General features: G+C 43.5%; 1 protein-coding gene across 2 annotated transcripts; it reads right to left on the bottom strand.

Moving 5' to 3' along the window:
- Positions 1 to 40,875: 40,875 nt before the first annotated feature.
- On the bottom strand, positions 40,876 to 127,251 carry SLC16A1 (solute carrier family 16 member 1). 2 transcript variants are annotated; one of them, XM_060231215.1, is made up of 6 exons: positions 127,132 to 127,245; positions 99,605 to 99,751; positions 85,808 to 86,065; positions 47,168 to 47,311; positions 44,767 to 45,630; positions 40,876 to 44,345 (listed from the first exon to the last, which is right to left on the bottom strand). In XM_060231215.1, exons 3-6 carry the CDS (start codon positions 86,022 to 86,024, stop codon positions 44,071 to 44,073), a joined length of 1,500 nt encoding a protein of 499 aa, XP_060087198.1. In that variant the 5' UTR covers positions 86,025 to 86,065; positions 99,605 to 99,751; positions 127,132 to 127,245; the 3' UTR covers positions 40,876 to 44,070. The 2 variants fall into 2 exon arrangements, with proteins under 2 accessions (XP_060087198.1, XP_060087197.1); XM_060231214.1 differs by lacking the exon at positions 99,605 to 99,751 and having other exon boundaries at positions 127,114 to 127,251.
- Positions 127,252 to 144,179: the final 16,928 nt, after the last annotated feature.

Raw genomic sequence — 144,179 nt, 5'->3', positions numbered from 1 at the left:
GGAACCAGAGATGGCCATAATGGGGCCCAATTGTGTAACTGGGGATGGCTCAGACAGCACATGGGGATACTGTAGAGACACACTGAACTGGCCTTGATATAACCAGATTTGTGCCCTCAGGTGATGATGTCAGGTGGTCCATGACATGTAGGTCAGATGACCTGTGACACTGTATGACACCAGTACATGAGATTTCTGATGTTACAGAATGGGGGAAAGGGTTGGCTCCCAGAAGTTTGACAAGATTAGTAAGTCATGATGGGTTTACCTAATGTAAACTACCTTAAACAAAGAAAATAATTGGTCAGTTTAGAGCCACATTATAATCTACTGTAACACCATAGCTAACACAATGGGGCTGGTCTGCATGACAGGATTAAGTCCTTAGCAATGGTTGCTTCCTTGGGCTTCTCCTTTGAATCCAGCAATCTTCTAAATGGGTGACAGAAATAGTCTTTGTTGCATGGGAGGGCATAACAGCAAGCTCTATTGTTTAGCGGCTGGCTACTTCCATTTGCATCTGCATTGACACACCCAGAGTATGTGATGCTTCTGCTTTGTTCTCATGGCTCTGAGCAGGAACAAGATGGATCCAGGATCTCTTCCATCATGGCTTCTGGTGAAAGCTGCTTTTAGAGACTGTCTTCAGTGGACAGGAGTGCAGTAGTGTTCTGCATGGCTTGGCAGCTTCTTGGGGAAGCCTGATTTGGAATCCTTCTATGCAGGGGGATGCACACAGTCAAAACGATGTCAGGGACATGCAGGAAGTTTTCCTTAACTTGGCTGGAGTGCTTGCTGCTTGGCGCTACACAGAATGAAGTGTTCATATTGGGCTGATATTCATGTAATGGATTGATAAGGCTGATAGTCCAATGTAGCAGGATACATGTGAGTGTAAGGATACATGACTACAAGTCCTGGGAGTCTAGCACCAAGGCCTGAGTGAACGCAGTCCATTAAAGATGGAGGGGGGGGGGCTTTGGGCTTACAGTTTTCTTCAGGACTTTAGAACTTCAACAATATTCATCCCACTATCAACCTAAGCATGAACTACTCCATGCAACAGGTGCATATTCTGGACACCACTATGCAACCAGGTGATGGACACATAACTATGACTTTAGACTGAAAGAAAACATCACTGACAATCACAATTACTCTTGTCTACAGCAGGGTCCTCAATGTGGTGCCCACCAAGACCTTTCCTGGTGTCCACCAAGTGTTTTTAGAAACTGGATGGGACAGAAACTGGAAAGAGCCATTAGAAATCTGATTGGCTATGCAGATTTTTAAAAATTTGTTTCAGCAACAGCTCCCATCACAGGTCAAAGATCTTTACTGTGTTACTGTGTGTGCATGCAAGAAAATATTTTAAATATGTTCATTTTAAAATGTATCCTGTTCAACAGCTTTTGCCTGAAATGTTGAAGAGTTACTGTGAGAGTTATGTACATTCTCACTTTCTGACATTTTGTGGTTAGCTCTATCTCTCATGGCAGCCATTTTGTGGTTGCACCCACCACCCTTGGTCAAAATTACAGTGGTGTCCACAGGCTTGAAAAGGTTGGAAACCCCTGGTCTACAGCCAATAGCACATTCATTCATTCCCTACCTTTCTGCCCTGTGGGGACATGGTTCTACCTTTATATCTGTTCCAGTCCCTTAGACAAGAGCTTTTTCCTGAAGGATTTACAACAGGCATTTCAGAATTACAATAACCATCAGTAAAGTCAAGAAACAATACACAGAACTAGACTGCTACAAGATAGGGCCAAAATGAGACAACAGAATACTGCTGGTTGTCACCTACAGTTTATAGCTTAAATCAATGAACATAATGAAAAGCATCTGCTGGTCTCAAAGAAACACAATGAGAAAATATATAGCAACAGGCTCTTTAGGAGGGCTTAGAGTTTAAAGAGTTTTATCACTAACAGCTCTGAGCAGTCGGACTACATTTTTACAGTAGTGGTGAACCCTTTGCACTCCGCTGAGGAACTGAGAACCAGATAAAAAGAAGAGGCATTTTCTCTTGCTACTTCTTCCAGGCACAGTTACTTAAACTCCATATTGGAAAAAGGCTATGCTTTATAGTGTATAACTATATCTTTTGCAAAGCTGCCTCTGAATATAATAAGAACTGCCCTCATTCATTGAGTGGCTGGCTAGAATAACCAACATAGCTATGTCTGGTTTGTTGGATGTCAGTCTGGTACTCTGTCTACTAGGCCAGTGTTTCTCAAACTTGGGCCCAGGAATCTCAGGAGACCTGAGAATACTTAGCAAGGAAAGAAGGGGAACATTTCTCACTCTCATGCAGCTAACATGGAAAATGGGGTCCTTTCAGTCTTCTAGGAATGCAAATCAAGGGAAGGGAACTGGCATCCTCCTGTTTTGAAGGGTAGATGTTCAAACAGTTGCTGCTGCCCACAGTCACTAAACTCACTACTAGCTAGGAAGACTAGGAAGGGAGACTTATTGAAACAGTAAAAAACATAGAAATTCTAGAACATTCCATGAAACAGTTATACAACCAGAAGTGATGTTGTGGTGCTGCATGGGTTCTCATTTTACCCATGTTGCCATCCCATTCCTTCTATACAAAGAATGAGCTAGAGCCGTGTGAGGAAATGACGGTAATCTTGGGGTCCTCTTAAAAGCCAGTAGTATTGATAAAGGCAATAGAATGTTTGACACCAACTAACATGGACAGACTTTGTGTGAATGAACTTATTATTTATCCTTACACATCACTGAAATACTAGAGGACTGAGTTTGCATAACTGTTGATTTGTGAAATCCATTTGATTTAAGGATTATGTGCCATTTAATGTGGAACCCGTAAGAAGTGCCTGCATGCACTCTTGGTGAAAGAAGTTATTACAGACTGTTTCAAGTGTTTTTGTTAATGAATCATTTGCAGAATCTTAACCCTTAAGAAGTGCCTGTGTGCACTCTTGTGAATCCTATTGCAGACTGTTTAGAAGCAGATGCTTTGGAATGTTAATTGGGTCTTTGCTGTGGGCTCCTATGAATGTGTTGAAAAATTTACAAGTCCTGTAAACATATGGAGTTTTTCACATTACCCTATTATAATTTTCTTGTAATACATTCTTTGTTAGAATAGTAAGTGTTAATAGTTTCACCCTGATGTTTCTTCTATCATAGCTGAACTTTAAACTACTGCAAATTTAAGTAAAGCTAGTCTGTTTTATTTAAACATAATTTAGGATTTAGAATCGTTTAGGATAACTACCAACTACAGAGGGCTGTCATGGGCCTCCAGACAAAGATTCGATCTCCCCCGTGCCCCCCCCCCCATATGACTCTGATCCAAACCAAAAAGTATAACAAAACAAATTACTTGGCTGGCTGTTAACTTGCATGAAAAGATCCACATGTCCATCTGTCTGTCCATTTGTGGTAAGCAACCAATGAAATAAACAATGCACTGTGCAACCATGTATAAACCCAATAATAATTGTGTAATATTATTCAAGAATTCAATAAATATAATTAATAAATAGTGTGCTCCAATATATAGTTTTGGCTCTCCCTTGTATCACATTACAATAATCAACAGTTCATATTGCAGTACGATTCAATGGTGGTCATGTTCACCAGTCATTTCTAGCACTCTTCCTCAAGAATCGCATGCCAGTGGTTATATTTCAAAGTCATTGTCCTAAAATAATATGATGCAATCAGATGACTATAGACCTCCATCACTTCTGAGTGATGTCATCATGTCAGGAATGTTGTGCAACAATGTCCCTGTTTGGGGGTGGGGTTTCCCCCACCAGCCAGCTGTCTGATACTGATTGGAGCACCAAAGACTGGGGGATCTCCTGGCTGGACTGGGATCTGGCAACCCTAAGGTTTTTTTGGGGGGGGTACAGCCTGGGAATGACAGGGTTTGGGGAAGGGAGGGATCTCAAAAGGCCATAAGGCCATACAGCCTGTGCTCCAAAGCAGTTCCTTTATCCAGGGGAACTGACCTAGGTTGTCTGGAGATTCGTTGTAATTGTAGGAGATCCCCATACCCCTCTTGGATGCTGGCAATCCTGGTAGCCCTGTAAAATTGGCTACTTTTCAGACCTGACCTTATAAGCAATATATAAATACTGCAAACATTTTACTTAATTTTTTCTTTTAACCCATAGCTAATATGGACTCTTCCCTGCATTGCCCTGAGGACATGACAGGATGGAAGCCTCCATGGGGCATGTGAATAGCATTTCTTGTATCTCAGCAAAGGAAGGGGGGAAGACATCCCCACCCTCTTACCATCATGGTGTTTGTATAGTGTTGATGGTCACCAGCCTACATGCTGTTGTGTAGTTTGCCACCTGTGTCTGAAATATTGTCTGTTTTCATGACGTGTTGCCTTCAATTTTATAGTATTGTTTTATGATGTTATTTTAATATTGATATGTCTGTTTTATTGTTCATTGTTGTAAGCCACCCTGAGCCCGCTTGTGGGATAGGGCAGGATATAAATCCAAAAATTAAATTTTTAAAAATTAATTGAAATGGAGGACTTGAGGATGCTAAACTTTGAGAATCACTGTAGCAGAGGTCCTTATACTCATCTGTTTAGAATGGGAATGCTTTTTACAATAAAAAGGCATTATCCCAAACAGGGCTGGCTCACTGAATTGGGCTCCCCCCCCCCCCCCGGCACCCAAGACAAATGCCTAATTGCCCAAGGGCAGTTATGTGGCAGCAGGCCACCCCCCCTCACGTGGGCAGGCCACCCCACCCACCCCACCCCCAGCGTGCTCAGACGCCACCCTCATGCTTACCGGCTTCATCCGGCATCGGAATAGGAACCTTCTGTTAATATAAAGCAGGAAGAGGCTTCATTCTCCCCTCCCTTCCGTTGTGACGCTGCAGAAAAAACGGGAGGTGGTCAGCCTGGGGGAGTGCGGGCAGTAAGTCTGCCTGGGGCAGCATGCGCTTTCAGGCCAGCCCTGACTCCAAATCTTAGCAGTTTCAAAATCATTGGTATAGTGACTGATAGTGGTTACCTAATTGCAAGGAAACTTAAAATATTCTGTGCATGCTCATGAGCCTGGTTATTGATTCACATGTTGTTAAGCAAACAGTTCTAATACTGTAAACAAATGCTGGAGTTTTTAGACTTGTCAGTTTCTGGCCTGTATTTAGCCCAGACTGCTTAATGCCTTGCAGTGCAGAGAGATCTGTGTGTGCGCTCTAGTCTCAAATCCATATCAGTTCAGCAAAATGAATGTAGAAATAGTCATCATCCATAAACCTAGCTCCAAAAATCCTATGCCCTTTCTCTAATATCCATTCACCCTTTCCTCCAGTACGTTTGGGATGTTGATTATTCTGAAGCTTTAAGGTTCCTTATTTATCCTTTCCCTGCACAGAATGTAGTGCTAGTATATTAAATAAACAACATGCATCTGAGTCACTCATCCATATGCCGCCAATGCTAATCCTTACTCTCCAAAGGATCACCCTGAATTACACTTGTAGAAGGTCAAAGCCTGCACTGTTCCTGAACTCTCAGTCTGAAACTGCATCCAAACTGCAGATCAGATGTAATTCTAGGCTTCTATTTCAGCGAGCAAAACTCGTCAAATGTGAATCACTGTCCTTGTTTTTCAACCAAAGATAATCAATTAATTTTCAAACCCATTTCAACACAAATTAGAAAGCAAGAAAAGAAAAGGGAAATATAATATACGATTTAGTTGTCCAGACATTGCTCTCTGTAATCAAGAGCAGTGACAGCCAGTTTAGAAGACAGCCACCAGAATCCTCATTTGCATGTGCTAATCACAAAGTGGGAAGTAGCTTTTAAATGTTCCTCCCATGGGGTTTAGCAGTTAGCATCCTGGACCTGAAAGCAACCCCTTGAGGAGTGTCATCTGGCTCTGCTTCCTGCTACTGTTTACTCCCTCTTCCTCAATGGACAATGAGCCTGTGGAAGGGTAAGGCTAAGGGAAGGGCATACTAGGCTGGAATGCATTTGAAACATTTGACTGTCTCAGAAGAAGCAGGGGCACACCCTTTAATTTATGTAGGGCAGCTATCTGGGTTGGAAACAGCATGTGATTTAAGGCTGTTGTCAGTCTCCAGAATTTACAATTCATTTCCAGACTAGAGAGATCAATTCCTGTGAAGAAAATGGCTGTGCCTGCATTGGAGGGTAGAATCTATGTTGTTATTCCCCACAGAGGTCCCTCCCCTCTTCAAATCCCACCCTCTCAGGGCTCTACTGCCAAATTTCTAGAAATTTCCCAACCCAAAGTTGGTATCCCTAATTGTGATTTTTTTCCCTTGCATGGCTTTGGCCTGGCTAGTGCTGCTACACCTCAGGAATCCAGAATGTGCCCAGGAGACATCTGTACCATTTCTCTGGTTTCCATCAGAGAGAAAGAAATACAACAAATGTGCCTAGCTGTTTTCCAAGACGTATTGCTTGATTCACGTTAGCAACCATCTGGCTGTAATGCTGTACTACTGCCATATATATTCTGTTGTATTTGGGTTACAACACAACATAAATGTAACATCTGAAAATGCATTAAGCCTGCCTGAAGATTTTATGCACTCACACATCACAAGGGTATATCTGAGCACCTTCTGTGTGCTAACGGAGTCTTGAGGAGAGTAAAGACAAGGAATGAGTCATGGCTGCCAACCCCTACCTGCCCTAAACATCTTTCCACACTATCATTTGATAGAATGGTGTTTCCTTGCCCCTTGCAAATGGCAGCCAATTAATTGGACTGGGGCAGGGCAATGTTGCATGCCAGGCGATCCTGCCATATATTTACCATACTAGATGTTACTGAGAAGATGTGGGGGGAGGTCATTCCCTGAATTAAGTACTTGGGTCCTAAATAATTTGCATAAAGGACACTGCCGGAAGCTACCGTCTCTTGACTGCCACATCTTCCTACCACCATCACTTTCTGTCCCACTGACTCTCACCATCCCCACCACTGCACGGGAGCTAGCACAGGTAGCACATTCCAACTGATCTTCATGTTGGCAGAGTAACTAACACAGCAGTGATGCATAAATGGAACAGAGTGTAGATAAAGCTTCAGGAACTAATGTACTTGATAGTAAAGAGAAGAGACAGAGTTAGGGCCCTAGCTACATTACTGACTGAGAGAGAGACAGACTGTGGAACTTCAGAGAAAAAAAACAGGATATTGCCCTGTAAGTAGCAATCTGGAGACAGATAAGGAATGACACTTAACAGGAGAGACCTCACTATCCTATCTAACTGTCCTCTTGTTGCCCCCTGCTGGATATTCTCTTCTTTATACACCAGACATTACCTGTTCCAACACTCCAGACTATAGAGACAATGAGAGTGATGTGGGGTAGAGGCAAGGTGGGGGCAGAAGCTTCCACCCCCTACCAAAATCCCAGAGCCATAGTTTCTCTTCACTGTAGAGCCAACCATGCAAACAAGCACATACAACATCCCCAAAGAAGAGTGAGACCAAGACTTCTGTAGGTTGTTGTCATAACCAAGGCCACAGCCAACCTACTCTGCTACATGAGGGCTGCCAAAATTCCAGGAGGGGCTTCTAAGAAATTAATGGGGAGGGGGGAATCAGTGATTTCTTGATAGTCGACAGAAGTTTGCTAAAGCTGAACAACAAAAACTGGGGGGGGGGTTGCTTGCTTATTCAGTTTTAATGCAAATTTGAGTGTAAATTATATATTACATGCATTCAGTAACAAAGCAGCAGAATGATACATCTGATAAATATAAAATAGTTGTTATTTTGAAGTTCTGATGCTTTTACATAATTACAATCACTTACATAAATAAGATATTGAAATTACCCTCTCCCTCTTTAAGCATCCAGCCATGGTCACAGGCAGGCACTGTTGTTTCATGAACTCATAAGAACACAAGAACATAAGAGAAGCCATGTTGGATCAGGCCAAGGGCCCATCCAGCCCAACATTCTGTGTCACACAGTGGCCAAAAAAATTATATATATATTTACATATATACAGACACACAAACACACACTGTGGCTAATAGCCACTGATGGACCCCTGCTCCATATTTTTATCTAACCCCCTATTGAATCTGGCTATGCTTGCAGCCGCCACCACCTCCTGTGGCAGTGAATTCCACATGTTAATCACCGTTTGGGTGAAGAAGGACTTCCTTTTATCTGTTTTAACCCGACCACTCAGCAATTTCATCGAATGCTCAAGAGTTCTTGTATTGTGAGAAAGGGAGAAAAATACTTCTTTCTCTACTTTCTCCATCCCATGCATAATCTTGTAAACCTCTATCACGTCACCCCGCAGTCGACGTTTCTCCAAGCTAAAGAGCCCCAAGCGTTTTAACCTTTCTTCATAGGAAAAGTGTTCCAACCCTTTAATCATTCTAGTTGCCCTTTTCTGGACTTTTTCCAATGCTATAATATCCTTTTTGAGGTGCAGTGACCAGAATTGTACACAGTATTCCAAATGAGACCACACCATCGATTTATACAGAGGCATTATGATACTGGCTGATTTGTTTTCAGTTCCCTTCCTAATAATTCCCAGCATGGTATTGGCCTTTTTATTGCAATTGCACACTGTCTTGACATTTTCAGTGAGTTATCTACCACGACCCCAAGATCTCTCTCTTGGTCAGTCTCTGCCAGTTCACACCCCATCAACTTGTATTTGTAGCTGGGATTTTTGGCCCCAAGGTGCATTACTTTGCATTTGGCCACATTGAACCTCATCTGCAACGTTGACGCCCACTCACAACAGCCTCAACAGATCCCTTTGGAGTGCCTCACAATCCTCTCTGGTTCTCACCACCCTGAACAATTTAGGTGTGTTGAGCAATTAGGTGCTCAATACACAGAGCACTTAATTGCACATCTCACAGAATTCATCAGGATGGCAGCTTTAATAAGGGTGACTGTGGTCTTGAAGAATTTATACTGAATCCATACAAATCATGGATAGACATACCTGAGCAGGTCAGCTGGGTGGAGTTTGAAGCATTACCAGTTGGGGGCAGGGCAGTGGGAGTGTACCAACTACCTTTGACATTTAACCAGACATATTTTTAAATAGAAGTTATCTGTGTCCAGAGCTTTCTTTGTAGAAAAAGCCCAGCAGGAACTCATTTGTATATTAGGCCACACCCCTGACCACCATTGTTTCACATAGGACTTTTGTAGAAAAAGCTCAGCAGGACCTCATTTGCATATTAGGCCACATATCCCTGGCACCAAGCCAGCCGGAACTGCATTCCTGTGCATTCCTGCTCAAAAAAAGTCCTGTCTGTGTCACAATTTAAAATTTTGTTTTTCAACAGAAATTCTTGCTCCAGGTTGCCCCTGGCTACAGCCCTGGTGTACTCACTGGCTGCAGCCCTGCCCCTAGATATGAATTTTAATACCTGTAAGCTCTCCACATTCCAGCAGCAGCATCAAAACTATTCAGATTATTAACTGATGGAACACTTTCCTTTCTATTTCTTTCTTTGGGGTTTTGTTAGATTAGAAAGATGTCTTTCTGTCAAGCAGCTCAGCCAGCATAGTTACTCCAACTGTCTTGGGGGAATTTATTGCTTATGAATATTATTCAAAAATTAATTGATAGCTGACCTTGGAAAGACAGTGGCTCCAGAGCCAAAAAAACCCAATAAAACAATTTTGGAGACAACATTAATTTTCTTGCAGAAAATGAAACTCCAAAGAATATCACATCTACAGTGGGAGAGCATATACATTTCCCATTCTAAAGGACATGGGCTTTGGAGGGGAAGAGCCATGGCTCAGTGGAAGAGGCTCTGTTTTGTACGCATAAGGTCCCAGATTCAATCCCTGGCATCTCCAAATAAAAGGACCTTGTCAGTAGGTGATGTGAAAGATCTCTGCCTGAGACCCTGGAGAGTTTTTGCCAGTCTGAGTGCACTACTGATCTTGATGAACTAAGGGCCTGGAGGGGGGGGGGGGGAATAAGCCTAGCATGCTGCATAACACTAAAAAAACCCTAGAGCTTCAGGCTGCCAGACCATCCTAGGATCTCCTGGCTATACCACACAGAATACCATACAATAATTTAATTTAATTTAGATAGCTCCAAGTGGGCAGCCGTGTTGGTCTGAAGCAGTAGAACAAAGTAGCAGTCAAGTGCACCTTTAAGACCAACAAAGTTTTATTCAGAATGTAAGCTTTCCTGTGCTCTAAGCACACTTCATCAGACGAGGAATCAGGTACAGTGAGCAGAGCTACATATAGCTGGTATATAGCCTACCAGCTATATGTAGCTGTGCTCACTTCACCCGATTCCTCGTCTGATGAAGTGTGCTTAGAGCACATGAAAGCTTACATTCTGAATAAAACTTTGTTGGTCTTAAAGGTACAACTTGACTGCTACTTTAATTTAATTTAGTTTCATGTGTTCACTGTTAAAGAATGCCACAGATATAAACATAGATTAAAAACTGATCTGCTTCTGTCTACTTGGGAGTTACATATATATTTCATCTTGAAGGCATTTAATAGGGTTCAGTTATCCAGAAAACAAGTTAAAGAAAAGATTGTATTATTCTGTGTTAGTAGGCATGCTACAAACCTTGACACAAACATGACTGCTAGATAAGATATGTTCTTCAGATTCCACAATTACACTTGAAGTAAGCTCCTGGCTGCAGTGGAGAAGTTTGTCATATGCAGAATACCATGCTGAGAAGCTTCATACCTGCTCAGCAGCCGGTTAGTCATTTCACCTTGAGAATGCTTTTTGCCCAGTTAAATAACTAAATTATTTCATTAACCAGAAAAGAGGGAGTATCTTTCAACATCATGGTTGTACTAGTAATTAAACTGACCAAATTGTATGAAGAATTGAATTGTTTGCAATTTGTCCCTTCTTTGTACCTGTGCAGTCAGAAGCATCTTTTAAATTACTAACATTTGCTAGATTGCATTGTTTAGCTTTTCACCCACACAATCAAGTGGTATCCATTCAATAAGTGATTGCAATCACTAAGTGCAAAATTACCTAAATTCATGGGCAGACACAGAAGGCATATAGAGATACTAAGTATTAAGTATCCACTCAGAAATCTCAAAATTAATTTCTTTCCCTATTACCAAGTGCCCTCTTAAAAATCAGAGGTGGTAGGAAAGGCTAGCTGGTGGGTGGAAGGCAGTTTAACAGAAAAAGTCAGTATGTGGAAATCATCATATTCCATCTATATTCATTCAGATTTGCGCAAATAACTCGCGCAGTGATTGGCAACAAGGGCAAGACAAAAAGTTGTTCCAGGAATGCTAAGCATCAGTAAAGTTGTACATACTTGATCAGACTGACACCCCTGGACTCCCCTGCAGTGTTTGAGTGCTACACAAAGTAAACAGATTCTGTGTACAGACAAATCCACAGATATATGAAATATTAAAAAACCTTTCCTGTGACAGGCTATACTCTGGTAAGCCACAGAGACATTCTGTTAAAGAGCATCTTAAAATCCACTATCTAAGGTAGTGTTATTATATTCCAAGTGGCATAGCGGAGAAAGCATTGGTCCAGCATCTAATTTTGAGGATGTAAATAGTGCTAGATGAAGCTAAGAATGATAGCTTCTGCTTCTAGCAGGCCCATTTCTAAAATGATGTACTATGGTCCTTAATGCATTCATCCTCACAACCTGCAGTTTAGATATGTTGAGGCAAATAAAGAGCTTAGTCTTTAGGACTCCTGGGTGAGGGAATAATAAACAGTCTATTTGCTTTGGCCTCCACTGAAAGTCGCTCTGTTACTTCCATCTTCCATGCAGATGAAGACAATGAAGATATCAGAAAGGTGACAGTCAGTGGTGTGAGACTTGACTCTTCATTACTGACTCATCAAGCTGTGGGATCGATTCCATTTTCCCAGTTTATTGTAGTTCAAAGCTTGGTTAACTTTAGCATTTCATTTTCTAAGGGCTCCCTGCACTCCTAAGACAGACATCAAAGACAGAGTGGTATTAGAGAGGTCAATGAAGCACTCGGAAATAGCATAGCACCTGGAGAAGTAGAGTACTTTGTTCATTAAGATGCATGGCAATAAGTCTGTGTTCAGAGAACACAGTACAAGGAAACAGCACAGCAGGAAAATGGTGTGCTGCCCTGAATAGAGAGAGGATGATTTGTTAAACAACTTGAGATCACCTCCCCAAAAGGGAGGGGGGGTTAAAACATAAGTATGCAGGGCGGGGGGGGGGCAGAGAGGGGTGCTTGCCCCGGGCGCCACCACGGGGGGGGGGTGCCAAATTGGGTATGGAGTCCATTCTATCTATGGGCCCATAAGATAGAATAGGCCCATAAGGGTGCGTCATTTTTAAATTTTGTGCCCCCTCAAAAAACATGTAGATCCGGTCCTGAAAGTATGTATCTTTTAATGGCATGGTATGACATTGTTCTTTACCCGCAATGTTTCCATGGTATATAAGCTGTCCCCATGGCTTTTTTTCTGGGGCAACATGGTGGAACAGAGTTCCGGAATCTTTGTGAAAACAAAATTCTCAAAAAAAAATTTAAAAGTTTATGAGGGGTACCCCTTCATTTTCCTCTTAAGAGTTCTGACACTTTTTTTCTAGAAAAAAAGCCCTGACTGTCCCTAAATCCAGCCCATAATGCTGTGCACTTCAACACGACTAGTTTAATGGACTATGGACTCATCTAGCTTTCTACAGTTTTTGCTTGCCTATGCTATTATACTTATACTGAGGAATTATAAAATTATGTCTGCTCTTGTTGCTCAGAAGGTCTATGATTATAAGACCATGATTGGCTAGGGAGCACCATCTTCCCCCATAATATGAGGTGTCTTTATACTGAGTTGTGTTGTAACCCCCTTTCCTTTTTAAATTGTGCCTTTAGCAACGACATAACAAAATGAAATTATGCAAGTGAAATTCTTTATAACATGGAGAAGCATCAATGGAAAAACCTTTAGTTTGTGATTCCTGCCTATATGCAGATAGCAATCCAACAGGTCAATCTTGTTCAGAGTTAGGATTTCAGTGGATTTGGATTATGCTGGAGTAACTCAGAACAGACGTACACAGTTAACCACCATGGCATTGTCCCAGGGGTATGGTCTGAAGGCATAAGCAGTATGGCCCAGGAAATCTCCTTGGAGGATCTGGACAGGAAATCTCCTTCAAGTCCTAGATAAGCCACTTTGAGGTCCATAATGGGAAAAAGTGAAGTATAAATGAGATAATGTATGAACTCATGAAGCTGCCTTATGGTAGCCCCAGAGCATTTGTCAGTATTGTCACCTCAGACTGGCAGTGGCAGCTTCTCCAGGAACTCAAGCAGAGCACTTTCACATCACTGCTACATGGTCCTTTCAGTTGAAGATGCCAGAGAGAGATGACTTCAAGAGGGGATTGGATAAACATATGGAGCAGAGGTCCATCAGTGGCTATTAACCACAAGGGTAGTCTCTGACTGGGGCAAGTGATGCTTGGGGAGGCAACAGTGGGAGAGCTTCTAGTGTCCTGGCCCCACTGGTGGACCTTCTGATGGCACCTAGTTTGTTTGTTTGTTTTACCACTGTGTGACATGGAGTGTTGGACTGGATGGGCCATTGGCCTGATCCAACATGGCTTCTCTTATGTTCTTAGATTCATAAATCTTGCCAGAGGGAGCTTAGATATCCTGTACGGGATATCATAAATAGATCCCTGATGGAAGGGCATTTTCCAACGCCGCTCAAAGAGGCGGTGGTCCACCCCCTCTTGAAAAAAACAACCCTAGACCCGGCCCAATTGGCGCATTACCGGCCGGTCTCAAACTTGCCCTTTTTGGGCAAGCTTATCGAGAGGGCAGTGGTGATGCAGTTACAGACCTTCCTGGAGGACGCTTCCGTCCCCGACCCACTTCAGTCCAGCTTTCGCCCGGGCCATGGGACGGAGACAGTGTTGGTCGCCCTGGTAGATGACCTTCAATGGCATCTGGATCGGGGTGGCTCAGCGGTGCTGATGTTGTTGGACCTATCGGCTGCGTTCGATATGGTCGACCATCAGTTACTGACCTGCCGCCTTGCCGATGCGGGGATCCAGGGGTTAGCTTTACAGTGGCTTTCCTCTTTCCTCGAAGGTCGGGGACAAAGGGTCGCGATTGGGGGTGAGCTATCCCGGAGGCGCACGCTTGATTGCAGAGTGCCTCAGGGGGCGGTTCTCTCCCCCATGTTATTTAACATCTATATGCGTCCCCGTGCCCAGATTGCCCGAAGGTATGGGCTGGGTTGCCACCAGTATGCTGATGACACCCAGCTCTATCTGCTTATGGACGGCCGACCGGTCTACGCCGCAGAAAACCTAGACCGGGCGTTACAGGCTGTGGCTGGGTGGCTCAGACTGAGAAGGCTGAGGCTAAATCCAGCGAAGACAGAGGTCCTTTGCTTGGGTCGTCGGGGTCCGGGGAGGGAAATCCCCCTGCCAGTTTTTGATGGTGCGCCGTTGATAGCGGCGAACAGGGTCAAAAGACTGGGGGTGCTATTGGAGCCCTCCTTAACAATGGAGGCTCAGATAGCAGCCACTGCCAAGTCCGCATTTTTTCATCTTAGGCGGGCAAGGCAGTTGGCTCCCTTCCTGGAGTGCGACGATCTAGCAACAGTGATCCATGCCACGGTCACCTCGAGGTTGGACTACTGCAATGCTCTCTACATGGGGCTGCCTTTGTGTTGAACTCGGAAGTTGCAGCTAGTGCAGAATGCCGCGGCCCGGCTGCTGTTAGGGCTCCTAAGAAGGGAGCACATCCGGCCGGGGCTCCGGGATCTGCACTGGCTGCCAATAACTCACCGAGTCCGGTACAAGGTGCTGGTTATTACCTTTAAAGCCCTATATGGCCTAGGACCTGCCTACCTGAAGGACCGTCTCTCCCCACATGTTCCCCAGAGAGTACTGAGATCGGGAACTCAAAACCTCCTTGTTATCCCCAGGCCAAAAGAAGCCCGTCTAAAGTCTACCAGGGACCGGGCTTTTTCTGTTATGGCCCCTTCCTGGTGGAACCAGCTGCCGGAAGAGGTGATGGCCCTGTGGGACCTTGCTCAGTTCCACAGGGCCTGTAAGACAACCCTCTTCCGGCTGGCCTATAACTAACCGGCACAAGAAACTAAGTGTGGTTTTACTAGACTTCTGCTGCTTTTAATGTCTTATTGTTTTAAATGTTTTAAATGTTTAATTACCATATTTTTTGCACCATAAGACGCACTTCTTCCCCCCCAAAAAAGTGGGGGGGAAGTGTGTGCGTCTTATGGAGCGAAGATACCATACGTACCTTCCTGGGAGGGGGGGTGTGATCCGCTGCCTCCGTCCCGGCGCTTCCCGTGCCTGCCTGCCTGGCTCCAGCTCTGACGCTTACAGCAAGCACCAGGATCACCCTCCGATCCCAGCGCTTGCTTTAAGCATCAGTGCTGAAGCCATGCAAACAGGCAGGGAGAAAGCACGCCGCCCCCTCCACAGCCGGCGCTTGCGAAGCGCTGGGTTTGCGGAGGGGGCAGGTGCTTCCTCTGTGCCTGTCTGCCTGGCTTCAGTTGCTGCTTATAGCAAGGGCTGTGATCCCAGCCTTTGCTATAAGCAGAAGCTGAAGCCAGGAACAGAGGAATCACACACCCCCTCCGCAAACGCAGCGCTTTGGGTTAAGCGCTGCGTTTGCGGAGGGGGGGGTGCTTCCTCTATTCCTGTCTGCCTGGCTTCAGTTGCTGCTTATAGCAAGGGCTGGAATCCCAGCCCTTGCTATAAGCAGAAGCTGAAGCCAGGAACAGAGGAATCACCCCCCCTTCCGCAAACGCAGCGCTTCCCGAAGTGCTGCGTTTACGGAGGGAGGGGTGCTTCCTCTATTCCTGTCTGCCTGGCTTCAGTTGCTGCTTATAGCAAGGGCTGGGATCCCAGCCCTTGCTATAAGCAGAAGCTGAAGCCAGGAACAGAGGAATCACCCCTCCTCCGCAAACCCAGCGCTTCCCGAAGCGCTGCGTTTGCGGAAGGGGGGGTGCTTCCTCTATTCCTGTCTGCCTGGCTTCAGTTGCTGCTTATAGCAAGGGCTGGGATCCCAGCCCTTGCTATAAGCAGAAGCTGAAGCCAGGCACAGAGGAAGCACCCCCCCCTCCGCAAACGCAGCGCTTCCCGAAGCGCTGCGTTTGCGGAAAGGGGGGGTGCTTCCTCTATTCCTGTCTGCCTGGCTTCAGTTGCTGCTTATAGCAAGGGCTGGGATCCCAGCCCTTGCTATAAGCAGCAACTGAAGCCAGGCAGACAGGAATAGAGGAAGCACCCCCCCCCCTCTGCAAACGCAGCGCTTAACCCAAAGCGCTGCGTTTGCGGAGGGGGTGTGTGATTCCTCTGTTTCTGGCTTCAGCTCACAGAGTTGTTGTGCAGATCAAAATGGGGAAGAGGAGAATGATATAAGCTGCTTTGGTCCCCACTGCAGAGAAAGACTGTCCTTTTCCTAGGGGCTGCAGAGAGGGAGGAGGAGATGAAAAGCAATCTATCAGAAGAGTTTCCAGCTCAACATTTGGAAGAACTTCCAGACCATTAGAGCGATTCCTTAGTGGAACAGGCTTCCTCGGGAGGTGGTGGCCTCTCCTTCCTTGGGCGTTTTTAAACAAAGGCTAGATGGCCATCTGACAGCAATGAAGATCCTGTGAATTTAAGGGGAGGTATTTGTGAGTTTCCTGCATTGTGCAGGGGGTTGGACTAGATGACCCTAGAGATCCCTTCCAACTCCATGATTCTGTGGTTCCTCTCTTTAGCCCCCATCCTTTCTTTCTCATTCTACCCCCCTTCTCTGATAACCTACCTCACATTTCCCCACTTTCTCCATTTCCCTTCCCAACAGCTGCCTTCTCGACATACCTTGCCTCCCTCTGTCTTTCTCTTCCTTTTCCAGCCCCTGCCAAGACCATGACACTCACCCACAGGAAGTGTCTAGCACCTGTGCATTCTCCCCAGAATGGCCTTATAACTAATCCATTAATAATTAATAAATACAATTCTTGGAAGGTTCTTTGTTCAAACCTTAACACAGTCTGAAAGATTTCTCCCATCCTTTGTGAAGATATTTGGTTAACAATACTAATTCCCACTTTACTATCATGACTTTTCAGCAGACATTTTTTTTAAACTTTGCTATCAGGCACTGATGTTTGATTTCACATTGGAGTAGGCAATCTTCGCAGTGGAGGACGGTAAGCAGTGGGGTGCCGCAGGGCTCGGTACTGGGTCCCATCCTCTTTAACTTGTTCATAAATGATTTAGAGTTGGGAGTGAGCAGTGAAGTGGCCAAATTTGCGGATGACACTAAATTGTTCAGGGTGGTGAGAACCAGAGAGGATTGTGAGGAACTCCAAAGGGATCTGTTGAGGCTGGGTGAGTGGGCGTCAACGTGGCAGATGCGGTTCAATGTGGCCAAGTGCAAAGTAATGCACATTGGGGCCAAGAATCCCAGCTACAAATACAAGTTGATGGGGTGTGAACTGGCAGAGACAGACCAAGAGAGAGATCTTGGGGTCATGGTAGATAATTATTATTATTTATTTCATTTATATCCCGCCCTCCCCCACCACGGCAGGCTCAGGGCGAATTCAATAATTCATTGAAAATGTCAAGACAGTGTGCGTTTGCAATAAAAAAGGCCAACGCCATGCTGGGAATTATTAGGAAGGGAATTGAAAACAAATCAGCCAGTATCATAATGCCTCTGTATAAATCGATGGTGCGGTCTCATTTGGAGTACTGTGTGCAGTTCTGGTCGCCGCACCTCAAAAAGGATATTATAGCATTGGAGAAAGTTCAGAAAAGGGCAACTAGAATGATTAAAGGGCTGGAACACCTTCCCTATGAAGAAAGGTTGAAACGCTTGGGACTCTTTAGCTTGGAGAAACGTCGCCTGCGGAGTGACATGATAGAGGTTTACAAGATAATGCATGGGATGGAGAAAGTAGAGAAAGAAGTACTTTTCTCCCTTTCTCACAATACAAGAACTCGTGGGCATTCGATGAGATTGCTGAGCAGACAGGTTAAAACGGATAAAAGGAAGTACTTCTTCACCCAAAGGGTGATTAACATGTGGAATTCACTGCCACAGGAGGTGGTGGCGGCCACAAGCATGGCCACCTTCAAGAAGGGTTTAGATAAAAATATGGAGCAGAGGTCCATCAGTGGCTATTAGCCACAGTGTGTGTGTGTGTGTGTGTGTGTGTATTTTGGCCACTGTGTGATACAGAGTGTTGGACTGGATGGGCCATTGGCCTGATCTAACATGGCTTCTCTTATGTTCTTATGTTCTTAGGAGTCTTCTGAGCTCCTGACATCTGGCTGTATCCTCAGCTTCCATAGGAGGTAATCTGAACTCTTGGTCCTTATGTGTTTGCAGACTCAACCTGACTAAATGGGCACAGCTAAGGTAAATGGTGCATTAGCATACACCTCTTTTTACTTCACAGGTTCCTTGTGTCCTTGTTAAGAACCATTAAGAATGAAGCAATCCCTGCCACAGGGACCTGTCAAAGGGAAAAAGCTGTTGGTACAAAGGTTACGCTCTGCATAGATTATTTTGCAGTCACATGCTTTGGAAATGGGGATAGGTCTAAGAAATGAGGGTGTTTGCTTTGGATAACAAGGCCTAAAATAGTCTGTGTGGGATTAATTTAGATAACCTCCAAGACTCCTTAAAAAAACCCAAAACCAGGGCTTCTAAAATCTGATAAAGTGACAGGCTGTGCAGTAGGAGTAGAGTTGCCAACAACATGGAAAGAAAGTGTCCTGTCTCTTTAATAAAGGTTTAATGTGTGGAAATGGGCAGCTGAAGATTTTCATGGCATGGAGATAAGTAATACCATAGACAGCACATACACAACCTGTGCTGTGCCAATTACACTGGATCCCAGTGGAGTACTGAGTCAGGTTCAAGCTTTTGGTGTTGACCTTTAAGGCTGTAAGCGGTCTGGGACCTGCATATCTTTGGGACCACCTACTCTGGTATGTCTCTGGGAGAGCATTATGCTCCACTGAGAACAACCTACTGATGATCCCTTTTTCAGCCATCACTCTGACCTGGTAGAACTTTTGGCCAAATATTACCAGGGCCCTATGGGGCTTAATGTAATTCCACAGGGCCTGTAAGGCAGGGATGTTCCACCAGGCTTTGGACAGCAACAGTTTCCATCGTAACGGGCACCCTCCTCTTTTCTTCCATCTTTCTCACTTTGGCCTCCTCCTTGCCCTGCTCATGAGATGGTGACATGGTCCAGAGCGGAAACCAGACTAATTCATGGATGCCATCTTGAGACTATTTAATAATATAGGAAAACTGTTTTTTTAACTTTATTGATTTTAATAAATGAATATTGATATTGTATATTGCCCAGAGCCATGCACTCTGCGATTGGGTGATTGATAAATTTAAAATATAAACAAACAAACAAATAAATAAATAAATAAAAATCACCCACTGTGTAATGTTACATTAAGCCTCCAGCATCTCGAGGCTTAATGTAACATTAAGCATCAGACCGTTATGGATAGTGCCAGCTGAAGTAATAAAAATAACAGCTGAGATAGGTGAAGAAAAGTGGCTGCCATATCTCTCTCTCTCGGCTTGGCTTCGCGAACGAAGATTTAAGAAGGGTGCAATAGTCCATGTTTGCTGCAGGCTCGCTGGTGGCTGACAAGACCAATGTGGGACAGGCAGGTCCGGCCACAGCGGCTGCAGGGAAAAATGCAGCGGCTGCCATATAATCAATTATTAAAAATACAAAGTGGAAAAATAGAACTGAAAACTACTGAAGAGTTGAATCATAAATATGATTGGTTTCAAATGCAACAAATAAAGAGCTTGGTGGAGAATGATATTAAAACTGAAGGAATAAGGAAAGAGCAAACAGAAATGGGAAAAGTTCTGCTTGGAGACAATGATAAATTAATTTCAAAAGTATATAAATTACTTCTACAATGGTCTACAGAAGATGAAGTAGTGAAATCTCAAATGATCAAATGGGCAATTAATGTAAATAAAGAAATAAAGATGGAATCTTGGGAATATCTGTGGAAGAACTCTATGAAACTCTCAACATGTCGAAGTATTAAAGAAAATTGTTTTAAGATGATGTATAGATGGTATATGACTCCTAAAAAAATTAGCAAAGATGAATAACAAGATGCTGGAAATGCAAAAAGCATGAAGGTTCTTTCTACCATATGTGGTGAACTTGTGAAAGAGCAAAACAGTATTGGCAAATGATTCAACAAGAAATTTCTAAGATATTGGGATATGAAGTAATGAAAGTTGCAGAGACTTTCTTATTGGGATTACAAATGGAAAAATTTCCAAAAGAAGATAGAACTTTAATCTGGTACTTGCTTTCAGCTGCTAGGACATTGTATGCGCAGTTGTGAAAGCAAGAAAAAATACCAGAGAAATGGGACTGGATTATAAAAGTTATGACATGGAGTGAAATGGACAAATTAACAAGAATATTAAGAGACTATGATTTAGAAGCGTTTAAGACGGAGTGGAAAATGTTTAGAAGATATGTAGAAAAAGAGTGGAAAATAAAAGGACATTGGACAATGTTTGATAATAATTAAGTTTTAAAAAGAAGAATATAAAATTTTGTTTTAATAGTTAAGGGTACCTTTAATATTTATTTTTTTAAGTAAATAACACTGGTGGGGGTCAAGTAAAAAAAAAAAAAACATTAAGCCTCCAGCATCTCATGCAGAATCTTTCACATCACCAGTTATTCGAGGGAATAGGACAGTTTTCTCCAGACTTTTGGCAACCCCACATCTCGGGTTCTGTCCCTTTATTAGCTGTATGAATGGAAAGTTCAGTAAATAAAGCTTTTCCACCACAGCCTTGACATGCCAAAACAAATGTTACCTGCTGAATTTCTTCTGGTTGTACAGCAGTTAAGACACAAGTACCTTGGCCAAGGTTTTAGAAAACAGGCAAAACCTATTTTTACAACAGTGTTGAGATGCCAGTATGATAAAGGGAACTTGGAAACACTTAGAACTCATCACGACAGGTGATTTTACATAGAAATTAGAGTCTACTGAGGGCAGGACAAGATAAAGCTGAGACAAGATAAAATTAAACAGATACAGTTTTGCATGAAAGTACCCTAATGGAGACTCCACTGGTCCAGCTGCTGAAGAATCAGGAGTCCAGCCAGAATAAAGGTGAGACTAGAATGGCAAGAAGGTAGTAACATCTAAGTCCACATGCACCTTCAGAATGTCCCATGCTCCAACCCACAATGTAATACACAAAAAGTAGAATCCACTTGATACTTGCTTATGTCTTGCAGTTCAGTTTCTTTAAGTGAGCCTTTTTGTGTTGCAGTAATAAAATCCCAGGAACATTTGCTGGGGAGCATTAGCAGCTTACCTCTTCACCTGGTTCACTGGCATGAAACCCACCAAGCACCCCCATTATCCAGAGTGTAAATGGAAGCACTGAGCCAAGCACTGCTGGAGATGGGAGACGGCTAATTGCCTGACAGGGAGGAGATGAATATGAGATGCTGATCTCTAATTGCAAATAATTACATTTGCAAGAAACAAGCTCATCCTCATGCATGATGTGCAGCTTCTAATTAAATTTTAAACTCATCCTCCCCCCCCCCTTGTTTTCATCACTACCTCCGATTTTCTGTAGAAAGTAATTAACTGTCTTGTCTACAGGTACACCCATAATAAATATTTTGTTCATTATGATCAAGATCAGATTGTTTTGATTTATTTAGTGTTACTTTTTGCTTAATACAATTATGCCCTGATTCTCAGGAATGGACAGCAGTGGCTGATCTTTTATGCATGGAAGAAGTCAGCTTGGAAAAGGGAGTATACAATACTTCACAGATGCATAGCTGGAGTGATGGTCGGGGTTGCCAATGGGCCTGGAGAAAAATGTTCTATCCCTTTAATAGAGGGTTAATGTGTGGAAATGGTAATAACTTCATCTGCTAAATAAGATTTAATTAAGCCTCTATTAATGGACAGGAGTTCCCCCCACCCTCCAAGCTGTTGGTACCCTAAGGTATATCACACACAGCTAGATGTAAGAACAGCCTCTGTTGGGAGTGATGGGTATGAACTGGGAGAATGCAGTTCAGTTTGTGGCATGCCTGGTTCGTGAACCACAAATTGTCACAAACTTTTAGGAGCTAAATGAACGGTTCAGTTTGTAATGCAGTAGAATGCCACTGCCTTGCTCTGGCATACTAGAGACACCAGACTCACAGGGGATCTTCAGCTGACTCTCCTCTACCTGTCCCTCCAGTTTAGTGAGGACTGGGTTTATGGAGTCCAAGTTATGGCTCCTCAAAGAAGGGGCCCCCAGGAAAGTGCTTTCTGGGGAAATGACAGGTGCAGGTTCAGGAGTGTATAGAACAGATCCTATGTAAACTAGAGACATCAAAGTCACAGGGGACCTCCCCTGGATTATCTTCTACATACTCTCAAAGTTTCACACACACACACCCATTGTATTGAAGTTTGATAAACACTGAGATTGAACAGAGATTGTCTGGAAATCTGAGCCCATTCGCAGAGAGGGCAAGATAGAAATTTGAAGTAAATAAATAAATGTATCAATTCACAAACTGCCACAAACCACCATGAACACCTTGAAAGTTCATGGAAAATTCATGCCAGTTGATGATGATGATAATAATAATAATAATAAATAATAATAATAATAATAATAATAATAATAATAACAACAACAACTTTTATTTATATCCCGCCCTCCCTGCCAAGGCAGGCTCAGGGCGGCTCACAGACATGGCATGTGCCATGATTACGATAAATACATTATACAATAAAATACAATAAAATACATTCAAATTAATTAATTAAAACCACAACAGTTAAAGGTGCTATAGTACAACACAGTATATATCAGATGGCTAGGTGTCACTTCAGGATTCCATCTTGTAGGCCATTTGAAAAAGGACAGTTTTACAGGCCCTGCGGAACTGATTATAGTCCTGCAGGGCTCGAACCTCCGCTGGAAGTTGATTCCACCAATGGGGAGCCATTATTGAGAAGGCCTGGTCTCGTGATGTTTTCAGTTTGGCCTCCCTTGGTCCAGGGATTTTTAGGAGATTTTGGGAGCTAGATCTCAGTGCTCTCTGGGGGATATATGGAGAGAGGCGGTCCCTAAGGTAGGCAGGTCCTCGGCCATATAGGGCTTTAAAGGTAATTACCAGCACTTTGTAACGAACTCGGAACACAATTGGTAGCCAGTGCAGCTCCCACAACCTAGGCTGCATGTGTTCCCACTGGGGTAGTCCCACTAACAGCCTGGCCACCGCATTCTGCACTAGTTGCAATTTCCGAATTCGATACAGGGGCAGCCCCATGTACAGGGCATTACAATAGTCCAACCTCGAGGTGACCATTGCATGGATCACTGTTGCTAGGTCGCCGCATTCCAGGAAGGGGGCCAGCTGCTTCGCCCTCCTAAGATGGAAGAAGGCAGCTTTAGCAGTGGCTGCTATCTGTGCCTCCAATGTCAAGGAAGGCTCCAGTAGCACTCCCAAGCTCTTGACCCTGCGCACTGATATCAGCGACGCACTATCAAAGGGTGGTAGGGAGATCTCCCCTGGCCCGCCACGACCCACACAAAGGACCTCTGTCTTCGCTGGATTCAACTTCAGCCCACTTGACTTGATCCACCCTGCCATGGCTTGCAGTGCCCAGTCTAGATTTACAGGGACGTCGCCAGTCCGGCCGTCCATCAATAGATAGAGCTGGGTGTCATCAGCATACTGGTGACAACCCAGTCCATACCTTCGGGCAATCTGGGCAAGGGGGCGAATGAAGATGTTAAACAACATTGGAGAGAGAACTGCCCCCTGAGGCACCCCACAATTAAGTAAGTGCCTCTGGGACAGCTCTCCTCCAATCACCTTTGTCCCTGACCCTCGAGGAAGGAGGAAAGCCACTGTAAGGCTAGCCCCCGAATTCCTGCATCGGCAAGGTGGCGGGTCAGCAGCCGATGGTCGACCATATCGAACGCAGCCGATAGGTATAACAACAGCAATATTGCCGAGCCGCCTCGATCCAGATGTCGCCTTGATCCAGTTGACCTGTCATGAACTTCATTTCACAACCAGCCAAAATTCATCATGAACTTTAGTTCATGAACTGGTTCTAACCCATCCCTAGATGTGAAGGTTCAATCTGTGCTGCTTGGCAGATGGAAATCACACATACAAGTCATCACTCACAAGTTATAGTTACTGAGCAAATCTTTCAGCTTCCATTTCTTACTCATATATCCTTTTTTCTGACCCCCAACAAAGTTGAGCATGTGAACCGTTTTTGAGAACAAATAGTGGATACCTCCATTAAATGGCTGCCATTGGGGACTCAGGTCAGTCACAAACTTTTGGGAGGTTTCAAACCAATTTCCTCCATGTATGATGGTGGCAGCTATTCCCAAATGGGTACCTCTGCAGACATCAAAGTGATCCAATCTTTTCTAAAGCAACTCCTATTCCAGTGAACTGGGGAAAAGCCAGGAGTGGCTGTTTGCTTTAGGACAGAAGGAAGTGGGCATCACAGCACCCACTACAGCATGTAGATCCAAGGCCAGTTCACCCACTAGGCAAACTATTCAGTTGCTTAGGGCGCCAGAAGGGTGAGGGCACCGAATTGGGTTTCCCCCCTCCCAGTGCCCCAAGCAAATGCCTAGTTTGCCTGCCTCCACCGCCAGTGCACCCACACACACACCACTGCCACCGCCTGTCCCTCCTTTCCCTCCCCACCCCCCACATGATCACACCACCATGCCTGGGCCCGACAAACCGCAGCACGCCCACCTCCTCCTCCACCCATCTGCCTGCCCGCTGCCCACCTCTCTTTTCCCTTCCCTTCTCTTCGCCTCCCGCCCCCCTGTGCCTGGGCTCTGCTGACCGCAGCATGCCTGCCTCCTCCTCTGCCCCTGTGCACGCTGCCACCACTGACGGATAGTGAGAGATAACCAAGAACTGAGCCGAATAGGCTGATGATAGCAGACACACTGATAAGGAGAAACTCCACACCAGTTCTTCCAGAACTATAAGTGTATTTACAGATATTTACAGAAGTGCAATATATTTACAATACAGAGCTTCAAAGTGCTTTGCCAGACTATCAATAACACAAAGAGGAAAAAGTCTCACTCAGCTCCTTATATATTCCAGCCCACCAATCAGGTGAATATGCTGACTCACTGTGACTTAGGTACTTTCCAGGCATTGCATCAGCCTGCCTTGTGATCCTTGTCACATGACTTCACTGCTTTGACAGTAGATGATCTAACATGCTTCACTTGTAAGCTACCAGTCACTGACACACCTCCTTAGCTTATAAATTAATGCATGCCCAACAATAATTCGAGATTGACTGTGTCGGATCCAAGGGGTAGCTGTCTGAGATGAAATCTGTCGGTACCGAGAGTTCGGCTGGTACTGACGGCTTTGACGGGGTCAATTGTTTAGGGACTGTCGGATCCGTGGACTGCTCAGCACAGTGTTTGTACTTCTTGGTCTTTGGTTCCGAGCATGCTTCTTGGTCTTGTCAGACTTAGGCTTCGGTAGGGCAGAGGCCATGGGAGCAGCCGACATTGTCGCATCTCCCGGTGGAATTTGGGGAGCAGACAAAGACCATGCGGCGGAGGAGCTTTGCATCTCAGAACAGAGGGATAACTCGAGGAGATGGCTACGAAGTCTGGCAGCCCTGTTTTTTCTTGCCTGCTTGCTGAAGTTGAGGCAATGGGGGCACGTGCCTATCTAATGGCATTCCCCCAGACAAAGGAGGCAATATGAATGGCCGTCTATCGAAGGGATTTTCACCCCGCACCTCCGGCACTTTTTTAAAATGACCTTAGTGTCTTTCCCTTCCATGCAAAGGTCTGGTCAGTTCGGAGAGGGCCGGAAAGACAGAGGGAAGGGGGGGGACAGCCATGGAAGTTAGTCCCTTTTTTTTTTTTAGTAGGTAGAAGAAGAGGAGGAGCAGAGAGTAACAATACCGGTGAAAATGACGACGACACTGGAGATGGTGAAAGGAACAGAGCGCAGTGAGGTAGGTCAGGCAGGAGCGGAGGTAAAAAAGAAACTGAGTGGGAGATGCTCTCCCCTCCCTCTAGGCATGTGCAGTGCATGCCTACTCCCCAGGGGGAGGGGAAAGCATGCCAAAGAAGAGAGTAAACTAAAGCATTAGAATCTCCGAGGTGAATTCATGGCAGAGCGCAGAACCCTAGTGTGGGACTGCACAGAGACCACGAAGAATATCCATGATTTTCATTTGGAATATTATATTTTACACAATAGAACTGGGACTGTGAAAGGGGAAAGGAGAGAGATGGAGACTTCAAACCTCTTCAGGTCAAACCTGTCCCTCCTTCCTTCAAATCTGCCAGTCTTCTTAATGTAGATTAGCTCTGATGTGGATTTTTTGTGGGGGGTTTATCCCTTATCACCATCTCAGAACTGCTTTCTTTTGCTCATTTTCATCACCCTTACCCAAAATTTTAGAGCTCAGGAGCATCCAATGAAATTGATGGGCAGTAGATTCAGGACAAACTAAAGGAAATGCTTCTTTACTCAACAAGTGCTTAAAATGTGGAATTCATTGCCAGAGGATGTTGTGGTGGTTATAGGCACAGACAACTTTAAAAGGTGAGTAGAAAGAATCATGGAGGTTAGGTCTATCAGTGGTCACAGAAGGCATATCACAGAGGGCAGGGGGTATACATACATGAGATTGTGATGGTGCTCCCCACTTCTTCTTTGCCCTACCACTGAGTATTTCAGGTCCTCACCACCTAAACAGATCCACCCTTCCATCATTTACCAGCAACTTGGGACACTGGCTGGACTTTGTATGTGAGATCCCTAGCTCTCTCCCAGTTTTTGCCCTATTGTGCCAAGGCACCTGAGCTGTTTGAGAGACAGAAGGTAAAGATTTCTCTCTCCTTTTACCATCTTCTTTAGGCGATCTTGCCGCTTTGCTTTCTATCTGCAGCCTCGGATAGTGAAATTTTTGCAAACTTCACGCCAGGAAAACGTCACAAACAGGAAAATCTATCAACTAAATATCTGTGTTAAAGTGCAGGGCTATTGAGAGAGATGAAAGAGTTTGAATCATAGACTTGTACAAGCTGTCCAGAAGCAGGTACATTTAATCATCTGTGTCAAAAACGCAATCAGACCTTTGGGTTTCTAAGAGATGTAATCAGAGCAATTGCCACTAGAGGATGCCCTAAGCTGCAAAATCAAGCAAAGTCTTCTGAACTATGTGAATTATATCAGCTCTGGAACAAGCAGTACAAGAAATTGACACAACTAGGAGCCTTCCAACATCGTCTACACTTGCACTCTGTTCCAGATCCACATTCCTACCTGTACATTTTTTTAGGGGGAGCAATATTTTTTTCATGTTTCCAAGTGAGAGAATGTCTGATTAGCACGTCCGCCTTCTCAAAGTTGACATGGCCAGCTGGACCTGCTGGATTTAATGATGTGTAGAGATAGGACTGCTGCCTTTTTCCATTTTCCTCCCATACATTCCTAGGTGAAGAGTCTGGGTATGACAGCCAAAAACCTGACATCCTAATCTTAAACTTCATTGCTAACAAGTTTGTGGTTTTTTCCCCCTATAAACAGAAGGACAGCAGTTCCTTATGGTAAACAACTGATGATTGCACAGTTTCTTTCTTCTGTTTCCCAATAAATCTGAGCTGTATCCTGAGATACTCAAATGTGGCTAATTTCAAAACATGAAAAAGCCACACTTCTGCATTACTGTTATATCTTTTCTTCCCATTTCCTGAATGCACCAATATGCAAAACCACACTATATCGGAATTAATAACAAAAGATAGCATTAAATAAAGTATGCTCTGATAATAATGGGATGCCTTTTGGAGTACTAGTACTTGTTAATCTGCCTGGAGCTACAAGGAAAGATGAGATACAAATGTTTAAATTTATATTAAGGATAAGATGTAAAATGCAAGCTCTATCCTGATGTGTTTAATTTACTGATATTGCTTGAAACACTGGGGCCAGAAACACTTAGTTATGTGACTATAAGGGTGGAGGAGATTTTTGAGAAAATCAGGGAGTAATCAGTGCTCTCTCTCTAAGCTGTTGAGTCTTGTACACAAAATTTTACTTTGTGCGCTAATGGCATTAAAGTTGTGAACAAGCGATTTGGCTACTGCATAAATTAGTTTGCTCTGGGCCATCCTTCCTGAGCTAAGACAAAACTGTGTGAACTGGAGGATAAAAAAACTGTGAGCTAGCTCACACTAACTCAGCTTAGAGGGAACACTGGAGTATGTTTTCAGTTTTCCTTGTGGTATCCATTATGGCTATTTGTGATTTACTAAAGATAAATCCATACGTGGCCCCATGGCGCAGGGTGGTAAAGCAGCAGTACTGCAGTACTGTGGTCTGAACTCTCTGCTCACAACCTAAATTCGATTCCGGCGAAAGCTGGATTCAGGTAGCTGGCCCAAGGTTGACTCAGCCTTCCATCCATCCAAGGTCAGTAAAATGAGTATCCAGCTTGCTGGAGGGGGGAGTGTAGATGACTGGGGAAGGCAATGACAAACCACCCTATAAAAAGTCTGCTGTGAAAACGTTGTGAAAGCAACGTCACCCCAGAGTTGGAAACAACTGGTGCTTGCACAGAGGACCTTTCCTTTTCCAAAGATAAATCCATACCCCACAGGTATTCTTGTAGAGGGTGCAGTGGTTCCTTGCTTGTAGTATACAATATTCTGAATATCATATATTGCTTGGTTGAAGGACCCATCTTCAGTGTTGGTGGCTGGTGTTGTTTATCTGCAACTGAAATAAAGCTATAATTTTCTCTACTGACAGTTTCAAGCCCCTTGGGGTTTTGTTCACTTATCTTTGGACTTTCTTCTCAGATAGTGGACAACTCCCTGAACTGACTGTGACATAGCAAGATGCCTCTGCTGCAACACTATACAGACAAATTGCCACACTCAGCAGGAACAGGGAAACTAACCATCCACAAGGACTGTCTGTGGTTTTAAAGGATCAAGATGGAAGCAGTAGCATTTACTAAAATGAACAAGAAAAAGACCTCTGCCACCAAGGAATCCAGTGATCACACTGATGCAGCAAAGCCTAATGGTGCATTTGCCCCAGCAACACCAATGTAGTCTGTAGAATGGCACCATGGCTCTGTAAATTAGCTAATAATTTTAATCCACACTGTCTTCAATGAGTTCTGGAGGCAATCATGGCTTTTAACTCTGCAACAAGCCTATGAGATAGTTTAGGCCAAGAGTGAGGGACTGGTCCATGATTTGTCCAGTGAGCTTTCCAGCTGAGTAGACATTTTAACATTCCAAGTTCCAAGGCATTCCAAGTTTTAACCACTACAAACACTGAATATTCTCAATGGTAATGATGCCCTGCTGATTCCAGCTTTCCCTCCATCTCTTCTCCAGGCATCCTTTCCTCAGGAAAACTGGCACAGTGCTGATTGGCAGGTGAGGAATCTTCAAAGACTTGTTGGGGGCGGGGGTCCCCACTTTCCTTGTATCCCCCCCCCCCACAACACACACTATGACCTCCTTACTACCTTCTGGCAGACTTCATATCCTCTCTGATTTCCTTGTTCATTTTTCTCCACCCACCCACCAATCAAGCTACCTTTTATCTGCCCCCATCTTTAGCTACTTTTGTTTATTTCATTTGTACCCTCCCTTTCTCCACAATGGGGACATAGAGCAGCTTACATCATTATTGTATCTTCAATTTTATTTTTGCAATAACCATGCAAGGCAGATCAGACTTAGTGTGTGTGAATGGTCAAAGGTCTCCCAGCGATCCTCCTTGGCAGAGTAGAAATTTATAACTGGATGTTCTGGTTTGTGGTGCATCTCTAATCACTGCTAGGGATGGGCATGAACCAGAAAAATGCAGTTCATGTTGGTTCACTGTTTCATTTGCAGATAAACAACCATTAATCAAATCAAACCAAGAGATTAATTTGTGAACCAATGGGTTCTTGGCCCCCGCAAACCCCATTGAAAAGGACTGCAATCCCTTTAAACAGGGTTTGAAGAAAGTTTAAAGGGACTACACATGAAAGCCCAAAACAGTGCAGCAGTTGTTTATAGCTTGTGCTGGTAAAGGTGCTCAGAGTCTCTTTAAACCCCAGGTTTCTGCTTTAGCCATGAGCCAGGATCAGTGCAAAATTTGCGATGAATTTTGCTTTGTAGTTCAGTTTGTGCCCATTCCTAACCACTATACCATTCTGGCTTTCCTAGGGTGGCTGCTGTTGAACAATAGCAAGCAGATGAGCCTGAGACCCTATCTACCAACTGAAGAGACCCACACGATTCCTTAGGATTTGTGGCGGGGTGGGGGGGCAGATTTGTTTTGAACAGTAAACGTCCTCCTCAGTTACAAGATGTCCTTAGGGTAGAAAGTGTAAAGCCTTTTGGTTCATTGCCATGAGGTAAGTTTTGTGGTGACAAGAACACAGAAATCATTGAGGGAGTAGCTATATGTAAATACAAAGATTTATTTATTTACATGTTGCTTTTAGAGTGTGGTTTAAATTTTCTTTAATGCTTGCAGGTACAAATAGAGTTTCATTGACTAGCCATTAGGCTGGATCCTTTCATTCACACAAGAGTCTACTCACACCAGCCTGCCCTTTCCCAGGAGTCATACTAAATCATACAAGGTCTGTTCATCACCAGAGACAAGTCTCACAACCAGGTACACTGTCCTCTCCTGGAAGTAGAGTTAAACCACTTTGCCACAATACCAAACAGAGCTACCTTCCAACTCTTCTGTTGCTGAGACAGACCTAAAACTATCACAGCACCTTCCATGAGGCAGACTTGAACTACCTCCTACTGCCCTTCCCCCCGTGAAAGGTGACTGGATGCTAGAGCAGCACTTCCATAGGTTCAGGTGTGAAACAACTGAGAGGCTGTTACCTCTTAAGGGCAGGACAAGTCTTCTGTCCATCACAATGAGTCATACAAACCTGATGGTGGCAAGTTATCCAGTGGTGCCACCAAGTCTGGCCTCAATGAGTCCTCCTTCAAACGCAAAACATTTCTGGAAAGGGCCCTGCCCCCTCCCCCAGGTCTTTACTAACAGAAACTAAGGCTAAAAACCTGACAATACTGTTTTGGTTGCCTAGCAACATCACCGAGGGCATTCTTTTTTAACACAGCAGGCACTGCTTCAATCATTTTAAATCCCTAATGTAAAGGCCCATTTTATTATTTTTTTAAGATTTCAGATTTCTCTGCAAATCTGGGGCATTTTTCTGGTTTGTTGAAAGAGCTATCTTGTCTGTTCATGGCTCCATTCTCTGAATTTAAGTGTCCAGAGATCTGGCCATGTCAAGAATTAGATATATTGATGATATTTGAATCTAATCATTCTGATTATATTTGAATCTGATTATTGTGGTCTAATTTAGGTTCCCTGCAGAAAGGGCAGTGAGGGAAGATAGTTACTCAGTAGATATGTGCCTGGCTGGGATGTCATCAAGTCAGAAAAGTTAACAGATTTTGTATAGCTAATTAACAATGCAATCTTGTAGGTGTTAACTCTGAAATAATTCCTACCATGCTCAGTGAGGCCTATTCCCAGGTAAGCATCCATAGGATTGCATCCTAATTATCATTAAGACAGAAAAAACTCTGAAAACATCTCTGGGCATCACTACCAATTACAAACCTTTTAAATTGTATTCAATCAATTGCAGGTGTTGTATTTTCAATCTCGCTTAAACCAAATTAAAGGTTTTAATAAAATCTAGTTGTAAAAATGCTTGCCAAGTCAAAGCCTAGGATTATATAATAATAGGACAAAATGGCATACAATATTGAAAGGAATAAATGGCAAGGCACTATAAGCAGTTCGCTGCCTGAGGAAAGTATAGAATGCAGATGCCAGTCACACTTGCCGCACTGGATGGTTTGATGACTTTTAGCCCTTATGGCATGAGAAGCCATAATTCTCAAGCCCAAAGGCTGCAACATCTTTGCTCTACTTTAAAGAGCAGATGTGGCACAGCTTCCCACATCCCAAGTGGCCACATTTTCAAAGATTATCTAAAGATAGCTTACTAACTCTCCAGCTCACAGCCTGCAGCTTCCTCTAAGTGCCCAAGCTCCCACAGAGAACAAGTTCACAGACTGCTCTCCTCACGGACAATTTGATTGATTTTTCAAAGTTATCTGTTGTCTTTCTAGATCTTGCCCAAGGCAACCCATAATAAACATTGTACCAATTAAGAGGTAGATGCTTTAAGGCAGAGAAAGAGGTAAGCTGATTGACATGAGAGCTTAGTGGTTCATTGGTGTTCATTAGTCCTGTAGCTTTCCCACAACTCCTTCCAGACCTAGTTACCCCAAGACACTTAGCTTTAGATAAGCAGCTTTATCTCCTTTCTCTCTCGACTCAGGAGCTCTCATTCACACACACACCAGCGTCTTCACAAAACACACACACAGGAGGCAAAAGATGGCTGTGAGGCACCAGGCTTCACTTTTCAACAAGTGATCCTGAATCAGAAGAGTTGAAATTAAAAATAAATCTCCCCAAAAGGGGACAGGCAAGAATGCCAATCCCCTCCTCATGGCGATCACATGAACAAGCTCAATGAGCTGGTCTCTGAAAAGAACTGAAGTGCATTATGGTAATGATTAAGCTGCTTTATGATGGCTTGAATGCCTGCCTGTGTGTGTGACAAGGAGCCTGAAGAAAGATCACAAGGACAGCCTTCACCTATGCCAGCACAGGAAGCAAAGAAAAGGAGATGCCCTCATCAAACCTTTTGTCATATAAGGTACCACAGAGCCAAGAACAGCCATTGTTGCTGCATTGATACAGTGGAGGAGCAGGAAGTTAAAGCAAAAACCAGAGATAAGAGCCAGGTGTAGTCACAACAACTCCAATAATGCATGCATGTCACAGCGACATCCTTGTAAATGATAAGCTCTCATTACAAAGAGAGAGAGAATTTCAGTAGACACAAAGTCAGCAACCATGCAGAGGAGAGCCCAGTGCCATAGGAGCAAACCTGCCCCCCCCCCCATTTTTTTTAGCAGTAAGGTATTCCTGGCAACTTTAGGCAACATGGCTAAGATGCAGGGCTTTTTTGTAGAAAAAGTCGAGCAGGAACTCATTTGCATGTTAGGCCACACCCCTAGTGCCAAGCCATCTGGGACTGCATTTCTGCTCAATAAAAGCCTAGCTAGGATTATTGATATATAGATATTATTCAATAAAAGTTTGATACCTGCAGCTCTACACTCAAAAGCCTATCAAGAATCCAAAACACCCCTTTGTCACAAATTGCTAGTAGAAACATACTTGCTAGTAGAAACATCTGAAGTATACTTTACAAACTTGTGGTGATCACTTTCTGGTATAGTGGACTACTGTGAAAACCTACAGTATGCCAGAGCTTACCCTAGAAGGTATTTATTTACATATTTAAATTTAACTGATGTACTTTCCGAGAGAACATATATGAAATTTCCATGTGGAGATCAACACACAACCTTCACACTGAGTGATGTATGTACACATTTCTAGTATCTTTGATGCTAAACCTTGCACAACTGTTCATTTTGCAGAGGAAAAAAGTCCCAGTGGAATAAACAGTGATTAATGCCTCCTTGTTATGCAACTCCACAGAAAGTTAGGGTCTCCTTTAAACTAGAACCTGTGCATAGCAAGTACATGTACTTAGTTTGCACACTAGAGACCATCAGCTTTTGCAGACACTGTGCTAGCCTGCAACCTAAGCACATGTGGATATTCAGTTCAAGCTGTAGCAGTTTAAATGAGTCTGAGTTCAGGGTCATTTTGTAGAAAAATAGATGGTGGAGCTCATCCAGGGATTGTTATGCAGCTGCACATACTATTCAATGGATAAGGAGGTGGAACTCTCAGAAAGGTTCAGCAGCTGCACTCCTGTGAGCTCCCACTGAATCCAAGGCCTGGTTACAAGGAACCGCATTTGCCTTGCCAGCTTCATATTTGAATCAGATAAGTGTTACAAGCCTTGTTGTGAAATTAATTAAAGCTATGTACATCTGTTCGTAGCCAAAAATGTGAAGTGATTTACATTTAATTAGTTCAATGTATCTTTAAAATATAGTGAGTTCACATTTTCAGGAACTTCTGTCTTCAAAACGAGCACCATCAGTAGGGTTGTCGTTTTAGTGTCTGGAATAAGTCAGTCAGTTTTGCTTCATTGTTTATTGTATGTCTACTGCTTTATTGCATTTTTAAAATGTTGTAAACCATCTTGAGTCCTGACAAGAAAGGTGGACTAAAATGAATGAATACATAAGACAGATTCTTCAACAATAATAAACAATAATAAATGCCAAGGCCCATGGAAATTTTCTCAGGATCTTGTAACCCAGCCCTGAAGAAAAATGTTGAAGACGTAAAAGTATAGAAACCTGTGTTTTAAGGACTGTTCCTTATCATAAGGAACCAGCATGCATGCCCCTTCAAACCAGTCCTACAGAGGCTACTCTATGTGGCAAGCTGTGTGTGTGTGTAATCTCCCTGCTGCTGCTAAAAATGCCAGCACAAGCTGCTTACAGTGGTGTGAAACCAATCTATGGATTATCCACAAGGTGAGCTGACAACAGTTTCTTGCTGCAGAAAAGAGGGCTCTCCTGTCAGTGGCCAGGGGGGACCTGGCAGCCCTATCTGAACAGCTGCCACTCAGCATCCATGTGAAGGTGCCTGCAGGCAGAATCTACAGATATTTTTGAAAGTATAGCTAGGCCACTAAGTCATCACATAAACAACTGTGTTACACCTTTCACCAACAGCATCAGTAAGAACCTTAGATCTGAATTTTTAGCAGATGGTGCAATAAAAAAATGCAATTGCTTTTAAACTGGTCTGTAAAAATAGCAGCAAACACATTGAGAAGACAATACTGACTTTGATGGACCAAGGGTCTGATTCGGTATAAGGCAGCTTCATATTTTTGCCTCAACCTAACCAAACATGAAGAAAGTGGAGGAAGAGGGTGATCTCTACACTCACAGGGGTATCAAACTCATTTGTTATGAGGGCCAGATCTGACATAAATGAGACCTTGTCAGGCTGGGCCAGGCCATGTGTGTACCTATTTAAGATTAGGTAGCAGAAATATAAACTTTTTAAAGGATGCAGACAAACTTGACTAAAGATTTATTTTTAAAAAATTAAAATTAAACATGCTTAAAACATTAGCACTTGTTGGTCTTAAAAGTGTTTTCTTTGTATCTCCTATGGGATCCAGGAAACTGGGCAAAGGAAGCTCTGGCTCTTTCCCTCCCTCCCCAGGGGACCAGGAGAGGGAGGAACATCAACCAATAAAGAAAACTGGTTTTACTCTGTAGCTTCTATGCAATATTGAGCAAACCTTGCAAAGCAAGTTGAGATGCAGAAGGAAGCAAGAGAGACGGTGAAGGAAGCAGACAAGAGCCAGTTGCTCGGGGGCCTGATTTGGTCTGTGGCCACATGTTTTGACACTCCTGCTCTACAGTGTCACAAAAAGATCAGGGAAAGAGAAAAAGATTGCTGCAACTGTATTCCTTGCTAGTTTAAAAGCTCCAAATGGTCAACTGACTGTTCTCAATCTGCAAGCCAGCAATGAGTATGCAAGGGCAACCACACAGCACAGCTCTTACTGCACCTGGTATGGAGCTGTCTGAGTAGGGGGCTGCAGCACAATCCATTGCCTCCTCCCTTGTGCTTGGCACTGGACAGCCTACATGAGAGAATAGCTGGGCAGCATGGCCTGGATATGGCCAGCCACCCCACTGTCCCTCCCATCACTAGCATTTCTGCAACTTCAAGGACATCTACTTACAGACTGTGATTCTCCCAATTCCTTCTTCCCAAGATGCCCCCCGCCATCCTGTCCCTAAACACCAGGCTAAAAGAGAGGATGGACCTGAAAAGGGAGGGGGAGGGGACAAGGCAGGTTTCAGTCCCTCTGTAAGGATGTGCAAAACAAGAGGCCTCCTAGATAGCCTAAGGAGGAGGGAAGGCAGGGAATTGTCTAAGCTTTTAAGAATAGCTGAAAACAAAACATGGACCAGGCTCATAAAAGGAAGTGTTATATGGCCGGTGGCCAGGCTGCTCATTTCTGGAGTACAGCAACAGCCTTCTCCATTGCTATTAAAAGGCATCATCAACCTAGACAAGATTTACTCTGGAATTCCTTATTTGAATGAAACTTTGTCCTAAAGGCATTAACAGCTAATCCACTATGCTCTGTTCCGGCTTCTACCCTGTTACTACTGAGTCCATATTCAGTTCTTGCATTGAAGATCCCCCCCCCTCCTTTCTGGAGAGCCAGTTTAGTGTAGTGGTTAAGTGTGCGGACTCTTATCTGGGAGAACCGGGTTTGATTCCCCACTCCTCCACTTGCACCTGCTGGAATGGCCTTGGGTCAGTCATAGCTCTGGCAGAGGTTGTCCTTGCAAGGGAAGCTGCTGTGAGAGCCCTCTCCAGCCCCACCCACCTCACAGGGTGTCTGTTGTGGGGGAGGAAGGTAAAGGAGATTGTGAGCCACTCTGAGTGGAGGGCAGGATATAAATCCAGTATCTTTTTCTTCTTCTTTCCCAGTGGTTTATAGAATGGCCTCCTGCTATTTCCAAGAGTGGCAACATATTTGGGGTAACAGATAGTACATAATGATTGACTTTGGGGCCATGACCCAATAAGCCTATAATGCTAGGTGTATTTGACAAGAGCAATGGAAAGGACTTAAGAGAAGCACAAATTCTTTTCCATTGTTTTCCTTTTCTAGCAGATGTATTTGTACAGTTGAGCTAGCTATGGAAAGAATCTTAGCATTGTCGCTCACCTTCTCTGTTAACTTCTGCAAGAAGTAAAACCATTAGCAAAATTATGTAGACATTTTCAGCCTCTGAAGTTCCGCCCCTCTCCATTCTGCCTTAATCCTTAAGAAAGGAACTGCTTGGCAAAGCTAGTTTGCCCTATGTGCTCTGAAGCAGCTTGCAAGCAGAACAGCTGTCTTTGCTCCCCCCAGAAATGGCAGGTCAGCAGTTCTTTGCTTCATACAGTTAAAAAGTTACTCACTTGAGGGACTATAACCAGAGGAATGTGGTTTAAAAAGGAAAGACAGCCTTTTGTTCAAGAGGGAAGTCAGGTCTACTACTAGAAAGGTCTAGTATCCACAAACAGACAGGGAAGCAACAAATACTCATTCCAAAAGGGTACATTTTTTCAACTGACATTAACCATTTCAAATTTCGGTGTTTTTAAAATAGCTACTAATGCAAACAACAAGGAATAGCTCAGATGTCCAATGAGAACTAGCAGAAGATAGCTTCCTTTGGTTTTCAGAAGTAGAGGTCAATAAGAATCCGGTACACAACTGCATTGCATCCAAGCAGTATTTGGTAACAGAGATTGTTGACTCTTGAATGCCTTTCCCTGTTTCATGACAGAGCTGTAGAACTGGATTCTTGCCCAGCAGCATGGCCTCCAGCAGTAAAAGAGAACAGTAGTTCTGTTACTTCCAGGCTCAACAGATCACCAAGATCAAGATAAAGGCATGCTACTTCCACACCTTGAGCTGCTTCTTTCAATGTATTTGCTAGCAAAATCTTATCAGCTGGGCCACTCAGGTACTATTCCCAGCATGGCTTTAAGACATCTCTGTGCCTAGACAACCTTACCTTGTTTTTTATACATTCAGCTGCATACTGTCATTTCCAAGCAGGGTACTGGGAACAACTAGGGGTCTGCAAGACACTGCCATTTATTCTGGACTCAAGACTAGGATTTTATGCCAGATAGTGTCAACTCAGTCCAGGACAATGATTAATATGGGGGGGGGGGGGGACTTATTCAGGTACAAAAAAATGGTTCAAAGGCTTAAAAACTTTGATATGCAGGATACAACATTTGCTCATTCCTGAGGCATGAATGAAGGGTATTTTAAAGGATGCTATCTCTAGTATCTCTACATGAGTTACTGTTCCAGCTTTGCCTCTTTTCAGTCAAGATGAATAGCCAGATCATGAACTCATGCAGAAGCAGAATGATTCAAATGGGTAGGTGTGTTGGTCTGAAATAGCAGAACAAAGTTTGAGTCCAATTGTTGAGCTCTAGAGACTGGATAATTCTCATCTTTTCAGTTTAATGCAATGACACTTCCTGTTTTAGTTTCAAGCAAAGCATGGGCTATTAAAAATTGGAAAAGCAGTGATTTAATACGTATATTAAAAGGCCATTCAAAGTCCTCTCTGAAATAATAATATTAAAAAAGGTTTAACAAATAGTAAAATTTAATCTAAATTAGTGTCATTATTTTGCTTACATAGGAGAATCATGCTTTACGTAGGATAATTTATTTTGGCTAATCTGTGTATATTTTGTGCCATGTTTCATAATTGACCATATCTTCCATAGTGCAGAAAGATTAGTGAAAACTTCTATTTAGTTGGAATGCAAGTAATTGAAAAACATTTTTTTAAAAAAGAGAGGAAACCTGTACAAATAAACAGCATACCCAAGCCAATCATTTGGCTATCTATTGTCCTAGCTGCTCCAGTATTCAGTGTTCTTACCCAATGAAACAATTCAGGCACAAACGGAAAAAAATGTTGCAGTAATCGCAAACATTTTGCACTCACACATATGATCAGTAGCAGACATGGGCATGAACCAAACCACAAATTATGATTCATGCATGAATCAGGCTAATTCATGGTTTGTTCTGAACCAGTTTGGCCCCTGGTGATTCGTTTTAATTGGTTTTGTAATTCATATTCCCAGACAGCCTGGCACTGATTCAATCAATTCCTAGGCAACACTGGGGGCGGACTTCTGGGAGCCCTAGAAACACCCACAGCAGTTGTCCATGGCTTGATTGGCAGCTCCTGGAGCCAATCAGCGCTCCCATGCTGTAGCATGAAGAGAGAATAGTTAGCTGTCATGAGAGCTGAAGCTCAACTTTCCTGGGGGCACATGCTTTGGGGGGCTATAACTTGGACATGCCAAATCCAATCTTTGTCAAACTTGGAAGGCGGGTAGAGGAGAACCTGCTGAAGACTCCCAGTTTTATACCTCTTGAATCAACAAACCATGAATTGGTTCAGAAATCAAACAAATCACAAAATGAAACGAGTCACCATTTTCCCTGGTTCATGCCCATACCTATTCAGCAGTCTTGATCCACCATTGTTCAAACCAGTAGATTTTTAAGCCTTAGTTCAACACTGAATTCAGCAAGTACTTAAGATTTAAAAGATCTGATGGGACAATTAATGCAGTAGTCATTGACAAGAGACTTCCTATACCCTGAAAAAGTAGTCTTGTCCCCTTTCCTCCATCTCACTACATTTAGAGCATCTTTGAAGCTACTGCATTTGCTGAGTTGTTGAGGAAAATTAGGTCTCACAAACTGAAGGTTTAAAAACTGTGGTGCTTTAAGTGACTTTTTGAAGCACGCAAAAAACCAAAAAACCCTGATGTGAAATCTAGAGCTAGACTCAGTATAGCTTACACTAGCATAAACACAAAGCCAAAAACTGTGGTAATGAACATTCAACATTTTTTCAGGAGTTGCAACAAACCACATTTTACATCTTATGAATTAGATCAACATTCTGATCCTCATCATCAAGAGTAAATAGATTTGCTTCACAGAGTGGCTTTTGTTAGTGCTGTTAGTAGACTACCACTTGTCAGTTAATTCTTTTGCACAAGTATACAAGAATCCTAAAAGGAAGATAGCAATGACGGTTAATGTAGCCTCTCCACATTTCAAAGAAATAGCCTCTACAAATACAGGCAGAGGAGTGAAGATGAATGCAATCACATACTGAAACTAGAACACTGATTTGGACTTCTGGAAACCTGAAAAAAGATTCCCATACTATCTTGAGCAACCCATATTAAACACAAAACAACCACCAGGCAACAAATGCTAATAAGTTTACAACCTTACTGAATCCTTTATTTTATCTGTATGGAACCATCAATGGGATGTGTCACACTAGGTATGGTAGCATCCTCTCTGCAATTAACAGCAGAGTTAAACACTTCTCCCCTGCCTATACAAAAGTGAATATCTCACTACCTCCACCCAGCCCTTGTTACACCCTCCATGTCCACTCTCAAGGCCTCAGGAAGCAGCATCAGCCCAACTCTACAACCATTTTCTGTCCCATTCCTACTAAGAAGTATTCTTTGGACCAGACATCTTCCTCCCTAAGTTAAAATTGCAATGGCCGCAACTATTTCAACCTTGGTTTTAGAACAGAATCAGTATAAATGTTAACCCTCTTTGCCTAGCACAGGGAGTCCAAAGTTGAATCCTGAGTACTGTCCAGCATAGGATGAATCTTTAATCTAGAATTTTTTATATATACTATATTTTACATTAACAGTTCTGCCATTCCACAAATAATGACCAACATTATTATCACTAACAAAATGAGTTATTGGCTACACTGTAGTCTGAATCAGAATCACTTACTTCAAAATACACCACCACAACCCACTGGCTCTCAGATTTCATTTAATGCCTTCATATTGGACTCTTCATTCTGCACTGAGAAGTGGACATGTAGTTCTATCCTAATAGATTACTGAAATTAAATATACTTCTAGGAAGCTGGAGTTTTTCTGTATGCGGGGGGTGGGGGGGTGATAGTACCTAAATTGCCTTTTATATTTGTATTTCTGTATGCTCCTTGTATTTGTCAAAATGTGAAGTCATAATCAAACATATGTAGATACAGCTGTTATCGTAACTCCCCAAACTTTGAAACAACATAGACCACAATACAGTTTTAATGGTTAGTTTATTGCAATGTGAACCAATTGCTATGAACTCCTGACAAGTGGAACTTTTGAACATACAACAACTTGGTTTTACAATGTCACAGCTCAGTACAGTACAGTAAAATCTGTTTATACAAAATCCTCTATTGGCTTTAAAAACATATTCTAAAGTATGAAAATACCCTGACCTGTTCCTTTTATACAATTTTAGAGCAGAATGCAATTACAAAATAAAAAAGTAACTAACTTCAGCAGCCAAGACAACTGAATAGTGGACTTCATAGTGTACTGGGTAATACTGTCAAGGGATTTTCAAAAATGTTTTTACAAAGGGAAGATCACTTGTCAGAATCTATATATTTGGAGGATGGAAAAAATAAATCTCTTTTGTTTAGCTTAATTCAAATTCAACCATGTTTGGACCATTTACCAGCACTACTATTTGCATGGCATTTGATGCATACAGGGGCTCTTTAAAATTAAAAGCATTTTCTCTTCAGCATGAGATTTAACAAAGCAAATATTTAATGGGAAAGTTAGCTCTCTGTATGAAAAGCTTGCAGGATATACGCTGATGGCAGATCAGAAGGTAAAATTTATGATAAAATTTCTGTCTTTTAACAGATGAAAATTATGGTGGGGGGGAAGACTAGGCCCTCATATTATGGTCAGTATTTAACAATGTGTCTATATTAACCTTTTTGCAGACACTGAAGAGTTTAAGATAATCTGATTTATCAAATCTAACAGAGAAGCAAAGCACTGCAGTTAACTTCAACACTCACAGCCTGACACTATTTCTTTCAATCATTCTTTACTGGAGTAAGACGTTAGATGGATAATTTGCAGCTTCTCCTCACAAGATGGACTCCACATGCCATTCACAAAACAGTCCTGAGAAGCCTATGACAGTCCTCCAGCATGCCAATGCTGAAATTTAGGACCATCATGGATCAACCCTGGCTCTGCTAATTGCAGAAAGGATTTCAAATACTGGTGTTAGGGATTTTTGCATCACTGCAAACCTGCCTTTGGCAAGAAAAGCTCCCATGCAAGGAAACAGCCTATATTTCTGGTGTATACTACAATGCTACAGTTAAAACACACAGAAGTCACCCACCATTATATAGAGATGGTATGGACATTCAGTGTTACAGGTCATTTTAAAAAAGCAATCTTCCCGAACTGATCAGAGCAAGCAAAATGACAACAACATTAGAACCACATGTCAGTGTTTCAGCTGTTACTGTTTGGAAAGAACAGTAGTTCTCAGGAAAATAAGACACCAATGTATAACTTGGTTCATATCAGGCCAGACCTCCCCAAAGCTACTCAAAACATACAAAATTGAATTTTGGTTTTTACCATGTCATATGTTTGTGTTACAGGAAGTTACAAGTTGAAATTAGGAAGAGACAAGACAGGCCCAAGTTTGGGTAATAATAGCTAAGCATTTGAGATGTTTAGTTCCAGTTTAAGAGTGTTTTGAACTTTATATAGTTCAAAAACCAAAAAATATGTGATCAAAATAACACTGTTCACTTCAGCAGGCACATTATTAGGCAAGCATCTGCTGCTTTCTGACAGAAAAACTGAAATTGTGTTTCTGAAAATTGTTCTTACATCTAACTAGCTTTTCTAGGACTTAAGTGACTCAAGGCTAAACATCTTAATGGAATTAAACTTTACTTACAAAAGGGGTTAACTTGCATTTTAATCCTCCCAAGAGGACCCACAAGATAATAATGCACACACATTCAGGAATGTGGCCAAAAAAGGCTATACATCATAAAAAGAGTTGCAGTAGGTGGGGGAACTATACTAAAGAATTTATTTTAAAAAGTAGCTACTGTCACTAAGAAAATTTCAGCAGGACTGGCTGTGGCTGGGAAACTGCTCTCTGTTACTTTTTTTTTGTGGGGGGAGAGTCCATTTAGTATGCAAAGGGGGAAATATTAACTGATCCTCAACAAACTATTTTGCCCACCAACTAGAAAGAAACAAGATGCTTATTGACACAAAATCCTATCCAGGATGAAGTCAGGGATATTGATGTCTTTGCAGTATCTGCTCTGGGCAGTTAGCATTCCAGAACACAGAGCAGAAACTAGAATTTTACCTAGAATGTAGCAATAAACACCAGAACTTAAAACATGCACCTTTGAAAGCAGCAGAATTGAAGGGCTGTGAAACAGCAGTAAGAGTACAAGTGGCTGTGATGCAGATAGCATTTACTTGGTTTTAAGTCCCTACAATTTCAGTAGGACTTAGTTTTCAAAGGGCCTGTCTAGGGTGGCTGATTTAGGCACTGAATCATTCTAAGAGCTTCTTAAAAGGTATATATTTTGACTGTCCTGACAACAATTAAGGCATGCCCTTCAGAATCAGCTCGCTCTCTTGCAGTGATATGCATTTTGTTTTCTGTTATTCTATCAAAACAAATTTTCCAGGCCAATGACCACCAGAAGCATAATGATGTTGTAAAAATTGGTTTGACTCCATAATAACTTTAGTGACAACAGTATGAAACTCTTTACATATTTTACTCAGTTTCAAGACTTCAGATTTAAGCAGGAAGATTTTCAAAGACTGTACTAATTAGAAAAGTTGTCAAAGATGCTAACAACATAACAGCCAGCTTGACCCTGTCATCCAGAAATGAAAACCTGTTTCATCAAGAGCCACCTCTTTCTCCTCCATACCTCCTTCTACCAAGATTCTGGCAATAATGTGTTTTGGAAAACTCTGAAATGGGGTTCATTTAACACACAACCTTGAGACCCTACTGAATAAAAGAATAAAAGAAACCAGATATCCTTCATGGAGATAGCCTAAACAGACTACAAACCTTCAAGGAGAACACTTTGTAGACTGGAGTTAAGGCTTTGCCAAAGTAGCCTAAATGTGGAAACTCTAAGGCACATATTAGTATATTCACATTACTGTTAAAAAAGCCAGAGTATAAAAAATCTCTCCCTTCCCACCCAGCCCAAATAAAAAGATGGCACTGCCCACTGAGCTCTGTTACTCCTGTCAAATGCTGATACATAGAATTTGTAGCTTTGTTTTAAAAAAAAGATCACCTGATTTTTACCCTTCTCACCACTGCCCATAACCAGTAGTGCTCCCCCATCCAAACACAACATATCATGTTGGTAATATTTTATCCTGCCTTCCTGGACTTAAAATGCCAGTCCCTCACATATGGCTCTCCTCCTCTTTTATACCATCTTCTGTGGTTTTCTGAGGCAGGTTAGCAACATCATTGTTTGGCTCTTTTTGTTTTTCAGCCTCGATATTGGTTTCCTCTTCTTTCCCTTCAGCCTTTTGTTTGGCCTGGGTCTTCTCCTCCTTAGCCAACAGTCGATAATTGAGGCCCATCCCAATAAAGAGGAAGATCCCAGAGATTATCAAGATGATGCCACATGCCCAGTAAGTATATTTGTAGTCATCATAAATGTCGTTTAGTTTACCTAATAGAAAAAAAAAGACCATATAAGTCTGTCTGCAGAAATAATTCATGGCAAGGAATGGGTACTTCAGCCTTACTTCTAAACACCTCCAGCTGTTTCCTCCCTTTTTATGTTATTTCTAACTGATGCAAAAGCACCGTTTGGTTTATATAAACTATATGACAATGTACACCCAACCTACTGGATCAAAGTCAATGTTATCATAGATGCATAGAGACATAAGATGCGCACCACAAGGTGACACAGTCACTCCACTGGCATCTCAATGGTAGTGGAATTAGTGTAATTACAAGTATGTTCTACATATATCTGATTGCAGAGACAGAAAGTACTTTCTTGCCCTCCTCATGTCTTGACAGCTGCTCCCCCCAAAAGCACACGCAATCCCACACAGTCATTTCCCCAAAAAAGAATACTCTACCTAGGAGAGGTGGCCCCAAAAGCACAGGGCAACATTCCACAATAGTCACCAAACCAACGGCACTGGAGAACCGCTGAGCCCCAACTAGGTCCATCAGTGTCTCAAACAAGACAGAGCTCAGCCAGCCAAAGGCAAATCCAAAGAAGCCAGCATAGATGCAAAAGCCAGCATAGGTTGTGGATAAAGGAGCCAAAAGGTGGCACACGCCATTATTGATCACAGATGCAGCAAAAAAATACTGCACTCTAGGCCTTACCCATTTGGTATTTGCTAGCAAGCCCATGGATGGCCTGGCAACCATATCTACAAAGGCCAGAATGGACAGCAAGAAGGCAGAAGACTCTTTAGAGAAATGCATACTCTTCCCATAATTACTGAGGAAGACTAATGGTGTAAACAGTCCAAAAAACATGACCACATTGCCAAACAGATAGAGCAAGAAACCACGATGTGTGAAGAGAGACAAATCCAAAAACTTGTTAATAGTCTGGAAGACCGTAGCTTTCTGCTTTTTTGTCTTCCCAGCAATAAGGTCTGTGCTGACATCTCCTGATCCTTCTTCTTTTTTCACAGATTTACCAGCCTCCTGCAACACTTCTTTATCTATCTTCTGCTGGTCTGGTTTGGGTCCTATTGGTCTCATCAGTGATCCAGCTACACAGCAATTTAGCAAGAGGCCCCCAAGAATTAAGAAACTCCCTCTCCACCCAAAAATGCTGTAAAAATATTGGTTCAAGGGAGCCAGTGTAGATAAAAATACAGGGCTGCCTGCCATTGCCAGTCCATTAGCTAGTGGACGCCTCTTGTAGAAGTACTTGCCAATCATCGTCAAGGCTGGGTTTAAATTAAATGCAAGTCCAAGACCTAGGGAGCCAAAGTAAAGACAGAGTTAAAATGACAACAGCAGTTCTCCAGACTGACAGCTTTTAAGTACACATTCAAGAAAGAATCAGCTGAGCAAGAGGAAGTAGGCTGGCCTCCTACTGGGACTGCACCGTTAGGAAGGAAGGCTAGAAAAGTCTGACCCAACTGCTGCACACTTGACATCTCTATGAAATAGGTACAAAGGTGTCAAGGTACATGAATTCCAGGCTTCTGTACACTAAAATGGTAATTACTGCTTTTTATTGGAGGAGTTAAATAAGAATTTAATATTCTATAGGAAAAAAAGTCATTGTCCATCCCATGGAATCCATGATTTTTACCTGGCAGGAACTCCTCTCACTTTCTGGGATGAGCATCTGCAAAGTGCTATCGTTCTGAATCACAATCCAGTAACAGAAGAGGTGAGAGGATGTGGAGAAGACCATATGATAGTTCTTATACTTCCATTAAGAAGTAAAAACTTCATCAACTCTAAAATGACCTCCACTTACCAAAGAGAAGAGCATCACTTAGTGGAAATAATGAATGCCTTTCAGTTTCTGCTTACAGGAAAGCCAACGATAATTTGACTAAAAGAAAGGCATGCACTGTTTTCTACCTGGCAAACACCCATCTCTTCAGACAAACTCAGAGACACAAAGCCCTCTGGAGCAGCTTTTCTTCCTTCCAAGTGGGGAAAGCACTTGCAAGAAGGAAGCAACAAGTTTCTCCTGAGACATTTCATCTCTCATTTTGAAAGACACCTTAGAATTGAGGGGTGGGATGGGGGTTGAAGAGAAGGGAGAAAATGGTGGGATCTCTCCAGCTAAGATGCAATGACATGATAGCCATTATTGCCCGGGAACCTAGCTAAGAAAGTTTTAACCTCCCCAGGCTCAAGAAATTCACTCTTCCTCATATATTAATATTGGCCTTCTCCCTCTGAATAACCTAAAATTATTTTCTTCAGTACACACATGGATATGCTCAGATATTTTAACTTCAATATGTTATAATTAGTGTTCCTGCATTAAGATTGCTCTTAAGGGAACCAAGAAGAAATTTAATAATAATAATAATATCACCCAATCTTTGCTACTGCAGGGCTCTGGGCGATCTACAGAAGCATTAAAAAAGTTGCCAAATAAAACAAAGAACACAATAATAATACATTGTAAAAACAGATGACAGATACTAATACATTAATTATCCAGATTTGCAGACTGTTGACCACTCCATGGGCAGGGGAGAGGAGGGCAAATCAAGCATTAAGAAGAGAGGAGGGTGCCAGCCAAGATAGAAACTGTCACTGTCCTCTACTAAAGATCTGGCAGAACATCTCTGCTTTGTAGGCCCTGTGGAATTGCATAAGGTCTGGCAGGGCCCCGATGGAATTTGGCAGAGAGTTCCATTAGATTGGGGCCAGGACTGAAAAAGCCCTAGCCCTAGCTGAGAACAGCTGGCTGTCTTTAGGACTGGGGACCACCAGAAGATTACTGTCTGAAGAGCATAAAGTCCTCTCCAAGACATAACTTACCTCCCACAACCCCAACACAGAAGTAAAGCTCTTCCACAGTATTACAGAAAGATGCAGCAATCAAACCGCATCCTGACAGACAGCCCCCTGCAATCATGACTGGACGACTGCCATATTTGTTCACCAGGATGCTGCTGATGGGACCTAGAATAAATGGAAATGCAGACAATAGTTACTTAGATATGAAACACCTTTACCTTTTATTCATTTGGAGTCATATGCCAAGCAAACATCTGAAACATGCTGGCAGAAGATCTAAGGATTAAGGATTAACAATTTCACAGAGGACTAATTTTGTTGTTAGACATACTATACCAGAGTTTTAACTGTATGTTTGAAAATGTTTACTCTTTACACATGGAGACAATGGTAGTCCAACAAATGTCCAAATACCCAATTAAGGAGCAAGGACTTATGGTTTCCTGTCAAGCGTACTTTTAGCAGCAAATAGAGATTTGCTACCATGACATGGTCGGAATTTCCATACCTCCATGGTTTTTAAGCAAAGTTGGTTTCCTACTACTTTTTGGCACTAAATTGTTTAACCTGCAGTTGCATCTATGGCAGTCTCAACTGTCCTGAAGCAGTAGATATCCACAGAAAGAGGAACATCGGAACACAGAACAAACCAGCATCAATGCAACTTCTGTTGCAGAGTTTATTCCAACCATCTATAGACTGTAAATGTCAATAACACCCCCAGAATGCAAGAAATAAATTTTTTTAGTGATTGTCCTCCAGTATGCAACTGACCCCCATACCCACCAAGGATTTGTGCTAATGCTGCTATGGCATTAGAAAGCTATGAATGTTAAATCCTATGTAGGGCTGGAAGTTAAGAGCCATGAATAAAGTTCCTGTTTAAGAAAGATAAAGACAAGTCTACAGTTTAAGAACGATATAGACAAGCTAGAAAGTGTCCAGAGGGGGGCAATGAAGATGGTGAGGGGTCTGGAGACAAAGCCCTACGAGGAAAGGCTGAAGGAGCTAGGTATGTTTAGCCTGAAGAGGGGACAATTGAGAGTTGATATGATCACCATCTTCAAGTGCTTGAAGAGCTGCATATAGAGGATGGTGCAGAATTGTTTTCTATTGCCCTAGAAGGTCAGACCAGAACCAATGGGCTGAAATTAAATCAAAAGAGCTTCTGGATAAACATAAGGAAGAACTTTCTGACAGTTAGAACAGTTTCTCAGTGGAACAGGCTTCCTCGTGAGGTGGTGGGCTCTCCTTCCTTGGAGGTTTTTAAACAGAGGCTAGATTAGATGGCCATCTGACAGCAATGCTGATTCTGTGAATTAGGCAGAAGGAGAGCAGGAAGAGTTGCATCAGTGCTCAGTTCTTGTGGCCCCTTCTTATACACCCAGGGAAATGCTGATTGACACTTCGGGGTCAGACAGCAATTTTTCTCCAGGCCAGATTGTCAAGGGATCCTGGAGGTTTTTGCCATCTTCTTGGCATGGAGCAAGGATCACTGGAGGAGGTAACTATGAATTTCCTGAGGCTGGGGGGAGAGGGAAGAAGAATTGAATTTTCTGCATTGTGCAGGGGGTTGGACTAGATGACCCTGGAGATACCTTCCATCTCTATGATTCCTGTAAACACAAGGTATAGAAGAACAAAATGCTTATACATAACACATATTTGCTTAATGACTGTTCTTTTGCATTCAGTGCACTGCCATCTTTAACTTAAATTAAAATTTAGATTATTAAGAATATGAACATCAACCTGTTCTGCAACTATGATTCAACTGGCGACGAGGCAGGAGCTCAGGTGCTAGAGCTCCTGAAAACCGGGCTTCCACCTGTCTACTAGTCACCTCAAAAAGCAAAATAAAAAACTGGATGTAACCCCTCACCTTGGAAGAGGGAGGTGAGGCATCGGAGGGTCTTGGGGAGTGTCTTAAGGGGTGTCGACGCCGCCGAGCTGTGAGTGGGGCCTGCCGCGGATGCGGAAGTGGTCGAGGTGGCGGTTTGGATTGCAAGGTGGCCTGTTGGTTGGTAAGTGGAGCCAGCATCGCTGAGCTGAGTGGGGCCGGAGACACCTACATGACGCGGAGGTGGTCGAGGCGGCAGCTCGGATTGTGGGGCGGCCGATTGGGTGGTGAACGGAGCCGGCGTTGCTAAGTGGAGCAGGGCTGGAGACGCCTGCACGACAGGTGCGGCGAGTGGGGCGCCAAGCTGCTGACGTGGCCGGATGCCAGGAAGGGAGTGCTGTCAGGGGGAGCCTGGTGGTGACGGTTGGTGACGACTGGGGTGCCGATAGTAGAGAGGAGAGCCTATGACGACGACCTTGGAAGCGGCTGAGTACACGGGCGGAGCAAGGGTCCTAAATGAATTGGTTAATTCCACAAGTAGAAAGGTGCAGCTTTACCACGTAACGGGGAAGCACGAGGGGGGTCTCTGCCCTCCCCGGGCTTGCCGGGTTGCGTGGGAAGTACCGGACTTGGACCCTTGGCTGTTGGATTCTATACCCGGTGATACGACCGCTGCTCTCAGTGTTACATTTGGTACAGCACTGCCTCGACGCCGGCGCTTGACTTTGCACTTTACTATTCTTAACACTCTACCTCGTATTTTACTACCCTCAGTACCCTTTGCACTTACTCCAATTTGGAAGACCTTACATTAATAAGCACTCATGAACTGCTAGCTTAAAATTGAATTTTTATCAATTAACTCATTTTGATTAGTTTATTGTATATATTGGGTTGAATTGTATGAATTTTTGGCAAATTAATTTGAGGGTGATTAATAGGGTGGGACTTATAGTTAATTGTTCCCATTGGATCTAAATTATCTGTTTTACCAATTAATGTACAAGGGAGATTGTGGGTTGGGTTTTATTGGGTTGATTTGAATATTGGGATCTAGTGGGGCGAAGTGGATTGAGGAATATTAGTGTTAGCTGTGCATTGGTGGTGGCTAAGATAGCGGCTGCTACTAGAGGGGAATGACTGGCCTAGGGATTCCAGTGCTCCTGGGGAGGGGGAGGTATGGCGGTGGGAACTGATGATATAAGGGAAGGAGACCAAGACAAGTCAGTGTTCGACCACCTTCCAGTCTGCGTCCCATCCCGAGGGTGACAGGTAGTAGGGTCAAGTGGAATAACCCGCCTCCGTCATTGGTGTTATGCAACGCCAGGTCCATTAATAAGACCTCTGTCCTTCAAGAGTTCTTACTCGAACAGGACATGGACCTGGCTTGCGTGACTGAGACCTGGGTTCGAGAGGGAGATACAGTGGCCCTCTCACAAACAGCTCCCCCAGATTATTCAGTCTTTCACCAATCGCCGACTAGCGGGTGGGGGGGAGGAGTGGCGTTATTTATATGAGAGGCTTACTCCTTTAGGGCACTCCCGGCTCCAAGGATCGAGGGTATTGAATGTGCCAGTCTGACGTGGGAGGTTGGAGAGGGGTTTGAAGATCTAGCTGGTGTACCGTATGCCTAACGCACCAGCCAGCACCTTTCCATCCCTACTCGAGGCTGTGGCAGGCTGGGCGCTGAAGCACCGAAGGCTGGTAATCCTGGGTGACTTCAACGTCCATGCTGATGACCTGGCCTCTAGTTAGGCGACGGACCTAGTGTCTTCCATGGTGATGCTAGGACTCTCTCAATTTGTTACACCTCCCACCCACCAGGCCGGGCACATGTTAGACTTGATCTTTGCGGCCGGGGTTACGGTGGACAATGTAACTGCAGAAGCGGTGCCATGGTTGGACCACCTTGCCCTTAGGGCTCGTGTAGATATTCCACCCCAAACCTGTTTAGGCGACGAGCTTATTATGGCTCGCCCGTGGAGCCAGATGGACCTGGAACAGTTCCAAATGGCTCTACGGGACCCATGGCCCTTTGGCGATTCTCTCAATGACCTGGTTGAGACCTGGAATAGCCGGCTCTCTAGGGCCATTGATGAGATCGCACCTCGACGCCCTCTACGACCTTGGACTAGGCTGGCTCCGTGGTACACCCTGGAGCTACGCCAGCTGAAACAAGGTCTCAGATGGCTAGAGAGGCAATGGTGGCGTTCTCGTGACGAAGCAACCAGAACATCTTATAGGGAGTTTATGAGGTCCTATGAGATGGCAGTCAAGGCCACAAAGAAAACATACTTCGCGGCTAAGATTGCGTCTGCAAACTCGCGCCCGGCACAATTATTTCGGATAATCTGGAATTTTACTCCATTGCCACAAGGCAAGCCAAACATTAAGGCATTGGAGATTGGCTATGAGGCTTTTGCGAAATTTTTTGCAGATAAGGTCCAGTCGCTCCGCCACGACTGCCCTGCCATATTGGATAAAGTATGTGAACTCGAGGCCCCGTGTGTGTTTTCTGGTTTGATCCTGGACTGTTTCAATTCACTCAACTTGGAGGAAGTCGACAGAATCCTTGTCACTGCACGCCCAACTACTTGTGATTTGGACCCATGCCCCTCCTGGCTAATTAAGGCTTGCCAGGAGGAGCTAAGATGTCCTATACGGGACATCATAAATAGATCTCTTTCGGAGGGCTTTTTTCCAACTCCCCTGAAAGAGGCAGTGGTCCGCTCCCTCTTGAAAAAGGTTACATCAGATCCGGCTGAACTGGCGCATTATCAACCGGTCTCAAATTTACCCTTTTTGGGCAAAATTATCGAGAGGGCTGTGGCGCTGCAGTTACAGAGTTTCCTGGATGACGCTTCCACCCTAGATCCATACCAATCCGGCTTCCACCCGGGCCACGGGACGGAGACAGTGTTGGTTGCCCTCATGGATGACTTCCGGCGATATCTGGATTGAGGCGGCTTGCCGGTATTGCTGTTGTTAGACCTATCGGCTGCGTTCGATATGTTCGATCATCGGCTGCTGACCCGCCGCCTCGCCGACGCAGGAATTCGGGGGCTAGCCTTACAGTGGCTCTCCTCCTTCCTTGAGGGTCGGGGACAAGGGGTAGCGATTGGGGGAGAGCTGTCCCAGAAACACCGACTTAATTGTGGGGTGCCCCAGGGGGCAGTTCTCCCCCCGATGTTATTTAACATCTACATGCGCCCCCTTGCCCAGATTGCCCGGAGGTATGGGCTGGGTTGCCACCAGTATGCTGATGACACCCAGCTCTATCTATTGATGGATGGCCGGACTGACAATGTCCCTATAAATCTGGACTGGGCGTTGCAAGCAGTGGCAGGTTGGCTTAAGCTGAGTGGGCTGAAGCTGAATCCAGCAAAGACAGAGGTCCTTTGCTTAGGTCACAGCGGGCTAGGAGAGGGGATCCCCTTACCAGCCTTTGACGGTGCGTCACTGATACCAGTGCTAGGGTCTAGAGCTTCGGAGTGCTACTGGAGCCTTCCTTGACAACGGAAGCCCAGATAGCAGCCCCTGCTAAATCCGTCTTTTTCCATCTTAGGAGGGCAAGGCAGTTGGCCCCCTTCCTGGAGTGTGGCGACCTGGCAACAGTGATCCACGCAATGGTCACCTCGAGGTTAGACTACTGTAATGCCCTCTACATGGGGCTACCCCTGTACCGAACTCGGAAACTACAGCTAGTGCAGAATGCAGCAGCCAGAATGTTAGTGGGACTACCTCGGTGGGAACATGTACGGCCTAGGCTGCGGAAACTGCACTGGCTGCCAATTGTGTACCGAGTTCGTTACAAGGTGCTGGTTATCACCTTTAAAGCCCTATATGGCCGAGGACCTGCCTACCTTAAGGACTGTCTCTCTCCATATGTTCCCCAGAGAGCACTGAGATCTAGTTCGCAAAATCTTCTGAAAATCCCTGGGCCAAGGGAGGCCAAGCTAAAAACAACAAGGAAGCAGGTCTTTTCGATAATGGCTCTCCAATGGTGGAACCAGCTGCCAGAGGAGGTGCGGGCCCTGCGGGATCTTAACCAGTTCCGTAGGGCTTGTAAAACTGCCCTCTTCCAACTTGCCTTTTAAGATGGAATCTTGTAATGATACCCAGCCATCTTTATATATATACTAGAACTGTAGCACCATCAATTTATACAGGTTTTAAATTATTTATTTAACTTAAATTTACGAATTTGTATTCTTACTGTATTTTACTGTATTAATTGTATTTTACTGTTATCATGGTATATGTATAATGTCTTGTGAGCCGCCCTGAGCCTGCCTTGGCGGGGAGGGCGGGATATAAATAAAAATTTATTATTATTATTATTAACTGTACCTTTCAGACAGTACGAATAGTGTACCTATGGCTACATGCACTGTGATCCAGATTTAATTATGGCTACACTTGACTCCATTCAACAAACATAAAGACTATAAAAAACAGTATTTTAGATTCATAATCAGAGCTTTCAGTTTAGACACCAAAGAGCTGGATCTTACCAGTCTGTTTTACAGATGTCAGGGGAGTCCTGAGGCACAGGGAACCTTGCACTGATGGAAGAAGCTCTTCCATTGGTAGTGTGCTTCTTGTGTTAGAGGACTGCACTGGAACTAGCAGAACAAGCTGGGAGGATCCAATTCATTATATCAAGTATACAACAACTGGCATACAACTTGAAGGTGTTCTTCAGCATCAGTTCCAGCTCAAGAAATCTTGAAAACTTAAGTTCTATTTCTTTCCCAGTTTTCTCCCAATTCCCCTTCAAAAATGAGCAGAATGGTAAATGAAATAGTCTGGTAAATGAAACAGTCTGACAGTAGTGGATGTGTAAAATTTTCACTAATGTGGAAACCATGAAAAAGATTTTTTCAAAATAAAATGAAATTTTAGGAAAACTGAAATATATACAGTACTTGTTTTCTCATCAAACCTAAACCTATTCTGCTGCTTGAACATAAAATGCAATATTTATAACTTAGTATACCCTGACTGTTCCCTGGAAGGTCAGATGCTGAAGCTGAAGCTCAAATACTTTGGCCACCAAATTTGAAGGGAGCACTCACTAGAGAAGATCCTGATGCTGGGAAAGACAGAAGGCAAAAGAAGAAGGGGATGGCAAAAGATGAGATGGATGGACAGCGTTACTGATGTAACTAACACGAATTTGAGAAGACTTTTGAGGATGGTGGAAGACAGGAGGGCCTGGCGTGACTTTGTCCATGGGGTCGCAAAGAGTCGGACTCGACTGTGCGACTGAACAACAACAACAACAAATATAATGTATTAATGGGCATATTTATAGAATTTAGCGATATAAACGCTTTGGTTACCTAAAACCAAAATTACAAATACACCCAATACTAAAGTGAGAGAATTACAGATTGCTGCACCCTATATTGTCATAGCACATTTCATTCATTTCAAAGGGATGGAGATTCGCATGCTCTAATGAGAATGGGAACTAAGCAAGGTCAGCCATGGTCCGTATGTGAATGAGAGACCATCAAAGAAGACTGGGTTTGCTACGAAGAGGAAGGCAATGTCAAACAACCTCTGCTCTTCCCTTGTGCAGAACACTCAGTGGATGGGGCTAACATAACGCCATTGCAATTCAACCGCACATTCTTTATTATAGAAGAGTTTATTGTTGCTCTCCCAAAATTTCCAAATTTTTCCACTGAAAAAAATTTAAAGCCCTTGGGGGAAGGGGGAAATTCCTGCATTTTTCCAGGCTTTCTAATCTCTAAAACAGCCCTTATAGAAGATTAACAAGAATAAGACAAATTAATATAAAAACAGAATTGGCAAAGACACATTATTTTAGTATTACCTGCATATCCAGTTCAGAGCCGGCCAGTAGCTGTAATCACAGCTAAAATGTTCTCCAGCCAAACTGTTTCCATGTACAAATTGCTTTCTTTTAATTACCACCCAAAGGTTTGAGTCTGATTAATCCACATGGCGGCATTTAAAATACATTACAGAAAGACCTTAAATCCCAAGTAAACAATGATTAAAGGTAGACTCAATAGTCTATAGACACTAAAATTAGTTTAAATAAAACTGAATGGGCATGCCCTGAACAACAACATATCTAATGTCTTCATTAACAGATAGCAGGACCTTCAAAACATGCATGGCAACTCCGCCTCTGGGTGACACCTTTGAGTTGGATAATTAACAGATAAAAGGAGGACCAATGCTGCGTATAGCGCACCAGATGGAAATTCTAAATCCTAGGAAAATTGTCCCAATTAAGTCACATCACCTGTCACACCTGGGATCTTTGGGCTGCTTTCAAGGAGTTGTGTAAACTCAAGTGCAGACTCCACTGGATGCTTGACAACCTTGAAAAGTATTTATTCTCAAACCAAGCCTATTTTAAAAGTCACTGGAAAATAATTAGATTGTTTTACAGATATTTTTCCAATCTAGTGGTCCCTTCTTAAATTTAAAGCTAGGTCTCCAGAACTCCAGAGCCCCGTGGCGCAGAGTGTTAAAGCTGGAGTACTGCTGTCCTAAGCTCTGCTAACGACCTGAGTTCAATCCCCAGTGGAAGCTGAGTTTTCAGGGAGCCGACTCGAGGTTAACTCAGCCTTCCATCCTTCCGAGGTTGGTAAAATGAGTACCCAGCTTGCTGGAGGGAAAGTGTAGATGACTGGGGAAGGCAATGGCAAACCACCCCGTTAAAAGTCTGCCATGAAAATGTGAAAGCAACGTCACCCCAGAGTCAGAAACGACTGGTGCTTGCACAGGGGACCTTTCCTTTCCTTTTTCCTCCAGAATTCCAGTCTTAAATCTAACCCAGTCCATTTTGTTCCTGTACAGAACTTTTAATAGAGCCATAAATAATTGATAGACACAGCAACAAAAATACTTCTCTTTCTCGTCAAAGCAATCATCAGTTGTGATGCACGTACATACCTTCCATCACATGCAAAAGCTTGAAGTGTTGCATCAATATGAAATACCAGAACTACGTGTCCATTAAGAGGACAGCTCTAGCACTGCACCATCATAAGAAATGGAGAATTAGCATAACTGAAGGCCAGCAAAGCCCTGAATTTGAATTTTGCAAAGTCAAATCTAATTGCTGGAAGGAATAGCCTTTTTTTGCAGAACATGAACCATGACAAATTATAGAACAAGTAGGAGTCAAGTTGCACCTTTAAGACAAGCAAAGTTTTATTCAAAATGTAAGCTTTTGTGTACTCTAAGCATACTTCATCAGACAAGGAATCAAGTGTGCTTAGATGAAGTGTGCTAAGAGCACAGGAAAGCTTACATTCTGAATAAAACTTTGTTGGTCTTAAAGGTGAAGCTTGACTCCTACTTTGTTCTACTGCTTCAGACCAACACGGCTGCCCACTTGGATCATGACAAATTAAAATTACAGAAAGCTCTTCAGCAGCACCTTTATGTCAAACATTTAGTCACTGCAAAAGCATCCTGAAAAGAACCCTCTCCATTTCTGTGCAGATTTACAGGTTGTTTTAAGAACAGAATTTCTACTTAACTGGAGCACAAATGAAAAAGACAGTTACCTAATTAGGGAGTGCACTGAGATCTACTTAAGCCAAAAATATACCTGAAAAATACCTATTTCAGCATCTCAAATATTCGGATTTTCACTGGAAAACTCCCTCCCCACCCCCCAAAAACCGCAGGAAAATCCCGATTATATTCAGGAATTACCAGAACCAAAAACAGCAAGAGACAGGAGCAGATTGCTCCCACCTCTCAGCTGTTTGTTAGGCTTTAAACTTTAAAGAGGCTGCAGAGGACAGCCTCTGCCAGCTAAGCTTTGGGCGGGCTGGCTTCTCCTGCAGCCCAGCTTAAACTGGTCTGCAAGAGAAGTCAGTTCAGAATCAACCTTGGCTGGGGCTGGCTCCTCTTGCAGCTCAGGAGCCCAAAAGTGGCACACATTAAAAAATTTGACCAATTAAAAGCAACATTTAATTATCTTACTTATTTCAAGAAGAACAGGAAAAGAAAAAACCTCAAAATTCAACAACTAATCTAAAAAAGAAAAAAGCATATATAAAGTGGAAACAAAAACATAGCAACAGTGGTGGCAAATCTAAGCATAAGTTTCTATAAAGTATTTCCAAATATCTAAAAAAAAGTCCATATGCAATTGCTGTCTATACACCATGCATCTGAATACTAATAAAGTTGTAAGGTCCTCAGTCCATCAATATACAGGAGGTGGGAATTTATCTTTCTATTCTTGTAATACAAATCTTTTAGCTGTAGCAAGGCATGGATGCCCTTAAAATTCTAAAATAATTCAATAAAAATACAATCAAATAATACCAGAACCAGGAAGGAGAATCAATAATTCTTATTATGCTAGATGAAACAAAAAACTCTTCACTCACTGGCAAAATACACCAATAGAGGAAGATGGATGAATCTCCTTGGGGAGGGAGTTCCAAAGTTTTGGTGCCACACCCAAGAAAGACCTTTCTCATGTCACCACCCTTTTAGCCTCAGATGGAGTTGTCCAAAGATGCCTGCAGTGAAAAGGTGGGTTCAAATGGGAGATGGCAGTCCTTAAAGGTATGTTGGTCCCAGTCTTTAATGGTCAATCTCAGCACACTGAATTGAGCCCAGAAGCAAATTGGAAACCAGCATAGATGAACAAGACTGAACTGTCATGTCTGACCAACCCATTTCAGCCAACACTCTGGCTACAGCATTCTATATTAACTGCAGCTTCCAGAAAGTCTTCAAGGGCTGCTGTATGTAGAGTACACTGCAGTAAAGTTAATCTAATCTACATGGTAAAGTTAATCTAATCTAGATGTTACACAGAGAATGCACAGTGGAAAGATCTTTTCTGTCCAGGAAAGACTGCAGGTGTATCACCAGCTTAAGCAGATGAAAGGAATACATGCCTACCATTGCCACCTGTTTGTTTAACAGGAGGCCCAAGTCAAGGAGCATTCCCAAGCTATGAACATGCTCCTTTAGGGGAGTGCAACTCCATCCAAAACAGGGGAATAAACCATTTCCTGGGTCAGACCCACCCCCAGCAGTAGCACCTCCACTGTGTCAAGATCAAGTTTTAGTTTGATAGCCCTCATTTATTCCAAAATTGCTTCCAGCCACCTGTTCCATTTTCACAGCCTCCCTGGAACCTGCTGGTAGCATGAGACAGTGTTGAGTATTATCTACATCAGGGGGTGGCCAACGGTAGCTCTCCAGATGTTTTTTGCCTACAACTCCCATCAGCCCCAGCCATTGGCCATGCTGGCTGGGGATGATGGGAGTTGTAGGCAAACATCTGGAGAGCTATCATTGGCCACCCCTGATCTACATATTGGTGGCAACTCAGCTCAAATATCTAGCAACTGATTTACCTATTACAGTAGTGCATATTTGTAGGAAAATATCAAGTTTCTCTTCTCTAAATTGCTTAAGATCATAAGCATGTGATTTCTATCTAGATAAGTGATTGGTTCATAGCTCAATATGAATTAACAACACAAGTGCAAATAAAACAAGACAGAAGTGGTATGGACCTAGATTCACTCCAGTCATTATACTGGCCCAGTGGTGGCCAAACTGTGGCTCAGGAGCCACATGTGGCTCTTCCACAAAGATTGTGTGGCTCTCGAAGCCCCCACCACACTGTTGGCTGGCTTGGAGAAGGCATTTAAATCACATCTCCAAACCAAGACAGCAGCTTGGAGAATGCATTTAAAGTTAAAGTTGCTTTCTTTTCATCTCTCCCTCCTTCCCCACTCCCCCATCTATTTGCCTTCCTGCCTGCCTTCTGGCTCTCAAACATCTCATGTTCATCTCTTGTGGCTCTCAAACAACTGACATTTATTCTACATGGCTCTTAAGTTAAGCAAGTTCGGCCACCCCTGCTGGCCCCATCATTCTGTACCACTTGTAGCTTCCAGAAGGTCTTCAAGGACAATTCCACATAGAGCATATGAATTACATCTGATAAAGAAAGACAGGTTGCTTACCTGTAACTGTGGATCTTCGAGTGGTCATCTGTGCATTCACACTCATGGGATAGAGCGCCTGTGTTGATCCCCGAATCAGTACCTAAAAAGCCCGGGATTTTTTTGCGATTGGCACCAGCAGGCATGCACAGGCGTCCCAGTACGCATGCTTGCCGGCGCCAGCACGAGGATCCCGCCAGTTCCTTCCTGACTGCTGGAAGCCCCTACTGAAGGGAGACCATCAGCAGTGGGGAAGGAGGGCTGGTAGTGTGAATGCACAGATGACCACTCGAAGATCCACAGGTGAGGCACGTTGTGATGGAATACATGAACGTCCTGAGCTGACAGAAGGCCCGGTTCCGCCGGAAACTGGGAGAAGACCCCCTCGCCAGTTGGAGCAAGATCGGGAACCAGTTCTGCCAAGGCCACCACGGAGTCACCAGGATGCAGCATAGCCTCTCTCTTGCGATCTTGTTGACAACTCTTGTCAGCAGTGGCAGAGGTGGGAACAGATATAGGAACCGACCTTCCCATGGGAACAACAGACCGTCTCCCAACGACTCTGGATCCGTGCCCCCTCTGGAACAAAACAGAGGACACTTCCGGTTTCTGGCTGTGGCAAACACATCCACCTGAGGGTACCCCCAGAGCTGAAACACGGGTTGAAGGAAGCACCACTGTATCTCCCATTCATGCGGGGAAGCTACACCCCTGCTCAGCGAATCTGCTTGCAGACTGAGCACCCCTGGGAGGTGCACAGCCTTCACAAAGATGTTGTGCTCCAGGCACTCCAACCACAGTTTCAGTGCCAGCACACAGAGCCATCGAGAGACTGTCCCTCCCTGCCTGTTGATGTAACACAGGGCAGTAGAACTGTCTGTTAGCAGAGCAACAACCTTCCCCGCCACCATGGGGTGGAAGGACCGAAGAGCAAAATGAACTGCCAGCAGTTCCAGGTAATTTATATGACAGTCAATTGAGAAGGCCAAGGGCCCCCCACACACAGAGAGTCCATGTGAGCCCCCCAGCCCCACAAAGACGCATCTGTTGTGATCATCACTGTTGTTGCAGGTAGGTGGAAGGGAGCTCCCTGACAAATGTTGTCCTTTGATTTCCACCATTGCAGTGTTCAGAGTGTCACAGGTGGAATTACAAACTTCTTCCAAGATGAGTCTCTTAATGGTTAAAACTGTTGAAGAAACCATAGTTGTAGGCCTCTCATCCTCAACTTCCCAAAGAGCAGCACGCTTGAAGTCACCGCCTTCAGCCCCAGCATCCGCTGCAGCTGCTGCGCCGTGCCCCACTTTCGACTCCGTAAAAGCTTGACAAGATTGATGATGTCCATCGCTCTCTGCTGAGGCAGAAAGGCGCGGTGAAGGTTCGTATCCAGCAAAGCCCCTATGAACTGAACTGTCCGTGATGGAGTAAGATGTGACTTCTCCAAATTGACCTGCAGACCTAAGGTGTGTAGAAGACGAAGAATGGTGGCAATATGGTCTGACAAACTCTCTTTCGACTCCGCCACAAGGAGCCAATCGTCAATGTATGGAAAGACAACTATCCCTTGAAGCCGGAGGTGAGCAGCCACAATGCTCATCATCTTTGTGAACACCCGAGGTGCAGTGGACAGACCGAACAGAACGGCTTTGAACTGGAAGTGTTGAGAACCTACTGCAAACCGAAGGAAATGTCTGAACGCAGGATGGATGCTGACATGGAAGTAGGCATCCTTGAGGTCCAGCGTTGCCATCCAGTCCCCTTGGTTGATGAGGGGCAAAATTGTTTTCAAAGTGGACATTCTGAACTTCTGGTACAGAATAAACTTGTTCAGATTCCGAAGGTCCATGATTGTTCCACTTGCACCTGCTAGCATGGCCTTGGGTCAGCCTCAGCTCTGGCAGAGGTTGTCCTTGAAAGGGCAGCTGCTGTGAGAGCCCTCTCCAGCCCCACCTACCTCACAGGGTGTTTGTTGTGGGGGAGGGAGGTAAAGGAGATTGTGAGCCGCTCTGAGACTCTTCGGAGTGGAGGGCGGGATATAAATCCAATATCATCTTCTTCTTCTCAGACCCCCATCCCATTTGGGAACCAGGAAATAACGAGAGTAGAAGCCTCCTGTTCTGGCCTCCACTGGGACCCGTTCTATGGCTTGTTTCTGTAGGAGGTTGCTCACCTCTGCCAGCAGAGGTGGGGAAGGGGGTGTGGTGATTACCACAGATTGATTCGGAATCTGAGCGAAGTCTATTTTGTATCCTTCCGTGATGATGGAAAGCACCCACCTGTCCATAGAGATGGACTCCCAGGCCGACAGGAATGGGCGGAGGCGGATAGAAGAAGTGGGGACGGTGACGCGTACTACTAGAAAGTCAAAGGCCCTGCTTTTGGGGGAGAGCGCCCTTGGACTTGCCAGTGGTCTGTGCTGAAGCATATCAGTTTCTGTTGTTCCCCCATATGGGGACCTACTCTCAGGTTGGACAGAGCGAGGTCTCCACTGCTGTTCCGAGAGAAACTTTTGATATGGCTTCTTGGACCAGGGTTTATGCCACTGTCTTGGTTTAACAGCTCTGGAAGACGTCGGGACACCCAGGTTCCTGGAGGTCTTTATGCTCTTATCCATTTCCTGGAGAGCATTGTCTGTGGTCGAGCTGAAGAGGCCGTTGTCTGGTGTCTTGCTGGAGGGCCGTTGACCTAAGCCAGGAGTGGCAGCAGAGGCAGACGGCTGATGTGATCGTCTTCACTGACACATCTACCATGTGCTTTGCTGCAGCCAGTTGTTGCTTGGCTACAGCAAAGCCTTCCTTCTGCAGCTTCTTCACAGCAGACCTCTTCTCCTCGCTCAGGGAAGACAGGAGGGGGGTGAGTTGTTCCCATACCGAGTATTGGTATCTAGCCATGCAAGCAGCATAGTTAAGATACCTTTACCCCCAGCGCTCTAGCAGAATAAAACTTCCTCCCAATGTTGTCCAACTTCTTCCCCTCCTTGTCAGGTGGGGAAGAGTGAGTCTTGCAGGCCTTTGATGAGGAGGATACGACCACCGAGTTTGGCTTCGGGTGGGTGAAAAGGAATTCGGCACCAGCCTCTTGGACGCAGCACATGTGGTCCAATCTTCTTGATGACACAGGTGTAGAAGCTGGCTTTGCCCAGGGCTCCTTCACCGCCTGTAAGATGACCTTTGTAATGGGCAGGGCAACCGCTGTAGACATATCCCGCTGTGGATGGCGAATACAGTATCGTCTATGACAGGTTGCAGTTGTGTCACCGGGAGGGAGAGACAGAGTGCCATCCTCTTCACCAGGTCCCCATACGACTTCAGATCCTCCGATGGTGAAATGGGAAGATCCTCAGCAGTATGTGACACTGGCGAAGGTTCCAAAGCCCTGTCTGGATTGTCGGTACCAACCTCGGAGTCCGACGATGAAGACTCTCTCCTCAAGGAGTGTTCCGAGACCACCGATGTTGATGCTCTGACAGGTGCCTGAATTGACACCGTCGACCTAGCCTGAACTTCCTCCACCACCACGCCACGTCTTTCAGGCGGGATGGACATCAATGCCGAAGGACGCCGCCTAGAGTGCTGTAAAATCCTCGACATATGAGACGCCTCGGATCACTGGTCCCTGTCAAGTCTGCTATGAGTTACTCAATACCTGTATTAAGTTTGGTTCTGAAGTGAAGGAGTCTGGGTACTTTACAGTGTACACCGATTGCTGCTAGCTCACTTTCCTGCCCCCTCACTAGAGAGGCCTTTGTTGTGTAGTCTGCTTTGAAATGCTAACATGTGAATAAGATAATGGCGCCTTCCCAGCGCCATTATCTTATTCACATGTTCTCTGTGGGAGGATGGGGCGTCAAGGCTTTGGCCTGGGAATGAAGGGAGTAGCATCCTAGTGCGAAAATGTGTTGCATAGATTACCCCCACCGTAGGAATCCTTTTGATCCATACCTTAAATGCTGGTTTAGTGCCTATGTATTTCAGTTCTTCAATCTCTGCCATGGTCTCTAGTTCTGATTACAATAAACTTGTTACTCTGTTTCATCAAGAGACTCGTTATTGAATTCAGCCGACTTGACATTTTGAAGAACTGAAATACATAGGCACTAAACCAGCATTTAAGGTATGGATCAAAAGGATTCCTACAGTGGGGGTAATCTATGCAACACATTTTCGCACTAGGATGCTACTCCCTTCATTCCCAGGCCGAAGCACGGTGGCGGGGGGGGGGAAATTTTCACAAAGCTTGACCTGCGGGACGCGTACTTCCGAGTGCGCATCAAAGAGGGGGATGAGTGGAAGACGGCGTTCAACACACCGATGGGACAATTTGAATACTTGGTCATGCCGTTTGGATTGCAAGGGGCACCCGGGGTGTTCATGAATTTCATAAATGATGTATTGCGGAAATTTCTGTACAAGGGGGTGGTGGTGTACCTTGATGACATCATTATTTATTCTCAAGATGAACAGTCCCATGTGAAACTAGTGAGGGAAGTGTTGGCCACCCTGCTGAAGCACCAGCTCTACGCCAAGTTGTCCAAATGCGAGTTTCACCGCACGGAACTAGACTATTTGGGCTTCCGGGTGTCTGGGGACGGGCTGGCCATGGATCCAGCCAAAGTTCAGGCAGTTTTAGAGTGGGCCCCCCCCGAGGACACGTAGACAGCTCCAAAGTTTCCTCGGATTCTCCAATTTCTATAGGGGATTAATTGAGGGGTTCGCCCAAATCGCTCTGCCCCTAACAGACCTCCTGAAGACGAAGAGGAGGGGGGAAGAGGCAAAGCAACCAGGGGACAGGCTGAATTGAACACCGACTTGTCAGGCGGCTTTCGACTGGCTTAAACAACTGTTCACAAGCGAGCCGGTCTTAAGCCACCCAGATGAGCGGAAGGGGTTCGTGGTCCAATGCGACGCCTCCGATGTCGCCGTAGGAGCCATTCTCATGCAGAGGGATGAGGAGGGGAAGCTGAGACCCTGCGCTTACATTTCGCGAAAGTTCTCGGAGGAGCAGAGGAACTGGTCGGTGTGGGACAAAGAGGCTTTCGCTGTCATGTTTGCACTAAAAACTTGGAGGTCCTGGTTGGAGGGAGCCAGGGTGCCCTTTGAGATATGGACGGACCACAAAAATTTAGAGGCCCTAACAGGGAAAAGAAAATTGAGTGAAAAACAAATCAGGTGGGCGGGCTTCTTCTCCAAATTCGACTTCACCCTGAAGCACATCCCAGGGACCCGCAATTTTCTAGCGGATGCCCTGTCCAGGCTCCCACAGCATGAGAGCCAGAGGGAGGAGGTGGTAGACTCCCTGATCCCCCCCACACAAGTGGCGGCTATGGTCACTACCCGCTCGCAGAGGAAAAAGGAATTGAGTGGGCTAAGCAAAGAACGAATCGCCCTAGAGGCCGAACGGGAGGGAGGTGGGCGGCCAGAGGGGTTGCAGAAAAGAAAAGACGGTCTTTGGTACAAGGGAGAGAAACTGTACATCCCGGAAACATTAAGGAAAGAAATTCTCCAACTGTGTCACTGCTCCAAACTAGCTGGGCACTTCGGCTATGTCAAAACCTTGCACTTAGTGCACCGGCAGTTCTGGTGGCCGTCACTAAAGAAGGATGTGTCGGACTTTGTGGCTGGTTGCCCGGTGTGTGTGATGGCAAAAAAGAGGGGGGGAAACCCCGGGGCTCCTACAGCCGCTAGAAACAGCGAAACGGCCATGGGCCGTAGTGTCCATGGACTTCATAGTCGAGCTGCCATCCTCCCGGGGGAAAACAGTCATACTGGTGGTAGTGGACACGTTTTCAAAACAAGCCCACTTCATCCCCTGCAGCCAGTTACCCACAGCCAAGAAACTAGCAGCTTTATTTTTCGACCACGTGGCCAAACATCACTTCATCCCTGACAAGGTCATAAGTGACAGGGGACCTCAGTTCGTTGCCACCTTCTGGCGGGAGTTTTGTAAATTATTAGGGATGGAACAGGGGCTAAGCTCTGCCTATCACCCCCAGACGGACGGACAGACGGAGAGAGTGAACGGGGTGCTAGAGCAGTACCTACGGTGCTTTGTAAGCCTACGCCAATCAGACTGGGTGGACCTCCTCCCCTTCGCAGAATACGCTTACAACAACAGCGCTCACAGTTCCACCAAAGCATCTCCCTTTGCAACAGTGTTTGGGTATGAGGGAAAGCCGATCCCCATGTTGCCAGGGGGGGAGGGATTGACGGGCTCAAGTTTCGAGCAATGGTGGCAAGGTCCCAGCCAATGTTGGCCAGCCATACAAGAAAACCTGAAGCTGGCCAAAGAGGCGTATAAAAGACAGTACGATAAAAGCCATGTGCCAGTCTGGGACTTGAAGGTGGGGGATTCTGTATTTTTGTCAACAAAAAACCTGCCTCTGGCACAACCGTCTAGGAAATTGGCTTTTAAGTTCCTAGGGCCATTTAAGATCAAGCGGGTAACCAACCCGGTGACAGTAGAGCTAGACCTCCCCCCTGCTCTTGGTAAAGTCCACCCTGTTTTTCATTGCAGCCTACTGCGCCGATCTCCGGAGCCGTCCAAGTGGCACTCACAAGATTCACCAACCCTCCCCTCGAAGGGGGAGTGCCGGAGCCTCTCGGGGCCCGAGTTGCTGAGCCATAAGTGTGAACCGCCCTCCTCACAAGCCCGCCCAGCAGGGGGGGGCCTAGGGGGGGCAGTATGTCAAGTCTGCTATGAGTTACTCAATACCTGTATTAAGTTTGGTTCTGAAGTGAAGGAGTCTGGGTACTTTACAGTGTACACCGATTGCTGCTAGCTCACTTTCCTGCCCCCTCACTAGAGAGGCCTTTGTTGTGTAGTCTGCTTTGAAATGCTAACATGTGAATAAGATAATGGCGCCTTCCCAGCCTTGTTCTCTGTGGGAGGATGGGGCGTCAAGGCTTTGGCCTGGGAATGAAGGGAGTAGCATCCTAGTGCGAAAATGTGTTGCATAGATTACCCCCACCGTAGGAATCCTTTTGATCCATACCTTAAATGCTGGTTTAGTGCCTATGTATTTCAGTTCTTCAATCTCTGCCATGGTCTCTAGTTCTGATTACAATAAACTTGTTACTCTGTTTCATCAAGAGACTCGTTATTGAATTCAGCCGACTTGACAGTCCCAGTCTGCAAATTCACGAGGAGGGTACCATTGATATGGCGGGTATGGTTAGGCGTAGGAAGAAGGCCACTGGTGCTGATCCCACGGTGGAAGCGGTGGGAAGCGACGAGCTATGGTAGATGGTTCCAGCTGTCTCCGACCCCTCGCCTGATCCAGCGGTGCCGATGGCTCCATCGGTACCGACACCTCTACCTCCAAGACAGAGTCGCTCTCCAATGCCGCGACCTGGAAGAGTGGGAACGCTGTGTAAGGTCGATCTCTTGCTCCGATGCCAATAGACGCAACTGCTGCGAAGCACTGCCTCTCGACACCGAAAGGCTACGATGCAGGGATGCCAAGATCTTTCTGGGTGGAGCGGCCAGCATCTATGTCAAAGCGTCCTGAGAAGGGGAAGGAGTGCAGGACGATCTCTTCTTCTGCTTCTCCTTGGATTTCATCTTCTTCGGTGCGGATGATCGTGCCCCCGAGTCATCCCGATGCTTCTTAGCTGGGGTGTCCACTGACCCTTCAGATGGTTGTTTTGTGGAATGGCCGCGCTCGACGGGCATCTCGGTCCTGATTGGCGATGTATCCGCTGATGTGACCTTCAGGGCCGCGGCCTCTTCCATCGGTACCGACGGGCCCGATGCCACCTTCTGAGGATGAAGTGCCGATTCCACCAACACAGCCAAAAGTCTCGCCGCATGATTCTTCTGGTTAAAACAATTTTATTGGTAACATATGGTAACAAAAATATTTCTTAAATCTTAATAACTTCTTTTATCTACCCCATATATTACTTTTTACCCACCCCTCCCCCCGTTACTTGACCCCCGCCGGTGTTATTTACTTATAATGCTAATATTTAAAGGTACCCTTAACTATTAAAACAAAAACTTAATCATTATCAAAAATCCTCGAATGTCCTTTTACTTGCCACTCTTTTTCTACATATCTTCTAAACTTTTTCCATTCCGTCTTAAAAACTTCTAAATCATAGTCTCTTAATGTTCTTGTTAATTTGTCCATTTCAACTCCATGTCATAACTTTTATAATCCAATTCCATTTCTCTGGTATTTTTTCTCACCGTACGATTCTTGCGTGTCTGTTTCGAAAAACTCAGGCAGTGCAAGCAAGAATCCACGCAATGTCCCTCACCCAAACAAAGGAGACAGAGGGAGTGGCCGTCAGGAGAGGCAATTTTCTTTCCACAGGAACGGCACCTCTTAAAAAAACCCAATTCCTTTCCATAGACGCCAAGGAAAAATCCACAAAGGAATAACTCTGAGGGGAAAAACAGAGGGAAAACAGGGCCCCGAAGGGCAAAGTCCAACGATTTTTTTTAACAACACTATCTAACAACTAACTAACTACACTAATAAAACAACAAACGGGCTATATACAACAAGAAGAAATAATCCGAAGATTACTTTACCGACCGGGGACACGAAAGGAGATCCTCTCAGCACAGTGGTCAGAAAGGAACTGGCGGGATCCTGGTGCTGGCGCCGGTGAGCATGCATACTGGGACGCCTTCGCATGCCCGCTGGTGCTGAGCGCGAAAAAATCCCGGGCTTTTTAGGTACCGATTTGGGGTACCTATCCCATGAGTGTGAAGCACAGAGGCGCTCTATCCCATGAGTGTGAAGCACAGAGACCACGAAGAACATACATAAGGCCAATCTTAACTCTTAACCTCAATAAAAAAAACAATCTAACTTTTCTGTAACTGTTTCAATTAACTATCAAAGATTAAAGTAATGTCAAGCACAGAGTTCACTGACAGTTGAAGAATGTGTGAACTCTGTTAACAAGCAAAATTAGTACGAAAAAATTGGTGAAGTAATCAAATACTGCTGCAGTTATTGAATCGTAGAGTTGGAAGGGACTTCTAGGGTCATCTAGTCCAATCCTCTGCATAATGTCCACCACCTCCCAATGAGGCCTGTTCCACTGAAGAACTGTTCTGTCAGATATTTCTTCCTAATGTTTAGCTGGAAACTTCTGATTTAATTTCAACCCGCTAGTTCTGGTCCGACCTTCTGGGGCAATAGAAAAAAAATTCTGCACCATCCTCCATATGGCAGCCCTTCAAGTACTTCAATATGGTGATCATACCACCTCTCAGTCATCTCCTCTCCAGTGGTAAGGGCATCTGAAACAAGTCCCTTGCCACCGGACGCACAGACCCAGGAAGGCTGAGCAGGGGCAGCAGGGCAGCACATGCACTCGGAGGTGCTCACAGCCTGCCCTCCCTTGCCATGCCTAGGACATCAAAAATCCTGGCAAAAGCTCGGTGAGGGGGGGTGAGGTATGAAGGGTTCAGAGAATTTATTCACCACCAGCTGGTCCTTCTCCAGTGAACATAAGAGAAACCATGATGGATCAGGCCAAAGGCCCATCCAGTCCAACACTGTCACACAGTGGCCAAAAAATTATATATACACACACACACACATATACACACTATGGCTAATAGCCACTGATGGGCCTCTGCTCCATATTTTTATCTAACCCCCTCTCGAAGCTGCCTATGCTTGTAGCCGCCACCACCTCCTGTGGCAGTGAATTCCACATGTTAATCACCCTTTGGGTGAAGAAGTACTTCCTTTTATCTGTTTTAACCCAACTGCTCAGCAATTTCATCAAATGCCCACAAGTTCTTGTATTGTGAGAAAAAGAGAAAAGTATTTCTTTCTCTACTTTCTCCATCCCATGCATTATCTTGTAAACCTCTATCATGTCACCCCGCGGTCGACGTTTCTCCAAGCTAAAGAGCCCCAAGCGTTTTAACCTTTCTTCCTAGGGAAAGTGTTCCAACCCTTTAATTATTCTAGGTGCTCTTTTCTGGACTTTTTCCAATGCTATAATATCCTTTTTGAGGTGCGGCGACCAGAATTGCACACAGTTTTCCAAATGAGACCGCACCATCGATTTATACAGGGGCATTATGATACTAGCTGATTTGTTTTCAATTCCCATCCTAATAATTCCCAGCATGACGTTGGCCTTTTTTATTGCAATCGCACACTGTCTTGACATTTTCAGTGAGTTATCTACCACGACCCCAAGATCTCTATCTCGGTCATTCTCTGCCAGTTCACACCCCCATCAACTTATATTTGTAGCTGGGATTCTTGGCCCCAATGTGCATTACTTTGAACATGGCCACGTTAAACCTCATCTGCCACGTTGATGCCCACTCACCCAGCCTCAACAGATCCCTTTGGAATGCCTCACAATCTTCTCTGGCTCTCACCACCCTGAACAATTTAGTGTCATCTGCAAACTTGGCCACTTCACTGCTCACTCCCAACTCCAAATCATTTATGAACAAGTTAAAGAAAAAGGACCCAGTACTGAGCCCTGTGGCACCCCACTGCTTACCGTCCTCCACTGCGAAGACTGCCCATTTATACTCACTCTCTGATTCCTATTAATTAGCCAGTTTTTGATCCACAAGAGGACCTGTCCTTTTACTCCATGACTCTCAAGCTTTCTAAGGAGCCTTTGATGAGGAACTTTATCAAAAGCTTTCTGGAAGTCAAGGTAAACAACATCTATTGGGTCTCCTTTGTCCACATGTTTGTTCCCCCCCTCAAAGAAATGTAACAGGTTAGTGAGGCAAGATCTTCCCTTACAGAACCCATGCTGAGTCTTCCTCAATAACCTGTGTTCATCAATATGCCTACTCATTCTGTATTTGATAATGGTTTCTACCAACTTTCCCAGTATTGAAGTCAGACTGACTGGCCTGTAATTTCCCAGATCTCCTCTGGAACCCTTTTTAAAGATAGGGGTGACATTTCCTACCTTCTTTCATTGATATCTGCCTCAGGAACGGAGGCAGATATCAATGAAAGAATACATATTTTTGTCAGAAGATCCAGAAGTTCACCTTTGAGTTCTTTCAGAACTCTTGGATATATGCCATCCGGACCTGGTGAATTATTAGTTTTTAATTTGTCTATCAGTTGTAGGACCTCCTCTCTTGTCACCTCAATCTGACTCATGTCTTTCAACACCTTCCAAAATTAGTGGTTCTGGAGTGGGCAAACACTTCTCGTCTTCCACAGTGAAGATGGAGGCAAAAAATGCATTCAGCTTCTCAGCCGTTTCCCTATCCTCCTTCAGTAATCCTTTTACCCCTTGGTCATCCAAGGGCCCCACTACCTCCCTGGCTGGTTTCCTGCTTCTAATATATTTAAATAAATTTTTATTGTTGGTCTTTATGTTTTTTGCAATATGCTCCTCATAGTCCCTTTTTGCCCCCCGATCACAGTCTTGCATTTGATTTGCCATAGCCTGTGTTCCCTTTTATTAATCTCACTTGGACTAGCTTTTCACCGCTTAAAGGAGTCCTTCTTACCTTTTACAGCTTCCATTACTTTGTTTGTTAACCATGCAGGCCTTTTCTTATACCTGTTTGTGCCTTTCCTAACTTGTAGTATATATTTTATCTGAGCTTCTAGGATTGTAGTTTTAAATAGCCTCCAAGCTTCCCCAAGGGTTTTGATTGTATTTACCTTTCCTTTCAGTTTCCTCTTCACATGCCTCTTCATCTCAGAGAATTTACCCATTTTAACGTTAAATGTGGTCGTGCTGGTCTTTTGGGGCAACTCTCTATTTATACAAATGGTGAAATCAATAACGTTATGGTCACTGCTCCCAAGCGGTGCGATCACTTTTACATCTTTCACCAAGTCTTGGGCATTACTTAGGACCAAATCCAGGATCGCCCCACCCCTGGTAGGTTCTGAGACCATCTGCTCCATAGCACAGTCATTGAGAGGATCAAGAAACTCAATCTCTTTCTCTCGACCAGAACAAATATTGACCCAATCAATCTGCGGGTAGTTAAAATCACCTATTACGACACAGTTTTTACATTTAGCCGCTATCTTTAATCCTTCCATTATATTATAATCGTCCTCTATCTTTTGATTTGGTGGGCGATAACAAACTCCCATAGTTAAATTTCCTTTTGGGCCCTCTATTTCAACCCAAAGCATTTCTAGAAGGGAATCTAATTCTCTGACCTCAGTCTTACTGGACCATATACCCTCTCTGACATACAGAGCCACCCCACCTCCAACCCTTCCCTCCCTATCCTTCTGATATAACTTACCGTATTTTTGGTCCATTAGACGCTCCGGACCATTAGACGCAGGTGCCTGGCTGGGAGACAAGCGGCGAGATCGTTCCCTCCGCCCCACCGCAAATCCAGCACTTCGCAGGGAGCGATCTCGCCGCTTGTCTCCCAGCCAGGCACGCAGGTGCAGGGGAAGCACACCGGTGCCTTCGTGCCTGGCTGGGAGACAAGCAGCGAGATCGCTCCCTGCGAAGTGCTGGGTTTGCGATGGGGGCGGAGGGAGCGATCTTGCCGCTTGTCTCCCAGCCAGGCACGCAGGCGCGGGGAAGCATGCCGCCCCCTCCACAGCCGGCGCTCGCAAAGCACTGGGTTTGCGGAGGGGGCAGGTGCTTCCTCCGTGCCTGTCTGCCTGGCTTCAGCTGATGCTTACAGCAAGCGCCAGGATCGCTCCCTCCGCCCTCCGATCCCAGCGCTTGCTTTAAGCATCAGCTGAAGCCAGGCAGACAGGCATGGAGGAAGCACCCGCCCCCTCCCCAAACCCAGCACTTCGCGAGCGCCGGCTGTGGAGGGGGCGGCGTGCTTTCTCCATGCCTGCCTGCCTGGCTTCAGCTCTGATGCTTAAAGCAAGCGCTGGGATCGGAGGGCGGAAGGAGCGATCCTGGCGCTTGCTGTAAGCATCAGAGCTGGAGCCAGGCAGGGGCGGGAGAAGCGCTGGGATCAGAGGCAGAGGATAGCCCCCCCCCCCCCGGAGGAAGGTACATACCTTCGCTCCATAAGACGCCCACACTTTTCCCCCCACTTTTTTGGGGGGGAAAGTACGTCTCATGGTGTGAAAAATACTGTATATCCAGGAATCACCATGTCCCACTGATTCTCCTCCTTCCACCAAGTTTCTAAAATTCCCACAATGTCTATGTTTTCTCCCAACACTAAACATTCCAACTCACCAATTTTACTTCGAACACTTCTAGCATTTGCATACAAACATCTATAATTTCCCAGGCAAGCTAGGCCCGCCACCAAGTTTGGCAGACAGTCCATACTGTTTGTCACCATCTCAGTGGACAACTCTGATCTACTACCCGGTAGAAAAGTAACAGCTAACCCTTCATCTCTTTGAGATGAGTCCTCCCGAACCAGAGACATTTCATCTCCTGTCAGCTTTTCCCCAAGATTTAGTTTAAAAACTGCTCTGCCACCTTTTTGATTTTAAGTGCCAGCAGCCTGGTTCCATCTGGGGACAAGTGGAGACCGTCCCTTTTGTACAGTTCCTGCTTGTTCCAGAAAGCATCCCAGTGCCTAACAAACTTAAACCCTTCCTCCCTACACCATCGTCTCATCCACACATTGAGACTTCTAATTTGTGCCTGTCTCTCCTGCCCTGCACGTGGAATAGGTAGCACTTCTGAGAAGGCTACCTTGGAGGTCCTGGCCTTAAGTCTCCCACCTAGCAGCCTAAATTTTTCCTCCAGGACCTCACAACTGCATTTCCCCACATCGTTGGTGCCAACATGCACCACGACCACTGGCTCCACCCCAGCAATGTCTATCAGCCTATCTACTACACGCGTAATGTCCGCTACTTTCACATCAGGCAGGCAAGTCACCATATGGACAGTACGCGGTTTTGCCACCCAGCTGTCTACTTGCCTAAGGATTGAATCACCAACTACCAAGACCCTCCCCCCCCTCTCTGCCCAGGGATGGTTCCTTGGTGTGAAAGGATTCCCGCTCACCAAATGAAGAAGAGGTCCCTTCTGAGGGCGCATTATCCTCAGCACACTGCCCTGTTCCCTCTCGACCCTCATGCTCCCTGGCAGCAGCGGGGCTCATCTAATACGTCCCCGAGAGTCTTCTCCAAGTGCCTAACTGACTGTCTCTGCTTCTCCAGGTCAGTCACCTCAGCCTCAAGGGTACGAACTCGTTCCCTGAGGACCAGGAGCTCCATGCATCGAGCACACACCCAAGACTTCTGTCCTGTGGGCAGGTAGTCATACATGTGACACTGGAAAGCCCCCATTCCCCTGCTGGCATCCTACCTTCATGACAGCTTTTTTTTTTTTTAAATATGCAGTCCGCTTTAAAATCTTGACCTTTCTTGCCTGACCTACTATGCCTTGTGCTGAAGAGAGAGGATGCAGGCAGAAAGGTCCTTCCTCTTCATGCAGATAAGCAAAAGCCAGCTAAGGATCAAAAGTTTTAGGGAAAGACAACCCGACATACATAGAGGCAATATGGTAACTTTAAATGTTTACAGGTAAATATTAGTGTGTGTATGTTTGATGGGGTGACATACAGGGCATACAATAATCTCTGTTTATGGCAATGCAAATATGATTCTATGTGAGCTATGGCGTATCAATGAATTAAAATTTTCCCTCCAGGCTGAGCTGTAGACTTCACAGTATTTTATTTCTTTATTATTCTTTAGAAGCACCTGAAATGAAACTTGGCATTCATATCAACTACATGATATGTACTGAAAAGTTAAATGGATGGTAGGCTGGGGGGGGGTGAGATGTAATGCAAAGAGGGAGGGGAGAGGGGGAAGAGGGAGAGAGATTGATTGATTCCAGGAGGAAAGAGAATGGACAAGACCAATTATGGGGAAACTTGTGAAAGTGTAAACTTTTCTACAAGAAAATGTGAAACATGAAATAGTAGACTCTCACAAAAGGTTACCACTGAATGAAATATATGAAAAATCACATGAGGATATGCTGCTTTGTGAAACCTTATGCATGGATAAGATACTCTCATAACAATACCCAATAACTGACAGAATGGCATGAAGAAGAGAGCTCCTAGATGGATTTATTTTCAAAGTCCACTAGTGTGAAATGGAGGGAGGTGAAATAAACACAGGTTGCATTGTAACTACCCAAAAGAGACTTTATCAAATGTTTAGTATTCTAGCAGCTGACTGCAGATTCATGAATACAAATCTAGTCATAAATTGATGGGACTAGAAAGACAGGACATTCCCATCTGCAAACCCCAAAGTACTCCCCCCCTCCCTTAAAACAAAAATTAAAATAATTAAAATTTGGTTCTTTAATTATTTTAGTCCTTCCTACTACAACTGCCCCAGGGCTGTAGACTATTCAGGTCAAATCTGTGAACCACTGTTGTTAGTCTACTTTGTGTCACAGATTACTGTTTAATTCTTTCTCAACACAGCTCAAGTAACATGAACATTTCCACAGGTGATGGGCTCTCCTTCCTTGGAGGTTTTTAAATAAAAGCTAGATGGCCATCTGACAGCAATGAGGATCCTGTGAGTTTAGGGGCAGGTATTTGTGAGTTTCCTGCCTTGTGCAGAGGATTGGACTAGATGAACCTGGATGTCCCTTCCAATTCTATGATTTCTCTGTAAATAATAGTAATTGCACTTAGCCTTGGAAATACCGTACTCCTATAAGTTGGTAGAAAGCATTATCAAGGACAGAATGAGTAGGCACATTGATGGACATGGGGTATTGAGGAAGACTCAGCATGGGTTCTGTAAGGGAAGATCTTGCCTCACTAACCTGTTACATTTCTTTGAGGGGGTGAACAAACATGTGGACAAAGGAGACCCAATAGATGTTGTTTACCTTGACTTCCAGAAAGCTTTTGATAAAGTTCCTCATCAAAGGCTCCTTAGAAAGCTTGAGAGTCATGGAGTAAAAGGACAGGTCCTCTTGTGGATCAAAAACTGGCTCAGTAATAGGAAGCAGAGAGTGAGTATAAGTGGGCAATCTTTGCAGTGGAGGACGGTAAGCAGTGGGGTGCCGCAGGGCTCGGTACTGGGCCCCATGCTCTTTAACTTGTTCATAAATGATTTAGAGTTGGGAGTTAGCAGTGAAGTGGCCAAGTTTGCGGATGACACTAAATTGTTCAGGGTGGTGAGAACCAGAGAGGATTGTGAGGAACTCCAAAGGGATCTGTTGAGGCTGGGTGAGTGGGCGTCAACGTGGCAGATGCGGTTCGATGTGGCCAAGTGCAAAGTAATGCACATTGGGGCCAAGAATCCCAGCTACAAATACAAGTTGATGGGGTGTGAACTGGCAGAGACTGACCGAGAGAGAGATCTTGGGGTCGTGGTAGATAACTCACTGAAAATGTCAAGACAGTGTGCGTTTGCAATAAAAAAGGCCAACGCCATGCTGGGAATTATTAGGAAGGGAATTGAAAACAAATCAGCCAGTATCATAATGCCCCTGTATAAATCGATGGTGCGATCTCATTTGGAGTACTGTGTGCAGTTCTGGTCGCCGCACCTCAAAAAGGATATTATAGCATTGGAGAAAGTCCAGAGAAGGGCAACTAGAATGATTAAAGGGCGGGAACACTTTCCCTATGAAGAAAGGTTGAAACGCTTGGGACTCTTTAGCTTGGAGAAACGTCGACTGCGGGGTAACATGATAGAGGTTTACAAGATAATGCATGGGATGGAGAAAGTAGAGAAAGAGGTACTTTTCTCCCTTTCTCACAGTACAAGAACTCGTGGGCATTCGATGAAATTGCTGAGCAGACAGGTTAAAACGGATAAAAGGAAGTACTTCTTCACCCAAAGGGTGATTAACATGTGGAATTCACTGCCACAGGAGGTGGTGGCGGCCACAAGCATAGCCACCTTCAAGAGGGGTTTAGATAAAAATATGGAGCAGAGGTCCATCAGTGGCTATTAGCCACAGTGTGTGTGTGTGCGCATATAAAAAATTTTTGCCACTGTGTTACACAGAGTGTTGGACTGGATGGGCCATTGGCCTGATCTAACATGGCTTCTCTTATGTTCTTAGAGAGCTGTTTAATTGCAGGCACCTCACAGAGTTGTGTACTGCACCCCTGCTGTCCACCTTGATGGGCCTCTGTATAAGATGAGAGTCTCAAACCCCAAGCTAACCTATTCTTGCATAAACTAACTCTTGTGATTGAAGGGGGTGAGGGAACCTGATGAATCTATGTTCCAACAATCATTTTACCAGGACTGTTATCCAAGCAGAGAACTTAAGAACACAGATGTCTAATTCTGGGACAAAAGAGCATTGTCACTTTCCCCATTTTTTTACATTATTGATTCCCTCTCAATATTTTACAAATGAGTATTCATAGGATGAATTCTCTGAACAATTAGAAACAAGCAACAATTACAGAGGTCTCATTAAGACAGTGACATTTTATGTGCTTAGTGTAACATCTGAGCAGGGGAGTTTTCTAGTTGCCTCACACACAAAGGGAGGACAAAGCAGAGACTGTTCCTTTCCAAGGAAAAGTCTTATGCTCGGTCCAGTGACGTCAACGGCTTTAGAAGTTAGGTATTTCACCCATCAACACTGCAACAACACAGAAGCCACCAATACTCACTCTGCTTATGTGCCATACTGAAAAGAGCCAAGGACAGAGAAGAGAAAGCCTTAAAATTGCATAGGAATGCAAAGAAAAAGCTAGACTCTCTGAAAGTTTTATGAAGCAAGAGATAAAGGAAAAGGCATTGGGATTCAAGGAAGAGTCCAGAGGTGTCTAAAAATCCATTTTCTAACAAGCATTATAGAACACAAGTGGGGGATCCACAAGGTCCTCCTGGGTACATCACTTCCTTTCTTTCCTTGATAGCCCCCATAACCTCTCCTCTTTTTTATTTATTTGGGATTTTTCTGCTTCCTTCTCTCTTTTCCACCCTCTAGCCAACCAACTTTTATCTGCTCCCCTATCTTCACCTTTCTCTCTTTCTCTGGTAGACTTTCCCTGGGAAAAAATGTAAGTGGGGCCAGCTGCTGGACTGGGGTTGGCAGAGTTGCACAGTGTCAGGCATCAGGGCAGACTCAGTTGCACAGTAGGGAACATGCAAGGATTTATGCTGGCCATCTTATTTCCCCCTGTATTCTCCTCTCCCCACACTACTCCATCTTTCCCTTCTCCTGGTAGGCCCTGCATGATAGCAAGTCACCTTTTTGGTGTTTTTATATTTTTATGGTGACTTCTGGTGGGCATGAGGCATATTCAGAGAGGTGACTGAATAAAGCCTTCCCCTGCCTCTGGCTCTGGTATTCCAATGAAGTCTACCATCCAAGTACTTGCCAGAGTTGACCCTTCTGAGATCTGATGAGATTAGTCTTGCCAGGGCTATCCAGGTCAGGGCCACAAGTTGCCTGGCTGATGCTCAAGGAGGGGCCCTAGAGACTCCTCTCTTAAATACCAAAACAGCTCTGCAAATGACCACTGGTACTTACCGCAAGGGGTCATTCTCCTCGGAGTACAGGAGGACATCTTGGGTGCTTTTCACCATCTTTTCAGGGAGGCAGGAAATAAAATAATTCTTCTTCCTCTTCCATGACCCTGGAGCACCCAGATCTCCTCAGTTGGGATACTCCGAGAAGCAGTTTCTAAACTATCAACCTTACTCCAAAAAAGTTAAACAGTAAAAGCAACAAGTTAAGATGCAACAAGCATAACATAAAGCGCTGTAAAGCAGCAAGAAAGAATGAAATAGATATGGCAGAACAGACCCTAGTATGAGTGATGCAGTGTGGTGGGCAAGATGTCCTCCTGTACTCAAGAGGAGAATGACCCTTCACGGTAAGTACCAATGGTAGTTCTCCCTCTGAGTCGGAGGCCATCTTGGGATCTCCTATAGCAGTAGATTAATGATTGGGTGGGGTATCGCTCTCTTCTAGGAACACATGTAACACTTTTCTGCCAAATGCTGCTTCTGCTGAACTATAAGTATTTAATTTGTAGTGTCGAACAAATGTTGAAATAGAAGACCATGTTGCAGCCCTGCACACTTCGTCTACTGAAGCATATTTGTTAAAGGCCGCATTAGTTGCCGCACTTCTGGCTGAATGTGCTGTAATCCCTTTGGGTACTTCTAATTTCATTGCTCTATATGCTTCCGTGATGCATTGCTTAATAGCATAGCTGATGGCTGGGGTTGACATCTTCTGGCCCAACCTTGGTTGTGTAACATTGATAAACATGGCATCCGTCTTCCTGATTGGTTCAGTTCTGACTAAATATGCCTTCAGACAACGTCTAACATCTAAGTTGTGCCAAATTCGCTCCCTTGGATGTTTAGGATCTGGGCAGAATGATGGTAAATGCAGTTCCTGTGATTTGTGAAATTTAGATACAATCTTGGGCTGAAAGGTAGGATCTGTATGAAGCACCACTTTGTCTTTGTGAAAAATACAGAGTTCTTTCTTTACAGACAACGCATTAATTTCCGAAACCCTTCTTGCTGATGTGATTGCTATTAGAAAGATGGTCTTCAAATGTAGCCATCTTAGAGAGATGTCCTTTATAGGTTCAAAGGGTGATTTTGTGAGTGCGAACAAGACAGTGTGTAAACACCACGTTGGAAATCTGTGAGTCTGTGGAGGACACTTGAGTGTGGCCCCCCTTAAGAACCTCTGTACATGTGGGTGTCTGGAAACATCTTTTCCCTGTATCAGTCCCAATACCAAAGATAATGCTGCTACTTGTCTATGCAAGGTGGCTGGTTTCAGCCCAGATTGAAGTCCATCTTGTAAGAATTCCAAAATGTATTGAATTGATGGGTATAGTGGATCCCTTGTCTTTCTGCGGCGCCACCTATGAAAGGTCTTCCAAGTAGTATTGTAAATTCTGGTGGTGGACTCTTTTCTGGAGGCCAATAATGTGTTAGTAACCTCTGAGGAGTAACCTAATTTCCGGAATGTAGACCGTTCAATTTCCACACGGTCAATTGCAACCATTCTGGGTGTGGATGCCAAATTGGGCCCTGTGTCAACATGTCTGGAGAGATCTGCAACCAAAGGGATTGGGTGGTTGCTAGTTTTTGAATAGAAGAGAACCATGGGTGTCGTGGCCACCACGGAGCTACCAGGATAACCCATGCTTTCTGGTGTTGCACCTGACGAAGAAATCTTGATGACACCAGAATCGGAGGGAAAGCATATAGTAGGCCCTGCAGCCAAGTCACTGTCAGAGCACCCACTGCTGCTGCCGCCAGGTGAAAGAACCTGGTGTAAAATCTTGGTACATGATAATTGTTGTGAGAAGCAAATAGATCCACGACTGGTTGCCCGAACTGTTCGAGTATCTGATGGAATACCGACGACTTTAATCTCCATTCTCCTGGTTGTATGGTCGTTTGACTGAGCCAATCTGCTTGGATGTTGGCAAAGCCCTTGATGTGTTCTGCCCTGATGGACAGAAGGTGGTGTTCTGCCCAGTTGAATAATGTCTTTGCTTCTCTAGACAGAGCTGAAGATCTCGAACCCCCCTGATGGTTCAGGTAGGACGTCACAGCCACATTGTTCGTACTAGTATGTGTTGCTTCTGTACTAGTTCAGCAAAGAACAATAGAGCTAGACGGATTGCTCATAACTCTAATACATTGATCGGGAGATGAGTCTCTGACGGTGACCAGCGACCCTGCGTTGGAATGTTATCGAGTGTTGCTCCCCATCCTGACAGACTGGCATCTGTGAACAGCTGTATCTCCCTGGGAAGGTAGTAAATTCTCCCTTGTCAAAGGTTGACATCCCTGGACCACCACTTCAGAGACTGTTTGACCGCTAAGGTGACCTTGATCTGCGGATTCTGTTTTTCCATGAACTGGTATTGGTGAGGGCAGAGCAAGCTTTGTAAAGGTCTGGTATGTAGTCTGCCCCACTGAACCGCATCTATGTTCGAGATGAATAATCCCATCAATTTGGCTAGAGTCAATAGTGGAGTGTGGGCACTCCGGATGACTAGGTTCACAAGTTGTTTGGTTTTCTGGATCTTGTTGTTTGGGAGAAAAAGTGAGTTTTTTCATGTGCTCCATCCCCAGGTGCTCCAATCGTTGTGTTGGTTCTAGGACACTCTTGGATAGGTTTATGAAAAAACTGTGTTCCTGTAGACACTGGATCATTGTTTGGACGTCTGACAGAGCTTTCTGATAGGACAATGATCTGATCAAAAGGTCATCTAGATATGGATGAATATGGACTCCCTGTTGTCTGAGAAGGGCCACAACGTTCACCATCACTTTCATGAAAACTCTAGGAGCTGTGGCTAAACCGAAGGGAAGTGCCCTGAATTAGAAATGCCTGTGTCCAATGCAGAACCGAAGGAAACGCCAATGGGATAAAAGAATCGGAATATGTAAGTAGGCTTCTGTGAGATCCAACGACATGAGGAACTCCCCCGGTTGCAGAGCCTCTGTGATTGACTTTAGGGTCTCCATGAGAAAGTGTCGGAGATGAATGAACTTGTTAAGAAACTTTAGGTCGAGTATTGCTCTCCAGTCTCTGTTCTTCTTAGGTACAATGAAGAATATTGAATACACACCTCGACCCATCTGCTCTGTGGGTACTTGTTCTATGGCATTGATTTTGAGAAGATGTGTTATGGATCTGTTCGTTATTGACCTCCTTGTAGAATTCTTTTGAATCAGGGACATTAGAAAACGTTCCGGTGGGGTGTTTTTGAATTCTATTGCATAACCATACGATACGATTTCTAATGTCCAGCAGTCTGTCTGGGAAGCCTCCCAGGTGTCTCAAAAATGATGTAGTCTTCCCCCTACCAGAATTGAAGTCCAGTCACGCCGTGTTGAACATATGAAGCTCCCTTATACTGAATCAGACCCTCGGTCCATCAAAGTCAGTATTGTCTTCTCAGACTGGCAGCGGCTCTCCAGGGTCTCAAGCCGAGGTTTTTCACACCTATTTGCCTGGACCCTTTTTTGGAGATGCCGGGGATTGAACCTGGGACCTTCTGCTTCCCAAGCAGATGCTCTACCACTGAGCCACCGTCCCTCCCCTTTGTTGAACTTTGTTTCTCGATACTGCTTGTCTTTGCGTCTGAGTTTTGTTTGGAGAACCTAGGATTGTTGAATCCTTTTCTAAAGGGCTGTCTTGGCTGATTCCAGGACGATCTTTTATTGCCTGAGTAGGGTCTAGATCTGGCCAGTGAGTGTGAGGAACAAAAAGGCTGAGGGTAAAAACCTCTTTTATCAGGTCTCCTAATGTTCCTCGGCACGGCCTTCTTTTTGTCCTTAGTTTCCACTAAAATTTTGTCTAAAGCACTACCAAAAAGCTTTTTGCCCTGGAATGGATAAGAAATCACAATTTGTTTGGAGTGATTGTCTGCAGGCCATGCTCTCAGCCATATATCTCTTCTGGCTAGTGCCCCAGATGCTAAACCTCTGGAACAAAAGGTGAGTGCATCTAAAGATGTGTCGGCCATAAACTCTGCTGCTCTCAGAAGCCTAGTGGTTCCCTCAATTAACTTCTTGTTATTTTCTGGCAATAGTTGGGTGAGCCTCCTAGCCCAGACTATAGCTGCTCTAGATACAATAGAGGATGCTGTACTGGCCTTTATTGCCATGGTTACCGCTTCGTGACCTCTTTAATGCCAGATCAATTTTCTTGTCCCAGTTGTCCTGGATGGCCCCTTGGCCATCTTCTGAAACCAAACCCGAGTTTTGAAGAGCCGTCACTGGGGCATCCACTACTGGAACCTGTAACATCTCGTTTGCAAAAACAGGTAAATCATATAATTTTTTCACCAACCCAGGAAACTGACGATTGGAGTTAGGCTTTTCCCATTCAGCTTTGAGTTGCCTCTCAAAGAATTGTGGAAATGGGAAAACCTTAGCAGTTGTGTGAGAGACTGGAAAAAACTCCTTATTCCCAGTAGTTTTGTTTCTGGGGTTAGTGTCAGTGCTGGTATTCTCCTCAGAGGAGGAGGAATCCTGAAGTGCCAGTGCTGCCGTAACTCTGGTTAACAAATATTGATAGTCATCAGCTTTAAAACAACGAACTGACTGAGGCGGGACGCAGATATCCTCCACCTCCTCATCCAAGATAAAGCTCTCTTGATCTTTGGATTGTGACTCTTCATCTGACTGGGTCTCTCTGAGTGGTGGTCCTTGTGATGCTCTCTAGTGTGTGTCAAGAAGGAGCCTCGCACACGCCCGCTGAAGTCCCTGGACGCTTCTGCTCAGTGACCAGAGTCACTAGAGCGGGACACGTTGCTGGGAACCGCAGCAAGCTGCAAAGACCTGCCGGTCCCAGAGGCCTTTCCCAAGGCGTCAGACTGAGGGCCAAGGGAAGGCGCGTCCTCCAAGAAATCATCCCTGAAGTCTTCCATCTGCCGCATCTTGCGGCGCTCAGCAAAGGAGAAAGAAGAAAAAAAATCAACCACTTTGAAATTGGCCGCGGTAGCCCCATTCCTTCACTGACTGCGAGGGAATGAGTGTAAATAGAAGGTGAAAAGAGGACAGGGTTTATCTATTTACACCAGCAACATAGCATGTAAGTTCTACAAACCTGTGACAGGCAGCAGGCATATGCATGCTGAGAGGCAGTGCATGTGAATGACATCTAATGGAACTGCAAGTGAGTGATAGCTAATGGAACTCACTCTGATTGGTGAACTCCTAACTGTCAAAAGAGGGTGGCAGTTAAGACAGATGGAGAAAGCAGTTACAGAGCTGAGTTGAAGGGTGACTGGAAAAAGAGCGGTGGTCCTTGTGATGCTCTCTAGTGTGTGTCAAGGGACATAAAGCAGAGTCATATTCAGTGCCCGTGTGGGGTGGTTTTAAATAGTGGAAACTCTGGTGGTAGGCTGTTCCTAGGAGTTAAGAACAGTCTCTGTATGTGTAAAACACAGAATCACATATTGAGAAGGAAAACAGTTTCCTGTATTAAGCTTAGTGTCCAAAGGGGGAAAAGACAGTCTGGGTAGATCAGGCTTGGGCAATAGGTTTTGAGGTGGTAGCGAAAGACCCTCAAAGGTGCCAAAGAAATGCATTATTTATCTTCAAGGGAAGATAGTAACAATCTTGCCAGAGAAAGAGGTCTAGTGGAGAGACCTTATAACCAAAGAGACAAAGTACGGTACACTCCAGATTGTGTGATTAGAAAATTAACCAGAAATCGACAAGTTATAAAAAAATAAACCTTGAACATCAAGGATACCTTTAGTGAAAGTTAAACCAATTGAAGAGTAACGCTGTATCTTGTGAAGTCAGTAACCTCAGACATAGTTCTGTGTTCAGTTTAAAGTGTCTGCCTACATCTTCTAAATGCCAAAAACCTATGTGAATATCCCACCCCTTCCCTGCCAGTATGTTTAAATAAACTATAACTTGTTTTAAATCACTACCTGTGCCTGCTGTGCCATCTTCTGAAAGGTAAATTTTGACACCCAAAGCAACAACAGGGTGACTGTTTCAGGGTAGTGCTTAGTAGTACCGTCTCCCCTGTCACAATATCCATATGAGTTTCATACGCATACATAGTAAAGAGATCGATTATAACTAAACTTTTTCAAGAGTCATGACAGTATGGACAGAATATAAATGTTATCATGAGATATCTGGAAACCAAACTGGCTCCATCCCCCACCTTTGCAAGTTATAAGCTCCAACCTATCCTATTTCTTCATTATGTAACAAAACAAATCTCTTCCACTTGAAAGGTTTTGATAGAAACTTACTATTTTGTTTTTAATTTAAATTGTTCCAACTATAGTAAGGCTGCATCTCAAATATGGTGTGTTCTAAAGCTGTTGTAATGAGATTAATTTTAGCAAACAGTTAAAATTTATATAGCATATTACTCTCACTATGGAAAAGCTTGAAAGTAGAAGATGAAAGGAGAATCTTACAGACCATGGGGCAACAGAGAAGAATATGGGTAATTGAATCTGGTTCCAGTAGACAATATTTACATAATCTGTTCTCTGTTATTTCTAACCTCTCTGGCTCTCCAGAAAGAATTACTCAGTATTTACTTGCTGATAAATCTACCAGTTTGACTGCAATAGTGGCTGAGTATTTGGCTATTGTACTGTATAAGGGTTACTCTATATCTAAGAAAAGGCAATGAGTATTTGATTAATTCTGTTTTTAGTATTTTTTTCTCAGTGACATTGCCTTAATTGCTCCTTTCATTTTAGTTCCTGTTTGTATTTTTATTTATTATTTTATTATGCCATTAAAGGTCTTGAACTTGGAGAAGATATTTCTGTCTTCTACTTTAAGTTCCAGTTTGAATACTTATGGGCCTACTTTCATAAAGTTACAAAAATTTCAACTTTATTTGCAAGAAACTAAAGCAAGTGTATATACCTAAGGCTAATCCATCTCTCTAGGCAGGTTTCTCAATTATTATGTTCATTTGTTTTATTACATTTACATCCTGCTTTTGTTTCATCAAGGTGGTGCACACAATGGTTCCCAAATGGTCTCCCTTTCAAAGAAGTCACCACACCTGGATGTGCTTAGCTTTTGTAAGGCTGCTATCAAACACAATCTAGGGTGACACCCACAGTCAAAAGGTTTTGGAAAGTCAGTTCTTTTATCTGCTCCTTCACCATATTGCCCCAGACTTGTGAAGCTGAAAATCCATTTCTTCTTGTTATCCGAATTAACTTTATTTATTATTTTCAATTTATAGCTTGTCATTTCCCAAATGGGATCTGAGCAGTTAACAACAGTCAATAATACAAGGTTAAAATCAGATACATATAATAAAACAATATGCAATCTAAAAGCAAACTCCAATTCTGCAGCTGGTGGTATCAGTTGCCTCCATTCCTTCCATACATCCCCCAGCTGGTATAAGATAAATGGGTCAACAGTTATTTCATCAGGGTCCCTGCAGCAGGAAATAACAAAATGTCCACCACCTCAGTTAAATGCCTGGTGGAACAGCTCTGTCTTACAGGGCCTGCTGAATTGCAACAGTCCCTGCAGGTCCAATGGGAGCTTGTTCCACCAGGTAGGGGCCAGAACAGAGAATGCCCTGACCCAGGTTGAGACTAAGTGGACTTCTTTTGGGCCAGGGATTACCAAGCAGATGTTGTTCCATGGAGCGTAAGGCTCTCCGGGGGGTATACAGGAAGAGGTCGTCTTGCAGATATGCTGGTTCCAGGCCGTTCAGGGCTTTGAAGGTCAGAACCAAAACCTTGAACCAGATCCAGTACTCAGTTGGTAACCAGTGCAGCTGGCAGAGCACTGGTTGCATGCACGCCCGTATAGACACTGCAGCAAGCAGGTGCGCCACAACATTCTGCACCAGTTGGGAGTTTCTGGATCAGATTCAAGGGCAAGCCCACGTAGAGTGAATTGAAGTAATCTAGTCTGGAAGTGACCATTGCATGGATCACTGTGGCCAGATCCTGGACAGATAGGTAGGGAAGCCAGTTGTTTCACCAGTCATAGATAGTAGACGGCAGACACGGCTACTGTGGTGACCTGGGCCTCCATAGACAATGAGACATCCAGGTTCACCCCAAGGCTCCAAACCCTCAGCATCAGAAGTGCCTTGCCAATGGTTAGGAGTCTTTAACAAGTTATGCACATCCCCAAGCAACTTAAAAGAGTCTTCTGAAAAGATAAGGGAGGCACATTATAAGAAGCACAATTTTAGAATTACACAAGTAATTCCCCAAAATGTTTTATTTATGGCTTTGAAAACAAAGACAGATTATGCCTATTTTTTCCATTTGGAATATTAAAATAAATTCAGTCCCCCAAATGAGAAACCAAATATGGTACTTAAAGCAGATTAATGATACCTTCTGGACTCTAACTAACGTATGACCTAAATTAGAAAGAGCAATTATAGGAAGCCTCCATATAAACTTGTAGTTAAATTATGCCATTTGTTCAGTCTGCAAACTTACCTCCTCCATACATTACTGCCAGCATAATGGAAGAGATCCAGGACACTTTGCTGCTAGATGCATCAAAAATCTGCTCTATCTCTTTGAAGAATACTGTGATGGATTTTGGAAATGCATAGGAAAAGCCAATTGAGATAAAGGCACCAACGACTACAGCCCAGCCCCATCCTCCTTCTGGTGGCGTGTATCCCACGGGGCCTCCAACTGCTGCTGGCATCTTGATCCAAAGGGTAACAATTCAGCTAGAAATCAAAAGATCTGCAAAGAAAATAAAACAAGATTATTATAGTTGCAGAAGCTCCTTAGTTGTTTTTAGGTCTCTTGAAATAAACTAAGTGCTGCATGCAGAGATTTCCCGCTACTTCTACCCAGAAGCAGAAATCCAGCATTTGCATTTTGCATCCCAGTGTTCTTTGGCTATCATCTAATTTATATACCAACTTTTAGCAATCAGCAGTTAGTGATATCTAGGTTCATGGATACTTATGCCAGTCCATATTGAAAGCTATGAGTTTCATGTGCACTTAGCTCAAAAGGCAAGTGATGTTAAAACTCAATTTCAACAGCTAAAGACTGTGTGATCCTGACCACAATTAAAGATCAGCAGGTAGAGGCTGATTTCTACTTCATATCCACTATCCTCACACATGCACACTGATTCCAACATCAAGAAAGTCAATAGCTGAAAGAAGCCCCCCCTTCCCCCAAAAGGTCATGTGAATTAACATTTCGTTACCTTGCAGACAACTCTTGTCCTGAATAGCCTCTTAAATTTTAATATCCATACTATTACCCATTAGTATTACATCAGAGAAAGGCATGAATCCATGCAACATATATATATATATTTTAACTTTAAACATTTTATTAAGGCATAAAAGTAGCTTACAATCCATAGCGCAAGAAGTTTACCGTCAAGATTAACAGAAATAACATCGTAAGCTTAATAGACAGAATACAGAGCAAAAATAACCTTTAAAAACAAAATACAAACTGAAGGTAATAGTAATTATAATTATAATAACACAGTATTTGAAAATAAAATAAGATCAGGGAAAGGAAAAAGGAAGATATAATACACTTTAAATAACTTGAAATTAACTTGTTAAGAGAATTTTATAGCAAAAGGAAATCTTTATACATTTTATTTTTAGAATAAGAGTTAGCAAAAAATGGATCGGTGTCAAGCTTTTCTAGAATGGGAAGCCAAGTTGCCAGATATTTAGCGTAGGCTTGGTATGGGTCTTTGTGGTCTATGGCTGCCTGAATTTTATCCATTACAATGTGTTCCCAGACTTTAAGTAGCCAGTTGTCAAGTGTCAAATTCAATGAGTTTTTCCAGGACTGCGCAATCGTGGTTTTAGCAGCTGTCAGGAGTTTAACTATCAAGGATTTTTTAGAAGATGAAAGACGGGTATCGGACCAATGATTGAGAAGTATCCTTGTTGGTTCATCTGGGATCAAGACCCCAGTTAGGGAGGAGAGATGGGCACAAATTGAGGTCCAGAATGGTCTGATTTTGGGGCAGTCCCACCAGCAGTGAAAATAAGAGGCTTTGAGCCCACAGTTTCTCCAGCAGTCTGAAGAGCCTAACTGGGTCATATGGGAGAACTGGTTAGGAGTAAGGTACCAACGTGCTATCAATTTAAAGTTTTGTTGAGATATATTTATAATGGTAGATTGTAGGGCATCACTAGCCCATATAGAGTCCCATTGGTCGGGAGAAAGGATGATGCCACAGTCTTTATGCCATTGGGTGGTGTAAGAGGGTAGGGTTGCTTCGAGTTTAGACAATAAGATTCGATACAGCCGTGAAATGAGACTTTTAGGCGTTCTCTCTTCGTGAAAATGAAGAACCAGATGTTCGTAGTCAGATGAAGGGCGAGAAAATGAAGAGATCACTTTAGGGTCCTGAAGAAAGTGCCTGATTTGAAAGTATTCAAACCAAGGTGCTGGCTTAGTCAAAACTTGGTCTAGATCATTTTTAGGTAGAAGTTGTTTAGAAGATGAAAGAAGATTAAAGAAAAAAACTTTTGAGGAGTCTCTCCAGACCTTGAAAGAAAAGGGTAGTTGGGCAGGAAGGAAATATTTTTGTCCTATAAAAGATGAGATAGTAGAGAGTCCTGGAGCCAGAAAATGACGCTCCGAATCCCATACTGACAAGAGCGCCCTGAGGAATGGGTTCATGAATTGCCACGGTGGGCGTTCATTTTTCTTGAGCCATAATAGTTCGTAGTATTTCAGTGGGGTAAAGTGAGCTTCCTCTATGGGTGTCCACGGCGGCGGGGGATGTTGGTACAATATTTTGGTCATCTGGGATAAAATAGTAGCTTTATAATACTTTGCAATGTCGGGAACTGCTAGGCCACCTTTTTGTCTTGATCGACATAAAGTTGAAACTTTGATTCTAGGCTTTTTATATTTCCAGATAAAGGAAGTCAGTATTTGTTGCCAGGATTTTAAAGTAGGCTGAGAGATCTCAATAGGAAGAGCCCGAAAAAGATATAAAAACTTGGGAAAAATAAAGGATTTAATTACATGGATTCTTTCCATCCAGGATAGTTGCAACTTATCCCATTGCTTGAGCGTGGTAGTAATCTCAGAAGCCGTGGCCGTGTAGTTAGTTTTTAATAGGCCAGCTATATTTAAGGGGATTTTCAGCCTCAAATAGGACCAGGAATCAGAGACCCAATGAAAGGGGTAGTTTGCAACTATGTCTTTTTTAGAAGTATCGGAAATTTTAATCGGGTAGAGAATTGATTTCGAGTGGTTAACTGAAAGACCTGAAAGTTTACTGTAATCAGACAGGAGAGAGGAAACGGCTTTAATAGACTGTAGTGGATTTGTAATATATAAGACTATATCGTCGGCAAATAAACTTATTTTAAAAGTAGAATTTTGGACAGAGATACCAGAGATCTCTGAAGAAAGCCGTATCAAATTTGCAAAGGGCTCTATGACAATGGCGAATAGCAGTGGTGATAGGGGGCACCCTTGACGAGTCCCTCTTTCTAGGATAAGTGAAGGGGGCTGTTGACCATTGATTTGTATAAACGCGGATGGACAGGAATACATAGAATCTATAACCGTTCTGAACCTAGGTCCGAAACCCATGTGATGTAAGACTTTTTTAAGGAAGAGAGGTTCTACACTATCGAAGGCCTTCTCTATATCTAAGGCAAGAATGCAGGAGTCGTATGGCTGAAAAGTGCAATATTGAATTAAGTTAATTGTTTGTCTAGTATTGTCCATGATATCGCGATTCGGAATAAATCCTGATTGGTTGGTGTGAATATAGAGCCCTATGATTGTGTTCAATCTAGCAGTCAAAATGGAAGTAAATATTTTATAATCGTTATTTAGTAAAGAAATGGGGCGGTAAGATTTAACATTTAATGGGTCTTTGTCTTTTTTGGGGATCATAACTATTTTCGCCTGGGACCAGGAGGGAGGCATACAGCCGGAGTCCAGAACAAGATTGCAAACAGTGGTAAGGTGAGGTACCAGGGAAAGATTGAATTTTTTATAAAATTCTGAAGGTAGTCCATCTCTACCTGGGGTTTTATTGATTTTGGAGGCCTTAATGGCGTCAACGACTTCCAGGGAAGAAATCGGAGAATCTAAAAAGGCTTGGTGTTCATGGGAGAGTTGGGTAAGGATCTTATTTTTTAAAGAGGCAATATCCCAGTATTTTATAAATAGTTCATAACTTTTGTAGTACTATTTACACTTATGTTAATGTACATGCAAACTGTACAAACATTTCATTGTGCAAAATGTACTCCTTTCTTTTTGAAATCTTCCATCAATCTTCTGGTTCTGTGAGCCACTACTAATCTACATAAATCCACTAGTCCTAATAAGTGGAATAAAGATAAAATAAAATAAATCTTAGTTCTAGAATCATTTTTCTTTATTTCTGTGCTTTGAAGAAACACCCATTCAAGCAATGGTCAGTAGCTCTGAGAATTCCAAAAGTTCACAACTCTCAGTGGAAACATCAGGAAGTTCCAAAACATATCTGGATGCTCATATGCTGGCAACAGTTTTCATCTGATGCTGTTTCCAGTCTTTTGTCTTCAGAGGTTATCACATTAACTAGAGTCTAGACTCAGTTTGTCCTGTATCAGTCTGGAGCAGAGAGATCTTCTGGCTGAAATATACTATTCTGTCTTATGACATTACTATCCAAGTGGGAAGGGCCAAAATAATCCTCAAGGAAGATCATTCCTTGAGCTAAAAAATGTGGCACTACTGAATGAATACATGGGAAACTTAAATGGTCTTGATAGTCTGATCATTTACTGAACAGACAAGAAGCTCTCTCCATTCAGTGGTGCCAGCCATCTACTCCTACTCTTCTGGTTCCCAAAGAATACATTAAAAATTTCAAAAGTGGGGGGAGGGATGTTGCCAAACACTGCTACTGAAACAGGAGAAGGCAGAGAAAACACTGCTTCTTCAGGGATGTTGGAAAACACTTTTCCCTTGTGCTGAAAGGTCTAGGTACTTTAATCTCACTTTCTTTATAAACATTCTTGAAAAGAACTCTGAAGGTTAATAAACAAATCTAAGTTTAGCATTGACCTATAACAAAGGAAAATCTCAATATTTGTCTACGTGAGTTGCATGGGCTTCATGGGATCAGAAATCCTGAGTGTGTGAGATGCAGCATGTAAAAAGGTTTTAGCGGCAGCCTCCCTTCCAGGTTTCTCACCTGGCTTCTCAACTAGCAATTCCAGGTGTCCCAGAGTTATAGAAATTTCTCAAGATCTCATACATTGCATGGGTTCACAGCCACTTGCCTGGTAGTTACATCTAAGGCACAGCATGCAGAATGGTCCCCATACACCAAATCATGAAGACATAGTTATCACGATTTTTTAATATATGACAACAAAATACTTATCCAATAGTGTATCTGAGTAAAATGCATCTTTGGTTTTCTGAAAGAACAGGAGAAACTCACTGACAAGCTAGAGTTAAAAAAGAAACATGCTGTAACCTGCTTTGAGTCTCACCATGAAAGGTGGGCCTTAGATAAAGTTTTTATAAAAAACAACCCTGGAACTTGGAGCTAGTTCAGTCTTTCAGTCATCTATATCAGGGGTTCCCAACCCCCGGGGCTGCAGATCGCTACTGGCTTTACCAGCTTCACTGTGGCTGCACCATCTAACACTTTGAAGTTCACGCGAGAGAAGACTTCTCCCCCCTCACTTTCGGTTCCAGGAAGGAAAGAGGGAGAAGTGTCTCTCATGAACTTCAAAGTGTTAGATGGTGCAGTCGCAGTGAAGCTGGTAAGGCTCAGTTTCAGCGCTGCTCGGCTCAGAGCAATCTGACAGAGGGAGGGAGGATGTAAGGCCCAGTTTCAGCGCTGCTCAGCTCAGAGCAATCTGACGGAGGGAGGGAGGATGGTACCGATGACGGAGTGCCATGCTGCATTACAGCACTGGGGAGAGAGGGAAAGCAGTGATGGCAGGAGGGGGGACCTGAGCCTCGTCACATGGGGGGGGGGTGACGGAGCTAAACGTCAGCGGGCTGCTTCTTCAGTGGTTTGCCTGCCGTCGTGGAGGCACTGCAAGGGGGGTGGGCAATGAGGCTGCGCAGCGCAATGGGGGCGGGGGACCAAATTCAGTGCCCCCACCCTGCCCGCCCTGGTGCCATGGTGGCCAGGTTGGCCCCGGTAGCGAGAAGCTTGGGGACCACTGATCTATATGGACATACAGGGATATTGGGATATGTTCCAGCTTAACAGTCAAAGATTAGGGATGGGCACAAACCAAACAATGAACTGCAGTTCATGCACAAACTAGGTTGGTTCATAGTTTGTAAACCAGGGGTTTGGGAAATGTGCCTCCTACAAACCCTTCCCAGGTTCAGGAAAGGTTCATGCCTACTTGGCTGCAGGGGTCCTGGGGAAGCCAAGGGGAGGCAGTTTATTCTGTCCCCCAGCTTCCCCAATGTTCCCCCCACGGGGAAGGCAAAAGAAGGCATCATGAACTGTCTTCCCTCCCGGAATTAGCTTCCATGACTGTGGAAGTCGATCCCAGGAGGGAAAGTAGTTCATGTTGCCTTCCCTCAGAACCCCAGCTGTGACTATGAGGAGACCTCACCCCACAGGATCAGCTGTTTTGCAGGCTCTGCTTGAATGTCCAGCTTCAACCAGACAGACCATGTGGAGACTAGGGCTGTCTGGCTGGGAAGGGAAGAAAGAAGAGGAGAGAGCTTTCTCCATTGTACCCTATGGGGCCATAGGGTACAATGGATAGATTGGACCACAGCTTTAAACCCCTTCTCTTGAGTCATGCCACAGCAGTGGCACAATCTCTCCACTGTACCCTTTGGTCCCCCATAAGGTACAATGGAGAGAAGGCTGCTGCAGGCTGGTTGGATAATGGAGGGGTGGCATTTAAATGCCTCCCCTTCCCTCCCCCAGCCATCCTAAACCAACAAACATGTTTGGGGGAAATGGTGGTTGATTTGGTTTGTGAATCAAATGAACCACAAACCAACATGAACCACCATTTTCTTGGTTCATGCCCATCCCTATCAAAGATAATTTAACAAGCCGATATGTACAAAAATGAGCTTTCCCTGTTCTCCTACTGCTAACTACTCTTCCTGAACAAAGCTAGTGGGTCTCCTGAAGAAAGCAGATCCCCTGAGAACGTGTTTTCAAGGTGTACTTGCATTTTCTTTATGAGGAGTATCCTCATAGGAATAGAACTGCACATTGGTTTTTGTTGCTAAATACCAGCCATTGAACAAACCTCTGAGTTCATTGCATTTTTAGGTTGTACAGATGCCATGTATGGGAATGTGAATATTTGAGTCCTCATAATACCAAATCCAAAGACAACACTGCAACAAGGGAGGGGGGACATCCCAAGAGCCAAGTTTTAGAATACAGTAACAAAAAAGCTAACCTCAGAGTGCATCCTTTGTTTCACAGCACAGTCTTTGTACAGTCAATTTTGTGATGCAGCAATGACGCACAAAACAGAGCAAACATTTTACAGATGGAATAAAACATCGTAAAAAATTGTGGCTCCTCTTTCTTTGACAAACAGTAAAACTAAACACTGAACAGAACTTGACATGTTTACAACTGCTGAAATCAATGGACTTAGACCTACCTAGCATGGTGCTGGACTAATGGACCATATGGCCACATCACAAAACTTTTTTGTATCTAAAGGAGGGGGGGGGGGAGCAAACTTATTTTACAGAATTTATTTCTAGCTTGTTTTACAGAATTTATTTCTCTACAATGACAATGACCTTTGTAACTGATTTAAGCCTAGCTAAGAAATGGTATTGCAACAATGATCAATGAAGTCTGTGAATTTAATTTTAAAACAATTTCATTTTAAAAATTAATACTAGATGACAGATGTATATTAAACTATGTGGCTTGGACCAATTATAGCTTTTGCATTAGAGCTATATAGTTTGACTATAACAGAGAATATGTACTTTTTTAATTAACAGCCCTGATCATTAACAGCAAAATCAAGTAGAATCATGGTCAGGTCAGAGCCACACACAGAGCCGGTCAATTTTTCTACTCCATTTTAACCAATCCCCCTCATTACTACCCCACCCCCAATGACTTTTGTACATGGAGGTCCCATGATCCACAGCAAAGCCCCGGGGGGGCGAGTTGAAAGAGAACTCTTTTTCAAGAGAGGAAAAATTGCTTAGATCGACCACCCTAGTATATGGATCAAAGTTTTAAAAATGGCACAAAGTATACTATGTTATAATTCCAGTTGGCATACTGAAATGGTACATACTTGGTATACCATGGAGCTGCTGAGGATAAAACAGCAACTTAGATGGCTAGAGAGAGTGTGGCAACGTGCTCTTGACGAAGAGTCAAGAACCTCTTATAGAACGTTTATGAAGGTCTCTGAAGGGGCTATGAAGTCCGCTAAGAAAGAGTTCTGTGAGGCCTCCATAGAGTCTGCGAAGTCGCACCCAGTCCAACATTTTAGAGTAGAATCACAGAATTGGAAGGGACCTATAGGGTCATCTAGTCCAACCCCCTACACAATGCAGGAAACTCACAAACACTTCCCCCTAAATTCACAGGATCTTCATTGCTGCCAGATGGCCATCTAGCCTCTGTTTAAAAACCTCCAAGGAAGGAGAACCCACCACCTCCCGAGGAAGCCTGTTCCATTGAGGAATCGCTCTAGGTCAGGAAGTTCTTCCTAATGTTGAGCCAGAAACTCTGGTCACCCGTTCCAGCTTGTCTATATCCTTCTTAAAATGTGGTGCCCAAAACTGAACACAATACTCCAGGTGAGGTCTTACCAGAGCAGAGTAAAGCGATACCATCACATCACGTGATCTGGACACTATACTTCTGTTGATACAGCCCAAAATTGCATTTGCCTTTTTAGCCACCGCATCACACTGTTGACTCATGTTCAGCGTATTATCCACTAAGACCCCTAGATCCTTTTCGCACATATTACTGCTAAGACAAGTCTCCCCCATTCTATAACCATGCATTGGATTTTTCCTACCTAAATGCAGGACTTTACATTTATCTCTGTTAAAATTCATTTTATTGATTTTAGCCCAGTTTTCCAGCCTGTCAAGGTCATCCTGTAACCTGTTTCTGTCTTGTGTGTTTGCAACCCCTCCCAATTTCATATCATCTACAAATTTAATAAGCATTCCCTCTATTCCTTCATCCAAATCATTGATAAATATGTTGAACAAAACAGGTCCCAAGACAGATCCCTGAGGCACTCCACTTGTCACTCCTCTCCAAGAGGATGAGAAACCATTCACAAGCACTCTTTGGGTGCAATCTGTCAACCAGTGACAGATCCACCTAATGGTAACAGGATCCAAACCACATTTTACCAACTTGTCAACAAGGATAGTATGTGGAACTTTAGCAAAAGCCTTACTGAAATCAAGATAAACAATGTCTACAGCATTTCCCTGATCCAGCAAGATAGTCACTTTCTCAAAAAAAGAGATCAGGTTAGTCTGACATGATTTGTTCTTGAGAAAACCATGCTGGCTCTTAGTAATCACATCCATTCTTTCTAAATGTTCCAGGACCGACTGTTTCATAATTTGTTCTAAAACTTTTCCAGATATAGAAGTCAAGCATAGTAGTTACCCGGATCCTCTATTTTCCCCTTCTTGAAGATGGGGACAACATTCACCCGCCTCCAATCTTCCGGCACCTCTCCTGTTCTCCAAGAATTCTCAACAATAATACCCAGAGGCTCAGAAATTACATCCGCAAGCTCTTTTAGAACTCTTGGATGCAATTCTTCTGGCCCTGAAGACTTAGTTTCATTTAAAGAAACTAGGTGATTATGTACTACCCCTATGCTGATCCTAGGTTGGAACTTCATACCCTCCTTATATGTTCTGTTTTTGCCATGTTAAGCACCGTTTCCCTCAGAAGAGAAGACTGAGGAAAAGTACAAACTGAGCAGTTCCGTCCTCTCTTCATTACCTGTTACAATTTCACTTTCTTGCCCTCACAATGGGCCTACTGTGTCCTTGCTCTTTTTGAACATAAGAAAAGAACCCTTTTTTGTTGTTTTTAGCATCTTTGGCCAGCCTAAGTTCATATTGAGCTTTGGCTTTCCTAACTTTTTCTCTATATTCGGTCATTAACAGTCTTGCCATCAGGCAATCATAATGGCAGAGAATTGAATATTGGCTCTGAGGCTTTTGTGACATATTTTGCAGATAAAATCCTGACTCTCTGCCAGAACTTACCTGCCACAATTGATACAGTGCATGAGCTGGAAGCCACTTGGTTGTCTTCTGGTCCTATATTGGACTGTTTCAGCAGGCTCTTACCAGAGGATGTGGACAGGATCCTGGCTGCAGTGAAGTCTACCACTTGCCCCCTGGATCCCTGTCCATCCTGGCTGGTGAAAGCCAGCCGGGATGGTATCAGGGAATCTCTGGGTGATATTGTCAACGTCCCTTTCAACAGGGACCTTCCCAGAGAAACTGGAGGCGGCAGTGGTTTGTCCGCTTTTGAAAAAACCATCATTAGACCCTGGGGTCTTGGCCAACTACCGCCCAGTTTCAAATCTACCGTTTCTGGGTAAGGTAGTTGAGAAAGCGGTGGTGGAGCAGTTACAGGTTTTCCTGGATGAGACATCCGCCTTGGACCCATTCCAGTCCGGCTTTTGCCCGGGCCATGGGACGGAGACTGTCCTAGTCACTCTCACAGATTACCTAAGACGGTACCTGGATCAAGGTGGTCAGCTCTGCTGATACTTCTCAATCTGTCAGCAGCATTTGACACGGCCGATTACAATCTTATGACCCACCGCCTCGCCGTCGCCGGAGTTTGGGGGGTGACCTTACAATGGTTTTCCTCCTTTCTCTGGGGACAGGGACAAAGGGTGGTGCTTGGCGAGCAGACTTCCTTGTGGCATCCACTTATATGTGGAGTGCCGCAGGGAGCCATTCTCTCGCCAATATTATTTAACATCAATATGCGCCCTCTTGCCCAGATTAGTACGCTGATGACACCCAGCTCCATCTGTTGATGAGTGGCCAGTCAATCGCCATCCCTGACCAGTTGTCTGAGGCATTGGAAGCCGTGGCTGGGTGGTTACAACAGAGCCGGCTGAAACTGAATCCAGCTAAGACGGAGGTCCTGTACCTGAGTCGGGGTGGGATGGGTATGGGCATCAAGCTCCCAGCTTTGAATGGTGCCAGCCCAACAGGTGAGGAGCTTGGGAGTGACCTTGGATGCCTCCCTTTCCATGGAGGCCCAGATCACGATGGTTGCCTGGTCTGCCTTTTGTTATCTTCGGCAGATCAAGCAGATAGCACCATATCTATCCCCCGAAGACCTGGCTACAGTGATCCATGCAATGGTCATTTCCAGACTAGACTACTGTAATTCGCTCTACGCTGGCTTACCCTTGAGACTGATCCAGAAACTGCAGCAGGTGCAGAATGCGGCGGCTCGCCTGCTGACTGCACACTGAGTACCGGATCCACTTCAAGATTTTATAGTTCTAATGTTTAAAGCCTTACGCGGCCTGGGACCAACATACCTGCGGGACCGTCTCCTTTCATATATGCCCAGGAGGTCGTTACGTTCGGCCTCCCAACATCTGTTGGCCATCCCCGGCCCAAGAGTTGCCCGCCTCGCCTCAACTAAGGCCAGGGCTTTTTCAGTCCTGGCCCCAACCTGGTGGAATCAGCTCCCTATTGAGATCCGGGCCCTACCTGGCTTATTAGGCTTCTGTAGGGCCTGTAAAATGGAGCTGTTCCACCAGGCTTTTAGCTAAACCTGTGGGCGTCTATTCTTGATCAGGTTGGCCTCCCCAGCCAGCACTGTCATCTGTGCTAGGAAATGGAATAAAAACTGCCATCTCTGTGAGATATGATGTGAGACGGCTAGGCTGGGCAATATGAGGTGACATGGTAATCTGAGAACTGTTGACTTGTCTATTTATAGAACGTTTTTATTGTATTTTATTGTTTTATCATATATTGTATGCCACCTTGAGCTCTACGGGGAATGGGCGGAATAGAAATATACTAAAATAAATAAATACATTTTCTTATATTCACTTCCCTACATTCAGCCCAAGAAGGAAAACAGAAGAAGCATTTAAAATACTCACTGCATGAAGATTAAGGCTTTGTGTATTTCTCTTGGATTACAGCCTTCATGCAAATCTGTAACTATATAGTTGAGAGCTATACCTGTAAAGCATCACCATGAATGTTAGGACTCCTGCTCACCAGTCCTGTTCATATAAAAGCAATCTTGCAGCTACCCAAATGGTCCCAGAATAGTCTTGCAGTATTTTATAAAATTTTATAGTAGCTTCATTTGTCACTCATGCTGTAGCAAATAGTCTTTAAATTTAAAACTCAAAACAAGCTTTATATCAAATAATTTTATTTTAAAGAAGAGTTAGGCATTTCATGCATCTAACCACTATCTTGTGATAAGAACCTTTTCTTTAGAATCATATTGGTATTCAGTTTTTCATCACAATCATGAATCCCAGAATTGGCAAGGGGTTTCTTTTATCTTTTGATACAGAACATGCCACAGATTTATGGCCTAAACCTTCAAGACAGTTGTCCAGTAATTAAAAATTAAGGACAGTGGCTGTTACTTGATCAAAATGATTATCATGAGCAGGGCCAACCCACACACATACATTCTCTACTGATTTACCCAGCCCAATTCCATTTAAGTGTCAGCAGGGCTTGACAAATACTGGCTGCCAGATCGTCACATTGCTTAGAAATTTCACTGCAGCACCTAGTATTTTCAGCTATGATCTGTGGTGTTTCTTGGGCATCTTCAGTAGAAATACAAAAGTTTACTTATTTCACATCAGCCTGTTTTCTTGTATGACATAAAAATGGATGAGTAAAGTTGTTGTCATTATTTTGTTTGTTAACTTTATACAGTTCTGTGATGGCAGATGAATTCATTTCTTAACCAGACGCTTTTTATACTGCCTCCAACACTCAGATAAATGGAACTTTTAAATGTAATAAAGAAATTATGAAAAGTTAGGTTAGGGTTAGTCTTTTACCGTAATGACCACTAACTAGCATTACCCCATATGAAATATATATAATTTTCAACATAGCCAATTCTGTAGATACTTAAATCCAGAGACTGAAGACACGATCTGACAAAACAGACCTTTCTACAAATCTTAAAACACTCCAGGTTTACAGAAAAATCTGAAATATAAAATAAAAATGATAACAACAATAATACCCCCTGAATAATAGAAGCACCTGCAGCTTTAAGAAACAAATACCCTAAGGCAAGAGTCCCCAACCCCCGGGCTGTGAACCGGGACCAGTCTGTGGCCTGTTAGCAACCGGGCCGTGAGTTGTATTTTATAATTATTTCATTATATATTACAATGTAGTAATAATAACAAAATGACATTGGATTTATATCCTGCCCTCCACTCCAAATTTCAGAGTCTCAGAGCGGCTCACAATCTCCTTTCCCTTCCTCTCCCACAATAGACACCCTGTGAGGTGGATGGGACTGATAGAGCTCTCCCCAGAAGCTACCTTTTCAAGGACAACCTCTGCAAGAGCTATGGCTGACCCAAGGCCATCCCATCAGCTGCAAGTGGAGGAATGGGGAATCAAACCCAGTCCTCCCAGATAGTCCAAACAATTAACCACCACACCAAAGTGCACAATTGTATCATCCCCCCCGCCCTCCCGGTCCGTGGAAAAATTATCTTCCACAAAAGTGGTCCCTGGTGCCAAAAAGGTTGGGGACCGCTGCCCTAAGGGGAAGACTCATTGAGCTAAGCCCAGCAGCAACCACTGTGCAATTTGCTACCACACAACTTGCATGACTCAACCAAGCCTGACTGCTTGCTACTGTTCAACTGACACAAAAGGAAAATGCTGAGCTGGAAATAACACCTTAAAAACTCTTATACAATGTCAAAAATGATATATAATAGAAGTTTAATCCAATCAAAGTCTCTATGTTGTATTTCTATGCAATTTCAGCCACTTGCAGTGTTCTGTGATAAATCACTCAACTTGTAGAGCTGAACAAGCAAACAGCTCAAAAGTCACAAAAGCATGCTCACAGGCACTCACCCATAAATACATTCCAATACAAATAGGTATACACAGGCAGTCCACAAAATTCCAAGTTTCCACCAACAATAACAAATAACATAATGAAAATCTTGTTCAAAGATCACACCATACATATATATTTAGGAGAATGTAAAAATATTCCACAGTTTTATTTACTTCTTAATTAAACCCTACCTTTCTCATCAATGTTGATCCAAAGCATTTTATATCATCCTGTGGGCAACTCAGGTCACTTGTTAACAGCTCGGACTTATTCACCAAATTGGTCTGCTCTCCTTTTCATCACAGCAAAGCAAAGAAGGCACTTCCCTGAAAGTCTGCCTGAAATCAGCAATGGATGAAGGAAAATACGTTGGAAGGCAATTCGAACAAAACAAAGATGTTTATAGTGGGTGGTTCATTGCCAGGGAAAGTAGCAAGTATTCCCATCCTGGAGGGGATCATAATCCCCTTAAAGAGTCAGGATTGCACTCTTAAAGCCAGAAGCACTTTTTACCAGCTTCAGTTAGTATAGCAACTGCACCCCATCCTAGTTGCTGCACCCCACCAACTGCACCCCATCCTAGTTAGACCTTTACTAGTTAGACCTTTACTGATAATGCTGACTTCTGATCAGCCCAAACTGAGCATCACTGTTGAGGTAAACCCACTCCGATTGCTGTTTTGTTATTTTAATAGGATTATGATTTTATCTGACTAAATTTTGTTACTCTAGCCCACCCTAAGCCTGCTTGTAGGGAGAATAAAAATCAAAGAAGATAAACTACCACTTTGCTCCACCATTTTTAATAAGAATTTTGACAGGAAACAAGTTGACCTCTACAGTATGTACTGTATTAGAGGTAGTATCTTCAGGTACAAGCAGTTCTCTCCTACTTAGTGAGTTTCATTCTGCAGACTTGTTGTTTATTTTAACTGTTATACATTGTGTTCTTATTTTGTTATAAGACAGGCACAACTGTCAAGAGGTTAGAATAAACCTAATAACAAATGTAAGAATTTGGACATTAATTGGGGAGTAGGAATTTTAAGCAGAAATGAGCAGTTATTCAGGACTTTCCAGTAATGGATTTACTATTTTTTTTAATTAAGCTATACATTTTAGCTGTTGTTCTTATAAAGAAACCTTGTTGTCACAGGAGTGATTTCTGCTGAACTCTTGAAAACCAGAGAATAGATTGGCAAAGCTTTCAGTAATGAGTAAGCTGCATCTCAAATTGTCTTCTGAGAACCTAGACCAAGGGTGTCACTCCACCACAGAGTACGCAAGGCAGTGAAAACCAGTGTTGTATATTGGAGTGTCAGATCCAGTATCAGGAATCTTGACCCTTCCGTGAAAACTGCCCCAAAACATTAGGGACAGAACATGCAAGTTATGTATTAAGATTATTAATTCTGAGTGAAGGGCCTACATAAGCTTAGCAGAGAGCTGAGAATATGTTTCTTTGGCTGAATGTACAATAAAATTATAGGAAGGAAACTTCATGTGTGGAAGCCTGTTGGAGATAAAGCACATGACTTAGCTGGCTAACTTTAAGCATACATTGGTAATATACAGGCAAACAAGCACTTTCTAACCCAACCAGACCCATAGCTATGGAGGGTCTGTGGGGACCCTGCCCTCGACTTTAAGGCAGGGCCCCCACCTAGTTACTTTCACTTCCAGCCTTCCCTGTGATTAAAATCACATGGGAGGGGCAGCAGTGGCAGCTGCTTGCCTCCAAGCATGATTTAAAGACCCTGCCAAACAGCTGATCAGTGGGCCCTTTAAATCATGCTAGAGGTCAGCAGTTCCACTTTAACTAAAGTGCACAAGTGCAGGAGGCCAGCACTCCACTTCCTGTGGAGGTGCCTGCCTACCACAGAATGCACCTGTGATGCTGCTGCCAGGGCCCCCAGGCTGCCCTACTCCCCCCATCCCAGCCTCCAGGTGTGAGTGTTCTCTACTCCCCGCCCCAGCCCAGCCCAGCCCAAAACAGCCCTCTCCAGCACTCAGCACCACCCTGCCAGCCAGCGCCATGGCCCTCCACCCATTCGCCTCCGAGCAGGCAGTGCAGTGCAATGCAACACCACGCCAGGGGGCACTTGCAGCCTGGTGCCAGCACACACTTCCTCAGAAGTAAAGAGAGCCAGTTTGGTGTAGTGGTTAAGTGTGTGGACTCTTATCTGGGAGAACCAGGTTTGATTCCCCACTCCTCCACTTGCACCTGCTGGAATGGCCTTGGGTCAGCCATAGCTCTGGCAGAGGTTGTCCTTGAAAGGGCAGCTGCTGTGAGAGCCCTCTCCAGCCCCACCCACCTCACAGGGTGTTTGTTGTGGGGGAGGAAGGTAAAGGAGATTGTGAGCCGCTCTGAGACTCTTCGGAGTGGAGGGCGGGATATAAATCCAATATCTTCTTCTTCTTCTTTTGTAAATCTCTGATCACTCAGGCCTTCTGGTCTGATCACTCAGGGGGGAGTTAGGAGCCTAGCAGCCAGCCAGAAGGCCAAGGGCAGCCGGGGGGGGGGGGGCAGAGAAGGAGCAGTGGTAGATTTCTCCAAAGCAGCCCCCAGTGGAGGGAAGTGCCAGCAGTGAAGATCCCCCTCAAGTGGTGGTGGCAGGGATGAGAGGCAAGACCACAGGGGAGGGGAGCTGCTAAGTGCCCCTTCAAAAAATTAAATGCCCCCCTGGTTTTTAAAATCCTAGCTACAGGCCTGAATCCAACCTCCTGAACCCACCTCACGGGGTGTCTGTTGTGGAGGAGGGAGATAAAGGAGATTGTGAGCCGCTCTGAGACTCTTGAGCGGAGGGCGGAATATAAATCCAATGTCGTCGTCTTCTGAATTTGCTGAAAACTTCATAACAGCATTCTGAGTGTAGGTACAGGCTTTGTATAACGCAGGGATGGATTTTCCCCTTTGTGATATACTAATAAAACAGGGGGGAAATAATTCTAAGTAGAATCAGCTTTACTTGCATCACAGGTTTGTTGCAAGGACAAAATGGGATAATGTAAAAACAGTCTTGAGGTCCTCAGGAGAAGAGCAGATTACAAATGTGGGAGAGAAGTCAAAGAGTAGTTTTCCTGCAAACAGAGGATGCAGAAGAAATATTTCACTGTGTTTACAGTACTACAAATAAGAATCTGTGTAGCTTCTTTTGTACTTCCAGTTTGTCCTTGCTTACACTTAATTCATTCAGTCTTCTCTTTGCTGGCATTTCTTCTGGGTCTGCCTCTGGATGCCGCTTCCCAAATCTGGCAGAGGATAAGGTTTTTGCAGTGTCATTTTTTACTCATCTTGGCTTGCAACTGTGAATTTGGCTTGCAAGCAGGACTCACAGGTAACAATATTTAGAGGGAGCTGGCCAGTTACAAGGTTACTTTTTGGTCTTTGGGGAAGCTGGTGTACAGAGCAATGACTGCTTGAACTAGTATTTTCTTCTTCTACACTAGAGTGGAAAAGGAAATAAGCAATCATTACAGAAGGGCTGCAAGAAACCATAAAACAGGTCTGCAATGAAAGATGAAAACAGTGAACTTAGCACAGGGTCACTTGATCAGAATCTACTGAAACTCTGACATCAGTTTAGGAACTTCCCGATGCTAGAAACAGTTGCACCATGTCACAGCATTACCACAGAATGAAGCCCCTAAATGGGGAAGGCGTTTCCTGTAAAATCTTCCCAGCATGAAAATCAGTCAGAATTTAAATTACACAATTTGAGAATGACTAACGTAGGATTATTCTCATACTAACTAGAGTGCATATATGGAGCTAAAGGAAAGTAGAGGGTGTTTTGATATGATTATAAAGCAACATGAGGGAGCTCAGCTGTTCTGCACATATCCAAACTGTGAAAAAAGCTTTCCTTTTTAATCCATTCTCCTAGGAAAAAATGACAATTTTTAAAGCTACCAGCTACCCCTAAATATTCAACAGTTAGACAGGCAGTCAGAAAGAGGAAGTGAAAATAGTCCAGGATACATGCAAATATTCTTTCCATATTGTAGCTTATTCAGGGTTTACTGTGCTTGAGTCTTGTAAATCTTAACTCTTTGATTAAGGTGTTTGTTATGAGCCCTTTTTTAAATACTGTGCTACGTTAGAAGTTGGATTTAACCGTATGTCCAAAAATGCAAGGTATTTCTTCTGCAAACAATATGGAATAGATGCCCATGAACAGTTAAGCAACATAAAAAGCAATTTCAGAAAACAGTCTGTGTATGTCATGTTGGCTATGCAAGTTATAAAACTTGAGAATGATCAAGGGTATGTTCATAATATTATATTTTTGTAATTGGTTCCTGTATATAAATTTTGCCCACTACTCCAAACTCATGTGTGCCTTAGTGTAGTGTACACTAAGGTATATAGTTTGTTCAATTTCCTCACAATTATAAAGCTCAGCAGACTTTGACAAATTTTCTTTGACTCTAGTGGCCAACTCAAATATTTAGAAACACAACTTGTTTTTTCAGTCTCCACAGAGAATGATAGCGAGAAACAGAGTGGGTGTAAAGGCCAGCTGTTTTCCTTTTTTTTTGTAATTCTAATGGACAGACATTTCCCCCACCTTGCTTAGATCAGTGGTCCCCAACCTTTTTTGGTATGGTGACCCAAACAAATTTACTTGATATGATGACCTTGGCACCCATCTAGTTCAACTTTCCATTTTCTACAGTAGCTAACCAGTTGCTTTTGAGAAACCCACAACACAAAGGACACACCTCCCCCACTATGAATCCCAAACAAGGGGCATTCCAACATACACAGCCTTTGCAAATGCATGTTAAATTCCAGCCTTTGACCACCGTTTCCTTCTCCATTAAGCCTGCTATTCCCCCTCTCAGATTCTAAGAAACTCGCTGTAGTAATCATCAGGATATGCAGTGAAGAAAAAATACCAACTAATGTATGACATGAAAGATACTGTTTCCACGGTCAGGTTTCCAAAACACAAACAACAACAGTGGACAGAGCAGGGGCAGCCAACAGGGTGAGCTAGCCTGTGACCTGTTTTCAGAAGCTTCACTACTCACTTTTGGGCCTTGACCCACAGGAAGGGAAACAATGGCTTAGAGGAGCAGGAGCGCAACCTGATGCCAAAGGCACAAATCTATATCTACTTGCTCATCTGCACTGATCACAGGGATGCTGGCAGCAAAAGCCTTTTAAAACCAGGGCCTGAAACATCTCTTTTCTCCGCTGTGGAAGGGTTCTGGAGAACTTGAAAGCTTGCACACTGGTTTTTGCCATTTTAGTTTGCCCTAATGAAGGGTATTATGTAGACTGGTTTGTTTTGGGATTTGCTTTTGAACCAGCACAACTGTAAAACAGCTTTTGACCCCTACAGATGATGCCATTTCTCTGGCGGTGAATCTGAGACAGTCAGAACTTCTGTCTTCCATGAAGGTGGATGGCTTCACTAGGTTCTGGATTTCTTCTTGTCAACTAAAAAGACTATTGGCTTGGATCTCATGATAAATTTCTGCTAACACAGAGGGACCCTGCTGTTTGCAGCTAATGGAATCAGTGGCCATAGAGCAAATGAGTTGATATTCCAATTTCGCTTTTCACTTCTGAAGCCTACTTCCATAGACTGTTAAACCCAAAGCTGAATGGAATGCCTTTCAACTTGTGGTTCCCCTCAAGGACTCTGCCAATCTTTCATTCTTCTTACTGCTGAAAAGGGATCCCTTCCCCAGCACTTCAACTGATGGAGAATGTGCAGGAGGTCTTTATCATGCAATGAAAAACTTTCTTCAGTGACAAGCAATACTCCCTCTAAGCTGCGGGGTCATGTGAGCAAAAATTCAACTTTGTGAGCTATTGGCATTAAAGTTGTGAGCTACTGCATAAATTTGTTTGCTCTGGGGCCATTTTCCCTGAGCTAAGACAAAAATGTGTGAGCTGGAGTCTAAAAAACTATGAGTTAGCTCACACTAACTCAGCTTAGAGGGAACACTGATGACAAGTTATCTCTATAGAAGTGTATCTCAATACTTCAACATGGGGAACATCCCAATGAAGTAGCTTGATAATGAATCACAGCTTTGTTTTAAACATCCACTTTCCAGGGACAGGAGAAGGAGGAAGGGAGTACAGAGAATAAAACAGCAAAGCTACCTACAAGTCCAGCGTTCATATCCCAAGACAAGAAGAGAGCAGGAGGGCTGACAGAAAACTGGAGAACTGCCTTGTCTCCACATCCCAATGAGAAGAATCACCCACCAGTCAGTGTGTAAGTGAGAACATCCAGTGTAATGACATCCATTAAATTCAACATCCATCTATCTAAAGTTCCACTGCAAGTCATTCCCCTGTCAGCATGAAAAGCTATTATCCAATACTACTTTCACTGCACAAGATTAGTTTACATAGTGGATTCAAATACGGTTAAATGCCTTTTATCTAGTTATGTGCACTTTTCAAATGGAGGTGCATCATCATAATAGCTACAAACCTCTTCCCAGATAATGGAATTAGTTAAAAGACCTAGCAGTGTACAATTTTTAAAGGAGAGGGGGAGAGAATTTTCTCCTTAAATGTCTGTACAAAAGAAGTCTCAACGGCATTTATCTGGACAGACATATGACGAAAGCTTGTTGTTGTAGTCCCCCCCCCTCCCCACTTAAGTCAACTTAAGGAATTTGTTTGGAGTGGAATTTTGCTGGGCCCCTTAGGCTGGAAATAAAGTCTGCCAGTGTTTGGCATACGTGACTATCCAGGGCTCACAAGGCCTCTGTGCCACACAATAAATGATTGAGGGCCTGCTTGCTAACTGCATAGCTCATAGGGTGAACTAAGGTCAGCAACAGGCAGTCAGACTGACGGAGGGTTTCCCACGTAGTGGGGAGGAAGGATAAAAAAATCCATTTTCATGTCAACTACAACATATCCCACAATCAGGCAAAAGAGCCAGGTCTTACTTAGTGTCTGAGGTTCTAGTTTTTATGCGGTCAGAGTATTCAAATCCTGGGCAAAAAGATGAACAGCAACATCCTGTTCAAAGAATGCAGTCAGCCAATATTTCAAATCCTTGCCTGCCATGCTGCTCTCTGTTCCTTCCTTCCTTAGAAGATTCGTTCCCCCACCCCCATTTTTCCTAAAGAAAAAGCAGAGCATTGATGGGAAACACCATGGTCTTGAATCCAATTCTGCTAATGGAAGGGGGTTCACTTACTGACCACCTCCAAGGGCAGTATTACAGATCATTCTGGGCTGCAGCAGAAAGAATTCAATGAAGTCCCTTCTGTCAACAGAGATTTACCATAAGCACCAACCCATTTTCTTTTCTGGAAAGTGTGAAATATCTTTTTAAAATGGTTTTAGTCACTAGGAACACGTCATATGGAAGCTTTTATTCAATACTTGTACAGCATTAGGTAACTCTTGTGTATTGCTGTAGATATATACAACATAATTCAAGCATCAAGTGACTGAGTGAAACCAAGTCCATAATTAATATGCTGTAAAGTGTACTACACACTATTGAATAGTACTGCACACTACTGAAATGTAATATTCCATTATGAAACTTAGCTCAATATTCAAATATGCTGCTAGCTGTATTATGACTGTATACAACCATATTTTTCTTCATTACAAAATCTGCTTAGTATTTTTAATTGTAATTTTTTCTGCCTCTTGGACAGCAAAACACAAGATACGTACACTAAGGAAGTAAAGAATGCAGCATACTGAATATAGTCACATTTTTGCTTGCAGAACACATGAACTTGCCTTGTTAGAGTCAGGCCACTGATCAATCATGGTTAGTATTACCTACTCAGACTGGCAGCAGCTTTCCAGGGTGTCAGGTAGAGGTCTTTCACATAATCTACAACCTGAACCCTTTACCGGGAAATGCTGGGGTTTGAAGTTGTAATCTTCAGCATCCAGGCAGATATCGTTCCACTGAGTCACAGCCATTCCCAAACTTAAGGCATACAAAGAAATCAAACCATGGAAAACACACCCATTAAAGTATACTATATGTCATTATTTCTAGTGTCTCATTTATTACCATAGAGATAAAGATTTAAAGTGACTCTGCTCCTAAATTTTCTTAGTATACCATAATAAGCTGCAAGCACAAAATTCCAATCACAATATCTTTCCACTCTTCTTTATAAACATGAAATTATTCTCCAATCTTAGTCCCAGGGGACTCGGATCATAACTGCTTCTATTCTTTGTTATCAGCCACTCATACCTTGCACACAGTCTTAAATTGGTCAAAAATGTACCCCTGCTATAAGGGCAGTTCTTGATGATCAATAGCACTAACCTCTGAAAAAGCTTTGAAAAAACATTCTTGTGAATATTTACATATGAGTAAGCTCTATTAACTAAGGCTTGCTTCTGATTAACATCCTCTCAGCAAACTGAGGGAGGATGGATGTTCTTCCTCTTCCTGCATGAACTCAAGGTTTTAATTTCCCTTCCCCTCTGTGCCTTCTGCTGCACAACAGAAAGCAAACATAATACTAGATTCTGACCTCTCTTCACACCTAACATATACAGGTGATCTTGCTGCTGCACATGTGACCCTTTCCTAAATGGAAAGGTGTGACTAAGTTATTGAAATCAGTGAGCTTACACAATAATTAGCCTCAAATTACCACGTAATCAGGTCCCAGAAGCTTTACTTGCCAGTGTCATAGATAGCTGTTGCAGAACATTTTTGCAGAAGGTTAAAATGCTTTATTTTGACAGTACCCTCCCCCCCAAAAAAACTGAGGACAGAGGTTCCCCACCCCTGCTCTGAAAGCTAGTAAAAACAAAATATTCCCACTGCCATTTTCAAAACTATAGTTCAATTCAAGAGGGATGACAGTGGAGCCTATGTCTGAGACTAGCTGAACTCAGAACAGTTAGGCAGACCCAGGGAAGCATGGGAAGGAAGAATGTCACTGGAAATAATCATAGGTATGCATGTTAATCTGTGTATTCTTATGCAGCTTCATAACTTGTGGAATGTTCAGGAAAAGTAAAGGATGACCTCTTAATCTGACAGTTCATTAGCATGGCTGAATAAATAGATTTATTGCTCTTTAATTGAGTTCAAGTGCCAAGTTTAGCCTTATAGCCTTGCTTTGAGAATGTAATGAGAGTTTTCAAGATATATTCCAGTCTATCTGTTGCTTATCTTCATAATCCCTTTGGGGACCAGTTGTTTTATTTAGAGGATAATCACATGTTAGAGTTAGATTTATTTCTGCTCCTATCACCTTCTCCAAAAACCAAGCTTGTTATTCTTTTAATCTGTAAAAAACATTTTCACTATTTTGCACTATTGTCCAATGAAGTGTGCTTGGCACACAAAAACTCACAACCTGAATAAAACTTTATTGGTCTTAAAGGTACCATTGGACTCTAAAGTTGTTCCCAAACTGTTGCTAGCTTCTAGTTACAGATGATCACATCTGTTGTGATCACATCTGGCCCATTGTCCAGCTTGATAACCATCTGCAAGAGGGCTTCCAGAATACACTATTTGTGTTCTGCCAAACAGCTGATTTGCCTTAATGAGAGATGTTAGAAGACCTTATTTTTATTGCATGTGTTGTTTTCAGTATTGGAGAATGAGTTAGCACCTATTTGTACTTACCAAGTTCTTGCTTAATAAGAAGAGTTAAGCTTTTATTTTAAATAAAATTATTAACTTGAAAAAGTTCTGTTTTCCAGGCAAAAGATCAGAGATTGATCCCAGCATTTGTCTTAAACAGACCCAACCAGAGATTCTGTAACTGTGTAAGCTAATAAGTCCAGAGCTGAGCAGTCCAGCAGTCCAACTGAGTGAAAATTAGATAATTTGTCACAGGACAAGTAGGTCAAGCACAATCTCTAAGAATCCAACCCAACCCAAACATAAGCAAGTAAAGAAGTTCCCAGTTTTTCACCAATAATATTAATGTGTATTTCCAAGACTTTGAAAGTATTCCAAACTAGGAATTGTTCCACTTAAATTCACGGCAGCCTGTCAGTTCAATGCAAACATACTTGGAAGGAAGTATAGCAGGACATGCTTCCCAGATTGTGTACTGACAATGAAGCACTAAACATTAGGGTTTGTAGAATCTTTCGGGATCAAGTGCCGTGTTCTACTGGAGAAAGTTTTCCTTCCAGACGTTTCGTTCTCAGCTGCGGAGAACATCCTCAGTGGCGTTGCAGCCGGAGCAGGCGCTCAGACCTTCTTGGCTGCTGTGCATTGCACAATGCACTCAATGCACAACAGCCAAGAAGGTCTGAGCGCCTGCTCCGGCTGCAACGCCACTGAGGATGTTCTCCGCAGCTGAGAACGAAACGTCTGGAAGGAAAACTTTCTCCAGTAGAACACGGCACTTGATCCCGAAAGATTCTACAAACCCTAATGATGTTACCAGCCGTGAAAACCTGAATTCTTTGAAAACACTAAACACTTCCAGATTAACAGCCACATTATAGTTTTCAATTGTCACTTCCAGATTGACCTCCACAGTTCACTTTTTCCTTCATATACAGTGTACAGAAAGTATACACCAGGGGTGGCTAAACTGTGGCTTGGGAGCCACCTGTGGCTCTTTCACACTTACTGTGTGGCTCTCAAAGCCCCTACTGCCCCGTTGTCCAGCTTGGAGAAGGTATTTGTCTCTTTAAATCACTTTTCCAAGCCAAGCCAGCGGCTTGAAGAATGAATTTAAAGTTGCTTTCTTCCCACCTCTCCCTCCTCCCATCCCCATCTATTTGCCTTCCTTCCTTCCTTCCAACATCTGCCATTCATGTCTTGTGGCTTTCAAAAATCTGATATTTATTCTACACGGTCTTATATTAAGCAAGTTTGGCCACCCTTGGTATACACCATTAGTAATAAAGAATTGCTTGTTCCAGACAAGTTGCCTATTCTGAAGCAATACAGCTGTTAGACCACACATCTGAGAAGCCAGCTACTCTACTACTAATCTTACTTCTAAACACAGCTTCCTTTTAGAAGGCTGCCAGTTCTTTCCAAGCCTTCTCTTCTCACAGTTCTTCTCAGCTATTTCAGTCTTGGATCAAGTGGTGGTGAACCCAAATCGGTCAAGGCAGCATGGACCAGCAAGGATTGTATTAGAGGGGGGGAAATTACTCATACGAAACAGCTTGAGCTAGAATTATTACCAATGTTAAGAAAATTTTCCTTAAAACGTTTCAGTCTGTTAGTTTATAAATGCTATTTTTCAGACCCAAGCAACACTAACAAATATTATCAAAAAAGCACCCCATTAACTCTAAATTACTTATTAAAAAGTGGTTTCACGGAAGAAAAAATGGACATTTGACACTAAACAAGCATAACAGAATTCAAAGAAATGTATCTTACAGTTATACTGGAAGAGCTGCATGCATCTGAGAGTACATGGTAAAGGTTAGAAGGCATGCAGCTTCCCACTTCTGTGTACATAACCTATCATCTACTTTAGCAGCTTCGATAAGCTTAGCACAAGTTTAAGTCGAAAGTACAGTGCAAGGAGTGTAAGCAAAACTTCCTTCTTCTGTAACACTATGAATCAATTCCAGATCAAAACAAAATAAGCCTGAGGCTTTCCAATACTTTCCATTAGTGAAGAGACAGATGTCCTTCAAGAAGGGTAGCCATGTTAGTCTATTATAGCAAAATAACTTCTATGTTAAGGTCTTGCCTAGATCAACAAGGGAGAACTCACATGGATTATATTAACCAATGAAAACAAGATTGTGGGTAATCTCTCTCTCTCTCCACCCTGACACACAAACACAAAGTTCATAAGAAAATAAAACACAATTCTAGCTTTATAGCAATGCTGCTAAAGCTGCATTGTGTAAAGCTCTGAACAGACAGTGCATAAATTCCCTAAATAAAGGCAGAGACTGACATGCCTCTTGCTTTAAGGCTGTGGCCAAGACTGACAGTAGTTTTGCATGCCATATGCCACTCAGTAATAGAACAGCAACAGTCTGAATTGAACAAGGGTTTAAATTTAGCATAAATACTGCCATTTGCTTCTATAAAAGTATAGCAAGGCTACCTTGCTAACACTTTTCTTGTAAAATTTTTCTTGTTCAAACTGAACAGCAAGTTTCTTATTACCAAAAAAAAGGGACCATTCGTGTCAAATTTTAAGACGCGCTAAAAATTTCCAAAGCATCTGAACACAAACCAAAAGTTTATACAGCAAATCTGATATATATGCAAGCATCATCTCAATAAAGATCAAGAAATCATTTCATTAAAGACCAAGAAGTTTACTTTACTCCTCCCTCCCCGAAACTTCAGAGCAGACTGAATTATATCTTGAACCATTGTATTTTGGGGAGTGCATAGTTCAGATTTGTTTTTAAGTGCATAACACTGCCTTATGCTGTCAGCCCACTGCTTTGTTCAGACCACTGTTATCTACTACAATATCTCCAATATCATTTTAACTGCAGACTAGGGATGGGCACGAATCATTATTTGTGCCTAAAATAGCTGATTTGTGGATCATTCCAAATCAGTTCAGGTTCTCGGGCTATGCGTGACTCACAAAACGAAGTAGCTTGTTTTTTGGGTGGCTCGTCTGTGTTGTTATGGGCAGGGAATCCTCCTTAAGTGCCAGGCATGTTGCTGGGGAGATGCTCTATCACTTGGAAAAAACTCAGTGGTTATCAGAGTTTTTTCCCCAAGTGATAGAGTGCCCCCCAGCAAAGTGTCCAGTGCTATAACAGTGATTCCAGGTGATGCATTAAACCTGGCACGTTGCTGAACACCTGCACATTCCAGCTCTCCACACCTTCCCAAACCAAATGAACCACAAATTGTTTGAAAAATTAAAAAAAGCACCATGAAATGAAGCAAATCACTAATCTGGGAGCTCAAACAAACCACGAAACAAAATGAATCACCAATTTCCTAGTTTGTGTTCCTCCCTATTGGAGTTTGAAGAAAGTGCACTGTAGTTCAAGCCTACTATGATCCAGTAAACCATAGGATGCTACAATACATTGTTGGTTTTGCTTCAAGGAACCAATACAGGCTACATCTGTGGAGTTTAAATGCAGATGCTACAAAATGAATGAGAGATGTAACCTCTGCCATTGAAACACAGCCTTTTGCTGTTTCAATTCCAAAGAACGACCATTGGTACTTATCGTAAGGGGTCATTCTCCTCTGAGTACAGGAGGACATCTTGGGTGCTTTCCACCATCTTGTCAGGGAGGCAGGAAATAGAATAATTCTTCTTCCTCTTCCTTGACCCTGGAGCACCCATATCTCCTCTGTTGGGATACTCTGATAAGCAGTTTCTAAAATATCAACCTTACTCACAATAAAGAAACAGTAATAACAGTCAGTTAATATGCAAAAAGCATAACATAAGGAACTGTAAAGAACTGTAAAGCAGCAGAAGAAAATGGAATAGATATAGTATAGACCCTAGTATGAGCGATGCAACGTAGTGGGCAAGATGTCCTCCTGTACTCAATGACCCCTCACGGTAAGTACCAATGGTCGTTCTCCCTCTGAGTCGGAGGCCATCTTGGGATCTCCTATAGCAGTAAATTTATGACTGGGTGGGGCATCCCTCTCTTCTAGGACCACATGTTGTAAAACTTTTCTGCCAAATGCTGCTTCTGCTGAACTGCAGAAGTTTAATTTGTAGTGTCGGACAAATGTTGAAATAGAGGACCATGTTGCGGCCCTGCACACCTCGTCTACCGAGGCATAATTGTTAAAGGCTGCATTAGTTGCAGCACTTATAGCTGAATGTGCTGTGATACCTCTGGGTATGTCTAATTTCATTGCTCTATAGGCTTCTGTAATACATTGTTTAATAGCATAGCTGATGGTTGAAGTTGACATCTTTTGGCCCAATCTTGGTTGTGCAATGTTAATGAACATGGCATCCATTTTCCGGATTGGTTCAGTCCTGATTAAATATGCTTTTAGACAGCGTCTGACATCTAAGTTATGCCACATTCTCTCCCTAGGATGTTTAGGGTCTGGACAAAATGATGGCAAGTGAAGTTCTTGAGACTTGTGAAATTTTGACACAATCTTGGGTTGAAAAGTAGGATCTGTACAAAGGACTACTCCTGGTGAAAAATACAAAGTGCTTTCTTTACAGACAGTGCATTGATCTCAGACACCCTTTTTGCTGAAGTGATCGCTATTAAGAAGATTGTCTTTAAGCGTAACCATCTTAAGAGAAACGCCACGTCGGAAACCTATGAGTCTGTGGAGGGCACTTGAGGGTGGCTCCCCTTAAGAACCTCTGTACATGTGCGTGCTTGGAGGGATCTTTACCTTGTATCAGTCCCAATACAGAAGGTAGAGCTGCTACCTGTCTCCGTAAGGTGGCTGGTTTCAGTCCAGAATGTAATTCATCTTGTAGGAATTCCAATATGTTTTGGATTGATGCATTTAGTGGATCTTTTGCTTTTCTGCGACACCACCTATGAAAAGCTTTCCAAGTGGTATTGTAAATTCTAATGGTGAACTTCTTTCTGGAGGCCAATAATGTGTCAGTGATCTCCGAAGAATAACCTCAGGAATGTAGACCGTTCAATTTCCACACGGTCAATTGCAGCCAATCTGGATGTGGTTGCCAAATTGGACCCTGCGTCAACATGTCTGGAACAATTTCTAGCCGGAGAGGCTGAGTGGTTGATAGCCTTTGGATAGATGAGAATCATGGGCGTCGTGGCCGCCACAGGGCTACTAATATGACCCGTGCTTTCTGATGTTGTACCTGTCGAAGAAAACACCGGAATCGGAGGGAAGGCTGTTTTTAATCTACATTCCCCTGGTTGTATGGTCGTTCGACTGAGCCAATCTGCTTGAACATTGGCAATGTCCTTGATGTGTTCTGCCCTGATGGAAAGAAGGTGGTGTTCTGCCCAGTTGAATAATGTCTTTGCTTCCCTGGACAGAGCTGATGACCTCAAGCCCCCCTGATGGTTCAGGTAGGACTTCGCAGCCACATTGTCTGTTCTTACTAGTACATGCTGTTTCTGTACCTGATCGGAGAATAATAGGGCTAGCCGTATTGCTCGTCGTTCCAATACACTGATCGGCAGTTGGGTTTCTGACGGTAACCATCAACCCTGCGTTGGTATGTTGTCGAGCGTTGCTCCCCAACCTGACAGACTGGCATCTGTGAACAGCTGCATCTCTCTGGGAAGATAGTAAACTCTCCCTTGTCGCAGATTGGAATCCCTGGACCACCACATCAGAGATTTCTTGACCTCTAATGTGACCTTGATCTGTGGATTCTGTTTTGTCATAATCTGGTACTTGTGAGGGCGGATTAACCTTTGTAACAATCTTGTATGTAATCTGCCCCACTGAACTGCACCTATGTTTGAGATGAGCAAACCCATCAATTTGGCTAAAGTCAATAATGGAGTGTGAGTGTTCCGAATGACTAAATTCACGAGTTGCTTGGTTTTCTGTATCTTGTCGTTCGGAAGAAAGATAGAGTTCTTTCGTGTATCTATAATCATCCCCAAGTGTTCCAACCTTTGTATTGGTTCTAGAGAGCTCTTGGCTATATTTATAAGAAAGCCGTGTTCCTGTAGACACTGCATAGTTGCTTGGACATCTGACAGAGCTTTCCGGTTGGATGCTGATCTGATCAGAAAGTCATCTAAGTATGGATGAACGTGAATCCCCTGTTGTCTGAGATGTGCCACAACATTTATCATCACCTTCGTGAATACCCTGGGGGCCGTGGCTAGACCAAAGGGAAGCACTCTGAATTGCAAGTGTCTGTTCCCCACATAGAACCGAAGGAACCGGCGATGAGATAGCTGGATCGGAATGTGCAAATAAGCTTCCGTGAGATCCAGTGAGGTGAGGAACTCTCCTGGTTGTAAGACCTCTGTGATTGACTTCAGGGTCTCCAAACAAAAGTGTCAGAGATGAATGAATCTGTTGAGAAATTTTAGATCGAGTATTGCTCTCCAGTCCCCATTTTCTTGGGAACTGTGAAGAATATTGAATAAACACCTCGACCCCTCTGATCTGTTGGAACGTGTTCTATGGCATTGATCTCTAAGAGATGTGTGATGGCCTTGTTCATTATAGATCTTTTTGTAGAGTTCTTCCGGATCGGGGACACCAGAAAACGTTCCCGTGGAATGCTTTTGAATTCTACTGCATACCCGCATGACACGATTTCTAATGTGCAGCCATCTGTTTGGGAAGCCGCCCAAGCATCTTGAAAATATTGAAGTCTTCCCCCTACCGGAGTTGAAGTCCAGTCACGCCTTGTTGAATTTTGGCTCACGGTCCTGCTTGTCTATATGCTCTGAATTCTGCTTGCTGAATCTAGGATTATTGAACCCTTTTCTGAAGGGTTGTCTTGGTTGGTTCCAGGAAAGCCCTATATGGCCTAGGACCTGCCTACCTTAGGGACCGTCTCTCCCCACATGTTCCCCAGAGAGTGCTGAGATCGAGTTCTCAAAACCTGCTTGCAATCCCCGGGCCAAAGGAGGCCCGACTTAAATCGACCAGAGACAGGGCCTTTTCAATCACAGCTCCTTGCTGGTGGAACCAGCTACCGGAAGAGGTGAGGGCCCTGCGGGACCTTGGGCAGTTCCACAGGGCCTGTAAGACAGTTCTCTTCCGGTTGGCATACAAGTGATCGGTACTTGAAAATTTCGAATGGAAGGCTGTAGTATGGTACTTTGGTAAATGGCTTTGTTTTACTGTTTTTACTGGTTTATTGTTTAAATTTTGTAAATTGATGTATTTTAAAACTTAATCCTGTGTTAGAACTTTTGTGTTGTGAGCCGCCCTGAGCCGCTTTGGTGGAAAGGGCGGGATATAAACTAAATAAATAAAATGATTTCTTGTTATCTGCATAGGATCTTGATCTGGCCAAGGTGTGTGAGGAACGAAAGGACTGAGAATAGAAGCTTCTTCTGTCAGTTCTGTGAATGTTCCTTGGCATGGCTTTCTTTTTGTCTTTGGTTTCCACTAAGATCTTATCTAAGGCACTACCAAAGAGCTTTTCTCTTTGAAATGGATACGATATCACGATTTGTTTGGAATGGTTGTCTGCAGGCCATGCTCTAAGCCAGATGCCTCTTCTGGCTACTGCCCCTGACGCCAGACCTCTGGAACAGAAGAAGATGAGGGCATCTAGAGAAGCGTTGGCCATGAACTCTGCTGCTTTAAGTAGTCTAGTGGTTCCCTCCATCAATTTCTTATTATTTTCTGGTAGCAATTGAGAGAGTTTCCTAGCCCAGACTATGGCTGCTCTCTAGAAACAATAGACAATGCAGTACATGCCTTAATTGCCATAGTTACCACCTCGTGTGATCTTTTTAGGGCTAGGTCAATTTTCTTGTCCCAATTGTCCCTAATGGTACCGTGTCCGTCTTCTGACACAAAACCCGGATTTTGAAGAGCCGTCACTGGTGCGTCCACTACTGGAACCTGCAACATTTCGTTTGCAAAAACAGGCAAATCATATAACTTTTTTACAAAGGCAGGAAATTGCCGATTAGAATTAGGCTTTCCCCATTCAGCTTTTAATTGTCTCTCAAAGAATTGTGGAAAAGGGAAAACATTGGTAGTGGTGTGTGAGCCTGGGAAGAACTCCCTATCCCCAGTAGTTTTATTCCTGGGACTGGTATCGGTACTGGGATTCTCCTCCCCAGAGGCAGAATTTTGGAGTGCCAGTGCTGCCATGATCAGCTTTAAAGCAGCGAACTGACTGCTCTGGGACACAGACATCCTCCACCTCTTCATCTGAAATAAAACTCTCTTGATCTTTGGATTGTGACTCCACATCCAACAGATTCTCCTCTGAATCTTCCTCTAACAATCTAGAGTTAGTGATCTCTTTTCTGGCTGCCTTAGTTGGCCAGTTGTGCTCTCTGGAAAGATTTTTCTCTGGGGGCCTTGAGGAGAAAGGAGGGGAAGGAGATCTGGATCCCACTGACCCCATGCCCATAGCCCCTGATTGACAGGCATTAAACATTTCTGCTCTAATTGTTTGCTGGAGCACAGTCATAAATTTAACAGAAAATGGCCCTTTGGGGTACAGTACATTACCACTTTGTTGTATTAGGGCTGGGTCGACCGTGGAGGCGTGCTCCGATAGGGGTTGGCCTCCTGTATTGTCTCCTGCCAGGAGATTGGTAACCGTCCCAAGGGGCAAGGCATAAGGCTCCTGGCGCCTGTCTGGTGAAATGCGCGCCAAAAATCCTCCTTTAAAATGCCTGCCATCTGATGCAAGCCTCTGGTGGGGAGGAACTTCAAGCCCTTCCGTTGAAGCCCCTGGACGTTTCAGCCCGCAGTGACTAGAGTCACTAAAACGGGCAACGTTGCCGGGAACCGCAGCAAGCTGGGAAGACATGCCGGTCCCGGAGTGCACTCCCACATCCTCGGTGCGAGGACTTATGGAAGACGTGTCTTCTAAGAACTCATCTCTGAAATTTTCTGTCTGCCGCTCTTTGCCACGCTTTGCAAGTGAAAGTAAGAGGAAAAAAAAGAAGTCAGCCGCTTTAAAAGCAGCCGTGGCCGCGCCACTCCCCCAACTACTGTGAAGGTGTGAAGGCAGATGGAAAGTGAAAATAGCTCAGTGTAAAAGACTGGAATTTAAGAAGATTGTTAGAAAGAGGAGTAAGGTTGGGAAAAAAGGAAGAATTAGATAAGAAATAAGGAATAGGATTAAATTGCTTCCTATTTTCTAGGAGCTAAACTAGCTAGTTGCTCTCCCTCTAGAGGCAGGAAAGAAACTGAGGCGATCTGGGTGCTCCAGGGTCAAGGAAGAGGAAAAAGAATTATTCTATTTCCTGCCTCCCTGACAAGATGGTGGAAAGCACCCAAGATGGCCTCCGACTCAGAGGGAGAATGACGTATGCCAGGGGTGGCCAACGGTAGCTCTCCAGATGTTTTTTGCCTACAACTTCCATCAACCCCAGCCAGCATAGCCAATGGCTGGGGCTGATGGGAGTTGTAGGCAAAAAACATCTGGAGAGCTACCGTTGGCCACCCCTGATGTATGCAATTCATCCACTGTTAAAAATTACTCTACATCTTTTTAGTTTTTAAAATTTATTTTGCTTATGAATCACTATTATCCAACCTTTATTGGAATTCTGGTGAACAACCAAAGAGAAAATACTCAAGAACCCATACTTATGTCATTGCTTATAGACTCAGAACTATTCCGTGTAAAAATGTACCTGTTTCAAGAGAAGAAAATATGTAAAATCACACTGTACTAGTATAACTTTACTAACTGCACCCATCTATAGCACAGAGCATACGAAAGCTTACATTCTGAATAAAACTTAGTTGGTCTTAAAGGTGAACATGTTTACTGCTTTGTTCTATTGCTTCAGACCAACACAGCTGTCCACTAAGATCTATCTACAGATTGCACTAGTTGGTTTTAATTAGTGCAAATGCACTACATCCCAAGGAGACAGTCAGTGGAGCATTGAGGATAGATTAAGAGATCTGAGACCAGTTTAAATCCTGACTTTGTCACAAAGATCACTAGGTTATGTTGCCTTTCCACCCAATCAGGGTCCCCAAGGCAGAAAAAATAATATTAAAACATTTAAACAATTAAAATACATGTGAACTTATACAATGCAATTAAAAACACATAAATACCAGAATGTGGGCCAAAAATGTTATTGGCATGTCAGATGAAACAAAAAAGTCTTCATTTGCTAGGGAAAGACACCGATAGACAAATCTCCCCTGGGAGCCCTGAAGCAAATTGCCAGTGTAGATGGAACAAGACTGTAGTGATGTGGTCCCTACAACCCACTCCAGTCAATACTCAAGCTGCAGCATTCTACATCAACTGTGACTTCCAGACAATCTCCAAGGGCTTTCCCTCACAGACTGCATTGCAGTAATCTAATCTAAATGTTAACCAGCGTATGCATCATTGCGGGAAGATCTTTTCAACCTAGAAAGAGACTCAAGCTGGCTCACTAGCTGAAGATGCTGAAAGGCACCCACTGCAACCTGTTTATCCAACATGGGGTCCTCTGGTCTAGGAGCCACCCCCAAGCTACAAATCTGCTCCTTTTGGGGATTGAAAACCCATCCAGAACAGGGGATAATCCATTTCCTGGGTCACCTCACCTCATCAGTAGCATCTCCATTTTGCCAGGATTAAGTTTCAGCTTGTTATCCCTCATTCATTCCAAAGCTACTTCCAGGCACATCCAAGTACCTGGTTCTCACAGCATCCATGGGATCTGTGCTTAGCACAAGAGAGATTCGCCTGCATATTGGTGGCAACTCAGCCCTGATCTCCACATGTGAAGAACCTCAGAGAACAAAGGTCAAGGGGCAGAGAATTGTGGAGAACGTCACAGAATGAAGGTCTAGTTGATCCCGAAGACTACCATGAGTGACAGTATCGGAAGTGACAGAGGGTCCAGTAGAATTAACACAGTCATTCCCCCTGTCCATTTCCCAGTGCATGTCATCTGCCAATCCCATAAACTAGCCTGAAACCAAACTGGAATGGATCTAAATAATTTGCTTCATTTAGGAATCCATTAAGTTGGCCATCCACCATTTGTTCTATCACCTTGCTCAAGAATAGTACATTTGAGATTGTAGGCTAGTTATTCAACTCTCCTGGTCCAGAGTAGGTTGCTTTAGGAGTGGATACATCACTGCCTGCTTCAAGGCAGGAGTGACCACCTCCTCTCTAAGGGAGGCATTGACTGTCTCCTGGCCCAGTCAGTTCCAACCCACCAGCAGATCCAAGAAGCCAGGATCTAATGTACATGTTACTAATATACATTACAAATTGGAATGGATGCGAGAGATTTAATCCAGAAAGTGCTTAGAAAAGACTGTGGCAGGCTGCAGAACATTTACTTCTTCCCCCTAGCCAGAATCCAATAGTTCTGCAGGTCTACATTGTGCAGATATAATGGTGGCAGGTAAGTATTGGTTCTTTGCCACCATCACCACCATAGTTGACTTTCAAATGAGCTGTGGTCCATGTCTTGTCAGATTTACCCTGTGTCTTTCTCCACCATTGCTCTAGTCATCTCCCCTATTTTTATATTGACCACAACTCCTCAGTGAACCACAGGGCTTCCCAGGTTCTTTGACCCAAGAAAGGGGGCCTAGGTGCAATTGTATCAATTGCCTGGGTCATTTCCCCATTCCCTAAATTGGGATGGATGCTCTTGTTCTCAGCCTCACACCCTTCACAGTGTAACTATGAGGGGGGGGGGGCGGGGGAGGTGTGCTTGAAGAAGTTTCCTGATAAAGGAACAGGATAAATACACACCAAATAAAAGGAAAAGGAATTAGTGTAGGTTAACAAAAAGCTACTCCATTTACACAGTGCTGAGATTCCTGCTTGTATGCCTATCTATCATTTATATAAGCTTGAAGAAATGTATGTTTTCTTTGGAGGTTTGAAAAGGAGCAAAATTTGTTTTGATGGGGGGGGTTCCCTCTGGGCTGAGGTGGGGGCGGGGGAGTCAGTTCAATTACTTCCCAGACATACCTCAGCTCAACTTCATACAAATCCTAATAGATCTAGCAGGAAAGATAATGGGTGGGTCAGCTCTTCCCCAAGCAGGGAACAGAAATTTGAAGGAAAGGAATACTAGAGTGTCTTTAGGAAGGAGATTCCAGGAAAGGATTATTGGCCTGACTGGGTCAGTGGGAGGGGGAAACAGAAAAGATAAAACTCAGGGAATTGAAGATGAAGACCTCTTTCCTGGAGTGCTGAGTCCATAATAGCACATAGATGTCTCCACTGGGAAGGCAGCCATTGGCCAGGTGCTATAGGAAACTGTAACATCCTAAGCTAAAACAGCCTGTCCTATTTTAACATCTTATAGGGCATGTATACAAAAAGGGACAGAGGGTTTGCATTTTCCCCATTTTTTAAATCCCTTGCTTAATCTGGTTCTGTGCTAAAAGTATGCTTGTAAATATTTTCTTTTTAATAAATACTTCATAACTTTTGATGCCGATGGTGGTTCTCTGTATCACATAAACCTCCATCTCAGACACACTATTTTAAAAAAGAGCACCAAGGGGAAGGCAAGCAGTTAACAAGTCCTCCAGGGCACACAAGGTAGTAAACTGTCCCTCTGGTGACCAGGCACTGGGCAGCAGGAGACACAGTGGCAAGGCCTCAGAACTTAGAAGGAAAGCTGGAGTCCTGACCCTCTCAGTGGGCAGTCTGTTACAAAGGTCAGGTGGTGATGGCAGACTACCCAAGAGTGGAAGAAAAGCCTCTCCAGGGGTTGAGAAAAACCTAAGATAGCAGGGCGGAATGGGGATGGCAAGCCAGAGCTGGCCCATTCTTAAACAATTGATAAGGTATTTTAAAACTGTTAATACTATGTACCTCTCTGAGTTAAGTAATTTCAGTTTCAGGGCACTAGATAATCTTAAATTAAGCCTTTAATCCACAGGAGAGATTCCCTTGCCTTATTAGGTCTGAATTGTAGAGTACATTTTAAAATAAAATAAAATCAGTTCACATGACATTTGATCTTTTCAATTCAACTAAGTATAGTTAATTGCACTAAATGCTGCCAAAGGAGTGGGAGGATAATAGTTACTTGTGCTTTGTACTGTCCAGCTACATTTTGAAATACAGGTGCATATACTTCAGAATTTGAGTTGAAAGAAAAATTAGATTATCAATGTAGTCGTTTACACTGAATGCTTTTAATAAGAACTTTTAAATTCACCAGTACCTAGAAAAGTATGGCTTCTTTTATGTATTCTCCTATGACGGAGGAATGTATTATAATGCCCTATACAACAGGAATACTGCTGTTTAAGTCTTAAAATTTAGGAGGTCAGGTCAGCAAATTAGTGAATTCTAATCTATGTAGTTAAATATTGTAAGAAGAGCATGACCTAATTTAAGGAACACAGTGCACATGGAGCACTAGAAAATCTGCAAAATTAAAATGAATAGGCTTTAGGAAAGCCAGCATGCTAACCTGAATGCTTCGCCACTTAATGTTTCAGCAAGCAATTCAACTAATCCAATCACTGCAAATAAAAAGCCTTTAACTTCCTTAAAGCCCACTCTTATACTTCCTGTGCATAAGGGTCTTTGTGTCATGTGAGGGAACATGTTCTCTTAATCTGGTGCTTTGACCCAACATCTCCCTACTTACCTACCTATTCAACCACAGCAGTTGCCAATGGTCCTGCTGCAATACAAATACTGCGCCTCAAGGCACACTGCAATTCAGCTGTACATCAAAGTGCCTAAGGGATGGGAAATATAATACTTAAATACTATATCCACTAACAAAGTGGATAGAGAGGGCCCAACAAATTTCCATGTAGCATCCAGAATAGTCAGAACCAGGGTTGGAAAAATCCCAATTACCAAGATACCTGAAAAGTCTTTTGTTGATATCTTGAAATCTAGACCATTTTCCTTCTTGTCCCCTCCTTTTTTACTATGCAACAATTGCAACATTGGAGGGGGGATTTCCTTCTTGTAGGGAGCTGGTCTTAGGAATGTAAGAAGAAAGGAGGGCAAAGACCTCAAAAAGACACTGTAAAACTGTATTATTAGGAAGGAATGTGTATGTGAATCTAAAATGTTTTGGATACAGCTACTTTTCTTTAGGGAACACCTACACATGGCTTATGTTTCTCCAACTGTCTTAACCCCCCTCCTCCTTCCTACTCTGAAGAAGCTCAGATATCAATTCTCTTGTACTGTTGTATTCAGAATACATAGCAGAATGGAGTAGGATGGCTTTTGGAGAACAGTAAATGTCCCTATTATGGCTCTGCACCACTTACATCATATAGGATGCCACTTTTAGGTAAAGGAAAACAAGATTCTGTTTGTACTACAGTACGTGAAGCAGTACAAGACTGAATTAGTGAAACATTATATGAAATATTAGTGCAGTATTAGCAGACTAGCGGTGCAATCCTAAACACCCTTCTAAATTCACTAAGCCAGTGGATTTAGAAACTGTATTTAGGATAGATTTGCAAAAGGCAATTCTAAGCAGCTCTAACCAGAAGTAAGTCTCATGTTATTCAGCAGGGTTACTGCTACAGCTTGTCCAAGGGTCACAAAGAGTCGGACTTGACTGTGCGACAGAACAACAATAACTTGACTATAGCTCTAGCCTGCAAAGAAACTACAGCCTGCTTTGTTGAACTTGACAAATGTATTAATAGTATACATTGCAGCAAACACTGTAAAGACCAGCACAGCAGCTACTCTGTGATAGTACACAGACATGGCATAATCCATTAAAGGCACAGACTTTCCCATGATGTCTGGGAAACTCTCCAACTACTGCACCACTACTACCTTAAAGGATTTTCCACATATGTGCCCATTCACCTTAGACATTTAATTATCTTCTGCTAATTTTTGAGTGAGGACAAGAGAGTTGTTTTTGACCCTACACAAGGCACAACTACATTACAATCCCATCCCGAAGTTCCCTCCCAACAATTGCAACATTGGAGGGGGGATTTAAAATCAGACTCCAGTCCAAAGACAAGGAAATAATTATCTATCAGAAGTAACCAGGAAAACTTCAGGCATGAACTGAAGTGGCAAAGAACACTGGTGCCAACCTACTCTTATTGGTTCAGAAGTAAAACAGTGAAACCAAGAACCACAAGGTTCTCCATCTATCAGATGTTAAAAGGCTTTATGAGATTACCATCTACAAAGTAAGTAAACCACAAATAGCATCCTTGTTTGGTAAATAGAAATAAGGAGACAATGGTGATGATGATCTGGGTATACAAACCTAGAAGCAAAAGATTCAAGGGCATGAAACTGACTGACGTAATGAAGATGCAACCTTGAATTAGGTTGACTAATTCCCCTGACAAGCTATAGGGGTGATGTTTCTAGTAGTTACTCATGCATACAATTGCTATTTGACACTGTCAGTTGCATCAGGCTTATATTTTATAACAAAGAGAAATGGTTCTTGTCAAACAGACTTAGGAAAGGAGGTAGCAGAAAGGCAGTCTGCTTAAATAAAAGCTGTGATGGCCACAGTAAAATATAATACATACAATATGTACAGTTTTTTTACTTCATTTATACCCCCACCTTGCTCCCCATAATTCTCTTCTCCTCCATTCAATCTTCATAACAACCCTGATAGGTAGGTCAGGCTGAGAGTGCTTAGTTTAGCGTGGTATTTTTAAATGGTGCAACACACCAACTCAGTTTGAGGAGAAAAGAACTTATTTTGAGGGACTGTCAGTTTTGAAGTTTAACAAATACCTAGTTACAGAAAATTCTACTGTCCAGCTGTTCTTAAAGCTATAGTGGCAGGCTTGAAACATGCTTGTTTTTTATACCAGAGCCAACATCAAGGTTCAATTCGTTAAATGGTTATATATGATCAATGACAGCAAACAAACAATAGGATCATTTTAACTTGCACAGATAAAGTCACTGAGCTTCCACACCTAATTAACTCAGTCAGTTAGCGCTAGAATCAAAGTGGACACAGCCACACAACACATGGCTCTTTTGAATTGTAAGGCATTTATTTTCCATGCTGCTGTCGCAAATGCTTGTATACTCAAGAGTATAAGTAAAAAAATGTCTATGATTTTGCACCTCTGGCACTTTCTACCGCTGAGTCATATTCCTAAAATTGACTGATCCGATATTACAGAAGAGAGACTCCATATCAAACACATATACCCCACTGTAGGAAAGAGATAGTAACACGTAAAGGTGAAAGAAGTTGAAGAGGCAACCCATTTCACAAACAGCTATATGGAAACAAACTGTACTCCAAACTAACCAAGAAATATTTCCATGTCTTGGACGGTGATAGCTAAAAAATTCAAGAGGATTTGCCACAGTCACAGTCAAACAATCATTTTCTCTGTACATTCTTTTACATATTTTCCTATTAGAAAAGTAACTGGTAGTTACAAGGGGAGGGGGGAAATCCTCAATCCAGTTATAAACATGGATATTTATTAATTCATTTATACCCCATCTTCCTCCCCAATGGGGACCCAAGATGGCTTACATCATTATTTTCTCCATTTTAATCAACCAGGTGTGCATATTAACTGGTGGCCCTGAATATTAACATGCATTCCAACAAAAAATGTGTCCTGCTACTTCAATAGAACTCAGATGATGCAAATGCGTATCCAGGTCCTCAGGCAGTACACAGAGAATGTGCACGGATCTAGCTAATGTGAAAGGACAATGATCCAGTTCTGTTCCAAGCACAGCCTCTTAAACCACTTCCTTTTGTTGTGCCTTTTGCAAGATATACAAATCTGAAAATCTCACCAACATCATTCCACAATATTGAACCTTAGTTTCCCTGAACAAAAAAAACCATATAACTCAAAACAGATCTCGCACAATAATATGATCAAGGTTAATGAAAAGAACAAACAATGCATTTCTCCCATACAGTCTTCATTGAAAACTGCCAATAACAGTGTTGATAAAAAGCAGGACACTCATAATTTTCAATTCCTGTTTGAAGTATAACTGCTAAATCTTGCTAATGCCTGAAGAAAACAATGCTCAGTACATTAATTCAGCAAATTATTTCTATACTCAAGAGTGTTTGCAGCATTTGGCATTAAGTGACACTCTTAAACTCAAAAAGTCACCACAAGATAGTACAGTAAACAAGGCAAGCCCCTTCCAGAAAAAAAGTGAGAAAATCTCCCCTCCTCCCCCATTTAAAGCATAACCTTTCGAAAGGCTCAGAGATTAACATACCTAATTTAACTATCTAAGGTTGTTTGCCCTTTTCCTGGAATAAAGTTCATACTACCTTGTCATGCCTTACATTCATGCCCCTAATCTATTCAAAATGGAGACAGTTTATATGTTCAGTTATGAGTCAACCAACAAAACACACATGTGAATCGAGCCACCTGTGAACCAACTTCCCACATCAGAGCAAAATCTTACTTTGCCTATATACGGGGGCTCAAAAAAGTGGAACTGTTCGCTGCAAGATGACTGTGATGAAGTTATCCACTGCCTTCCAGATAGGCTATCAACATAGATATTAAACCAGAGTTTCAGCACAAAGATGCTCAAGTCTAACAGTGAAGCTATAAAGAAAAGAGACTTTCTCTGTCACACACACAGAGCCATGAGGTGAAACCACTCACATCCATGGAGATGTACATCCATCAGTCCATTAACCACCTAATCCCACGTGTTTAAGTATAAGAACAGGCATGCCTTCCTCCCAGCCCCTGGACAAAGCAAGCCTTCCTCTTCGCGGCCGAGACTGGCAGCAACAAGCGAGCTCTGCAGTCAAGGGCCCCAAATCCACATAACGAGCAACCGGGAGGGAGCTGGTTTCCAACGGCCACCATAGCAGGATGGCCAGCCGACCACGTATCCCGCACCTTCAGCTTCCATGCACTATGTACTCCTAGGAAGCACTTCACTAGCCAAAATCCCAGGGCTCGCCGCCACCCCCTCCGTTTCACCTCGTGGCCAGAGAAAGGGTCTCCCTATACTCCAGCCGTCGACCACCCCACATACACTTCTCGTCCATAACCCCATCCCGGTCGTGACTAAGGACTGCTCAAGCGGCAGCCCCACATGGCCCTCAGCGCGCTATCTCCGCCCCTACCGCCTTCCATCCCGTCCTTGCCCGCCACGTGGAACACCGGCATCTGCTCTGCCAGCCTCCGCGGCCGGGGACAGAAAAGTGCCACCCCCACCGGGAGAGCTGTACCTGTTGCAAGCAGCTAACCTGGTCCGAAACGCCTCAGCGTCTTTCTTCTCTCCTTGTTCACCAGCCAAGTCGCCGCTGTTCCCGCCCCCTCGCGCACTATAACGGGCTGCTGGGGAGGAGCAGAGGAAGGCGGGAAGAAGGAGGGCCTTAGAGTCAATGGGCATTTGTGAAGTAGGAGGCCTACTCCCCCTCATGGCCGGGATTCCCCTGAGGGTCAGAGGGAAATAGAGACCGCAGCGATTCCGTTTCTAGAGGTACAGAGGCGGTAAGGAGGCCAACTGAAGGCTCCAGGGGAAGGATCTTGAGATATTGAGTTTTCTGAAGGGAAACCAACTGGCGATTTCTGTGTTACCGGGATATCCAATGGCAGATATTCCTCCTAGAAGGAGAGAAACCGTGTTTTAACCTGCTAGTCCTTGTTTTCTTGAAAACGCTACCACCCCCACCCTGTGTCCCAATTAGATGGGGGTAAATTGCTATCATTTATTCTTAAATTATGAGAAAAGCCCGACTCCTTTTTAAAATTTTAATTCCCTGGAACCGTTAAAATCTGTTCCTGATATAATCTCTGACTCAGATTCATTGTTCTTGTCTTGCATCTAAAATTCAGCAATGAGCCCGCCCTGAGAAATGTAGTTTATGTATTTAAAATGGGAGACACACAAGGACTTGCAGAGTGCATCTCATTTTCCCCTACCCCATTATTTCTTCTTTCCCTACCCAGAAAGCACCCATAGCGTTTCCCCTTTTTTGCTTCCTTCCCACCCACCAGCCATCCTACCTTTATCTGCCCCCAATTTTCTGCTTTCCCTCCTTCCCTTAGGCGGGCTACCTCTTTCTGGTAAAACTATAGTCCGGTTGCATGGTGCTGTCTTTCTGGCCAGGCTCAGTTGTGCAGTAGATAATCTTAAAGGACTTGAGGGGAACACTGAGTTTTTCCACTTCCCCACTATTTCTTCTTTCCATTGACTGAAAAACTCCATAACCTCTCCTCTCCCTGCTTATTTATCTACCTTCTGGCCACCAGCCAACCTACCTTTATCAGACCCCATCTTCAGATTTCCAGGAGAAATTATGGCTCAGTTGCATGGTGCCTGTCAGTGGGCCAGGACCAGTTGCTTAGTGAGGAAGCCAGAAGGAGATTAAGGCTTGAAGGCTGGCAATACTGTTGTTGCCTAGCAATGGCCACTGAGGACATTCATTACCTTAAAAGCGACAGGTGCTACTTCTATTACCCCCCTTTTATATTTCAGATTTTACTTCAAATCTGGTGTTTTTCAAGTTTGTAGAAATATTTGTCTTTGTTTATGACTTCAAACTGGATTTAAGTACCCACAGATTTGGCAATGTTGAGAATTAGATAAATTGATGTTCTAGATATGTATATTCTGTTTTTCTGCCTAATGGGGAACCAAAGCAGTTTACAACATTCTTCTATCCTCCTTTATTTCATTCTCAAAATAGCAGCCTTATGAGGTAGGTTAGGCTGCAAGACTGACTGGGCCAAAAAATCTACATATTTTTTTGGGGGGGGGGACAAAAGTAAAAAATGGCGTCCCTTGTATTTTTCCTTCATTTATATAAGGCAGTTTCATGTCTGTGTTCATGTGAAGCATTGATTCTAGTTGGCTGCCAGGCGGGGCCAGCCTTGATGAAGTCTATATTGCTTCTGCTGAACTGTCTGGAATGGCGAAAGCAGTACAGGGATGTAAAGCAGACCCTCACACAGGGAATAGCAGAAAAATAAAGTCAGGATTACTGGAGAGACCAGTGAGATAGCTGCAGCCGCCTCCTCCCCACAGCTGCCTTCCTGCTGCCACCGCTGTCTTCTCGCTGCCTTCCGCCGCCTGCCCACAGCTGCTGCTGCCTTCCCGCTGCCTCCCCGCAGCTGCCGCTGCCTTCCTGCCGCCTCCCTGCAGCTGCCTTCCCACCACCTCCCCCCAGCCACCGCTGTCTTCCGTTGCCTCCCCGCACCTGCCTCTGCCTTCCTGCCACCTCCCCACCAGCTGCTGCTGTCTTCCGCCACCTCCCGCAGCTACTGCTGCTGCATTCCCACCACCTCCCCCAGCCGCCGCTGCCTTCCACCACCTCGCCGCTGCCTTCCCGCCACCTTCCACCGCCTCCCTGCAGCTGCCACTGTCTTCCCGCCGCCTTGCTGCTGTCTTCTCGTCACTTTCTGCTGCTTTGCCGCTGTCTTCTGCCGCCTCCCCCCAGCCGCCGCTGCGTTCCCACCACCTCCCCACAGCCACTGCTGCCTTCCCACCACCTCCCCACAGCTGCCGTTGCCTTTCCGCCGCCTCCCCCAGCCGCCGCTGCCTTCCCACCACCTCCCTGCAGCCACCACTGCCTTCCCGCCGCCTTCTGCCACCTCACTGCTGTCTTCTTGCCGCCTCCCCACAGCCGCCGCTGTCTTCCCGACACCTTCCGCCGCCACTGTCTTCCCGCCGCGTCGTCGCTGTCTTCCCACCACCTTCTGCCGCCTCCTCATAGCTGCCGCTGCCTTCCTGCCACCTCCCCGCAGCCGCCACTGTCTTCCCGCCACGAGAAGTTGGCCGCCCACTCTCTCATTTGCACTTGATAGAAAGAGCAGAGGAAACCCAAAGAGCAAAGGGAACTTTTTAAAAAATCTGTCCTCTGTTACTGACAGAGGCAGCTTGCAAGTTACCGAGGGGGGTGGGGAAGCAAGCTCCCAATGCAGGAAGCTTTGTAGCATTGGGCCAGCAAAACCGCTACAAAGCGGAAGACAGCAGCAGCTGGTGGGGAGGTGGCAGGAAGGCAGAGGCAGGTGCAGGGAGGCAACGGAAGACAGCGGTGGCTGGGGGGAGGTGGTGGGAAGGCAGCTGCAGGGAGGCGGCAGGAAGGTAGCGGCAGCTGCGGGGAGGCAGCGGGAAGGCAGCAGCAGCTGTGGGCAGGCGGCGGAAGGCAGCGAGAAGACAGCGGTGGCAGCAGGAAGGCAGCTGTGGGGAGGAGCTAGCAAAATTCACATAACCAATCAGAGTGACTGTTATATAGGATATTGCAAATCCCTGCCTTTTTTAGGCCTTAGAACATTTTTAACCCTCCTTTTTCTAATAACTCATTTTGATTTCTCATCTTACCATACATCTCCCGTATTCATTTGGTCATTTACCATTATTCCCTGTTCGTTTCCCCAAAAGGTGGCACACTAGAATAGTGGATGTCAGGGATCATACACACCAAAATCATCCTCGTGTTCATTTTATGTCTCTTTTTGCACAACCATTATCTCAGAGGATCCAAAAGGGAAAAATATGGGCCCTTCTAGAATCCAATCTTGAATGGTTTCATTCCAAAATCCAAGCATTTCGACTTCCGGGCTCCATCATCTTGGCTTCAGAGGGGTCCACAGATTGTCCTCCTATGGCACCTCTGAGTCTGGCTGTTGGAGGGGTGTCACAGAAGTGATGTCCCCATAGAAAAGCCCGGAAGAGGCTTTTTCTTCGGCATGGAACTTTTATGGGGAGAGAGGGGTCCAGCGGTGGCTGCCCCTGTGCTTCCTGTATGTCCTGAGGCTCCACAGCCATGAAAAGCTGGCGCACCAGCAGAAAAAGAAGAACGCCTGACTGCTTTCTTGCTTTTGTTTTCTCCAGTACGCCTTTGATGTAGTGTCTTTCTACTCCTAATGTGATGAGTCTACTTGACAAGTAGGTGTTTTCCTAATTCCGATGCCTGATGAGTCACTTTACATAACAACGAGAGACTAGCTCAAAATAAGAGAAATGAGGCCTCGAATAGTCACAAGCAGCTTTAGCTATTTAAATTGGATTGAATAGAACTACTAAAATTGACTCGCATTATAATTGGACATATACTAAAGAGATTATTATTAGGTTGCAATATGATCTGAACATAAAGGAGATATATTCTAGAGAGATCTCTCTCTGTCGTCTGACTGTTGAAAGAATGGCATTTGAAATCTCAGCTGGAGCTGTCGTGGAATGTGGATTAGCAGGAGCTCGAAGCTATTTTACAATTTGAACTAAGAGACTGAGTTTGCTGTCAGAGAAAAGTGGCACTGCCTAGCAAAATGTCTTATAAAAAAGATATCTTTTAAAATATCATTTCTATGAACAGGATCTTGCCTCGTTTATGCAACTTATTGAAGACCAAATGAGTTGTTTTATGCTGAAAACTAACGAAATTGCAAATCTACAGGAGTTGAGTGCTAAAGAGAGTCTGCTGACATCTGTGGAATGGGAAAGTGATATGCTCCGAAACAAACAAAGAAAAATCAAAATGTTCTCCTATGTCGGTATTAAAACAAGACCGGAAATTAAGATCTAGTGAAGTCATGCTGAGAGGGAAAAATGGTGTTGAATTCTTCCTCCCACTGTTGAAGGGGCAGGCCATATTGAGAAGAGAAAAGGTACACTCCGATCAACAAATTAACATGTGGAAAGCTTTCCGGAAGAAGGATTTTGAATTTTTTTTCATTTTTGTGAATGGTTAGATATGGAACCCTGATTAAGAAGTGGTATGCAATTTTAAAAGGCAAACTGTGATTAAATGGGCTGTCTCTGATGTAATATGGATGCAGAAATTAAAGGAACTTAAAAGCTTTTAATCTTTGGGAAGAAGGATTTCTGAATTTTGGGTTTTTTGGTGGGTAAACAAACATGTAACTATTAATAATGAACAGATATCTGATTTTAAAAGAACAAGGGAGATTTTGAAGAAGTAAGAGTTGGTAGAATTGTAATTTAATATATAGTCAATTTGGATTTATGCTAGAGTGCAGATAACATTTTTTTATATACATATAGTAGATGTATCTACAGTATGCTTATTAGTGAAATTGCTCATACTGATGTAAGAGCTGGATTAATGGTTGAAAAGGCAGATAGCATAATTGTTCTGTAACTTGGTAGATTTGTTTCTAACATGCTCTTTTGGAGAAACTGTTAGGCTGAGATAGACAAACTATTAAGTTGTATCTTATGTAATTTGTTAAGGAGAAAGATATGATTTTTATGTGCTTGTTTTAATAAGGATTTTGTTAATCCAACAATTTAATTTGTGCCTATAATAGGGTTAAGTTAAATTAGACAAAAGTGGTGTTGAGATAGTTTTTAATTTTTTTTAACTTGCTATACTTATTTGTGTTTAAGAAGAATTGTTAAGATTCATATTCCTATTATTAGTTTATTTAAAAAATTGTAATGAAAGAAAGAAAGGTAAAATATAGGGAGATTTTTATACTTGCAGGTAGAATGACTTGAGTATTTTATTGAGAGGTAAAATTATAATTGATATATTTGTAATGCTTTCTGTTTTCCCCATTCTGTCAATGCCCCTTCCCCCCTTTTTATGTATTCTTTGCATTGCTTTTCTCTTTTGTAGTTTAAACCAATAAAAATTATAAAATGAAAAAAAATCAAAATCCAAGCATTTCCTCCCCTCAGAGATAGTAGCACAAGAGTAATTTCAACTTTTGTCATCCTGTTCCCAGATGTTCTTTTACTTCTTCTCCCAGGCTTCAGATCCTATGGATAACTGACGAAAACTAAATTCACATTTATATATACTTGGTTTTTTAATATATGATGACATTTTAAAAGATGACGGGTTTCTCAGCTGTCTCTCTGTAGCATTCTTTCTTTTCCAACTAAATGCTGGACTGACAGGCAAAATACAGCTTTTGCTGGTAGGGTGCCAGCCCCCAGGTGGGGCCTGGAGATCTCCTGCTTTTACAACAGATCTCCAGTTGGCAGAGATCAACTCCCCTGGAGAAAATGGCTGCTCTAAATGGAGCCTTTGATGGCATTGTACCATGCTGAGGTCCCTTCTCTCCCCAAACCCCACCCTCTCCTGGATCCACACCCCCAAATCTTAAGGTATTTTCCATCCCATACCTAGCAACCCTACCTGGTAGACATGTCCTCAGCATCTTCAAGAAGTAGGAACTACATATGTGCCTCCTGTTTCAGCCCTCCTTCCCACTGAGCTACTAACCATATCACAATAATACTTCCTGTTTCCAGTCTTCCTTATCCATATGGTCTGTGTCATTGGGGAGGGATGGTGGCTCAATGGTAGAGCACCTGCTTGGTAAGCAGAAGGTCCTAGGTTCAATCCCCGGCATCTCCAACTAAAAAGGGTCCAGGCAAGTAGGCGTGAAAACCGCAGCTGTTGAGACCCTGGAGAGCTACTGCTAGTCTGAGTAGACAATACTGACTTTGATGAACCAAGGGTCTGATTCAGTATAAGGCAGCTTCATATGTTCATCATTTTAGAAGAAGAATGTTATACCCTGCTTTTCTTTACCTTCAGAAGTCTCAAAGCAGCTTACAATTGCCTTCCCTTCCTCTTACCACAACAAGGGGTTGAGAGAGTTCCAAGGTCACCCAGCAGGCTTCATGTGGAGGAATGGGGAATCAAACCTAGTTCCCAGATTAGAAGCCACTGCTCTTAACTACTACACCAGGCTGGCTCTCTAGGTATGCTTGGAAGGCACAAAATGTAGCCCGTTTTCTAAAGGTAAGTTGGTATGGTCAGTTCAGTGTCTGGAGAAGAGATTTTCTGAAAATTCTACATAAGACATCTTGAGTTCCATGAGTGAAGTGTTGACATTTCTGCTCTTTCTGTACAGTATATTGGCTGTGCTTGAGTAATATTGGGATGTCATCACTGAGGGTCATCATGATTGCTGGGTGGTATTATGTTTGCCAGGGGTCCTACTTGGGGACCATATAAATGGCAACATATAAATGTTTTAAATAAACAAATGAATACTTTTGGCTTTCATTGTTCTATGTTAAACTAATATTATTGGTGGGGAGGGCGGGGTATAAATTTAATAAACGAAACTAAACTATTGTTCTTTTGATGTTGCTGCTGGTAGGCCAGTTTTTTCAGTGATGCCTGTCCAGGATCTGAGACTACAATGCAATTCTAAACTCAGGTATACCAGTCTATTCACACTGCAATCCTATCCATTTTACTAAGGAGAAAGTCCCACAGAACTCAGCAAGACTTACTTCCATGTAAACATGTGTAAGCTTGTACTGTGTGAGTCAGGTAAAGTATCCTGATGGATGAGTCCCCTGACAAAAAAATCTCTAAATGATATCTTGGAACACACAACGCCACTTGTTCAAAGTATTATTTTATTACAAATTAATCTCAACTGTTACTACTTGTTAACAAAGAGCAGCAAAGCAAGCTATCAGATAATTATGGTGATTATGGTTTGAACTCCTCTGGTGTCTGTCTGAAACCCATTGCATTTGTAGTAAGAAATTATAAGAAAATGTGTTTCTCTTGTACAGATAACATATCTTTCACATATCTCCTGTATCTTTCCCTTTCCAGGTGAAAATTCATTTAAATGTTTTTTGTTCGTACAAGCCAGATTTTTAACTCTTTTTCTTGTTTACCACCAGTTCATGAACAATTAATTTCTCGAGGTTAACAATTGCTGCAGCATGAAGAGAATGTTTGGTCTTTTCTGTTCTAGCTACAGGATCTGTAAAAATGATACAAATTATTTAGCTTTCTTTCTAGGCTGTCATCATTTTATAAATTCATATTTCCTTATGTACATATTTGCCCACCTCCTAGGGTTTATAATTTACTTTTCCATTTTATATTGGAACACTGATAAATTGTGGAGAATTACAACTCTGTTGAGCCACCCACCTTATGTCCAATTTATACTATATTTATCCTTTGTAAAGCCTTTCCATTAAAAAAAAAACAACTTCAGAATCAGCCAACTGTGTCAACCGTAATTATGGGATCTGCATGTTCATGAAATAGCCCAAATTAATACACTCCTTCCAAAATGCTGGCTCAGAAGACTAGCTGAAAGAATTGTGTTAGTATTTCTGCGGATTTTATATAAGCAAGCTGAAGTTGGATTTTTGGAAGTTTCTGCGTATACACCTGGCCCATAGATTCCAGTGCAGTAGCTTAAATGCATAAAAACGTATTCCATATATGTGTAGCATTTAAAATGTTAAATAAATATTTCTTAAGCAGTTTACTTAGACCAGTTAATGCTGAGGATGGACTCATGCATGTTAACATTAAGCCACATCTGCTGTAACTTAGAAATATGTATACAATATTTAAAATAGATAAACAAATGGTGGCAAGTGTTAGTTGGTGATTAATGCACATTGAGGGGTGCAATTCTTATGCGCACTTTCCTGTACATAGAATAATAGAATCACAGAGTTAGAAGGTACCTCTAGGGTCATCTAGTCCAATCCCCTGCACAATGCAGGAAACTCAGAAACACCTCCCCTAAATTCACAGGATCTTCATGCTGTCAGATGGCCATCTAGCCTCTGTTTAAAAACCTCCAAGGAAGGAGAGCCCACCACCTCCCGAGGAAGCCTGTTCCACTGAGGAATCGCTCTAATGGTCAGGAAGTTCTTCCTAACACTGAGCCAGAAACTCTTTTGAAGAAGATGATGATATTGGATTTATATCCCGCCCTCCACTCCGAATCTCAGCGTCTCAGAGCGGCTCACAATCTCCTTTATCTTCCTCCCCCACAACAGACACCCTGTGAGGTGGGTGGGGCTGAGAGGACTCTCACAGCAGCTGCCCTTTCAAGGACAACCTCTGCCAGAGCTATGGCTGACCCAAGGCCATTCCAGCAGGTGCAAGTGGAGGAGTGAGGAATCAAAACTGGTTCTCCCAAATAAGAGGCCGCACACTTAACCACTACACCAAACTGGCTTAATGACTACACTTAACCACTACACCAAACAAGCATTCCCTCTATTCCTTCATCCAAATTTTGATGTAATTTCAACCCATTGGTTCTGGTCCTATCTTCCGGGGCCACAGAAAACAATTCCACACCATCATTTATATGACAGCCCTTCAAGTACTTGAAGATGGTGATCATATCATCTCTCAGCCACCTCCTCTCCAGGCTAAACACCCCCAGCTCCTTCAACCTTTCCTCATAGGACTTGGTCTCCAGACCCCTTACCATCTTTGTCACCCTCCTCTGGACCAGTTCCAGCTTGTCTATATCCTTCTTAAAATGTGGTGCCCAAAACTGAACACAATACTCCAGGTGAGGTCTTACCAGAGCAGAGTAAAGCGATACCATCACATCACGTGATCTGGACACTATACTTCTGTTGATACAGCCCAAAATTGCATTTGCCTTTTTAGCCACCGCATCACACTGTTGACGCATGTTCAGCGTATGATCCACTAAAACCCCTAGATCCTTTTCACACATATTACTGCTAAGACAAGTCTCCCCCATCCTATAACCATGCATTGGATTTTTCCTACCTACATGCAGAACTTTACATTAATCCCTTTTAAAATTCATTTTATTGACAAGAGCTCCTCAATCCACCACATTGCCTTTGCAGAATTTTTAAATATCTTTAAAATGGCTGAAGCATCCACAGGTCAGACTCATGGATACTGTCACATCTAGTTTGGCCCTCAGATGTTACTCAGTTGAGAATGGCACTGTTAGATAAGTAATGCTTTAGCCTTCTTTGTTTTACTGCAAGCAGCTTGGCTTGGATTGTATCACCACATTTTGCACATGCTTCACTCTGGTTTCAGCACAGTTTGCTTGCTAGTATTTCCATTGACATATGACCAGTGGTTTTCAATAAGTCCTTGCACAAATAAAAGTGCTAGAGGCAGAAGATGTGAGCTCTGCTGCAGTCAGAGCAAAGCATGTGTAAAGTGTCTAAAGATCCAAACCAAGATGTTTGTATATGTAGATGATTACATAGAATTTAAGCAGTTAAAGCGCTATCTTACAGTGACACCCAGTGACTTCACTGCACTTAGATAAGTGTCATTCTACTTAGAATGGCACTGCAGTATACTCAGAGTGAAATGCATTTGGAGATGAATTACAGTGATCACCAGAGTGCTGTTGGCCATGTGTTCTCTCTTCATTTGTGAATCACTTGTCTGTAACCTAAAATTAGTCTAGGCAGACTTGTTTTACTTTTTTTTTCTAGGGCTAAAAGCTTAATACTGAATAATTTGCTTCAAATGAGAAACAGGGAACATGACTAGGAAAGCAGTGACATTGAACAGATTGGAAATAGATCAAAGGAAAAAGTCATCCCCACAGCAACTGTGATCACTCAAGATTAGTTTCATAAATGTTAACGCACTTAGTGCTGCTGAGTAGTCAAAACAGGACCTTCTACCTTAGGCAGTAGTACAGTTTCGTCGTTAAGTCAGACAGTCGAGCCCGACTCTTTTACAGTACAGTACAGTTACTGTAATCTAATTTTCATTCATCTTTTTTTTTAAATTACGCTAACATAAAAACAGGTGAGTATACCAAGTTTCTTTTAAAATTTCAACATGACTTTAAACCAAGAATATGGCATGTTTTGCTCTTCAACACTGCAAATTTAAAAAGATTAAATTCCATGATCTTGCTGCACATTTCTCCAGTAACATTGGACACTGTACTAGAAAGGATAGTTAGCTGCTGAGAGCTGACACAAGCACAGTGCAGTTTAGATCAGGAGTGGCCAAACTACAGCTCAGGAGCCACATGTGGCTCTTCCATACATATTGTGTGACTCCCAGAGGTTGAGGAGGAACTTAATATAGGCTTACTCTCAAGTAAGCATGCTTTGCATTAGGATCTCTGTCAGCCTCTGAGCGCTGACTCTTAGGTAGGTGACTATTTTCTCTCTGTGAAGCAGGGAAGGAGGGGAAAATAGGCAGGTTTGCAAGCTCTTCTCTACCACAAAGGTTGCCTGGAGACTTAGAGTGGGAAAAGAGAACGTAAGAACTGAGGGAGCAGCTGGAAAGACGGACAGACTTAAAGAGGCAACACAGGGTTCTTCCTTAGTTTCATAGTTCTTGTAGGAGCTGTATTTGCTAACCTTGCTGTCAAGGCAAAGAGAGATGCATCATAATGCAAACGCTGGTCAGTGATTTATATGGTACAGGTGTGTTTCCCACTGGTGCCAAAAAATAATTCCCTAACCTTTCCCTATACTGGTCTTATGGGGACTGTTATTCCCAGCTTTTTTTAAAAAAAGTATCCTAACATGGTTGTGTTGTAAAGTGCATACATATATATTTTATCTTTCTGTGCATAGAAGTTTTAATAAAGACGTGTGTAATATTTGTTCATGTCTTGTGACTCTCAAACATCTGACATTTATTCTATGTGGCTCTTACATTAAGCAAGTTTGGCCAGCCCTGGTTTATATAGATGACCTGAGAGCCAGTTTGGTGTAGTGGTTAAGTGTGCGGACTCTTATCTGGGAGAACCAGGTTTGAATCCCCACTCCTCCACTTGCACCTGCTGGAATGACCTTGGGTCAGCCATAGCTCTGGCAGAAGTTGTCCTTGAAAGGGCAGCTGCTGTGAGAGCCCTCTCCAGCCCCACCCACCTCACAGGGTGTCTGTTGTGGGGGAGGAAGGTAAAGGAGATTGTGAGCTGCTCTGAGACTCTTCGGAGTGGAAGGCAGGATATAAATCCAATATCACCATCATCTTCTTCTTTGAGGAAAGGCAAACAGCGCCTACCTCAGACTTCACTGTAATCTCAAGACCTTTTCTGGCCATTTTACTAGATCAGGGGTGGGTATTCAGTTCCTATAACTAAAATACATCTTCCTGCACAGTAAAAAGGCCTTGATGAAGAAACCATGGTCAGCTTCCCAGTCGGGAAGGAAGTACATACTAAGGTCTCGTGGTCTAGGTCTTCAGGCTGCCTGATTCACAGCCACAGGAGTCTCTATTTATGAAAAGGCACACAAGTGACAAGCATACTGCCAGACATTCTTTGTGGTTCAGATACAGCTTGGTCAACATTATTTAAAGGGGTTTTTTGTTTTGTTTTTTTTTAATAAGAGGAAGCCAATGGTGATTTTTTCATGTTTCTATTCCAAGTTATATCCTAGTGGGAATATACTAATCAGTGCTTGGGTTGCATACTGAAACTTAGATGAATTTGCAGAAAAATAACACAAAGAATATTCAAATAAGTATAATTAAATAGGAGTCCAGAAACACCTGAAAGACTACCAAAATGTATTCCAGCATAAGCTTTCATAAATCAGAGCACACTTCATCAGATCCATGGTTCATTCAAATGGTTATATACTCCATGGATCTGATAAAGTGATCTCTGACCCAGAAGCTTATGTTGGGATGAATTTTGTTCATCTTTAAGGTGCCACTGGAGTTCTGCTTAATTTTGCTGCAACAGATTAACACAGCTACCACTCTCAAACAAATAGGAAGTGTGTTCCTGAACAAGACACCCAAACAATCCTTCCTGCTCACTGGCAACTTGGGAATGTATAGTGGAAGAATCCTCAGTTCTTTACCATGCTGGAGGAAAAAATATAGTTGAAGGAGAATAATCTGATTTCAGGTTAACTTTAACCCAAACACACATGATCTAAGGTTTCTTCACAACAAGACCTATGGCAAACCCAGCTAGAATGATCTCTTTTTAGCAAACACCGTCCCTAGCTAAAGTACACTTTTAATTATACAGACAATAGAACCTTGTGTATCTGACTTTTAAAAACCTTATTTCAAATCTTTTCTAATGTGCTTGTGCTGGCATTTGGGTCAGAAAGAGGCCATCGAAGACAGAAGATCACAGTTTAATATTAAATACAATATTAATATAAAAAAGGAATATAAATTGACACCCACACACCACAGACTTTACCAAATTTGGAAGAATAGAGGCAGGGAATAGATCAGGAGAAAGTGAGCTAGGATTTCAGTCAGTAACTAGTGAAGTAGGTAGCACTGTTTCTAGGCTGTTCTCCAGGGCATTCAGTATGCATAAGTAATAAAGCAGTGTGTTCTATTAATGGTGTATTCATGCCCCAGGTTAAATCACTTCCACCCTCTCTGCTTCTGTTCCTATTCTCACTTCATTTATAATATTAGCTACTCCTCAATTATGTGGGATAACAACCAGGCCCATAGCTACAGTGGGGCACGGAAAGGGCCAGGCCACGCCATTCACCACCACCCCTTTCATCTGTATGACCCCTCCATTGGAGGGCCTCCAATCTGCCCCCTTTGCTCACTGCCACTTGCTCTGAACAAGTGCAGCATTGCTCAAGGGGGAGATGAGACCTTTTTATTATCATTATTGTGGACACTTCCAGCACCTGGCACCAAGAGACTCTTGAATAGACTCCCGGCTCTTCCCTCCTCCCCAAATTAATCATGAGCAATCTAAAGAAAGTGGACACACAGCCCAGCCTCTCTTTGATCTTCAACTGACTGTGGGATGGGCATATTTTTCGCCATGAGGAAGGGGAAGGAAAAAAATCCTTTGGGGAAGAGTACACAGCCTTCCATCTGTTGTCTTGGTTTCCCCTGGCCTGGGACGGAGGATCCCCAGTGTTGGAGAAAGCGTCTGTAAGTTGAGAAACTGCCCAGGTTTTCATTTTATTTTTACATTGTGACATCATTTGTGATGCCATGTTGGCCCCACCACCTAACATTTTATCCCCTGGGCCCCCCTGTCTAAAACTTTTTGGCTAAGGGCCTGGTAACAACCACCCCACCTGAAAAACATGACTAACGTACTTAATAAAATATGCAAACTAAATACATTTAAAAAGAGTGTTCCAGCATTAAATTAGCACCAACATTCATTTGCAATCCCTAAAAAAATACATGTGAAATAATAATCTAAAGTTTATGTATTGTCTGCAGCATTACAGTGCAGCTAGCTTTTGAGATGAAAAACCATCACCAACGTATTTACTGTACTTCAGAATTTGCTCTCAAACAAAAGCCATGTAGGAGTATAAACCAGATTCCCCAGACTAGCATTTCCCAAATTGAAATTTGGATCAGAGAAACTTGTCCTGTCTGTCATGCAGATTTCTATAGGACTGAAGCAGATACAAACACTCAAGACCCTGGCCTTTTCCAAATTTAATTTTAATCCCCTGAATACATTTTTTTGAGAGAAAACAGGAAGTTTCTGAAGAATCTGAGTAACAAAGCTGTCCTTTAAAGGAAGCGATCAAAGTATCTTTGCTTGTAGTTGTTTCCTAGTCACTAGATAATTGGAGTTGTCAACAGGCCGGGAAATGAATGTCCTGCCTTTTAATAGAATCTTAATATTTATTTATTTTTCACATACCCCACCCTCCCCACAAGTGGGCTCAGGGCAGATTACAGATTAATTTGCTGGCAGCTGAAGCTATTCATGCCATAAAGAGAAATAACATCAACTGATAAATAACTTTCCATTTATTAAAGGCACAAGACATTTTTTCCCCAGGCACTTGCCATTCTTATTTAACTATATCATGCACAATGGAACCGTTATCCTGCCAGAAGAGAATAGGAGGTGAATACAGACAGTGCATTTGCTACACTGTCATTCATTTAAATTTAATTTCTAACAAGACTTCTTGTAACCAGTGTCAGGGATGACCAAACTTGCTTAACGTAAGAGCCGCATAGAATAAATGTAAGATGTTTGAGAGCTGCAAGACATGAATGTCAGATGTTTGAAAGCTGGGAGGGAGGGAGGGAGGAAAATAGATAGAGGAGAGAGAGGAGGAAATTTAACTTTGAATGCATTCCCCAAGCTGGCTGGTGGGGTGGTGGGGGCTTGGAGAGCCACACAATATGTGTGAAAGAGCCACATGTGGTTCCCAAGCCAGAGTTTGGCCACCCCTGGTTTTAAGCTACATATTTCCTATCAGTCCCTGTGTCTTGCCTGGTAAGACATGGTTACATTTTGTGCAGCAATTGTGTGCATGCCAGTGATGCACTAACGTTACTTTGTATTTTGTACAACAATCCTGTAAAGTGTAAAAACGCAGATGTACATTCTTAAACAAGTAGTGGGGACATGACAAGGATCTAGTTTCCCTGGCACAGGTGTTGAATGTTTAGGAAGATGCCTCTGAAATTCACAATTTACATATTTGCTGAATGGGATGTTGCTATGCTGTGTAAATGTGAAGAATCTCAGTGGGAGACCAAAAGTAGGAAATGTACTTCTCTGAAAGATACAACCCTTTTTAGGCCAGGAAACTGGAGAAGGGGGGGTGGGGTATTTCAGACAGCAGATGAGTTGAAGCTCAGTTGCAATTTTAAATCTTTCAATGTCTTGCTGTACCAAAACTGTTATTTTATTATTTTATAACAGTTCCAGTAGAATCCTTGGGTTAATTTGGGTTTGTTTACTCATAAGATGATCCTGTGAAGTCAGCTGCAGGATAACTTGTTTGGTAACTCAGAAGCCCACCATTAAAAGAAAGCATTATTTAATGATTAACAAAGATACCCTTATATGATGGGAGTTCATCATGTCCCGTCTAAGTGCAGCTTTAATTAGTAAAATTTACACTAAGGCTCCAGGCTCTTTCTGTATTATGTACTCCACTTATTATCACCTTCACAAACATTTCTTCCTTCATGAGAAAGCCAATCTGTGATCTTATCACAAAATTATGTTAAATCTTTGGATCCACAACCTGATGTCTCCTCTTTTATCATCTACCTCTATGTCAGCCTCCAGAACTAAACACAAAGCTGTTTGTATCATCCTTTCAAGCTGATAAGATTTAATATCCTGTGGATAGTTCATTCAGAATTCAAATTCTTTGCACGTAGGTGAGCCAAGTAAAGCATAGAAGGAAAGATTAAGAAAAACATTAACTTGAAAAACAAAAAGTTCATCCAGCCCCAAGGAATCCATCTTCTCTTGGGTGCTCCTCATTTATCTTCTCTGTCACCATAAGGAATTAGTAACAAAAAAACCCAATGAACAAAGCAAAAGTCAAGTTTCACCTTTAAGATCAACCAAGTTTTATTCAGAACGTAAGCTTTTCTGTGCTCTCTAAGCACACTTCATCAGACGAGGGGATCAGGTATAGTGGGCTGAAATACATGCAGTTTGTTTATTAAGAGGGCAAACTGACTGTGATCACATGGTAAAACAATGTGGCTTGGCCATTTGGTCTGGATAGCCATAAAAGGTAATAGTTTCCTGCCAGTTGGTGTTTCTGCAAATCTAGGTAAATTACAAAAGGACATATCTTTCCTAGTTGTAGTCCACCTAATTTGTTTATCAACATCAATCTATATATTATAATCATTCTAGTCTGCCATTAGAAAACAAGAATACATACAATTAAAATGGGAAGTATATGTAATGAGATAAATAGCCAATATCCCATATTTGAGTATGTCAATATAAAACATTATTCTGATACACTATTATAAAAAAGAAATACATTGGAATACTGTGAATACCCCAAATAGTGCAAAATAGTTCATACTATGCAAGGTGTGAGTAATGCAAAAGAATATGGCCTCATGCCAGTGCTTCCTAACATGCTAGTTAGGTGCAGAATGTGAATGTGCATTTGCAAAATAGCACAGTGTGGATGAATGACATCTGCATCTCTAGTGCACATCTGAATGGTATTTGGATGCAAGCTGTGGAACACTGAATTTGGTCATTGTAATTGAACTAAGCAGATTTATAAGGGTTTGATTTTGCCATTGCTTGAAATGTTGGTTACATATATTTAATTTTTTAAAACTTCATTCATACCCTACTTTTCTTCTCAGTGGAGACTAAAGTGGCTTGCCGTATCCTCTCCCTCCTCATTTCATCGACAACCTTATGAGATATAGGCTGAGAATGTGTGACTGGCCCAAAATCATCCAGCAAGCTTTCCTGGCAAAGTGGGGATTCAAACCTTTGTCTCTCAGATCCTAGGATGAGCCTCTAACCCAGGGGTGTCAAACAAGGCCCAAGGGACAGAACCACCCCACCCCAGACTTTTATATAACCCATGAGCAACTAATGCAAGGGAGGAAGTGCTGGAGGAGTGGGCGGAGACACCCCACTGTAGCTTCAGCATGGCAGAACAATCTCATCTGTGGCAGTCACACATTGTGGGAGCATCTGCCCAGCACTGCACTGCTGCCTCTTCAGTCCGCCTATATGGGTTTTCCTTTGCACCTGCTTCCCAGCCCATGGGGCCTTGCAATGTTGCTGTTGTTCAGTTGCACAGTCAAGTCTGACTCTTTGCGACCCCATCCCCATGGACCAAGTCCTGCCA

The sequence above is a fragment of the Heteronotia binoei genome, chromosome 2, assembly GCF_032191835.1.
Source record: "Heteronotia binoei isolate CCM8104 ecotype False Entrance Well chromosome 2, APGP_CSIRO_Hbin_v1, whole genome shotgun sequence".
NCBI classification, from domain to species: Eukaryota; Metazoa; Chordata; class Lepidosauria; order Squamata; family Gekkonidae; genus Heteronotia; species Heteronotia binoei.
This window is presented reverse-complemented; position numbering and strand designations above follow the sequence as displayed.

Excerpts from the sequence above, each read along its gene's own strand:
- SLC16A1 (XM_060231214.1), bottom strand. The coding sequence starts at position 86,024 with ATGCCAGCAGCAGTTGGAGGCCCCGTGGGATACACGCCACCAGAAGGA. Across the intron at positions 47,312-85,807 it reads GGCAGTAATGTATGGAGGAG|GTCCCATCAGCAGCATCCTG; the intron begins GTAAGTTTGCAG and ends CATTTATTCTAG. Across the intron at positions 44,346-44,766 it reads TTTGGGGCCACCTCTCCTAG|GTAAACTAAACGACATTTAT; the intron begins GTAGAGTATTCT and ends TTTTTCTATTAG.